The 124062-nt window shown below is 40.1% G+C and overlaps 6 protein-coding genes and 1 long non-coding RNA gene across 24 annotated transcripts; 3 read left to right on the top strand and 4 right to left on the bottom strand.

The window, feature by feature from the left end:
* Positions 1-4933: 4933 nt before the first annotated feature.
* Positions 4934-54271, top strand: mcf2lb (mcf.2 cell line derived transforming sequence-like b). Of its 13 annotated transcripts, none has more exons than XM_076874794.1 (34): positions 4934-5453; positions 28262-28345; positions 29424-29538; positions 34588-34678; positions 37945-38064; positions 38202-38318; positions 39339-39488; positions 39611-39735; positions 40336-40450; positions 40523-40642; positions 41723-41914; positions 42010-42201; positions 42414-42573; positions 43248-43306; positions 43402-43487; positions 43639-43705; positions 43795-43910; positions 44018-44087; positions 44183-44275; positions 44622-44714; positions 44821-44946; positions 45951-46172; positions 46266-46358; positions 46450-46528; positions 46603-46708; positions 46859-46965; positions 47233-47325; positions 47748-47807; positions 48326-48391; positions 48540-48617; positions 49048-49157; positions 51783-51895; positions 51984-52087; positions 52184-54271. In XM_076874794.1, the coding sequence occupies exons 1-34, from the start codon at positions 5375-5377 to the stop codon at positions 52261-52263; spliced, it is 3681 nt and encodes a 1226-aa protein (XP_076730909.1). In that variant the 5' UTR covers positions 4934-5374; the 3' UTR covers positions 52264-54271. The 13 variants fall into 13 exon arrangements, with proteins under 13 accessions (XP_076730909.1, XP_076730908.1, XP_076730910.1 ...); XM_076874793.1 differs by lacking the exon at positions 4934-5453 and adding an exon at positions 14809-15364; XM_076874795.1 differs by lacking the exon at positions 4934-5453 and adding an exon at positions 17310-17328.
* Positions 54272-55055: 784 nt separating this feature from the next.
* On the top strand, positions 55056-64533 carry phf11 (PHD finger protein 11). The gene is made up of 18 exons (XM_014410181.3): positions 55056-55291; positions 57063-57167; positions 57255-57388; positions 57522-57556; positions 57634-57737; positions 58455-58525; positions 58643-58692; positions 58781-58860; positions 58950-58972; positions 60104-60171; positions 60261-60349; positions 60466-60485; positions 60814-60857; positions 60955-61007; positions 61286-61445; positions 62534-62905; positions 62996-63067; positions 63825-64533. Exons 1-18 carry the CDS (start codon positions 55184-55186, stop codon positions 63899-63901), a joined length of 1665 nt encoding a protein of 554 aa, XP_014265667.3. The 5' UTR covers positions 55056-55183; the 3' UTR covers positions 63902-64533.
* Positions 64534-64575: 42 nt separating this feature from the next.
* LOC101479535 (RCC1 and BTB domain-containing protein 1) lies at positions 64576-79361 on the bottom strand. 3 transcript variants are annotated; one of them, XM_012919155.5, is made up of 13 exons: positions 79219-79361; positions 77022-77269; positions 74018-74168; positions 73769-73935; positions 72177-72335; positions 71975-72082; positions 70449-70591; positions 70182-70372; positions 68912-69038; positions 68634-68785; positions 68292-68422; positions 67994-68084; positions 65588-65716 (listed from the first exon to the last, which is right to left on the bottom strand). In XM_012919155.5, the coding sequence occupies exons 2-12, from the start codon at positions 77145-77147 to the stop codon at positions 68037-68039; spliced, it is 1503 nt and encodes a 500-aa protein (XP_012774609.1). In that variant the 5' UTR covers positions 77148-77269; positions 79219-79361; the 3' UTR covers positions 65588-65716; positions 67994-68036. The 3 variants fall into 3 exon arrangements, 2 of the variants coding, with proteins under 2 accessions (XP_004551306.1, XP_012774609.1); XM_004551249.5 differs by lacking the exon at positions 67994-68084 and having other exon boundaries at positions 64576-65716; XR_013093432.1 differs by lacking the exons at positions 65588-65716; positions 67994-68084; positions 68292-68422 and having other exon boundaries at positions 68647-68785; positions 68912-69087.
* A 1560-nt stretch (positions 79362-80921) lies between these two features.
* kpna3 (karyopherin alpha 3 (importin alpha 4)) lies at positions 80922-99573 on the bottom strand. Its single transcript, XM_004551248.5, has 17 exons — positions 99394-99573; positions 96836-96880; positions 92628-92717; positions 91410-91439; positions 91236-91288; positions 91053-91148; positions 89393-89478; positions 86578-86664; positions 86292-86461; positions 85930-85974; positions 85652-85783; positions 85434-85562; positions 85014-85118; positions 84667-84738; positions 84204-84366; positions 83992-84086; positions 80922-83878 (listed from the first exon to the last, which is right to left on the bottom strand). The coding sequence occupies exons 1-17, from the start codon at positions 99460-99462 to the stop codon at positions 83780-83782; spliced, it is 1566 nt and encodes a 521-aa protein (XP_004551305.1). The 5' UTR covers positions 99463-99573; the 3' UTR covers positions 80922-83779.
* Positions 99574-99799: 226 nt separating this feature from the next.
* Positions 99800-107101, bottom strand: spryd7b (SPRY domain containing 7b). The gene is made up of 5 exons (XM_004551247.6): positions 106953-107101; positions 105865-105981; positions 105285-105451; positions 101943-102045; positions 99800-100946 (listed from the first exon to the last, which is right to left on the bottom strand). The coding sequence occupies exons 1-5, from the start codon at positions 107056-107058 to the stop codon at positions 100849-100851; spliced, it is 591 nt and encodes a 196-aa protein (XP_004551304.2). The 5' UTR covers positions 107059-107101; the 3' UTR covers positions 99800-100848.
* Positions 107102-107157: 56 nt separating this feature from the next.
* trim13 (tripartite motif containing 13) lies at positions 107158-110307 on the top strand. 3 transcript variants are annotated; one of them, XM_076874784.1, is made up of 2 exons: positions 107158-107282; positions 108762-110307. In XM_076874784.1, the coding sequence occupies exons 1-2, from the start codon at positions 107253-107255 to the stop codon at positions 109974-109976; spliced, it is 1245 nt and encodes a 414-aa protein (XP_076730899.1). In that variant the 5' UTR covers positions 107158-107252; the 3' UTR covers positions 109977-110307. The 3 variants fall into 3 exon arrangements, with proteins under 3 accessions (XP_076730899.1, XP_004551303.1, XP_004551302.1); XM_004551246.5 differs by lacking the exon at positions 107158-107282 and adding an exon at positions 107847-108068; XM_004551245.4 differs by lacking the exon at positions 107158-107282 and adding an exon at positions 108082-108632.
* A 2808-nt stretch (positions 110308-113115) lies between these two features.
* LOC111500917 (uncharacterized) lies at positions 113116-123853 on the bottom strand. Of its 2 annotated transcripts, none has more exons than XR_002721308.3 (3): positions 123641-123853; positions 117645-117743; positions 113116-113924 (listed from the first exon to the last, which is right to left on the bottom strand). It is a non-coding gene; the product is annotated as an uncharacterized LOC111500917 (long non-coding RNA). The 2 variants fall into 2 exon arrangements; XR_013093430.1 differs by lacking the exon at positions 113116-113924 and adding an exon at positions 116201-117130.
* Positions 123854-124062: the final 209 nt, after the last annotated feature.

Raw genomic sequence — 124062 nt, 5'->3', positions numbered from 1 at the left:
CAGAATTCTGAGATTAAAGTCAGAATGCTCACGTTTTTCTCAGAATTCTGAGATTATAGTAAGAATTCTGACATTTTTCTCAGAATCCTGAGATTAAAGTCAGCATTCTGACTCAGATTTCTGAGATTAAAGTTATAATTCTAACTCAGAATTCCGAGATTAAAGTTAGAATTCTGAGATTATAGCCAGAATTCTGAGAAAAAGTCAAAATTCTGACTCAAAATTCAGAGATTAAAGTTAGAATTCAGACTCAGTATTCTCAGATTAAAGTTAGAATTCTGAAGAAAAAAAAAGTCAGAATTCTGACTCAGAATTCTGAGATTAAAATTAGAATTCACACTTAGAATTCTGAGATTAAAATAAGCATTCTGACTTTTTTCTCAGAAATTAAAGTTAGAATTCTGATTCAGAATTCTGAGATTAAAATAAGCATTCTGACATTTTCTCAGAATTCCGATTCAGAATTCTGAGATTAAAGTTAGAATTCTGATTCAGAATTCTGAGAAAAAAGTCAGCATTCTGAGAAAGAGAATTCTGAAAAAATGTTTAGAAATCTGACTCAGAATTCTGAGAAAATGTCAGAATGCTTATTTTAATCTCAGAATTTTGACTTTTCTCTCAGAATTCTAACTAGTCAGAATTCTAACTAGTTAGAATTCTGACTAGTTAGAATTCTGACATCAATCTCAGAATCCTTCCCCCCCCCCCCCCCCCCCCCAGTGGCCCTAATCCCCTCCCGTAGAGTTAGCACACTGTAGTTTGTTTTACAGGATGTCTCTCAATTTAGAATAACATAAATTCACATCAAATACATATCCAAAATCTGATTTAACAATTGAGAACTTGCATATATTTCCAGTTTATTAAATACCACTGAGCAGTCCTTACCTTTAACTAGGTATTCCTGTCCTGACCTGTCTTTCTTTCTCCATCTCTGAGTGAAGTTAGCTGGACATTAGCTAGCTAGCAGACAAGTTGCACACATAGCCATGGAAGTGATTGAATTCAATGACTTGACTTCAATGGGTGAGTGAATATTTTCAGCAATATAGTATGTCACAGTTCATCAAAACTTCACCAAAATGCTCCACCCACAAGTTGGCGCTAGCTCTACGCAGTCACTGGGCTGCATCTCCATCCTGCCTGTAGAACTTTGTATTTGGCCACACACATAGCAACTCAAGAACAGATGAGAAACAAAGTCATCTACCAGTCTGGAAATGGTTAAAAACCATTTCCCAGGCTTTGGGACTCCAGTGAATCACAGTGAGAGCCATTATTCACTAATAGAGACAATTTGGAACAGTGGTGAACCTTCCCAAGAGTGGCCAGCTTGCCAAAATCACTCCAGAAGTACACTCACAAGTCATCCAGGAGGCCACAAAAGAAACCAGAAAAACATCAAAAGAACTGCAGGCCTCACTTATTTCAGTTAAAGTCGGAGTTCATGATTCAACAATAAGAAAGCAACTGGGCAAAAATGGCATCCATTGGAGACTTGGCGAAAACCACTCCTGACCAAAAAAACCACACAGAGTCTTTTAGGTAAAAATTCTGTGGACTACAAGACTAAAGTTGGACTTTTTGGAAAGTTTAAGTTCTGTTACATTTTACATAAAACTAACACAGCATTTCATAGAAAGAGCATTAAAGCAACAATCAAACATGTTGGTGATAGTGTGATGGTCAGAGGCTGCTTTGCCACTTCAGGACCTGGACAATTTGCCGTAATTGATGAATGTTCTGTTTTCTACCAGAAAATCCTAAAAGAGGATTTCCACCAGTTTGTGTCCTAAAGCTCAAGCTCACTTGGTTTATGCAGTGGGACAATGATCCGAAACATACAGGCAAGTCCATCTCTGAATGGCTCACAAAACAAACGGTAGGTTTTGGAGTGAAAAAAGTCTGAACTGAGTCCAATTGACATGTTTTGGCATGAAGTTAAACAAGCCATTTATGCTTGAAAACTGCAATGCAATTTGCAAATTCTGTAAAGAAGAGTGGGGCAAAATTCTTCCACAACAATTTGAAAGACTCGCCAGTTATCATAAATGTTTGCAGTTCTGGGTTAGGGCAGTTAGGGTTAGTCCTCATGATATAAACGAGAAGAAAGTTCATCATGCAATGTCACAGATTTCTCTCTAGACTAACTGACAATACCACTTCTATCTTGAGGTGTCAACCAGTCAAGCCAGAATGTGCCCATCTTATTGTCAATAAGTAAGGCTGGAGTTATTCGACTGTTTAATGAATTCAGACATACCAGTGACATCGCGTCACCCCCGTCAACGAACACCTCAGTGGCTTCAGCCTCTACAGATGGCAAGAACATCCCTGCCGTACAACTATGGCAGTGTAAGAAAATGAGTGAACATCTGACATAACTGGAGTAGAGCAATGACAGATAAATCAAATCAAATCAAATCACTTTTATTGTCACATCACATGTGCAGGCACACTGGCACAGCACATGCGAGTGAAATTCTTGTGTGCGAGCCCCACAAGCAACAGAGATGTGCAAACACAACAACACAAACGAGCAAAATACAAGAATGGCCAACCTGAAACTAATAAATATATGTACAATATATAATAGTGTATGCATTTCTGGATGTGTATACTAAATATTTTCCTACGTGTGTGTGTGTGTGTGTGTGTGTGTGTGTGTGTGTGTGTGTGTGTGTGTGTATACACATTTTTACAAATTAAATAGTAAAAAATAATAATAATAATAATAATAATAATAATAATAATAATAATAAAATATATAAAATATACAGAGTTGAATATGTGCAAAACAAGTGGCATTTATATACAGTATGGAGTGCATAATGTTGAAGTTCCAGTAGTGAAGCTGAGGTGTCTATGACGTGTTCAGCAGTCTGATGGCCTGATGGAAAAAGCTGTCTCTCAGTCTGCTGGTACGGGACCGGATGCTGCAGAACCTCCTTCCTGATGGAAGCAGTCTGAACAGTTTATGGCTGGGGTGACTGGAGTCCTTGATGATCCTCCCCGCTTTCCTCAGGCAGCGCTTCCTGTAGATGTCTTGGAGGGAGGGAAGCTCACCTCCAATTATCCGTTCAGAGCACCGCACTACTCGCTGGAGAGCTTTGCAGTTGTAGGCGGTGCTGTTGCCATACCAGGTGGTGATGCATCCAGTGAGGATGCTCTCAATGGCACAGTGATAGAAGGTCCTGAGGATGCGGGGGCTCATGCCGAATCTTTTCAGTCTCCTGAGAAAGAAGAGGCGCTGCTGCGCCTTCTTCACTGTTTTGTTTGTGTGTACTGACCACGTAAGATCCTCAGCCAGATGTACACCAAGGAACCGGAAGCTGCTCACTCTCTCCACAGCAGCGCCGTTGATGGTGATGGGGGTGTGTACTTCTCTGCACCTCCGGAAGTCCACTATCAACTCCTTTGTCTTTGCGACGTTGAGGGTGAGATGGTTGTCTTGACACCAGTGGGTCAGGGCGCTGACCTCCTCCCTGTAAGCCGTCTCATCACCGTTGGTGATAAGACCCACCACTGTAGTGTTGTCTGCAAACTTCACAATGATGTTGGAGCTGTTAGTGGCTGTGCAGTCGTAGGTGTAGAGTGAGTACAGGAGAGGGCTCAGTACACACCCCTGTGGAGCACCAGTGTTCAGTGTGATGGGGGATGAGGTGATGCTGCCCAGTCTGACCACCTGGCGTCTGTCAGACAGGAAGCTAAGGATCCAGCTGCAGAGGGAGCTGCTCAGTCCTAGATCCTGCAGTTTCCTGTCCAGCTTCGAGGGAACGATGGTATTGAATGCTGAGCTGTAATCTACAAACAGCATTCTCACATACGTGTCTCTCTTCTCCAGGTGTGACAGGGCAGTGTGTAGTGTCAGGGCTATGGCATCATCAGTGGACCTGTTGTGGCGGTATGCAAACTGTAGAGGGTCCAGTGAGTCGGGTAGTGCAGAGCAGATGAAGTCCCTGACCAGCTTCTCGAAGCATTTGCTTACGATGGGGGTCAGGGCTACAGGTCGCCAGTCGTTCAATGAGGAGATGGTGGAGGATTTGGGTACAGGGACGATGGTGGCCATTTTGAAGCAGGCTGGGACTACAGACAGAGAGAGGGAAAGGTTGAAGATGTGCGTGAACACTCCAGCCAGCTGAGCCGCGCATGACCTGAGGACGCGGCCGGGAATCCCGTCCGGACCAGTAGCTTTGCGTGCGTTCACCTTCCTGAAGCACTTCCGCACATCCTCCTCAGACACAGTGTGCGTGTAAACAACAATAAACCTCTTGTTCTACATTAGTGCTAAAAAATATAAGGTCACTGGGGTCAGAGTCCCCAGAAGAGACCTAGTGTCACCTGAATGGAAAAGTACACAATAATGATGGTCCTCACTTAAGAGGTCTGTCTGCTAACTTATGGATTAAATGCTGTATTGCTATTGTCTGAGTGACATTTTCTTTGAATTTCCCTGGATTATCTTGTATTTTCAGCTTTTGAGTCTACACAAGACATCGCTAAAACATTAGAAACTAGATAAGCAGCAACCAGCACCCACAATGAATACAGATTTATGAAATTCATCCCTCATTTTATTGAGCGTCTTACCTAGCTGTGTCAAGGATGCATGTAATTAAAGCTCTTATATATGCAGTCTGTGAAGTTTGTTTACACATGGAATTTGCAAAGAGGGTTACCGAAGATGATCCTACTGTATTTTGTCATAACCATGTGCCGTCACATGGTGGCAATGCAGCATAATCAATGATGCATGGCCGGCATTGGTACCATTGCCGTCTCTGTTTCTGCAGATAAGAATGTTTCATGACAAAGCTGTTGTCCCTTTCCTTTACGCTGGATGTCACTATTGGATCAGCTGTTTGTGCAAAACTGTTATGCTGACCTTCACATCCCCTCCCCCAATCTGCCTGCCAGGTCTGCACCATCATGTGTGCTGAGGCAGAAGCATGCATGTGTGAATGAGGCTGTCTGCTGCTCCACCTCCTCCCCGTCTCCCTCCTTCACCATCCTTTGCGCTGCATTTTCCTGCAGGAGACTCGTCACTGTGGCTGAGGCTGTCACAGCCATAACAGCTTCAGCATCAGCATCATTTCCTCATCTGTCTCAGCAGCATCCACTCCATCCTGGAGAGCATTCATTTTTCACAAGCGCACACCCCCTTTTACCTCTCTTTCCTCTAGATTTTTAACTCACATCCTAGGTTCGTTTACCCTGTCGCATCTCCCTCTTCCCTTCTGCTCAACTCAACAGTCTCCCTCACCACCATCCACTCTTCCATAGCACCGCTCAGCAAAAAGCAGGCAAGCTGTCTCTTCTTCCTACAAAAGCGTCTCTTAGCTGGACAGCTGGTCTTCCACTGTCCCTCTGGAGGATGATCCTGTGGATGAAGACAGAGGAGATGGCCCTCGGTGAGCTGCTAGTGAGACTGAGGACCGTCACCCAAAGCATAGGTGGGTGGCAACGACACAATCGGAAGCAGCTCTTGTCTCTGGTCATTGTATTTTTTGCTTGCTGAGGATGTTGCATGTTGATCTTAAACATAGACATAGGTGAAAATACTATTACTAAAATGCAGACACAGTAAGAGACATATTATTCCTTTGCCTTGATGGAATCAAGTCCAAATGGACATCAAAACAAAAGCAGTTTACAAAGCCAATGCAGAATCACAATGTCGAAGCGTGTTGTACAGGAAACCACACAAGCTTGAATGTGCTGCTGTTCATGATCATTCTGCCTCAAGACATGCAGGTGCTTAGTCGGAATACGATTTTATCCTCTGAAATAAAATCTGGTTCATGCTGACATTAAAGAGATATTAAAGTATTTACAATGCGGATAAACAGAAATACTATTGCATGAAAAGCTGTCTCATTTTTTTACAGAAACGCAGGCTGTACACAGGGTGGTTTGTGTTGTGATACACTACCTCACTAACCCCAATTGTAGTACTCCACCCTAGAAAACTATAGTGTGTGGAATATGTCTGATTAGCAAAAGTGTTTTTAAAAAATGAGACACAATGACCTTCCTCTGTAACCGTAGAATGATTATTTAACATAACCTTTTCATTTCCGAATATTCGCACGGTTTCTTTTACTGATTTTGCTGTTAGGTCTGCCTTCCTGAGCTCCCCTCATGGTGTTTTTGTGGTTAGACGGCTTTTTTTCTACTCTATATATGACGTTCTCCTGCTTTTGCAGCTTCTTGATTTATCGCCACCAAATCAAGGACAGACGTTTCTCCTGTGCTAAATTAATGCCACTGATGTGATTTGTGATCTTTGCTTCTGGTCCCTTTTGATCCATTTATAGAGATCTCCCCTAATCCACTCACTGCCAGCACACAACCACTCTAATAAGCATGAACGCACACATGCACAGCCTGCACAGACAACCTGCCAAACACTTGGGTGTGTTAATATTTTATTTAATGTTTGTAAAACCTTACTTAGAAAAGACTACCCTAAAGAGTTATAGCTTTCAGACCCTCATTTCATTTTGCACCTGTACATGTCAAGCTAAAGTGAGAGGAAATAATGTTTTACTAAGTGCATTTACTGGTTTCCCCTTTGCATGGTTTCATTTTTAAGATGATGAAAGCATGGCAGTAGTGAGTGGGTGGACTTGACTAAGGAGGGGGGACTTGGCTATGCCCAGGCTAGAGGAATGAAAATGCAAAGACTCTAAAGGCAAATCAAGAATTGCATCACTCTACTTAGCTAAAATCAAAATGAAAATAAGGTCATATTGTTCCTGGGGTTTTTTAAGTTTGCAATACTATCCTAAAACTGTACATTAATCCAGTCCCTGGTAGCTGTTTATAAAGAAGTGTGACAGGAATTCGCTGTGGCAGGAGAATGAGAGCAGCAATCGGCTCAGAGAGGAGAGTAACGCTGATCACAGAAGACAGCAGAGAGGAAGGGAGAGTGAGGAAAAGGGAGATTCGGGGAATTGAGTCAGCTAAGGATGCATAGGATTTAGCATCATCTAACTTGAAGAACTGTTTTTTTCTTCTTGTTTTTCTCTGATCCATTCTCTGATGGATGTTGCATTGTACACTGTAGAAAGCTGAAGTATTAATTGCTTTTTTTTTGTCCCTTGGGGAATACTGCACTCCTGTCTGTTTCAACTTCTGGCTGCTGGCTGTCTTTGCAACGTCATTAGCATGAGTGCAACACAACGTGATATAAACCAAAAACATCTATTTGGATCATGACCTGTAGCTGAGTGCATTTTCCTTTTTTGGTAAAGATGATGGGTGATCCAGTTCATTCGTCAGTGTAGTAAGCTGTGGGTAGACAAGAGTCGTTTTTTACAGCTTATTCAAGGGAGAGAGAAAATAAAATATTGGGTAAATGGTAGCTTTTCCTAAATGCAATTAAATAAAGCTAACGGATTTTGATCAGATTGTTGCGAATTACACTTATACAGGTAATAAACCAAAATATTAGACACATCAAAACTTTGACCTGATGATGGTGCTAGAATACAGGTTAAAGGATCACCACGGTAATCATTCTAAGGGACGTGTGCGTGGGTCTTTGTGTAGGTGTGTGAGCCTTTATGGCAGTTTATTAAATACTTAGATGTTCACTCACAAAATCACAATTAAAGACACCTGTTGTTTTCGTACAGGAAGTCATGGGATCACTAGCGTCATGTGTAAACCATGAAATTTCATGGCAGTCCTTTTAACAATTGTGGTTTTCTAGTACAATAACACTGATGAACCAATCCACAGCACCATGCTCAGTAATTTAATTGGCAGAACCATTAGTCAGTTAACTGAAAGGAAAACAGTAGGTTAACTACGAATATAATACTTAGAGCCATAATCACTGGAAGCCTCTTTCTGACTTTCTAACTGGGCATTTGACCTACTTCCAGCTGATTTAAAAGGACACATCTAGTTCACTGAGTCACAGGTGTCGGCTTTTCCAGCAGGAATGTGTTCTTCTGCAGCTGGTGAAGCTTAGGGGGGCTGTTTCTTTATTTTTTATTTATCGTGCAGCACACGCATGCAAGCCAAGTGGAAGAGGCTTATTATATATTGCGTGGGGGAGTTTATGGCTTGGAAGGAGCTGACTCTCATGAACCTTTGCTTGAAAGCAGTCCATCTATCCCATGAGTATGGTTACATTTTGATAATGGTCATTTGTAACTGAGCAGATTTTTCACTGTTTCATTGATGGAACATTAACTCAACAAGGAGGTGTATAAATCAAATACTATATTGTGTCAGGTTCCTTTTTAAGCTAAAGGTCAATGGTTCATTCTGCCCTAAGTGGGCTATGCTGTTCATCCTTAAAGGCAGAGCAGGTGTATAACCAGATGGATCCAGCAGGCAACTATCAGCTTCCAGCTAGCCAGCCATGCTCAGAGAGATATAGTACCTAGGGATAGCAAGAGTGGTAGTAAAAGCATTCTAAATTTGTCTTTTGCTAGTTACAATTACTGTTTCATGTAAAACAAAATCTAATGTATCACTATATATATCCACCACTTTTATTACATTAGTCTTGATACAGCCTCTGCCACCACATCAGATCAATTGCTCTGGGCTCCTTTGATCAGCTCCATCACCTAGTGGGGGTGGGGGGTCATAGTTTGGTCCCGCCTTCACTGTTGTGATTGGTGTGGGGGTAGGGACAGGCTTAGGGCGTCGGGGGGTTCCCCGGAGGCATCTTCCTTGGGGGGCTCAACCCGGGGTAGCGGTCATGTCCGGTTAGGGGCTCTGTTGGCTCTCAGGTGACTGTTTCCTCGCGGCTGCGTGCAGCGGGGCTAGGGGAGGGTCTGTGCTGACGGACATGGGTTACTGACCTGGTAGCCTGGCTGCCCCTGGGTGGGTCCGGGATGGGCGTGAGGTTCTGGGGGCGCTCCGTCTCTGGGCTGGGACCCGGACCGGGCCTCGGGGGCTTGGGTCCTGGTTGGTGTGTTGCCGGGGTTGTGGGCAGGTGGGTGCATGGGGGCCCAGCCCTGGAGCAGGGTGCCGCCGGTGCATCGAGCCACCTGGGGGGCTCTTCAACTGGTGGGGGAGATTGTCACATCTTGCAGGAGCTTTCCTCTCCTCAGGAGCTCCCTCTGCAGGAGGGGGAGATACAGGAGAGGTGGAGGAAGATCTCAGCCTGGGTGTTTATTGTCTTATGTAGTCTGGAAGATGAGTGGATGGTGGGGTGGGTGCAGTTTTCTCTGTGGTGGGGTTGGGTGGACTGTCCCGGGCTCTGTGGGGCCGGGCGGCGCTGCTGCACTGGGCCCCGGTCTGGATGGGCCTGGGCCCCCTTTCCCTGGCGGATCGCGGAGTGTGGGGGTGCCTACTGGGGTCAGCGGGGGAGCTGGCCCCAGGGAGGGGTCACTTGCCCCTCCCTTCCTTTCCTCCCCATCTCCAGCTGCCTCCCTCTTCCCGCTCCACCACAACCACCCACACATGCAGGGCCTTGGAGTAGGGGTATGTCACCAGGGTGCAGAGGAGGCTACCCCCCCCCCCCCCCCCCCCCTCTGTCCCCTTCTGGCTGCCTCTGCCTCAATTTTATCCCACAACTTAGACATTCACATTACTCACACTCTCATTACACATACATATAGGATCTTGGGGGTGGGCACGATGCACGGAGTCCAAAGTACCATCAGGGTGTACACCCCACCCCTGGCATCGTTGCCCACCTCTCAATTTTAAATACACATAGACATTGAGGGCTAGCAGGAGGGACCATGCGCTTACCTGCTGCTCTCTGGCAGGTAGCTCCAAGCCCTCCTGGGTTTTAAATGCACCTTAAAACACACATGCATCAACACTACAATGAGCGGCTGGAGGGAGGTTTGGAGTCTTCTCTCACCCCCATTCTCTGCGACCTGCTGGAGCAGGGGGGCTAGGAGGAGGAGTTGGCCGTCCGACTGCGGTCTGGAGTGTGGAGCCTTCCTGCTGCTGCGGAGTCGGGGCGGTCTGCCTCCCCCCACCGCAGGGAAAAGGGAAACACCACCTGGGTCTGGGTGCAGTTCCCCCCTCCAGAGGCGGGGGCACCTAGACCCGGTTTGTAGAGTACGCTTGGGGAGTGTGATCGTGTGTACAACGTCTCTTTATGTCTGTCTCCACGTTGGTTGAGTGTGGAGTAAGTGCATATGAGAGCATGAGGGTGGGAATGGATGTTTGTATCTGTGTGTGCCTGTATGTCTGTGTCTATATGTCAGGTTGGGTGTCAGGCGCCACCTCTCTGGGGACATCTCAGGCCCTCCAAGGTTTGGAGGCCTATCTCCCCCTACCACCACTTCCCCTGCCAGTGGCGGACCCCCTCAGACATCGGTGCGTTGGTGGTTCTTTGTGTCCGGGGATGGGCGTCCAGGTACACACCGGCTCACTCCTTGGCGGCCGCTTATCGGGGCCTGGAGCCTGGGGCTCGCTCGGGCCACTTCGGAGGTGGGGTGCCCCCGGCCTCTCAGCCTGGGGCTCGGTCACTCAGGCGCAGCTGGCTGCCGGCGGAGCTCACGGGCGCGTCACTGCAACTCCCCCTGGCTTCTGCTCCGCGGCTGCTGAGTGAGCCCTCATCTGGGACTCTCCTCAGCTCTTTCCGGGACAGTGGCGCAGCTGCCCCTCTGTTGGTCTTCCTTGGTCTCTTGTGTTCTGGGGGCCTCTGGATGTCTGGAGTTTTGATCTCCTCCACACCTGCTTCATGCCCTGGAGGACGGGGCTGTGGCCCCCCCACACCCTCTAGCAGATCATTACATGAAGGAACCTTTTAAAAAAAACAACAACAAGCGCGTCCATGCTCACAGGTGTACACACGGGTGATCACACCCACAAACTACACCCTTTTTGGCTCCTACCTCAAAGCACACTGTGTTCTGTTGATCTTATGTGCTGCACAATAATGTTTAACATTTAGTATTTACTGTCATATTCCCATATATCATTGTGATGTTGTTTATTCTATTACTCTTGTTCTCTTCTGCTTGCTTTCTTTTTTCTTTCTCAGCAGGTGATCCAGGTGATTGATATGTGCATTTTTTTTTCTCTGCCCGTCCCTCTTCTCAGCTGTTTCTCTTTCCCTCTTTCTTTCTCCCCTTCTTTCCCCCAGTCAAGTCTGTCCCGTATTCAGTAAGTGAAAATAAAATAAACAATAAAAGGTGAATCAAATGGACCATTACGGCAAGGCTGGGATGGTCAGTTTGGTAAAGTAAATCCGTTGGGCATCTTTCTTTGCCTTTAGACAACAATTCTGAGGGCAAAAGAGCCAAACGGGACAGGCCAAAAAAATAAATAAATAAAAATAAATTAAAAAAAAAAAAAAAAAAAAATGGGATGGACGTAGAGACCTAAAATTCATTCCAGATACACAATATAACCATCCCTCCCAAACAGTGGTCACAAATCAGTCCAAATGTGTGGTAGTGGGCACATCTGCCATATTGAGATAATCCATCCCACCTCACAGGTGTGCCACATCAGGATGCTGATCTGACATCATGAGTAGTGCACAGGTGTACCTCAGACTGCCCACAACAAAAGGCCACCCTGGAATGTGCAGCTTTTTGCGCTATTGGGGGTCTGGGGACCCAGAACCGGTCAGTATCTGGTGTGACCACCATTTGCCTCATGCAGTGCAACACATCATCGCATGGAGTCTATCAGATTGTCAATTGTGGCCTGTGGAATGTTGGTCCACTCCACTTCAATGGCTGTGCGAGGTTGTTGGATATTCGTGGGAACTGGTACATGCTGTCGTATACGCCGGTCAAGCACATCCCGAACATGCTCAATGGGTGACATGTCCGGTGAGTATGCTGGCCATGCAAGAACTGGGACATTCTCAGCTGCCATCTGCCCTGAACAATGTGAACCATGATTCATCCGTGAAGCGCACACCTCTCCAACGTGCCAGACGCCATCGAATGTGAGCATTTGCCCACACAAGTCTGTTACGGCGACGAGCTGGAGTCAGGTCAAGACCCCGATGAGGACGACGGGCATGCAGTTGAGCGTCCCTGAGACGGTTTCTGACAGTTTGTGCAGAAATTGTTTTGTTGTGCAAACCAATTGTTCCAGCAGCTGTCTGGGTGGCTGGTCTCAGACGATCTTGGAGGTGAACCTGCTGGATGTGGAGGTCCTGGGCTGGTGTGGTTACACGAGGTCTGCGGTTGTGAGGCCGGTTGGATGTGCTGCCATGTTCTCTGAAACGCCTGTGGAGACGGCTTATGGTTGAGAAATGAACATTCAATGCACGGGCGACAGATCTAGTTGACATTCCTGCTGTCAGCATGCCAATTGCACGCTCCCTCATTGCTTGTGGCATCTGTGGCATTTTGCTGTGAGACAAAACTGCACATTCCAGGGTGGCCTTTTGTTGTGGGCAGTCTGAGGTACACCTGTGCACTACTCATGATGTCAGATCAGCATCCTGATGTGGCACACCTGTGAGGTGGGATGGATTATCTCAATATAGCAGATGTGCCCACTACCACACACTTGGACTGATTTGTGACCACTGTTTGGGAGGGATGGTTATATTGTGTATCTGGAATGAATTTTAGGTCTCTACGTCCATCCCATGGGGAATGGGAGCAGTAACAAAGGTGTTGCGTTTATATTTTTGTTGAGTGTATATATATATATATATATATCCACCACTTTGGGATACACTGAAACATTTACTAAATGAGACCATTTTGAACAAAAGTTTCAGTCTGGACGACTGTAGTGTAGAGAAGATTTCAATCTGCAGTGGTTTATATTTAGCAGTGTGGCTGTGTCCTGTGACCTTCCTCTAATGTACATGAAACCCCAGAGGCAGGGACAGAAGCAGTAAGACCTTGACAAAGAATAGAGCATCAGTATAACTTTGATTAAATAGAGAAGAAATCATGAAAGGTGGACCTGAGGTGAAGATGGTGATATGCTGCAACTGCAGTCAGACTTAAAAAGTAGGCCCTATATAGGATTTGTCATTTGTGTAGAAGGGTATCAGCTAAGCCATCAGCTGATCAGCTTGGACTGCAGCTGAGCTTGACTTTGAGAAAATGCAATGCTCGATTTGAGGTCCCCAGACGATGAATCCTAATGGCTTTGGTGATCCCCGGTCAAAGTGTGTGGAGCACAGAAGAAAGCACCATTATTAATAAGTGTGCATTTGTGGTTTTTAGTTAAATGCCCTGACAACTTTTGGAGTTTTTTTCATGACTGTAGACTCTTTACTTATTTGTGCTCTTTGCAGGTTTTACCACATTGGGTTATTGCTTTGGTCTGTATGAAGGAGAGGAAATTTAAGTTGTCAGTTCATCAGTTCATTCCCTGAAGCTCAAGCACACTTGGGTTATCTTTGTCTGATATTAAAATGTATTTAATCTAAAATATGTTAACTGTGAGAAATAAAAAAATAAAAAATAAAAAAACAGGAAGAGAGAGAAAATAAGTTTTCACAGCACTGTATGTAAGTATGTGCCCAAACACCAAAAGGGTAATAGAAAGTTAAGTATAGGAGGTGGAATATGTCATAAATGGGGGATAAGACATGATTAATAAGAAGACAGGGATGGAGGGATGAGGTGGAGATTAGGGCTGAATGTCTGTGATGGCCAAACCCTTGTCCACACTCTGAAGTCAGTAACTCTTGTATTTTCATTTCTTCATTTGAACATAGTAACACACTTTAGTTTCCAATAACTTTATTGATTGGTTTGGATACATCTGTTCTATTTGTGAGCGCGCACATTTAGTTTACTTATGTATTCATATCACTTCATTACTTTGATTTTTGACTAACCTTTTTCTTTTTATTTCTTACCTGCCATCATCCCTGGGAGTTCCTGGACAAAAGATGGTAGCCAGGGTTTGAAACCACTAAATGCAAAAAGGGATAATTGGACCACACCGCCACTTCCTACTGAAGGGGAGAATGTGTGTTTTCTTTCATTTAAAAACAAAGTATTTGTATTAAATTAAATATTTGAGTTTAGGGTTTAATGGTTTTGATTTTCTTCTTTAGTGTTTAGTTTATTAACAAACTAGATTGTACTGCATTGTGTTGTCATTTATGATTGTGTTTGTTTGTTACCCCCTCAGTCATTTGGTTTGTTGTTTGCAGTCGTTGCCTGAGTTCAGTTTTGTTTCTTTGACCTCTTTTATGAGCTCAACATTTATTACTTTTGTAAATATAATTTTGGGGGGTTAAATAAATGAAAACCATATTTTTTTAATAATTCCTGGGACGACTCCTGTTTTTCAACTCGGTCCATCACAATGTCACTGAATAGCAAGCTGAAGTTGTGTGTCCCATCCGCTGTAGGTGCCTCATTGGTATGTGAGAGAGTGCATCTCCCCTCTCATCTCTATTCTAAGCCTATAAAGTGCAAGCTGCCTTTTTGCTTGCCAGCCAAACACTCACACAAAACCCACAAATAAACCCAAGCCTGCCAATAAGCAACCTCCTCTCCACTGGGTTTGCTCCTCCTCGGTTTCAGGCAACATAGTAACAAGAAACTTTTTAACTGTTGCCATAAAGTTTATGGGGTTTTTTCTTGTTTTTTTTGCTGGGTTTTTTGTTTTTTAAGTCTTACAGGTGATTGGCTTTAGCGCAGTAGTTTTTTGCACTGTGAATTTAATGCATGGAGGAATCCTGTGAGATAGAGGGAAAGAAAAGGTAGATTAGTTCAGGAGCAGAGGAGTATAATTAGCCTAAACAGCAGAAGGGGATTTATGCTCTGCCGGCTGCCCTCTGCTTCTGCTGCCTTCCACCCTCCTCCCCTCTTGTCCTTCCTTGGAAAGCATTGCTTCTCTCAGTTGTCAATAGTTCCACTGACGATGTGTGTGTGTACTAGGGGTCTGTGTGCGAATGTGTGTGAAGGGACCTGGGCTTGTTCTCACCTCTAGTGTGAGCAGTGTTTGTTTCAGAGTTTATGCAGACAGTGACTCAGCTGTTTGTGATTCTGCAAGCTTTGCACTGTGCGCTTGCCTTGAGTCCTCAATGTGGCTCTGCAGAGGACAGTAGGCTTATCTTATATGTAGCCACTGCAAACATCTACGCACAGGAACACGTGTGAGAGCATCTCTTTGTAATCCTGAGTAACCTGGCACATTAAAAGAAGGATCCTTCCCATGTCAGCATTTGGGAATTATGCTTTGGAGTCTGTCAAAGCTTTAAAAAGTGCAGCGAGGGGTCTCTCTCTCTGGATGACAAAGTTTGTTTTAGAGGGGTGAGACCAGCAGCCAGCTCTAATGTCTCTCCATGAGTTTCTTCGGGAGGGCGGTGAGGCATCGTTCCGGATCATGAACCGCCTCAGTCATCTTATGCAGAACTTGGAATTCTCTGGACTGGGCTCGGCTTTCCCTTTCAGCCCTGCCAGCCGCAAGAACTCCTGGAGAGCCTGGGATGGTAGGACTGAGAAAAAAGAGTGTATTCTGTGTGAGAGTGAGTGTGCATGTGTGCACGTATACTCGCAACTTTTTGTGCCTGTGTGTGTATTTGCGCATAATATATTTTTCATTGAAGCTCTGGCTAGAGTATGTAGGGCATCGCGCCCAGAGACTCACATACAGTGTTTCCTGTGGGCTTCCCTTGCCCCCACCCCCTCTGCTGGGCTGTTTCTGTGTCTTGATGTGTATAACATTTTGTGTGTGAGTGCATGACTGCGCAGCTTAATCAGCTGCTTCAGTATCCAACATGCACATCTCGGCAGCTGCACTGACATTTTTCCATAGAAGCAGTGAAAAATTCTTCAGCAGATGCAGAAACTGCAGCACAGAGCAGCAGAAGAGCTGGTGCAAAGGAATGCTGATTAAAGCTGCTGAGCTAACAGTTTGGTGTCGTCTCAGCCAGATTGTTGCCACTTTTACTAACACACAGCAAGAAAAGAAATGGTGAAGAGAACCAAGAAGAGTGTTTCTCAGTGGGATAGTGGGATGCCAATGGTCCCGCTTAAGCCATGTGAGTCAGGGGTCTTTTTTCAGCGTTTTTCTTTATCTGGGACATATAGAAAGCAGCTGTTTTCAGCGATTCTCCTGCTGACTGTCTATATAAATATTTTAAAACCTTTTGTAGTCTTCATATTCTTGTTTCTCATGTTTCTCTTTGTGATTTTGTTAGATATTCATGCAGTGCTTGCTGTAGGTTTTACTTCTACATATACAATTTGTGCATATACTTTATGCACAATGTGCATGATCTGAACACACAGTATGTGCATTTTTGTCTGTACCTGAAGCTATGAGATTTCGGAGGAAGGTTTTCATTTCCTGTCCTCCCAGCTCTGTTTAAGTCATTAGCCATGAGGAGAATTTGAGAGAGGGATTTCTGTTTTTTAGATGTTATGTTTTGTAGACTGAGACTATTAACTCTGACACCATGGAAAATTCTCAGGAGAAAAGATTAGCAAATATTTTGGTGTAGTAGTTTTGTGTGATTTCTTGCATTTGCAAGTAACTCATAGTCTTCCAGTTCTACGCTCTTCTTGTTGATCAAAGTGATTTTTGCACAGTTGTCGCAGCCTTTATAATAACATTTGTAGACAGTGAAACTGTATACAGAAGTATGCTAATCGGCCACTTTATAAGAACTGCTCATTGATGCAAATATTTAATCTATGTGCCTACATGTGCAGAGTTGGCAGCATTTAGACATGTAGACTTGGTCAAGATGACCTGCTAAAATTCAAACTGAGCATTAGAATACATACACCAGTTAGTTTACATCAGAATGAAATTTCAATGCATTTACTCGCCATCACATTGCACAATCTCAATAATAAATTAATCTAAAGGTATAAAATATAAAAATATAATCTAGGATATGTGCACATAATAATATAAGAGAAATGAGTCCATATACATTATTATTGGTAAAACTTTACAGAATATTAACAATGGAGCAGAAAACCAGAGTAAATCATTATTCCAGGCTGTCATGATCCAAGCAGCCAGGAACACACAGGCACAAATATAATCTTCAAAAAATGGGTTTATTATACCCCCAAAAAGGACAAGATGATTACAAAAATTCAAAATAACAAAAAATAACGTTTTTAAGAACCAAGTGGGCCCATAAAAGAGGTTAACTTAACAGACTGCTACTCAAAAATCACTTAACAAAAACATAACTCAACAAACTGACCTGCCCAAATGAGAAACAGCTCCAGTTATATAGCAAATGAATAAACCATTATATACACCAAAGGTGAAAACTAAAGAGATAACAGATAACCATCATTCAAGAAGAACCCCATTCCCCCTGCATGATCACAATAGATGGTCCAGTCCACTTTATTGGCTTCTGCATTTAAACCAGCTCCACCCTCAGCCTCCTCTTTCAGCCAAACCAGGAAGGACTGGAGCGGAGGTCAGGTAACTCAGAAAGAGTAGAAATATAATCAATATAACATACCTATATAAAATAACAAACAATGCAAAGCAAAGTCTATGCCAACATTTGGGCTATAGCTTAGTGCTGTCATGCATTACAGGTAAACTCAAAATATCAAATTAGTTAACTTATGATCACAGAAACTTTAGAGCATAACGTAAACATAAGACAAAAGACCAAATGAATATTACCTAAGTATCTCAGTTGTGTGGTTGCATGCATCCATCACACAGGCATTAAATTGCCCTGTTCTAAATATACAGATGTGAAACGTTTAAAGAAATTTGCCTTGTGCAAAAAATAAGGAAGAAAGTAGCCAAAAAGGCTGGTCCAAGTGTTTCAGAAACTACTGATTTACTGGGATTCTTCCATAAAATCATCTCTAGGGAATGATCCAAAAGAAAGGAAATATGCAGAGAGCAGCAGTTCTCTGTGTGAAAATGCTGTGTTGATCTCAGAAGAGCATCTCTGAACATGTCAAACCTTAATGCAGATGGACTACAACAGAAGACCACGCTAGGGGCTATTCCTCTCAGCTAAGAACAGGAAGCCGAGGTTACAGTCTGCATGGGCTCACAAAAAGTTGAGCCTTTTTCGAGCAGAAAGGAGGGGGGAGAGAGCAAGGAAGGACATGCAAAGGGCCACATCTTCTGATGGCTGCTCCCAGAAGGTTAACCTACTATCTCACAAATCATCTCAAACTGCTTCCTTGAACATGACAGTGAGTTCAGTTTACTCAAGGGGTATCCACAGTCACCAGATCTCAGCCCAGTAGAACACCTGTGTGATGTGGTGGAAACAAAGATTTACCCAAAATGGGGTGTGTGTGTGTGTGTGTGTGTGTGTGTGTGTGTGTGTGTGTGTGTGTGTGTGTGTGTGTGTGTGTGTGTGTGTGTGTGTGTGTGTGTGTGTGTGTGTGTGTGTGTGTGTGTGTGTGTGTGTGTGTGTTAACAGTTTTATGCAGCGTGTTTTCATTTATTCAACTGACTCTGTGAGCTGATTTGATGGACTGTGCCTTGTTTGACTATCTTGCTCACTTTAAGCTGCATAGTTTTCCAGTCTAGTGGCTTTAGCTTTGAACTTATAAAGTTTATGGCACTGATAGCCTGCATGCCCTTGGTCATAAAGCAAATGCCCACGTTAAACACACAAACACACCGATGCAGAGGCAAGCTGCACACACTTTACACAGGTATATGTTCCCCAAGCCATTTAGCACCACTGCATCTTCGTTTAATAGATATTGGCTGAATTAGGAGACAAAGAATCAAGTCTATTAGCCTTTTTTTAACTGAAATGTATCTTTTGAACAACTCACTGTAATGGAATCTAAATTGCCACTTTGTATTAAGAGACAGCGTCTTTCTTTGAGAGGTCTCCTTAGAATTAAGTCTTTCAGTAAGTTTGTAAGAATGGGGTCTTTTGAGCGGAGTAAACAAGAATAGAGGCTTTGAATGGATCGAGTCAGTGAATGGTTAAATGGGGATGTCTTTGAATGGGTTGGTCAGAATGGAGGCTTTGTATTTTTAGTCCACATTTCCTGAGATAAGGCAGACGCGGATCGCGAGTTTTGTTGCCATAGGTAAATGAGCAGTGGAAGCTGCAGTACCTTTAATAACCAAAGTGACGCACAGCAGCTTAATGTAGAACCTATTTCCCTATTCTTGATTAGTCATGAAGAGGCATGACTACTTCCTTTTTATTGGTCAGACTGTCAGCTATGTAAAGTTGGAGGCTTTTTAGCTAGTTAGATAACTGTCCTCTTAGGGGAGGTATAAAGGTAGTTGGACCAGGAGAGAGGGTGGGGTCTAGCAGTACACTGTAGCTTTTGTATACAGGGAAGGTAACCTGAGGTTGCAATAGGAAGTCCTCTCAGTTACTGCGTCTGTGGGCTGTAGAGCACCTGCAGCCTGACCAAGAGGTTAAATGTAGTGTCTGGCGAAAGGTAGAGTCAGGATGAGAGGGAAATTGTTGTTGTGATATTGTTTGTGAAGCTACATGGAAGAAATGCTGGAGAAAAGAAGTGAAGGAGACATAGACTGGGACAGGAAGATGGGAAGAGAGGAGATAGCAGATTTGGGCTCCTTGATGGATGCAGACATCGAGGTTGAGCTAGATCCTGGGTTTTGCTTGGAAATGGACTCAGAGGTGACTCTAGCTGGACAGGTGAGTCCAGGCTCACAGGAGTGCTCTGACAGTGAGGAAGTGGACTGGTGTGTAATTAAAGGACACACAGATTCTCTGGTTGTGGTTGAAGACATGAAAGAGGGAAGGGCAGCTGAGATTGAGGCGTATTACACGTCAAAGGAGATTGGAGAGACTGATGAAAATGCAAACATGGATATGGAAGATCAGAGGAGCAAAGAGGAAATGGTAGAGGAAGTATTGGATGCATTTTTGGGGCCAAGGGAGGAAATTGGGGTTCATGTCCGGCTCACTATTGAGGAGGTGGAAAGTTACTACAGATTTTCTTGCCGTTGCAACTGGTTATGTGGTAAGTTATACCTATTCATTCTTCATCCTCTTTCTTTTTTATTGTTGTATTACATTAACAGCAGTTTAAGTAATGGCTCTCATATCTTCAAGGGGGTATCTTGTAATCATTAAGACATGATATTTTCATTCTTGAACTTTCAAATAATTCTTATTTTTCTTATACTGTGTGTTTGTGCAGGCCTCAGTTCATCCATGGTCTGAGAAAGTAGTTCCTCTCCCTTCTTTTTCTTCTGGAGTGTCACCTTTGATAAGAAAAGAAAGGCTAATATTTAGTTCTCTCTAAAAAAATACCAGAGGTTCAGAGAGCATGACAGCACTGAATTTGGACAAGGGCCAGAAATGACTGACATCACAATGTAAACCCAGTAAATCATTTGACCAACGAAATCGCGATTAGGTGCTGAGCCACCACAAGCAGCAACAGTGCAAGCTGACAGAGATATTTGAAGATTCTGTAAATCTTCTGAAGGGATTGAACCATACTACTATTCAATTTTCTATGCATCCAGCTTTCTGCCATTTATGTCCAGACACCACTTCAAACTAACCAGTTTGCATATGCCCACAAAAAAAACGTCACTTTGGAGTAAACGGGAGCCCAAATCACATCACCTGGCTGCTTTTGAAGTGGAGGAACGACAGCTTTTCATCCTTTTTCTAAGACCTTCAGCTGAAGCTCTGTTGCTACTATCATTTTCTTTTGTTCACTACCTACATAGCCAAGGGCGAGGGTAGGAACATAGATCGACCAGTAGATTGACAGCGTAGCTTTCACATTCAGGTCTCTCTTCTCCACATCAGACCGGTGCAGCTTCTGCATCACTGCAGACGCTGCACCAATCCATCTGTCAGTCTCCTGTTCCACTCTTTCCTTGCTTATGAACAAAATCCGATATACTCAAAGAGCAATTTATTTGCTTTTTTATACTAATAAACTTAGTGACCTCTTGTATCTTATTAATGGGAATGCTGTATAGGAACCCAAACCCAGTAGGATGGAAATGCTTCATTCTAACATGAAGTCTCAGTTTGCAGTGAATTGCAGCAAACATTTCTCCAGTGGGGACAAGTGAGCCTATATCAGCAAAACTATAACAGCAAAATGTTCCAAAAAAACCATCAAGTCCCTTCACTGTAAGTCACAATGAGATAAGATAGGGTTTTTTTGTTTTGTTCTTTTTCCAGGGGTAAATATCACCCCTTGCATTCCTCCAACCATTTGCTTTATCTCTGCTACTCCTCCTCCTTCATGACCCCTTAAGCACCTTATTCCCTCTTGTTGCCCACCCAGACCCCCACTGCTCCGCTTCCTGCCCCTTCCTGATCCCAACTGTTAATTATTTAAATGTTATATTTTTTGAGTACATTACTATAAGATCACATTGAGGGAGTGGGTCAAGTAAACAGCTCTGGTGAATGAAGCAATTTCTTAACCATATAAATTAACAAGAAAATAGGCAGTTTGTTTTGTTGCATGTGCGTGTGTGTGTCAGTCACGTGGGCCTGTCAATCCAGGATTTCTTTCCTCTCGTCTACTCCTGCTTAATCTGTGTCAGTAGTGGCAGGCAGTCCAGGTGTGTCACTGTGACCCACTAAAGTTTGACCAGTTGCCCACAAACGTGTACGTGAGTGGTCGCTAATCCCAGTCGTTAAGCTTTCTAAAGAACATTAGCGCCTCACCCAGCAGGTGGTATGTGATTGTGTGTCTGTATGTGAGTATACAGGGAATGTTGAAATTGCTTGAAAATTATTTAGAGGGAATATTTTTTGTAACAGACATAGTTACTGTATCACTAAAGATCAGAATGCTCTAATAATAGCATCTCGGTCATCTTAATGTAAAGAGTGCTCTTTTACACGTACATCTTTGTCTCGCTTTAGGTTGTTTTGACACCACAGATACTCTGAGGAGAGAAAATACAAAGAAAGACAGACTGGAAAAAAAAAAACGTCATAGTTTCAGTGTCTTGTAGTATCTGATACTGTTTCAATTCACAGCCAGAGGGGCTTTTAGCATTGTGCATGTGGCAATAGTTTATGCAAGCATGTGAGAAAATTACGATTTGTAGAGTAAGGGCTATAGGAGATACAATTGGTGTGAAGACTCTAATAAAAATAATGTGTAATAATAATAATGCATAATAGAAAGTAACCATGCATAAGGTTATGTTAACAAATCAAAACAAAAAAGCTGTTAAAAAGGAGCCAGATCGGATATTCAGGGGGAGACTTTTCGGTAACCGAATAGCCCCTTTCTCTAAACAGTGCAGCTATTGCTGGCCTGGGTCGGGGCCGGCGTTTGATTTGATCTGCGTGGGAGATTCTGGGTGCAAGGTGTGGTTGGGCAGGTCAGAAAGTGGAAACTCTTGGAGGTTTCTGTGTGAACTTGAGCACATTAGAAGCTTGCGAGCACCTGTGAGAGCTTTCCAGATGGCTAGCCTCATGCAGCTTTGTGTCCAATGACCTCAGGCACTGCTGGCCATTATCGACGTAACAACACTGCTTTACCAAGTTACGAACATCAGATATGGTCATTTATCTGAGCCTATATCCACTTGCTTGGTTTCTTTTATTAAAAAGCCATTTGTGGGCGACACCCTTGCTTGAGGTTAATTTGAGAGAAAAGAGGAAAAGAGTTTTTGTTCCGATTAACATCTGTAGGGGTCAGTCAGTAGAGAACCTTTATTATCGCTTGGCCTTAAAAGCGTTGAAGGGACAAAACTAAGTCAGTTCAAAGAAAAGAGGATTTTTACTAAAACAAACTGAGGTTCAATCAGTCAGTATGTGATCAGTATGGTCTGCACACCTACATTTAGGAGGGTAATGTACAATAAATTTGTCCAAGCTTAGTGCTACAGAAACATGTAGTGAAGGAGATTATGAGTCCGATTATTTGACTGATGATGGGGACTGGGTCAGGTTTTTGCTTTTGAAATGTACACTTTACTGAACTTCGGACACATGCGTCAGTCTGGATGTGGCAGATTAGTGTAATCTTGGAGTCCACCTCAGAGGTCTCCAGCTGTCATGCAAGATTTAAAACCACCTGCTACAGTAAACAGAGGCTGTACAGGACCACGTGTGATAGGCTTCACAGAGGTCATGCCATTGAGGTGCACTCCCTTTATTGCTAATTTGGTTTCTTACACATAAGGTGGCTATAAAAACAATGCTGAAAGCCTATTTTCTTGGCCGCTTTGTTACTGATTGATTTCTTAAATGACTTTTTTTCGAGTTTGTTTAATGCTGCTTTCTCCTAACTCCTCTTAACAGCTTGGAAGAAGGCCAGTGTGTATCAAAAATCTTAACATCTGAAAATTACTGACGGCATTGATATGTTTACTTTTTGCTAGATCACAGTTATAGTCAAACACAATATGATTAAGCCAATATCACTCTACGCAATCATTCATAGTACAAAACATTTTGAAAATCTGGTGAAGAGCAGTTCTTGGTGTTTGAAATGTCACATTATCTTTCATTGTTGGGCTGTTTTAAACTGACCACGTGTTCTTTTCTTGGCTTGCATGTGCCTTGCATTTTTAGTTTATACACAGAACTTTAAAAAGATGCATGCACTGTGACCCTTTAGTGGGTCACAGTGACACATCAGTTCTATCCCTGTGTTAAAAATTTACATCAACAGCCCATTATAACATAGGTGTTCGTAACTAGAACCCAGGATTTTAATGTACTGTTGTGGCTGTGTCTGTGACCCAGAATTTTGTGTTTATTTTTGCATTTGTGATTTATTATGTTATATTGAAAGGATGTTAAGATCTAGGATTATCATGTGTTTGCCTTGAGTTTCGTTTCGTTTATGTTTCTCCTAAGTCTTCTGTGTTACTCTCATGAATTTCTTGTCTGTGTGCTTCATGTTGTCTAGCCGGTGTTATGTCACATGTTTCACGTTTTGTTTTTTCCTGTTTGTCTTGTGTTTCTTTGTTCAGTGTGTTTAATTTTACTCCTCCCTGTAACGTCACTATGTTCATTTGTGTCAGCTGTTTCCCCATGTGTTTCCACTTCCCCTGATCACCTCCTGGATGTATTTAAGTCCACTGTCTTTCTTTGTTCAGCGTCAAGTCGTCGGTGTTAATTCCTTCTGCGTCACGTCAGGTTAAGAGTTTTTCATGATTCTGCTCAGTTCATGTTTTTTCATCATAGTTATTTGCATGTTCCTGCTCAGAGTCATGTTCCTGTCTGTAGTCATAGTTATTATAGTTTAATCATAATAACCACAGTGTAGTTTCCCGAGTTTAGGTTTTAGTTCAGTTTTTGCCCTTATTTGCCTTTTGTATTCAGGTTTAATCAGCCTGAATAAACGGCTCGCTTTTTGTTTGAAATGCAGTTTCGTCTCTTTTTCACGCTACACGCCGTCGGCTCCCCCTGGCTGTGACAATCTATTGGGGGCAATTGTAACAGTTTATTGTTATTATTGTTTTCTTTAAAAGGACATATTCCACTACACTATGAAAAAGCATATTTTGTGTAAAATAGTGGGGGGGGGGGGTTTAATGTGTTAAAACAATATTAGCTTACATATGGACAGGAGAAAAAGAAAGCAACAGTTTGCAGGTATATTCATGACATATACAGGTGAAGCATGTGAGAAATAAATAAATACATGTCATCCATTTATTTCGGGTGCTTTTAAACTAATATATCAACATGTTTACATGATCTTATTATGTTATTTTATCAAGATCTGTTATGCCATCTGCCATATCTGTTGTCAATACTAACATGAAATACGTTAGAAACTTGTTTCATCAAAGCATTATCATACATTTAAGTCACCTGTACTTGTATTTAGTATGTTGACTTAAAATCGAATTACCACTAGAATAGCTTCCAGGTTTTTCAAGTCTTTGTAGGCTTTGGCACATCCTGCAGTACCCAACATTTAAACAAATTTTAAAGTATTTAAGCTATATCATTAGATACAATTGCAGCAATGTGATTACCTGAAAGATTGCTTCTTTTTGAGATATAGTGGCATGATGACTTTTTATATAATAATAATGGATTGCATTTATATAGCGCTTTACAATTCCACTATTCATTCACACACTGGTGGAGGCAAGCCACAGCTGCCCTGGGGCAGACTGACAGAAGCAAGGTTGCCATATCGCGCCATCGGCCCCTCTGGCCGTCACCAGTAGGTGAAGTGTCTTGCCCAGGGACACAACAACCGAGACTGTCTGAGCCGGGGCTCGAACCGGCAACCTTCCGATCACAAGATAAACTCCCAACTCTTGAGCCACGATTGCACCGATCATGTTTGTACACACCAAGGGAGCCATTTATAACAGTCTGACTTCCTGGATTAAAAATAATATTGCAGTCTTGTCCTTATTAGTAAAAAAGGAAACACCTATTGTACTGCTAGTTAGTGTACATATATATGTTCCTTTTCTCAATAAATGTTACAATAGTCCTCGGGCTTCCCTGCCAACAGCTGGGAGCAAAACGGATTCAAAGGACAGACGAAGACTGCACATTTAAATGAGTCTTATCACTAAACAGTGTATATGTGTGTTGCTTTGTTTGAAAAGGGAAGAGAGTGACATGTTTTTGTTTCCCACTACACTAACTCTCTGATAATGATGGTGGTAATACCCAAAGGCCAAGTAACCTGATATGACCTGTTGTCAAACAAAGAGTGACACTAAGACTTTGGTTTGTTTAAGCTACACTAAGACAAGTGTTTGCATAAAGGGAGGGTGTTAGTCACCTAAAATGCACAGCAAAGAAGGGAACACTATGGTTAACAATGAGGATTACTGTATGATGGACTGAAAGCACCAGGTCATATCTTGTCTATGCTTTGTTCTGGCGAATATCATGGACACAGGTATGGTTCTGGGGACAGACTTTATTCGTCTGACTTTTCTGTATATTTCTCTATACATTGGGTTTCTTCTGAATGTTTCGTGTGTGCATGTAGAGTCTAGAGTCTAATGTTTGTCAGCTTACCAAGTCTTGAGTTTGCTAGGATGAGCTTAACAAACCATTTAATTTACCGTTATGTTGTCTCTCTTAAGTTCTAATAATTTCCATGCGTATATTTTTTAGGCACCCCCTTCCTTATGTATGTTTATGGATGGACTCTTGCTATAGATATCAAAAGAAGCATAACAGCTTGCAGTATAGCCACAACATTAAAACCAATGATCGATTGCAGATATAGCGCATCAGACCAGTGGCAGTCTCCAGTCAGGACACTGCCACATCACAAAATAAAGAAGAGCCTGGGCTTGCAGACTTTACAGATCCCAACGCAGTCAAGCAACCAGGAGGTGTGCCAGAGCAAGCCCGATCCACAGAGGCCCCACTAATGTCCTTTTCAAAGAAAAGATCATAATGATGAGGGAATAAAATAATACTTTTGATACAGTGAAACAATAACATGTGAATCCAGTGTGAATTATGTGCTTTAGGAAAATGAAGCAAACAAAGTCAGACTGATACCAAAAGTCAATATTGCTCTTCAGTCTTATCTTAAGCAGTATGTCTGTGTTCACATCCATATTTACAGGAAACTCCCCTCCTAGAAACTTGATGGCACAAATAAATGTTCTTTCTCTCTTTTGGCTCAATATAATACAGATTTCTGTTCCTGGATAGCTTAGTGAACATGAATGTTTCTGTAGGAACTAAATAGAGTAGTGCTTCAGATTTGCCCATGTTCTGTTTTTAAATTAAATTATTAGGTCTCATTATGGACCTTAAATCCATGGCTCAAAAGAACCTGATGTAAAAGATGCCAGAACGCTGCTGCAAGAGAAAGAAAACCCAGAAACAACCACACATCTGATTCAAGCTTCTTCCCCAAATTAATCGAACCACAACTGAAAAAAGGATTGCCACTAACTTTCTACTCAACTCATAATTAATAAATAATAAACACAACTGCAAAAGTAACACAGGAATAATGCCTGTGCTGATGGAGGTGAGGGAGCAGAAGCTCCAGCTTCTTGGGTTTTATATGAGCGAAGGTGAAGCTTCTGCAGCCAATCAGCACTAGGAATAAATCTGAAGCTTAAATGTAACTGTAGAAAGTTAATGACAGGATGACAGATGTACTGGTACACTGGGGCAAGTGTAACACTTATATTATTGAGCTCGTCACATAAAACACATCTCAGCATAAATAATTAAATACCAAACTGTAATAGCAAATGGCACAGAGTTCATTACAGCAGTGCCACATTTTCTCTGCTTGTTTTCCCTGCTCAAAACCAATAAAAAACTTTTTTAAATAAAACACAACAAAGCTCAGAGCTTGTTTAGATCTTTGATATAGAAACATGTGAATGATATGTATGGATTACAGTAGAGTACTGCTTTTTTATGGATGCTGTGGAGGTGGCTTAGTTTACATGTCTTAACAGTGGGAGTGAGTGATGTTCATTTTTTTTATTGTATGTATATAATGTATGACTATCAGTTTCAAGTTGAGCTCTGGGCAGTTGTTATTGTATAGTTTCCATTGCATATAAAATACCAGGCAGTCATGACCCCTACAGCATTCACCGCAGTAGTCCAAATCAGCTGTGAGTGTTGCTAGAGTTTTGCCCTCTTCATCACAGCAGCCTGTGCCAACATCAGTAAGCGACCCTGCCACTTCAGCCAGAGTCTTAATTCATGATTGCCCAGTCCTAACTGGTGCACCAAAGTAAGTTTCCCTGTTGAGCCCCTTCTGCTTCAAATCATTGAGAAGTGTTGAAAAGAACACCGAAACTCTTATGTGATGCAACCAGAATAGTTCAGCAGAAAGTAACATGTTAATTTAAGAGATGATTACTCAAACTGTAGTGAGAGGCCAACCGAGGACATAAAGTATGTTTTTAGTCCCTTTTAATACATATTCATGAGGGTTAAAAGCTCAGAAACTGGAATCTGTAAAGCTTTTTCAATATGTATTTAATCTGTTTCTCTGTGCTTTGTGGTGAAGATTATTTTGGAAAGTTGTCTGTTGCGTGATTAAAATCTCCTTCCACTTCTGCATATTATGTTACAGCTTGTCTAGCCTACAAGGCTCCCTAACCTCTAGTTTGATCCCCAGTATAATTACAATCTCTATCTCCAACTGGGGGAATGACCTTTAATCTGATTAATTTAATCTGTATGAGGCGAGCACATGGGCAGATCAAGAACTGTTGACAAAGCCTGTTAACATATCAGTACTGTTTGTTTACAGCAAAAGTAACCTGCGTTTTGGTGAAATGAAGTATATATGAAAATGCACCACAATATACTGTTTTATTAATGAATTATGTGTAGAGATGGTAGACATATTTTTAGAACCATGACAGTCTAAACAATCCTCAAATTAATCTGTCAGACTTTGCTAAACTTTGTGTATTCGGTTCAGATGTATTGCTACTTATAATTTTGTAACTTTTTTTTCTCCAGATGAGATCATGCAGCTGGACAGCTGTCCTCTCCGCGCTGCTGACATCACTCCTGACCTGCAAAAGAAGTTTGCCTTCCTTTCAGGTCAAATTGCCATGTCTTTTTTTTTGTCTTCCTTTTTGTTTTGTCTGTCTGCTTCACCGGATCTGGGTTCTTTGTCATTTTGTTTGCTATTTTTCAATGATCAGCACTCCTCTTAAATTTTTCATAATTCAGCTGAACAGGACAGCTTTAATTTGCCATTCAAATTTCCCCTCTATCGGTTTCCTCTTCACGGTTTATCACGTTACGGCCCATGCTTCATTGATACTGTTACCTGGAATTTTTGGACTTACCGCCTCTGCATGTTAGATGTTTTCACCTCCAAAAAAGTGTATTTTTAGCATCATTTTAAAGACATTTCAAGCTACAGCAAGTCCTACAGTGACAAAAATCCTGTCCAAGAGGCGACCTTGTGGCTGTGGCAGAATTGAGAAAACATTTTGCAGACAAAGATCTAAGCAGACGTTGAAACCATGACCATGCACTTGCTGTTGCTATAGTGATGAGGGAAGGAAAAGGCAGAGATTTATATTCTAGTCATGAGTGCTGACAGAGCAGCTGTTTCACACAGGGACAGGCATGCGCGTGCGTGCGTGCGTGCGCGTGGTGAGACTGTTGTTGTCAACGTTATTCACTGTGTGCAAACACTGAAGCATCCCTCTGTCTCATATCATTTTATTATTTTTCTATCCTTCCATCTTTAATTGTTATATAATCTTTTGTCATCATCTTATTGAGAGTGAGAACACTCAAATATTTCTTTTTTGTCATTATTTCATGTAAATGATCTCTGAGTCTCAAAGTCTCAAACCTGAGGCAACATTTAAATCATGTGCTGGAGATCAGTATTGGAGAAAACATGTATTTACATGAAACCAGTGGCTTTTTGCCGATTGTCTGTTGAAGAGAACGAGAGCCTACAAGACTATATTTTTTTTATGTGAATATATAGTATTTTTTTCTGTCCAGTCTCCAGTATCACAATCTAGTCTTCACATCAGTGCCCCCTTGTGACTGCATTTTTCGTTCTATTCTTATGTCCTATTAAACATAAAGCATTCTTACAGAACCCCCTATTTTATCTGGAAAGTTTCAGTGTATCTTGTTTTCCTTTTCTTAGGAGGAAGAGGAGATAATGGCAGCCCCATCATTGTGTTCCCAGAATTCCCTGCATTTGGGGAGATCACAGACAAGGAGTTTCACAACGTGTTGACCTACCTGACAAGCGTCCCAAGGTAAAGTCTGAACTTTTTCACCTCTAAAGTCTCATCTCGCTCACCCTGTGTCACCTTTCCCTTGGTTTCTCTACGGTCATTGCAACAAAGTACTGCTGATGAACATATCCAGGTTTATGGATAAACCATGTGGCCCAGACAGTATCAAATATTATGTAATAAAATAGAAAGGCTTTGAAAGTGGCTCAAACTAGGGAAGTTTTCATGCTGATCACCTGAACTGAAACTAGAGGAAGGATAGTGATGTACTGGAAGGAGTGTATGAAGTCTGCCAGTAGATGGCAGTAGTTAACTTATTACAGCCTCACTCTAGAATTGCTCAAAGAGAAAGACTCAATTACCTCATAGCTTTGTATAAAAGAAGAGGGCCAGTTGGGATTCCTGCGGACACTTTATTTTATAAGTGTTCTTCAGTTCAGTCTTTGTCCACATGGGCAGAGCAGATGTCGAGAGAAGAGGAAAAAATTTGCAGGAGCAACCGTTTCTCCAAATTTCTTTTATAATCAATACCTGGCTCTTTAAATCATGATATTTTTTTATGTTTTTTGATTTAGCTTATCATCTTGTATGTCCTGCTTTCCCTTCATTCTGCCTGAAATTTCTCATTGTGTATAAATAGAAACCAGCAGTGATTCTAGCGGGTTGAACCTGAATAATGCATACAGCTAACCAGAGGGGGTGTGTGTGTGTGTGTGTGTGTGTGTGTGTGTGTGTGTGTGTGTGTGTGTGTGTGTGTGTGTGTGTGTGTGTGTGTGTGTGTGTGTGTGTGTGTGTGTGTGTGTGTGTGTGAGAGAGACATGGCCACTTGCTCACTGAGGCATGTCTCCGTATCCATGTGTCTGCAATGGCCTTTAGTCACAGCACAGCTTTTCTTCCGTTAACAGTGGAGCTTTAATCACTTGAAGTAAATACCGAGTTAGTTGGCCAATGTTTGGCTAACTTTATTTCAGTATGGGCTTAATTTTCCTAACTGGATACAATTTAGGTAATGCACTTACTTGTTGGTCACTCTGTCAAGTGAGTGAGGGTCAGCCACAGGGTGAGATGGTGCTGAGCCAGCCTCAAGCTGTTCTGAATGCACAGACAGATGGCTGGAGATACCTGAGGGACTGACACCACGAATGAGGCACACAGAATCCAGGGACAAATGTCTGTTCTGACCTTGGACAGCTGCTGCTTGTTTGAAATTAATACCACAGGATCGATATTAATTGTAGACATAATTTCTTATGTTGATACTCTCATACATACGTACGTGTGCATGCTTGACTGGCTGGTTGCTGGGATGTGTTGACTACTAAACTAATTTGGGTCTTGTCTTGTGAATGAAGGAATCTAATTAATTGACTCTATTCTTTGCATCCACCAACACTCAGTAAATGAACCCGTAAATGGTTTGTGTATCTTGGGGAATACAGTCAGCAGACAGACTGTGGGGGGAGGGGCATTAAGCTGGTGCACTCTTAAAGTGGACATGAAACACTACGTATGAAGGTTAAGACCATGGAGCTCTACTCTTAAAAGAATTGTGAGAGATTTAACAGTCTGTGACTGTGAAGTGTTTAAAGCTACAGGCTTTAGCAAATGCATTGCAACATCTTGTGCCAGTACAGAATGTGATGTCACAGGGTTGGTAGGTTGGTTGCTGCTAATAGACTTAGATTAGTTTATGTAAAATAACTAGTGAAAGAAGCGATAACTCAGTGGAAAGCAAGGAAGCTAAAACTAAAAAACAGTTTATGGTGGCTACTTTATTTTTACTGTCTTTTTCACTCTCTGCGTCTTTTTCACTAACTGATTCTTTATCGTTGGCTAGCTGCACCGAAACAGGAGAATCCACTTGTTAGCCGTAATGTTAGGATTTGCAGAGTACTTTATAAATAACGACTGCATGGAGGAAATCCAGTTTACAGCATATAACATTTACTACATGCACATCACAACACAAGCATAACTACGTTTTTTTACCAAAGCACAACTGGGAATGCCAATCTCCATCAGAAGGTCCGCAGCAAGGTCCAGATATAAATGAGGTCACTTACATTTGGACCTTGTTTTTCCTCACTACTTGTATGAATTTCTAATATGGCACATCCAGTGTCTGCAGTGGTTCCACTACATAGGGGACCTACCAATGCTTGCCAAAATGAAAAAATGCCTATATAACAGCAAATATGATCTTGGATTTAAGCTCATTTTGGGTTTAAACCCAGTAAATAAACACCATGTCCAGCTTTCACTGAAATCTGCTAATATTTCTAAGTAGAACAGCAGTTCTTGTGCCTTATAGAGGGATGGATGAACAGATACGTTGCCATCACATAACTTCATCAGTCCTTCAGCCAGATCTCGTTACACTATGTTGACACAGACAATTTGAATACAAGTTATTGTTTTGCATCGTGTTAAATAAACCAGTATAAAGCATCAAATAATTATAGTTTGTAATTCTTCAAAAACCATGCAAGGACCTTGAGAACTGGCCTGAGGAAATTGAACTCTCACCTTTAGAATGAGATAATCAGTGAACAGAACATTCTACATTCGTTATATTACTATAGTAAGTACGGAAGTAATTATATATGACTTTTAATGTCTTCCTCATATCACACTTTGCAGACTGATGCCGAAAATAAAATGAAACCTCAGTACTTCCACAGACAGTTTCACTCTAATGTGACCATTCAAATAGTTAAATGTCTAACGTCACATGTGAGAATGTTCAATACTTCAATTTTCTTGAAACAGGAGCTTTACTGACCTCTTGAAATTCCTCATAAAATGTTGTTCACTGTTTTAAATGTCAACTACCACTCATGTGTTCAGCTGCTAGTGAGGGGAGGGGCTCTGTGCCTGCTCTATCCACAACTGGTGGACCCAAAGATCGCACTGTTGGTTTTGGTAATATTTTGATTGAGTATCTAATTTTGTAGTCATTTTTAGTAGCGATTAGCATCCGGATATCAATTTTTGTGACAATACTGATGGAATGCTCCCTCCTCAGACACATTAGCCAGGTACCTATAAGCAGGTCAGCTATGTTTTGGCAGTAGGTCTCAAAATTGGTGTGATTGGTTTTGTCTGAACATACACAGATTGTGTGATATTTCAACAAAGACACAACTACAATTGTTAGTGTGTACAATCAAATTGTAAGCTTTTTGTTGATAACGAAAGACCAAAGAAAGAAAGAGAGGCCCAAATGACTTCTCTGAAATCATACCATCTCTGATCTAAGTCTATATTAATTTGGTCTTTGCTAGAGAAAATCATTTCAACTTCATAATACATTAAATTAACATGGATACAATCACTGCGAGAAAATCCCCCTTAGAAGTCAGGCGAATGGTTTTGTTTTCATAAGCATAATCCAAATTAAAGTTTATTTTAATTTATTTTGTTTCTTATAGATTCACAAATTAACAATTGGTTTGCTTCTTATTTATTATATAACACAGATGCACATTTCTTTGCCCTGTTAAAAGACAAGAGGAGGCCGGAGCTGTACCATGCGTGTTATGTGTTGCATATCCACTAAACCAGGAGACTCATCCCATCACTGCAGTGGCTTTGGGCAAAAGCTTTTTCACAGCTCGACTCACAGCTCGAGGTGCTTCTGTACCCTTTGACATTAGAAATCCAATTATTAGAAGGACACTCATGGATGCGCAGCCCCCAAAGCACCAGAAAATATCTATGAATATTTAAATGAGTAGTGTTTGCAAAAAAATTTATAGCTACACAAAAAACTGTACATCCACTTATTCACATTTACCTTCAAATTTCTGCTAATACTTTAAAGTTGTGCTACTACTTGATAGGCCAAATGATTAAATTTCCCATCCCCTGGCAGTGGATGTTCAGCATAAACCACCCTCTTATTTTACGAGTCATAAATGTCTGAAAGGATGAAAAGCTCTTGTCTCACTTTACCTCTGCACATGAGTTGTAAAGCAATGACTGTGTGAAACTGCAGGGGTGAAAAGTGAGGATGATAGAGGAGGAGAAAAAGGAAAAGATGAAAGGGGAAGGAAGTGTCATGAGTAATTTAATGTAAATGATACAGTAAGTAACAGCATTAACTAGAGAGGCAGACATGAATAGATTTACTAATACTGCAAGCTTTGGGTGCACACTGTAAATGTTCTTCAGAAGCTCACATCTGTTTTGATCCGTTGATTGGCTAATAAAGCTGCCCATTGCTATGCACCCTTGGTTTGGTTGGCTCTTATTCCAGCAGCTCTCAGCTCTCATTGGTTAGCGCACAGATGCAGTGAAGGGGGTGCAGAGTCTGGATCCTGGAATGGTCTTAAACATTTGGCTGCCTCTGCTTCAAACAGCACAACACACTGGGATCTGCATCTACTGTGTTTTCATTTTGCCTTCATTGTTACACGGACCGCTCTTTTTTTAACTGCTGCCACCTTGTCTACGCAGTCAATAGTTGCAGAATGAAAGATGTGAAAACAAATACTTGAAGCTTACTGGAATATTTCTGCTTGAAAGGTAATGACGGTGCTTTACCTCTACCTGAAACAGGATGCACATGTTTCAGGTAGTGTAGATAGGATTCTGCTGGTAAACTGCACGTGCGGCCGTCAGTAGTTGTTGTCAGTGTTTACCCATCCCCTCCCCATTTCTACTGGGACCACAAAGGAGAGCAGGGGAATGGGGGAAGTGAGGGCTGGGGGCTGGTGGCCAAGAAATCTGGAGGCGCTTCACAGTATCTCCTTTTATTGATGGCGCCAGCTGTCTAAGAAGATAAAGAGCAGCACAACAAAACTGAAATCTGTGAACAGGCACTTGGCTTCACTTCTGTGCCATAGAGGATTTTTTCCCACCTCTTAAAGCTCTTGTGTTTAAAGAATTCCCTACTTGTCTGTCGTTTGGTTGTAGTACAGGCTGTTTCCATGTAAAACAAACAAACAAACTGATATGACATCCTCCACATTCACTGTGCTGCTAACTTTCTCACCCTTGAACCATCAAGCTGGTCACAACAGATCTGTTTAGTTTGTGCTGAAAATGTTTCCTCCTTGTGTGTTCCAGCTTGTCGTCAACAGGCGTGGGGTTCATCCTGGTGATTGATCGCCGGCAAGACCGATGGGCAGCTGTAAAGGGGACCCTGCTTCGTATTGCAGTAAGTTTGTCTTTGCCTCTGCAGATCTGAGCATGCACTTGCCTTCTGCATGAGTCTCACTGGGACAGAAACAGATATTTCATCAGCTGTGAGAGTGAGGGGACCGAGGTTTGACAGGAACTGTCCGTACACCATCACCCATGGGAGGATGAAGCTTATTAGGCCTCAGAGAGATGTTGTAACTTCCTCTACTTAACAGCTCCACCACTAATATATGAGAAAGCACAGCCATAAGCTCTCGACCATTACCATCACAGTCAGTGTTTTCACAGCTATGGGGAAAAATAAGCTGAAAATACAGCAGAATGTGTTTGTTTTGTTCACACATTCGTTTAAATCTTTCACTCATCATCTTGGCTTTACATTGATTGATATTTGGGCCTCTATTATAAACAATTGAGTAAATTAGTATAAATGAGTCACTTAAATGCTGCTCACAGTGGCTTAAAGGACTCCTGCACAACCTACTAAGCAAAGTAGCCTTTTGTATGTTTTTCAGCTGCTGCATGATACATCAGGATAGAGGGAACTTCTGATATAATCTCTTCCATTGCTCATTAATCCTGCTTCTTTTTAGATGGAAAACTGACACTAACAGAATAAGGAGAATGTTATTTTGGAGCATGTTTCATTTGTCCCAGGCTTTACTTGTGTACAGTGAGCCAGAGTGTCTATATGATCATCCATGTTTCAGGCTTTCTGTAGGGAGTTGATGAAGCACTGGCAGCGCTCCATAGTGTATATAGATGGGGGTGGGAATCACCCTCTTACACAATCTCTGTATTGTTTAACTGGAGCTAAACCAATGGACTGCTGACAAGCACCATGATTCATATACTAATGAAAGGCGGCCACTTTTCTTTGGCTTAGTAGCTTCTTTATGTAACAAAAATGAGCTACTGTGTTGATCTCCAGTATCATAGAATTGCTCCACTGGAATCAAAAGAATCTCAGGATTTTTCAGACACGGCAGATGACAAAGATGGTGTGTAGGACAGTTTTCCTTAAGGAAATCTACATAGAACAGCATTTTTTGTGTGAAGCAGATCCTCACGTGTCTATTGAAAACACTGAAGGAGGCAGATGTATAAAAAGATGAAATGCCTGAGTGGGAGAGCAAACGATGGCTATTACCACCCACTGTCTCCAGAGATATGGGAGACCCACTCAGTCATTTCAAATTAAATCAAGCTTTATTAATCCCACAAGGCAGACTTTTACAGGTTGACAGGCTGGTAATAAGGGGCCATTCAGTCAGCCCTGTACTAATACTCTGCTTGAAGTGATTCCACCAGGCTGTTAAATACGTGGTGATGAAAAGTGGCGCTATCTGTAGAGTGGAGGTTCTTCCGTCTGTGTGTTGGTCTGTGTCTGTGAGAAAATAAGGCGGCTGAGGAGTGATGCTCTTTGTCTTTTGCTGTGCATGTGCATGTCTATGTAGATGTGTGTACTCGTGCATATGTGGGCTTGTGGGCCTGAATGTGGGTCAGTGTGTTTTTGAGGACAGCTGAGCTGAGTCTTATGAGAGAAAGTGTTTGTAGACTGGTCTTAATTAAGTCTGTCACTACCTAAAGCTTGTCATTTATCAGGCTCCTCCTGAGGCGTGTGTGTGTCAGCCATTGTCAAAGAGCAAGTAGTGCATGACTGCCAGAGACAACAGATCCAAGCAACATGGATGAATGCTTGGAAGCTAAGACTGGATATATAATATAGTGTCAGCTCCCAAAACTGTCTGTAGCCTTTAGCCTATGAGAACTTTAATTTAAAGAAGATAACCTGCTGCACATGAATATATAGTTATATTTCTAAAAATATATATTTTTAATTCCTGCGACTGTTTTAGAAAACACACTGTGTTAGTTGGACTATATTTAGCTAGTGCACTAGGACTCACAGCAGTGCCTTTGTTCAATGTATTCTCTGAAGGTTTAACAATACATTACATTAAAGTTCCTAACAGCTATTCTGGATTCTTACCAGGAATCGGATATATCAGGCTTTGCTACACACAGGCTCAGATATTAATTTGCATATATATTTCTTAGGATTTTGGTTTTTTGATGGTGATAAAATATAGAATCTTACCAGATTTACCATTTACTCGTTTCAGATTTGTTTCTGCACAAGACTGCCAGATCCATTAATCATAAAATAATTAATAACAGGCCTGTTTTGTGATAACACCTACCACTAACAAACAGAGCCATATGTTCTGCAGATTGCATGATTCATCTCTGCAGATGGTGAATGACCATTTTAACCAGTTATCTTCCTTCTTCCAGCGGGTCAGTAAGGACAAACAATGGATTGATTTATTAATCCCATTAATAATGCTGCTCCCAAGAGGATTTCTTTTATGAACAATGTATTCGCTCTCACTTCTGCTTGGACCAGCATTCCCCAACTCACTCGAGGAGGATGGCCAATCAGACAAACCATCCATTTAGGTCATTAGCTAATTAAAGCTGCATTATCTATTGTATTGCCTGAAGAAGGGAGATCAGCTTGTGCCCTCCATGCTGTCAGTGGGTGTCAATCATGACATTTTAATTAGCTTTTATTGGGTCTGTTGGCTGAGAGTGTGTGGTAGATGGACAGAAAGATACATATGAAAAGGATTTATGTGGATGTTCTGAACACATGAAGCAAAACTGTTTTGCTTAGTGAAATCTGTTTTTGTGCTGAGTATGTTGTTTGAAGCAACTGTCTTTGTTTTCTTTTTGCAAAGAAATAATCAAGTTAATTATAGACGTGTCCCCTAGTGTTTATACTGTGCAGCCAAGCTGTGAAAAGGGCTAAAAAAATACTCCTCAGATACAGGGATAAGATGTGAAATAGATGTGTCTAAAAAGGAGATAAATTGATAACTTCCTTGTCACCAAACAACTCAAAACTATGCCAGTTCAGCTTGACAATGTCAACTGAGTAAGGGGAAACCCTGATTGAATGTGCCTCCACACATGTGTGAATACGCCGTCTGCCTCATTATTCATGCAGAAGCATCTCAGAGACATGAAGATTAATGTCCCTGGCATGCGATGGCGCCCTGCACCCTCCACATTTTCTTCATTCTCTGGTAGTCTACTAGCTTCTTCACATCGGTGTTATCACGTGGGAGATGGAAGGAGAGACAAAGGGGGGGAGTAATATATGAGAAGTCCATGCTGTCAGCAGGAAAACAAAAGAAGAAAAAAACAGAACATGTACAACTGAAGTGTGATGACTTGCTTGCCTTACTACATACTCGGTCTCCTTTCCTATGTCAGGGCTCCTTCCCAGGGAACCTCCAGCTGGTTCTGGTTCTGAGGCCCACTACCCTTCTGCAACGCACACTCTCCGACATCCTCTTCAAGTTCAACAAGGATGAGTTCAAGATGAAGGTGCCGGTGCGTGCGCTTTGGGTCTCCTGTGCAAAAACACACTTGTGTCTATTCCATGAGTGACTTGTGTTCTCCTCTCAAATAGGAAAAAAAATGAAGAAGAAATATAGTTGCTCAAAGATGTTGATGTTTGTCTCTCTCAGGTGATTATGTTGAGCTCTATAACTGAGCTGCACTCTTATATTGATCGCACCCAACTGACCCAGGAGCTCGGGGGAACACAGGAGTACTGCCATGAGAAGTGGATCTCTCACCGCACAGTATGTACTGTTCAGTACTATCCATTGATTATAAGACAATTTTAAAAAAAAAAACCTTTTTCTGCATGCCTGTAAGCAAGGGTTAAAGTGGGTTTTGGTAGAAGGGAGAACTCTAGTATTCAATGCAGCTGTAAGGATTAGGGGCGGGATCATTTAAAAATAATACTTTAAGATCTAATTTAAACTGAAATGTGCTACCCTTGACATAACCACTTACAATGAACACCACAACCTGCACTGCTTAGTCTGTGTGCCACAGTGCTGTAAACTAACCACTACAGCCTGCACTAAAATCCCCAGCATTTTCATCCAGCACATATATACAGTATGTACCATGTACAGGTCCAACATCTGATGACCAAAGAATAAGCATGGTTACATAAGCTTTAAATTTCCAGTTTATCAGATGCCTTTGAAAATAATTTCTCATCTTCCTCTCCTGTCCTCTTTGTCTTATACCTTTCTCCATCTCTTTGAGGGAACTTGCTATACCACACACAATTGGCTCGCAGCCACACTGTGGTCCAAACGGTACAGAAATAGTTTGTATTTGCTGATATTTGCTAAACTTTTTGAAGCATTTGAAATTACCTGAAGGTTATAAGTGTTACTCTGTTTATCCATGAACACCTTACTTGTGTTTAACGTGGAAGCTGGCTTGTAAGTTGGCTGCAGCACATGAAAAATAAATTTTTCGGTTCTATTAGATATTAAACTGCTGATAAGATTTGATCACTTATTAGCTAAAAGTGCCAGAACTGGATCCATCCAGTCTACTTTAACCTCCGCCTATACAGTAAGATCAAAATGTAAAGTGATATTTGCAAATTGAGTACTGACGATATTGACATAAAGTATTCTACTTACAGACTGCAATTCGGAACTAGCCAATCCCCTCAAAAGTGCACTTTATGATTTGTTTTACATGTTACAAGAACCCAGTGCATTTTATCAGCATCACCTGAGAATGAAAATTTGGCATTTTCTCGATGAAAATCTCTGTTGTCTCCCGTGACTCAGGCTATTGAAGGCTTTGCACTGATGGTAAAGAAAACTGCACAGACTCTGCAGTCATTTGGGACTGAGCTGGCAGAAACTGAACTCCCAAATGAAATACAGGCCACAACCATCCTTCTGAGCACACACACCAGCAAGAAAGAAAGAATGAAGGTAATACCTTCAAATATAAAAATGCATTCTTTGAAATTACAAGAGTAATATGATATGCATTAATTGCTTCATTGGTCTGTTCAGATAATGCATGCTTGCCCCATCTGTCTCTGTATTTCTAGGAGGATTTACTGGTGGCTCTGGGTCAGGGCAGCAGGCTGTTGGAGAGCATCAATGAGCCTGTAGTGCGAGACCCCGACCACAACATGAACCAGGATGAACTGGAGAATCTGGCTACAGTTCAAAGGTTGGAACCAGTTACGCCAGTGGCACAGCTGCGGGACGGTGACTGAAAACTAAAAAACTTCCAGTCATGGCACATTAGGAGATATTAGAGGAGCACTTTTTTCTTTGCTGATTGAGACAGAACTTTTAACTTTTTGTGGGATGAATATTTGTTTGAAATTCATAAATAATGATTCCCTAGATTTTTTTGGACATGCTTTGAACTAAGTTAAAATTAAGAGCTAAGCATATCAGGCCAGCACTGAATTATAAAGGCATTTCACATCCTGATGTATTTACGTAACAAAAATTAAAGCCTTTTTTAAAATGCAAGATATTTTTTCCTGGCCTGTTTCATCTCTTTTCGCTATTTTAGGAATATTGTTTCAAGTCAGTATGCTTTGAGGTCACACGGTATTTTAAGGCACATTGAGAGAACCGATCTCCACAATAATCATAATAGTTATTGCCACTAAATAGCATAAAAACATGCAAACACAATAAACCAAGAGGATCTGAAAACCTCAGTCAGCATTCTCTGCTTCATTAATTTTCCCCCTACGGCTTTAGCTCGATTTAACGCTGGCTCTTTCCTCTCCGTCTTTCTCGCCTTGCCTGGCAGATTGCTGTCTCAGCTGGACGAGACAGAACGAGCTTTTGATGAGTTCTGGGTGAGACATCAAACCAAACTAGAGCAGTGTCTTCAACTGCGCCACTTTGAGCATAACTACCGAGAGGTGAGCAGGACTTTTTTTATATATTGAAATCCCGCATACTGGATCTCTTCAAAACTTGTGTTTCTGGTGCAGGTGAGGGCTCTGCTGGATCAGGTGTCTGAGAAACTTGCAACCTTCTCTGAGGTTGGGATCAGTCCAGCCCATGCTGACCACATCTTCATTGAGCTCACGACCTACGAGGAGAAAGTCTGTGTAAGTCACACCTGAATCATCACAATTAAAGCTTTGTGTAATCATGACCCAAACAGCTGAATAAGATGCTTTATAATATGGATGGGGGTGGAGGGGAGGTGTTCTGCTTTCTTTTTTGTCATTTCGAAATTACATTACACTCCAAAAACAAATCACCGGCTGTGTTTTAGCAGATGATTGAAATTAAATGATATTTAAATAAACTTTCATGTAAGAAAATTAAAAAAACGGAGATGTGCTTCATTTTGTTCAAAATGACTAATTTGTTTGCGATTTTATATAGTAAGGTTGATAGAACAGATAATAGTGATCATCATCATCATCATGAAATGTGATTAAACATCTTTATATTTCATATTCATGTGTAAAATGTCTAAAGTGCAGCAATTTTCTCAAGTTTTCTTATTTCATAATGTGCGTTTATCTAATAAAGTACTGCACAGAGGACGCAGGGATCACTAAAAAAGTCCAACTTAAGGACATCAAACTAGATGAGTTTCTCCCAAACTGTGAGAATAATTAAAGTCCATAAAGATAATAAGGAAAACCAAAGCTTAAGGAAGGTTAGCAAGGAGCAAGGGAACTCAGATGACATCAAGGGTGGAAAAAGAACAAGGTTGTGTCTAAAAATACAACAATCTACACAAAAAATTAAACAAATTTAAAGTAAAAGCGTAAGTAATTCAAATTGAAACATGCTATGCACTGACCAACAGAACCACATACTAAGCAAGAAAGACCTAAATAAAAAAGTAGTGCAATCAGCTTTAAATCAAGAACCAAAACTACATCAGTAGCTTCATCTGGACAAAATCCCATTACACTCTGCAGGAACTCTTAAATATGAGCTTTTAGGCTTATATTTCCTAAAATTCGTGTCACAGCTGCACAGTGCATTCAAAGCACAATACCTGTGTGCACAACAACCCCATATATTTTTGACTCACTCAGTGTCTATAACCCAACTGGACCTCTCAGGTCATCTCAGTGTGCTTTCAATAACTGTGGTCCTGTTCTTTGGAACAAACTGTCCGCTGAGCTGAGGTCAGAACTGAACTGTTGCACTACACTGGTCCTCAGGAGGTTCTGGTCAGAACTGCAGCCTTGTCCCAGGAGGGTGATGAACTGATCCAGAAGTCCCATTACGCTGAGGACTCCATTCAGCCCAAATGCAGTGAGCTTAGAACAATCAGTGAAACTGTGAACAACAATCTGAGAGCCAAGAAGGACCATCTCCTCAAAGCCAGGGAGCTACACCACCGGCTGGAGCGGGTGAGAAGACAACTGCATACATGCCCCCATTAGTCCCTTTGTCTTGTGTTGTTTCTGGTTTTTCCACTTTCATCCTCCTCTGCTCTCCTCTGCAGGCATCAAAGTGGGTTGATGATGGCATATACCTGCTGGCTTCTCAGCCGGTTGATAAATGTCAGTCACATGAGGGCGCAGAGTTGGCCCTGCAGGAGCTGGAACGTTACCTGGATAATGCAGGCGAGAATCAGCTGACAGACCTCAGCACCATCTGGAAAGACTACGAGGCCGTGCTGAACCAGCAGTTTAGGGTAAGAGGACTGACATGAGAGGAGAACACACGTGTTGCATTCAAACGTCACATCGCTGAGGTTTTCGCCAACAAAAATGACCACATTAGTGCTAATGTCTAACATTGCATAATATCTCATCTCAGATTATTGTGTTACGACTTTACTGATGTTGGCATACATCAATAACACATTTAATGGTGACACTTTTCCGGTGGCTTCCTGTGCATCAGGACCAAGTGGAGAAAGTTTTCCAGAAGCAGGCGTCCATGCAGGAGATGTTTGACAAGAGGAGAGTCAGCCTCAAGAAGCTAGCAGCTAAACAAACCAGGCCTGTGCAGCCAGTAGCCCCGAGACCCGAAGCCTTCATCAAATCCCCTCTCAGCTCACCTGGTCAGTCTTCACACGGCCGTACATTACACTCGTCATGCAGTGCAGAGCCTTTTCAGACTTTCTCAGGTTTTTGTGCTCTTCAGTCTTAGCATTACTTGAAGCCTGTTGATGCTGTCTCTAGCTCTTATGTGTGCAATACCTGAGACCATGCATTAACAGTCCATTTTCCACTGTTCAAACACAATAAGGATGCATAACTTATTGCAGAACAACCTTGTAGAAGGAAATAAAAAAAATCTTATATTTTTAGCTTGAAATCACTATTTTCACGACAAAAAAAATGTATACATTTTCTTTATTTATCCTGCATCCTACACATTTACATACAAGGGCCTTTACACACTCTCCAGTTAATTTATAGTTTTTCACAGCTATTCTATTAGTCAGTATATTGAAGCATTGACAGTAATAGAAACCACATAACCTCTTTGTATTAATTGTACAAAATTGCCACACAATGTATAATATACATGTTGCAAAAAGGATGTTTCAAGCTGCAAGCATTACTGAGCTGAAACCAGCTTCTTACAATAATAAAGTATTTGGAAACCTTGAATGCAGCTTTTCTAATATCATGCCACATTCCTCATGACCAGCTAAAACGATCAAAGTTATTAATAGTTATTACATAGTTTAATAAGTTGAAAATCATCCCTGTATTTTCACATCCCCAGCACGCAGAGCAAAGCTGGAGAAGAAATGCTCAGAGACAGACTCCGGCAACTGTGAAAAAGTGAGACTCAAGATTCTGTTTGTAAACTGTTGTACAAGTGTTTTCTGAAGACTTTGGAGTCTGTTCCATATCCAATGTTCCCCCCTTTTTTTTAGGGAAATGGCCAACTGAAGAACGAATACAGTAGCAGCAGACATACCTCTCTGTCAGAGGAGGAGGAGAACCTGGCAGTGCTCAGGCGGTGAGGGATCAACACTAACTCTTTCATCTGTAATCAAATTACACAGCAGATGGGCTGTGTGAAAAGGGTTATCTGGGGATCTAAAGCTCCGTGCAGCTATCTGAGTACACCAAACCCCTTACTTGATCTCTCTGCCTTTGCCTTTCTGCAGACATGTTATGAACGAGCTGCTGGAAACTGAGAGGGCTTACGTGGAGGAGCTGCTCTGTGTCTTACAGGTGTAGAATCACTCCACAGAAGGTTTTCTGCGCTCTCTGTTTTTCCTGCTCTGGGTATTTCATATTGTGCTTTTGTTGGTTTGTTTCAGGGATACGCCTCTGAGATGGATAATCCAGCAATGTCTCACCTTATCCCTGCGCCTTTGCAGAACAAAAAGGAGGTTTTGTTTGGCAACATGCCGGAAATTTACCACTTTCACAAAAGGTAACGGAGCGCCATCTGGTGGTCACTGATCATATCTGTCCTGTGTTGGACATCAAGGCCAATAAACACATTCAAAATCTTTTTTCTTTTTTTTTTTGTTTTACCAGAACTTTTCTGAGGGAGTTGGAGCAGTACACAGACTGCCCAGAGTTGGTTGGTAGATGCTTCTTAGAGAGGGTGAGTAAAGGGTGAGATAGCCGAGAGGCACACAACAAATTTTACTGAAGGAAGGGACTGTGCTGTACAAATCTTTTTCATTGCTTTCCCCTCAGATGACAGACCTGCAGATCTATGAGAAGTACTGTCACAACAAACCTCGCTCTGAGAGCCTGTGGAGGCAGTGCTCAGACTGCGCCTTCTTCCAGGTGAACAAATCAGCCGTCAGCACATTTGTGTTAGCCTAACCCATTTAACATTTCATTGCTTGGGGAAATAACAACCTCCCAAAAAATATTTTTAAAAACTCATTTGTATAAATACTTAAATTCAGTTGCCTAGTTACCAAAAATTGCAAACTGATTTTTCCAGCGTCCAGTGGGAAATTAAAAGCTATAATATTTGAAAAACACAGCATTATATAACAACTCAAGTTACCAAGTTAAACACATTTTTCAGTGAGATACAGTAGCTCAAAAGAGATTTACGCTCAGGTGGGCAGAGTAAAAAGGTGTTAATGTTTTATTTGACATCATTTTCTTTTTATTACATCAGGAATGCCAGAAAAAGCTGGAGCATAAACTGGGTTTAGATTCATATCTCCTGAAGCCGGTTCAGAGGATTACCAAGTACCAGCTGCTACTGAAGGTGTGAATCTATCTGTTGGCCACAAATCAAACAGACTCTACAACTGTTTTTTTTCTGTTTTCGTGTGGTTGCTATGAGCTGTTTCTTCGGTTTTTTCTAACTTCAGGAAATGCTGAAGTACAGTAAGGGCTGTGAAGGGGCTGATGACCTGCAGGATGCGCTGACCTCCATCGTGGGGATCCTCAAGGCTGTCAATGACTCCATGCACCTTATCGCCATTACAGGATTTGAGGTGAGACATTAAACAGGCGCAGAGTTTATCAGTCACCTAACAGATGCTTGGCATCCACTACATGGACTCTCAGAGCCACCATAACCTACAGTTTATAGTTAAATATCTAGAAGGGAAGAAATTTCACAAACTGGCCTGCTGCAAAGGTGCCCAAATATCTGTGAAGGCAGACTGAGACTGCATGGCTAGGTGCTTGATTTTATAGGCTACACCTGTGGCAATGGGACTGTTAACACCTGAATTCAAGGAATAACAGTTGCCAGCCAATACTTTAGTGTATGTCACTGACATGTCATGGACGTCAGATAGGTTCTGAGGTGAAATTGTTCTTTTAAATGATATAATAGAGCTTTTTACAATCCATGAAGCAAAACTGAAAGCTCTTTTTTTTTTTTAAAATCAAAATGTAAAATCAGTTCAAACAAAGACTCGAGTAAGAAAGTCTACATATTTTGTGATATTTAAAACATTAAAGAACTGCACTGCAACAACATATCTGTGGCCCAGATATGCAAATCTGTAACACTCAAAAATAATGTGCAAACTGTGAAAACTGTTGGGAGAAAAGAGCTGACATGATCCTTCGACTTCCTTGATGTCAAAGGATCAAGTGTTAACAGATCATTTGAGATATAAAGGTCCAGAAAGGTGAAACTCCTTTTGAATTCCACTGTTACTTTCATCTAGCAGATGGAAACATGATGATAAGTGACGTGAGAGCTTTGAAATTAGGATAAATTAGACAAGTGTTCTGCTCTTGCGCCTGTTAAAACTTGGCAGCCACTTACAAGTGTATATATAAATTATTTAGAAAGATATATTTGTCATAATCGTGACACTTCAGATAACTCTGGCATACAGCACAAAAGAGAGCTACATTTGGCATAAAGACTGAGGTGTGTGAAAGTCAAACTTGGGCATCTGTAAACTATTTTAGAGCATATCCAGCGTGTTTTTGTTTTTAAATTAAAGTATCTCTTCCCTTCAACCCATTCATTTCTCAGGGTAATCTGAGTGAGCTGGGTAAACTGCTTATGCAAGGGTCATTCAGTGTGTGGACCGAGCACAAGAAAGGCCATGCCAAGGTTAAGGATCTGGCCCGTTTCAAGCCCATGCAGAGACACCTCTTCCTCCACGAGAAGGCCCTGCTCTTCTGCAAGAGGAGAGAGGAGAACGGGGAAGGTTATGAGAAAGCTCCTTCATACAGCTTCAAGCAGTCCTTGAATGTGAGCCCATCTAAGGTTGCAAATTGCATTTGATTCTTTTTTTACTGATGTGGTAACAAAGATGCATATTTCTCTTCACTGTTTATTGAACAGATGAGAGCCGTGGGCATCACTGAGAATGCAAAAGGAGACAACAAAAAGTTTGAAATTTGGTGCAACTCCAGAGAAGAAGTCTATATTGTTCAGGTAAATAAACAAAGACTAATAAAGAACAACTACTGAGCAAATACTCTGATAATGGTTAGATTTTGAGGGGTGTACATCCTTTTTGTCTCAGGCACCAACGGCTGAAGTCAAAACCACTTGGGTAAATGAGATCAGGAAGGTCCTGACGACCCAGCTGGAGGAATGCAGAGGTACATTCATGTATTATGAAAGCCATTATGAAAGTTTTTCTATAACTTATGCCTTAGCTGAAGTGATGTTCCAGCATCGCTGTTTTTCTCTCATTTGTGTCATTCAGAAGCAAGCCAGCAGAGGGCACCAGATCAGGCCACCCATGCTCCACCTGTTCCCACTGGAACCGTAAGTCTCAGGTAAGTCCGAACTCCCCACCTCATTTACTTTCTCTCACTGGTGTTACGAACATTTTCCATGTGATTGCCCTTTGTAAACTTTTAATAATCTGGGCCAGTTCTTTCAGAAATTGTTGAAGCTTCTCATGTTGCTCTCTTTTCCACTTGCAGCCCATTCAAGACAGGCCAGAAGAGCATTAAAAAGGGAGAAGAGAAGAAAGCTGAGTCCTGCAGTCCTGATGTCAATTCCTCCTCTTCTGTAAAGGCTGCAGGGAAAGGTGAGTGAAGAGCGCACGAGGGATACCCGCCTTGTTTCTTGTTAAATTTTAACTGTAACATTTGCAATGCATGTGTTGCATCAACTCTGTTTTACCCTACCTCTGTGCTTTCCCACTTCTTATGATTGGTTCGTGTCTTAACTTCTCATTTCCCAATGAATCAAGTTCCATTTTCCCTCCGTATTGATTCCCTCTTAACCCAACTTACCTTCTTCCCTAATTCTTTTTGTCCGTCTGTCTTGTCTCCTTGCTTTCCGTCTGAGTCAGATGAGGGTGTGACAAGCCCGACCTCAGACAGAGCTGCTGTGGCTAAAAAGCGCTTTACTTTACAGGGCTTCAGTAACCTCAAAGCTCAGAAAGGTAACTGCAAGCCAGAGATTTTCCATTATCCACCTGATATGTCATCTTCTGCATCTGTGAAACAAAAAAAGGATTTTTCCATTTAGTGTGACGCAATACATTTTTGTTTAATCATCTTAAGACACTAATATTACATCAGTTAGAAGCTGGATCACTCTCATGTCTTTAGGACAAGAAATAATCAGGCTCAAGTGAGTTTGCAGGAAGTTATTGCTATAAATCATCATAGATCATATACAATTATGTTTTTAACCTATTTCCTGACTTTGTCACAACTTCTGGGTAAAGCTAACTTCTGACAGCACTCTTTTCACTTTTACCACAAAGACATGAGTGTGTGACTGTTGCTCAGTCTGGAGAAAGTATCTGGGGGATTTTATTAAAGCCTTTTAGTCAGAAATGCTGCATGCTTCCCTCCACAGAGCCCTCAAGTACTGATGACAAAAGTTTTACATTGCCCATGACAGTCTTCCCATCATCAGGTATCGCACAGCTCTAGACCCCAGTTTTATTTCATCCAATGTAATGGCATTTGCACAGTTGACATTTTGACTTTGTTAAGAAAAGCATGTGAATCTGAGCAGGTGTTGAAAGTTATGTCAGGGTAAACAGAATAAATCAGCATGCAGAATATCAGAACCACAGAAGTGCAAAAACCTTACACCTGCATACTGTAACATGTCAAAATGTCTCCCGTGAGCGGCCTCTGTGTTGCTGAAGCACTTTTTCTATGGCAGCAGCTTCTATTCTGAAATCTTGCAGAGTTCAGCTACTTTTTGCAGGTGCTGTTTTAGTTAGAGTTACTTTTCTACCTCTGTATTAGTTGACTTTTGTTTGTTTTATTAGTCTGAGCTGAGAAAGTGCTGTTTTCTATGCCTCCTTTATACCTTTCCTTCATTCCTTTCATGAAAATAGGCCTGTTGAATATTACTTTTTGATAATTATGTCTTTCTTGATTTAACTTTCAACCTCATCTCTTCTTTTTACTTTTTTTCCCCAGGATCTCCCACCAGCCCAGATCACAAGACGAAACGCCAGAGTGATCCCACACCATTTGGCTTTAAAGGTAATGTTCAGCCACTGCATAGCCTCCTTGCTGGGTTAGTTGTTTTCCATAATGCTTGAATACATCCAAGGTCTTACACAGGTTTGGTTGGCTGCAGCTACAGCAGGAAAAGTGACTAGCTGTGTTTCCATTGCCTCCTGTCCCTCAGATGCAGGTCCTCCAGCCCTCCACCTGACCAGAGCCAGGTGGTTCAGCACCTCTAGTCTCTTACAGACAAAGTGGAGAGGTATATTGGCACTAACCTGCCACAGCTGGCTGTGTCAGGGTGTTTCACTGCTATGAACCTTTTAAAGGCAGCGCGTTTGTCTTTTCCACATCCCCTTCAAGTGCAGAGAAAATCATAGAATACCCTCTGACACAGAGGCATGTTTGCCTGCCCACTTTATACCTCTGTTTGAAGAAAGTTTAAAATATGAAGTTGCATGCCAGTCTCCACCATCTTGGAGTTTTTCTGTAGTGCATAGTTGTGGATCTGATTGTGTAATCTGGGATTCCTGATTTTAGCCACTTTTGTTCTAACAATGGGGACCTTATCGTGGTTCTTCCATACTCATCACTCTCCCTTCAGGTCACGTACATGTTTGACAGTAGCTGAGGCTGAATGTTGCTGCAAACTAAGCACCTGTTTTGTTTTGTTTTTTGCCTCTTCTGTTCAGGCTGGAATAAAGCCTCCCTGTCACTCGATGCCTCAGGGGAACATGACGGCTACTCCAGCGCTGAAGATCCTCTTAACTCTGACCCAGAAGACGAAAATGGCAAGAAGCTGGTGAGTCGCTGTGTATGACTAACAGATGGCAGGCTTGTAATCACAGTGTTGGTGCTATGGTATCCAGTATTTATATCTAAGGTTACATTCAAAGTTTTCAGACATTTGATATCATTGTTGGTACCATAACACTGCCAGCAGAAATAGAATACACTTTTATGTCAGTGTTGCTCATAGCTTCAGACAACAGTGATGGAACGATTCCCAGTATTCGTGCTATATAGGGAGTGCAGAATTATTAGGCAAGTTGTATTTTTGAGGAATAATTTTATTATTGAACAACAACCATGTTCTCAATGAACCCAAAAAACTCATTAATATCAAAGCTGAATGTTTTTGGAAGTAGTTTTTAGTTTGCTTTTAGTTTTAGCTATTTTAGGGGGATATCTGTGTGTTCAGGTGACTATTACTGTGCATAATTATTAGGCAACTTAACAAAAAACAAATATATACCCATTTCAATTATTTATTTTTACCAGTGACACCAATATAACATCTCCACATTTACAAATATACATTTCTGACATTCAAAAACAAAACAAAAACAAATCAGCGACCAATATAGCCACCTTTCTTTGCAAGGACACTCAAAAGCCTGCCATCCATGGATTCTGTCAGTGTTTTGATCTGTTCACCATCAACATTGCGTGCAGCAGCAACCACAGCCTCCCAGACACTGTTCAGAGAGGTGTACTGTTTTCCCTCCTTGTAAATCTCACATTTGATGATGGACCACAGGTTCTCAATGGGGTTCAGATCAGGTGAACAAGGAGGCCATGTCATTAGTTTTTCTTCTTTTATACCCTTTCTTGCCAGCCACGCTGTGGAGTACTTGGACGCGTATGATGGAGCATTGTCCTGCATGAAAATCATGTTTTTCTTGAAGGATGCAGACTTCTTCCTGTACCACTGCTTGAAGAAGGTGTCTTCCAGAAACTGGCAGTAGGACTGGGAGTTGAGCTTGACTCCATCCTCAACCCGAAAAGGCCCCACAAGCTCATCTTTGATGATACCAGCCCAAACCAGTACTCCACCTCCACCTTGCTGGCGTCTGAGTCGGACTGGAGCTCTCTGCCCTTTACCAATCCAGCCACGGGCCCATCCATCTGGCCCATCAAGACTCACCCTCATTTCATCAGTCCATAAAACCTTAGAAAAATCCGTCTTGAGATATTTCTTGGCCCAGTCTTGACGTTTCAGCTTGTGTGTCTTGTTCAGTGGTGGTCGTCTTTCAGCCTTTCTTACCTTGGCCATGTCTCTGAGTATTGCACACCTTGTGCTTTTGGGCACTCCAGTGATGTTGCAGCTCTGAAATATGGCCAAACTGGTGGCAAGTGGCATCTTGGCAGCTGCACGCTTGACTTTTCTCAGTTCATGGGCAGTTATTTTGCGCCTTGGTTTTTCCACACGCTTCTTGCGACCCTGTTGACTATTTGAATGAAACGCTTGATTGTTCGATGATCACGCTTCAGAAGCTTTGCAATTTTGAGACTGCTGCATCCCTCTGCAAGATATCTCATTATTTTTGACTTTTCTGAGCCTGTCAAGTCCTTCTTTTGACCCATTTTGCCAAAGGAAAGGAAGTTGCCTAATGATTATGCACACCTGATATAGGGTGTTGATGTCATTAGACCACACCCCTTCTCATTACAGAGATGCACATCACCTAATATGCTTAATTGGTAGTAGGCTTTCGAGCCTATACAGCTTGGAGTAAGACAACATGCATGAAGAGGATGATGTGGACAAAATACTCATTTGCCTAATAATTCTGCACTCCCTGTATTATATAGGCCTTGTAATCAGAAGGTTGCCGGTTCGAGCCCCGGCTTGGACAGTCTCGGTCGTTGTGTCCTTGGGCAAGACACTTCACCCGTTGCCTACTGGTGGTGGTCAGAGGGCCCGGTGGCGCCAGTGTCCGGTAGCCTCGCCTCTGTCAGTGCGCCCAGGGTGGCTGTGGCTACAATGTAGCTTGCCATCACCAGTGTGTGAATGTGTGTGTGAATGGGTGGATGACTGCATATGTAGAGCGCTTTGGGGTCCTTAGGGACTATTAAAAGCGCTATATAAATACAGGCCATTTACCATATAATGTGTGCAAGTCTTTCTGCCATTGTAGAAAAGTATTGCTGTACACTTTAGTTAATAGTAACAGTTTAAAACTGTAACTTTATAAGTACTTGATAAAGTTGCCACTGTTGTGCTCGTAGGAGGAGGATGCTGCTTTCCAATACTGATAAATTCAGAAGAAAGACTTCCACAAACAGCTGAAAGCTTAAAGCTGATTTCAACTCTTGCTAACCTTTTGTCAAAACTCTGATATCAATTACTGCTGAGTCTTATTAATCTGAGCTGTCACAGAATGACTTCAGAACTGTCATAAAGCCATTACTTTCTAATAGATCTAAAACTGTAGTGTAAAGTGAAGAAGAGACAATTCAACACGCATGAAACATGATTTTGGAGGTTTGGAAGAGCCTATGGTAACTGAAGGCATGCAATTGTTTTTTGTATTGTGTGACATTAATGGAAATCCATTTATGGAATTATCTTAACGTGTTACTCATGATCTGGAAAGATTGCTGAATTTCTCTTGAATCCGTCTCTTATCTTGACTATGAACAGTGTGCTGGAAAATACACCGTCAGGGCTGAGTATGAGATCGGTGGCGCTCAAGAGCTCTCTGTGAAGAGCGGAGATGTAGTGCAGCTGGTCAAGGAGGGGGACGATGGACAGTGGTGAGGTTACAACCTTATATTATCTATGTGAACTAATAAAAAAATCTATAATTTAGAAGCATTGGTTTAACTATACTTTTGTGTCTAGGCTTGTGCGTAACTTAAACACATCTAAGGAGGGTTGGATTCCTGCTGCTAATCTTATCAACCTCATTGGAAAATCAAAGTCTTGTCAGTCTCTCACCAGCTCAGGTATTCTAAGAAACAGTCCCAAATAAATCATGTCAAAATCCAACATGCATTTGTTACACATGCATTAACTCCTCAATGTGGCTGTGTTTCAAACAGAAGGCAGTGGCTCTGGGAACCTCAGCACATCATCTAGCTGCAGTGAGACCTACACAAGCTTCTCTGATATCAAACCCTGAAAATACTCTGCACTTTCTTCATCATCAAACTGCCATCATTCCTACATCATGTGGCTATCTGTACCGTTTTGCCAGCATATGTAATCATGAATTTTGTCAATTTTCCACAGAAAACAGAAGTTACAAAGGTAACTATAGTTTTATGAATTCTAGGATCACTGCCGGTGGCAGTAAACAAAATGTCTCCTCATAGTCTGCACGTGTTGAAATCTTATATAAACAAAATCATATGCATGATGTGTAGGCTACCTGTGCATATGCACTATAAATAACTTGGTAGGCTACATATGAGCTCTATGAAACTTCTCATGCTGAAATTTTCCAAGTGACCAGCATGACTGGCAATCATCTTGGGTTTCACAGAACCACAGTCATCAAACTTCTGTACTGTTTTACTTCTTCCTTACTGCCAGTGGCAGTAAACAAAGTGGATGACTTAAAGCAGCATCAAGAGGAACAGACAACTTCTAGTCAACCAGTGGCTGGTAACGTGAATCCACAGGCTGACAGAACCTCACAAATGTACAGGGTGTTCCCCAAGATGCCGCTGCACAGATTACACAGATGGGACACCCCACATTGCTCTCCAGGAGGTGGCCGCACCCCTGGTTGAGTGACAGACGACACCTGAAGAATGCAGGCACATCTGCTATTCCATATGCCTGTTTCATCATGTTTACAGCTCAGTGGGAATGCCCCAGTATGAACACATCTTTTCTCTTGTTCTTTTCATTATAAGAAATCAAAGACAGGTCCCATGTTGCAGTGCCCCCCATGTCCCAATGTTCAAGGTCCTAGCACACCTGCCATAATAGGAAAAGACCAGCAGAGCTTCAGCTCTTCCAAAAAGCTCTTCTTCTGAGTTGCCAATAGCAAATACAAACCAGCCACACCTTTAAGAGGGCAAAGACTGCACTCTGACAATGACAGTCTGAATGACAACCTCCTACCCCTTACTCCAAGGGATGCTTACCTCCTGAACATAGATTATAGATCATTAATTATCAACCTAAAGAACAATTAACCAAGAAAAAACACCGGGCTGACAGCATGAAAATCAACGGGGCTGGGCTACCAGGGGGTATTTCCATCACATTTTAGCATATAGGATCTCACCCTGTGTGGCATATGAGGAGACATATTTGCTGTGTTTTCCTGCCATTGGCAGTCATGAGTTAATGAAACAAAACTGCATTTTTATTTAATTTTTCTAACCTCTCACATACACTGCACATTCAGAATGTTATACATTTACTGTGAAGGAACAAAACACATGCATATGGTAATTTCACTGTATAGATCTGTCATGGAGACAGAAGATCCACGTGCTGATAATGTAATAGATGTATGAATGGGCCAGCAGGACTGATCTCAGCAAATGCATCTATTTATGCTCACACTAAAAGCGGGGAGAGGTTAGTGGACAACAGCTGTCTTTGTGTTCACATGCACTAATTTCTTCAGGAGTTCATATTTTAACTCTGAATGAGAAAGAGGGCAATGTCCACTTTCTTTAGCTTGAATGAATTTTTCCTGAGAGCCAACTCTCTGTCCACTTTAAAAAAAAAAAAAAAAAGTTTATTTATTTGTATGAAGCACCCACAGATATTCATCCACTCTTTAATTTTATTGTTGTCTGTAAACTCTCCTCCTGTCTGCTGTCAGTCTGTCATTAGAAACCTGTTCTGTCACCAGCTCTCCAGAGTTTGTGTGTGTGAGCTTTTGTCCTTTTGCTTTTGTCTCTGATAGCCTGGTCAAACTCTTTGTGCATTTTCATATATGCTACAGTTTTACAAATGTATCCATGTGAATAATGGGAGATCACTGTATAGGCTAACTTATTCCCAGCAGAGGGAAAATGTTTGGAATGTAGATATTGTTTATTAATATGTGTCTGTCATGTTTGTTAAAGGAGATGCTATATTGTACATTAAGTATGGTGATGTCACTGCTTTGTGACTTGTCCAGTTTTGTTTTGTTTTTTACATAAATGACTTGTGACAATTCACTTACTGTCTCTCTCTCTCTCTCGGTGCTGAGATGTAATCTGAAGCCTTCTGCTTTTGATTTCTGAGTCATCCTGAAACATTTCTGTAACCAGCTGTTTCTCAAAGAGCTGTGGTCGTAGGCTAACAACAAAAAGCGAGAAACGAAACTGAAACAAATTAACGGGTTGCCAGGTCTTTTCATAGCTTTCCCCCCAATAAATAAATAAATCAAACAAACAAACAAACAAACAAAAAATCGTAGTAAGGAACTAACATACCCCTTTCATTGAAATGTGGTATTTGAGAGAGACACACACACACACACACACATACACACTCTCTCTCTCTCTATTTACGGCTTTTGGAACCCCATAAGAAACTTTTCTAAAATAGTATTAAGGATCATTTCCTTAGATAGACAATGGGTTGAACCGTGAACTAATATAGGTTGCAATGTAGGTTGCTTTTGCCTCCACTTTTTTTCCCCAGCCAGAGAACATTTTTATTACTAATTTTTTTTTTTTTAAACTTTAAAAAATACAAAATATTGTATTATTATCGATTAATATCATAGCTCTATATTCACCGGAAATAATAAGCCGACAATGAATCTTATTTGGTGAGCAGCCAAAGGTTAGTTAGTTTTTTTTTTTCTTGTCGGGTATTAAAGTGAAGGTAACCTAAAAAATAGTTATCCAAAGAAGATGGTTATTAGTCGCAATTTCGCATCAGTTTCTCTCTCCGTCGATTGAAATGCGTTTCCATGCGGTGGTGACTGAAAGGAGGATGTTTCTGATAGAACCTGGCAACCCCAAAGAAATGGGCGGCGAAGTAGATAAGAAATCGTTTTTGAACAGCAGCGCTGATTCAACATGGACGCATGCGAGCAAGCCTGATAGAAAAAGTGGAAGCGGTGTGTTTGTCGGTAAAAAATGAGCAATAGCAGAGTGGCCTGCATACTTTGTCAGCGATCCGAAGAGACGAAGATTACCGGAACCTTGTCGACTAAAGATGAAGTCACGGCTCACCAGAACTGCCTGGTAAATACAAGCACGCTTCTTTTGTTCTTCGTCTTTATTTCGTGTGTAACGACGAGGACTTGATTCACCGCTCAGTGCAGCGGTTAAGTCCACAACGTAACTGTGGACAAGAAGTGTGGAAAAGTTATAAAAATAACGCACACGAGTAATTTTTCCTGACGCCTTTAATTTCCTTATAGGCTACCACCTTTGATAAACGTACAAATTGATTCATGCATATAAACTTTCCAGCAGTTTAAAGATGAGTTCTGTTGCAATTGCTGTAACATTAAAATGCGACGATTAACACTAATCGGCACAGTTTGTGCCGTATATGCTTCTAATGGCATCACAGTGGATACAGATGAAGGTGGTACGTTCTTAAAAAGCAGGAAAACACTGCCATAACTGATTTCCAAGGGTTCCATGTAGTTCTGCTGTCCTCCTGGATCCTCTTAAAGCTATTTTTGTCAGTGTCACTGAGACTTTTTATGTGGACAAATAAAAGATATAGAAAAGTCATTTTGCCAAAAACTGATTGCAGCTTCTACCTTGTGGCTCAAGATGACTTTATATTATTCATGAGGGATACTTTTTTTTTTTGGCAAATACTGGAAATCTGTTTTTGGTAGGCAATCGCTTTTTGGCCCAGCAGCATCAAAAGGCCTGAAAGACCACAGAAGACAACTAAAGTGTGTGATCACACAAATTCTTTCTTTGGTTGAGAGAAAAAAAACAACTTGATAACATGTAAACAAGTAAGTTGGCGTAGTATTGTCTAGAGACTCCTTCATGAATGGAGATGCAGACGGTTTACGAGGTGCACACCGCGGTTTACACTCAAGAACATGAAGGTCAGATTAGACTTTGCCAGAAAAAAGTCAGCAAAAGAGCCTTCACATCGTGAGCTGAAGCATACTACATTATCTATGTTTTGTTGTGAGCATGGCCAGCACTAGTGTTTACTGATGATGGGATTGCCGATAGACGCGGCAGGATAAACGGTGAAGAGTACAGAGCTACAGTCTCAGCTCAGATTCAGCCAAATGCTGCCAAAGTGATTGTACAGCCCTTCTCAGAGTGAATGAATAATGACCCAAAGTGTTCTGCCAAAGCAGTATACTTAGTGTCAAGTCAGTCACCTGATCTCAGCCTGAAGACACAGCCACGCACAAGGTGTCTGCACTCAAGGCTTAGCAGAGGATCTTAACCGAGGAAACATGACATTTGGTGGCTAGTTTATGAATTTTAAGTATTGGCTTACTTAGTCTAATAAACCAAATCTATTATTTTAACTGATTATATCTAAGTGTACAGCCATGTTTTTATTACTTTTTTTTAAAAAAAAAAATACACTTCAAGAGGGGACACGTGCACAAGCACTTGCATTTACACATACTTACCTGGATTACCTTAACCTCTTTTGAGTTGCTTTAGGACAAATGCCATATTTATGAACTCACAAGTTTAGGGTAGATGTAGCTCAGGAGGTAGAGCAGGCCATCTACTAATCTGAAGGTTGGTGGTTCAATCCCTGGGTTCAATCGCGGTTCCTCCAGTCCAAGTCCAGGGCCCAATTGCTTCAATGTGTCCCCTGAAGTGTCAATGTTGGATAGAAAGTACTTAAGCATAGAAGAAAAGTGCTTGGGCGAATGAGTCATGCTGCATAAAGTGCTTTGAGTGGTAAGGTGGAGTAGAAAAGCCCTCTATAAGAACCAGTCCATTTACCGTTTTTCTACTTCATGCTCATTTATGTCCTTCACGTGAATTTCGTGTTGTTTGTTATTTCCAGTTATTTTCTGCTGGCATCTTTTGCCGGGATTCACCAAAGTACGATGACCTGTTTGGCTTCTCGGTGGGGGATGTGCTGAATGAGGTGAAACGAGGAAGCAAGCTGGTAAATATATATTAGAAATTGTGTGATTTAAAGTATAGCGCGCACTGGGAGCAATGTTTAAATGTCTTACTCCTTTGTTTGCTTTAGACCTGTAACCACTGTAAGAAAAGGGGAGCCACTGCTGGGTGTGAAGTCAAACGCTGCAAAAAGTCCTACCATTACCCGTGTGCTCTTAAAGAGGGAGCGACGACTATTGAAGATGATGACCATGGGCGCTATGTGTCAGTTTAACAGATCTGCTTAATTGCCTGTCGAAAAAGATATTCAGTTATCCTAAAAATAAAAACTCCTGCTGTGCACTGCTTGGGACAATTGTAGTTGTCTAAAAATGTGTTTTATGTGTTTTTCTAACAGGATATACTGCTCATCTCACTCTGAGCAGCAAACACGTAAGTTTTGAATTTTTATCCTTTATTTATTCAGTGTATGACAGACTTTGATTTTAATTTTTATTTCTCATGACCAGAAAAAAGCGCTTCCACAAATGAGTTTGCCTCTTCCACCAAAAAGCCCAGAACCTCCAAAAAACTCAAAAACTCCCCAAACCCCAACGCACCCGGACCATCTAAGGTTAGATTTATGGATTTACTAAAACAGACTTTTGGGGGGGAGAGGCCCCCCATCTCTCTCTAGCAGCTTGATCCTGCAGTTTTGGGTTTGTTGTTGTTTTTGTGTGTGTGGTTTTTTTTTTTTTAGTAATTTCAACAAAAGGCCAAATTTTGCTATGTGAAGCAATGTAGCATGGATCGCAAGAATGCACAGATGGTAGTTGATTGACTAAGATTTGCTAACAATGCACTAACTGATAAACACAGACTCGAACAGTTAATTTCTGTAGTTAACCAAATGGGTCAAAATTAGTAGATCCCATGAGGAATTAAGCAAAATAACAGTGTAAGCGCAGACTTTACACATGCATGTCTGTGCGATTTCCTACATCAGCAGTTGGGGTGCTGAACATACTCGAGTCAGACTCAGTCAAAGACATGACCACAAGTCTGATGATACCATTACAAAATCAATCATCAATTCAGCCTTATTTGTGTATCACCAAAGGACAACAACGTTCACTTTAGAGTATTTTATATTGTAAGGTAAAAGTGTGTACAGTAACACATAAGCAAGCATTTGGTGACGGTGAGAAGGAAAAACTCCCTTTTAACAGGAAGAAACCTCCACCAGTGGAATGGAGCCAGAGATTATCATCATTAACCTGCGAGCTATGTGGTGCATTTGTGTGTGCGTTCTCCTCTGTTATAAATAACCAATCCGTTTTGTTTTCATGAGGTATGTTGCCTAACCTGTGAGAAGAGAGAAGGTAATATCAGCTTGGAAAGTTTGTCTAATAGCATTGTTATGTGAGTATTTACAAACATCTTTTCCCCCCCTTTTTTGACTTATTTGTCTGTGGTTTAATTTTTCTGTTTTTTTTATTTTTATGTATCACATTGTAATTAGCAGATGTGTGTTTTTAGGTCATATTGTGACAAACATGCTCCTGCGTCACTTAAGAAGAACACCGACGGTAAGTGTTGCTCAGAGAGATTGACATTTACTATGAAGTCGTTATTTTTTCCATTGTGCCAAATACTAAATTGCTTTGTAATTGGCAGGAGAAGGTACTGCAGCTGGATCCTCTGTACACAGCTATGACTCCAGCTCATCTAACAGTACAATGTGTAGTTCTTCCAAGGTGTTGTTCACAGTCACTTAAAGTTTTTTAGTTCTATTTTCAAGTTTGCTTGTTATTTTTACAGTTTTTTGTCTTTGCTTTTTAAACAGAGACAGTTGAGTGACTGTGACAAGTAAGTATGGGATGCTCGCTATGTCTTGAACAATAATTTTACGTTCAGAATTTTGGCTAGAATATCACCCTTATATCTAATATGGTAGCTTAAATGCTCATTTTAAAAGTCTGTACAGTTCGATCCATCGTTCGTTCTTACTTTAAACAACTTCACACTTAAAACCCCAGTTGTTGGTTTTTTTTCACCCACAAAACAAGTCAGGAACTCAAGTGGGTCTATATAGTCTTAAGTCATTGCTCATTTCTTTATATTTTGCTAGGAAATGGGAAATAGGCCCATTTTAGACCCGCAATATTGGATAAGGAAAAGAGAATGAATAGCTGGAAATGTCAATGTATTCTACAGGAATAATTCTCCAGGCTTCTTGCCAATCAGAAACCTTCCAGGTGGTATTGTATGGTGGATGAAAATCTGCCTTTTCTAGATTTATGTTCCATCGTTTTTGGCAAAATCCCCAACGCCACTGGCTGAAATGCAGCCACAAATTATGACCGACCTACACCAGATCAGTGTAGACTGCCCCTCTCTCCTGACCTCCTCCAAACATACTGGACAACATTTTACCAATTTGAATTCATTACTCCATAAGACCTGTTAATTTCCTTCCTGTTTCGCATCATTAATAATGGCTTTTTGATAGCCACACTGAAACCATTTCTGATGACGCTTTAGTGAACAATAGATGGATCATCTGGACCAGATGCATCTCTCAGGTCTTGATGTGACGTGACATGTTTGCAACAGGCAGCTAGTAACAAAGTGCCTGAAAATACAATTTCCAATGGGTTCACTGGTTTATCCCTTAAGGTAAGTGCACTTTTTAAGCTTGAATGATTCATAGATCAGTGTTAAGGGGTTTAACAAACAAAAGAAACATTCAACTGAAAATGCCCAGGTTTAAGGACTGGACTGGAAACGAGCGATAAAGCAACCAAAACTTTGAAAGACTTCAGAAAGCCTGGAGAGCTATTGCTCAAGATCACTTTAAAAAAATAACAACAAACAACAAAATAACATTTCTGCTTGACAATATAAAGAAATGAGAAGAGCAAATTGTGTCCTGTTGGTTACAATAAAAATGGTGCAAACCTTGCAAACAGCTGTGATGATTCCTTACCTTTGTTACAGGCGGGAGGAGACCCTCTTGAAACCTAAGCTTCGCCGGAAGAGGAGACTCTCCGATTCTTCAAATTCAGGTCAACCCCGTTGCAAGGGAAGAAAATGTAACCTCTGTGGGCTTATCACTCTAGCTAACAAACCCCTTTCTTTTATCTTATATATATAGTTGACAATGACAATAACACTCCAATGGATATATACGCCCCATTAGAGTCTGATATAGATGAAAATGCAAACTCCGTCCCAGAGCTCGAAGTACGCCTAATCATTCATCAATTCTTCAATAACATCACTGTATGCTGAATATGTCTAATAATTTGAAGTCTCATCTTTGTCCTGTCACGTGTTGATTTCTCTTCTCGTGATGGCAGACTGTGCCTGAGGTTATCAGGTAGGTTTTGCTAGTTTTGGAGGGGTTTCTGCAGGGGGGGGGGGGGGGGGGGGTCTCACTAATATTTGTAATTCTAAATTATATGTATATAAAATTATGAAAAGTTGTCCAGAGTTAACCAGTAAAGCTAATTACCTGCAAGTTTCAGTAAACTGCAGCCTATCAAAGCACCACCAAAAGGCACAAACATGTGTTATGAATGCAATTATCCCCTATGAAAGCTTAGTTTTTCCCCAAAGGGCTTTTGCATACATACTTTTTCTTTTCTTGGTCTGTAAAAAATGTCAGCAGAGGGTCGTTTTTTGAAATTATATTCTCCACTTTACAGAAGAGACACTTCAGGACTCTTGAGTCCTGCTGTGTCTTTATCAGGTAAGCAGTTGTTGATTCAGTGTGTATAGTTTGCTAAATATTTTTTTAAAGATATAAATATTTATTTTTTCAAACTCCTCTTGTCTGGTTCTTTTAGGAAATCGCATTGAGGATGAATTTAATGATGAAGACGACACAATCATAGAATCAGTGAGTTCTCTGATATTGTGTTAATCGTTGTCTTTAGCAGCTATAAATGGTCTTTTTTTTGTTATACATTTAATGTTTGGTAATTTAGAACTATGAAGATTTGGTCTTCTATATATATCTCTATATCTCTCTCTCTCTTTATTTATCTCTCTCTCTCTATCTATGGATAGATATAGATATAGAGAAATATATATAGATTTTGTCACTAAAGGAAATCCCTCTTTTTTGCATGGGATTCATATGAGGTGTGATGAGATGTGTTTTCTTTGTCTTCTGAGGATGCTGAGTCAGAGAGTCTGCTGCTTCCCGTAAAGATCTGCATACAGACCCAGTCACTTACAATGTCAGCTGGTGAACTCTCACCTCAGACTGAATCTGCTCCACCTGAAGATGTTCTGGTTAATGCAGATGTAGAGCCGGTCGTAGATGAACACGAGGGTAAGGTTTCTCCTCCTGGGACTGATCAAATGTTTTATAAGAACAAAGAGCTTTGATAATGATTACACAGCAGTTAGGCAAAACTTTTATCTGACTATAAAGACACCTGCATAGTACGGAAGAGGATTAGGGCCACTGGGGGGGGGGAAAAATGGGCACGTCTTTTTTTTTCTTTTTTCTTCTTTTCCTGAATTCTGAGAAAAAAGTCAGAATTCTGACTTTTTTCTCAGAATTCTGAAAAAAACATCATTTTGATGAACAAGTCTGACTTTTTTCTCAGATTTTTTTTTTCCAGTGTCCCTAATCCTCTTCCGTAGTATAGTCTGGGTGGGCTACTATAGGGAACAAGAATTGCCTCTGAAAGTTGATGCATTTGAATTTGAAAAATGGGACGTTTAAGGACTTGATGGCTATGAATTGCAGTTACAACAGCCATAGGCTATATATAAAAGAAGGAAGTAGCTTTGTGGTGTAAAAAGGACTATCCTGATTGCAAAAAAAGAGGAATATAAAATTTGTTTTCTAGAACTTTAAGCACTTCTTGGTGAGTTTATGATCTCAGCAAGTAGTTTAACACAATTGCACATCTATGGGATCTGCTGACAAAATGAGACCCATCCATGAGGCCCTGCCTTGCAGCTTAAACGAGCTGCTACTGTCATATTAGTTCTTGATACCTCAGGAAACCTGCTGAGGGCTTGTGGAATCCCTGCCTTGACAGCTCAAAGGTGTTACTGTGGCACAAAGCAGATCTAATATTAAGGCAGGTGATTTTAATCTTGTGGCTGATTAATCTTTATGATTTTTATGAATGAGAAAGAAGTCGCGCTACGAGAGTATTTCACATTTATAAAACGCAAAGTGAAGGTTATGTGCAAGCTTTGTTTGAAAAAGCACACAATGAAATTATTAAGACACATTCACTGAAAAACGTAGAAAGAAGAAATGTGCCATGTCAAACACTTATCTAGAAAGCTTAGGAAGTTGCTGTTGCATGAAATGTGTAGATTTTTTAAGAATCAGACAGGAGTAAGGGTTTTGAAATGATAAAAAGATGGGATTACTTATAGAACTAACTCTCTTCTTAGGGTCCAGTCCCAAGCAGAACGCTGTCCAAACCCCGGGTCAACTCACCGGTGGATCCTCTGTCTCACCCCCTCCCTCTCCTGGCCAGTCCAAATCTCCCCCTCCATACTTCACCTCCCTGAAGTCTCATACTTCACCTCCCTGCACTAGCTCGGCCACAGCCCTGGCTCCGCCTGAATGCGCCAGTGTATCCATTAACTCCTCCTCTTCCTCTCCTGTGGCACTTCCCTCAAGTCCAGAGCCCAAAATTGACTCCAGCAGCTTCTGGAAAAGCTGTAATGCAGCAGGATGTACAGAGGCCATCTTCACTGACTTCCTTGATGGGATGAAAAATATCTCCAGCAAAATCCAGTCAGATCAGGCCAGCCAGGAGGGTAAGGGTGCATGACACTTATGAGACTCTGTCTGACCTTTTTTAATGTTTTAAACTGGGGATTGTGAAAATTTTATTTTTTTCTCCACAGAATATGATCTTGCACTGTCGGTGATGGCAGCTTCTGGAAAATTGTCAGAATTTGTGGCTAAGCAGCAAGAAGGTAAAGTACACAGTACTGCTCTAGGGGTGTGGTATTAGTTGGCCGATTAACAGAAGTTAATATCTGCTTCATTGATAGCATTTCAAGAGGTTTCAACAGATGACCTATAGATACTCATAGCATTTACAATACCATGGAAACTGTGTGTATTGATATATTCTGTAATTCAATGAGAAAAAAATGAAACAGCAGTGGTCAGTGGAAACCAAAATCTACAACCATATAAGGGCATAATTCAAATATCAAGTTAATAAAGTTAAAAATTGCAATGACAGGCTGATCCAACTTCTGTCCTAATGTGGCTGATTAGACACCATCTGACATCTGGGCACGATTATTAGACACTGGGGTTTGTGTCACTGAGCTCCTGGACACTTTGCAGAGATATATGGCAGGACCAGATGCACCTCTCAAGTCCTTTGCCAGGTCTTTGATTGGGGTTTTTTTCTTAATGATGTGACTTTCAGATACTGTTCATCTTCTGCAGGTTGTTTTTTTCCCCTTAAAGCCTGCAACAGTTTTTGTCCTCCACTAGTCACGTTTCTGCAAATCTATTAAGGACACAGTGCACAGCATTACTGAAATGCCAATTTTCCAGCTAAAAGCTCTTTGGGAACTATTTCAGAAGTTTGGGGGAAAAAAAACATACTGTAGAAATAATTGCTATTAAGTCGTTTTACTTTTTGTTGTTTTATTTTTAAAAGATGTTTCTCCTTTTTTATTGTAATCACTAAATGACAGTTCACTGTGGTTACAGAGCTACAGAAAAAACAAATGGAACTGCAGAAGGCAGCGGCAGCGATGAAAGATGTCGTCTCAGCACTGAGAAAATGAGCTGATGAGCAGCTACTGAGTGTTAGCTATTAAAGCTAGGTTCTTTTGTCTGTGATTACATTTTATAAAAAATTTTTATACTTTTATATGGAGTAGGCCTTAATATGAATGATATTTTAGCTGAGTGATTAACTGAAATGATTCAAGTTTTTTTTTGTTTGTTTTGCTGTATTTGAGTTACTAAAAATGTTTGTTTTTTTGGAATTCAAGACTGTTCTTTTTTTTCTATATTATTGTACAATACAAAGATTTATATCAAACTATATCCCACAAGATTCTTAAACTGTAAAAAAAAAAAAAAACACTGAAAAAGGTTTACCATATAATGTTTAAGGAATTTCTATGTTCATAGTGTCTGTTTTTTCTTATGTTATTTATCAAAGAGGAGTTTTAAAAAGTAAAATGTTTTAAGACGGTAATGACAGTATGCCAGAGATGTGTTGGATTAATCACTTGAAGTTAAGTTACTTGAGCAGTTTTATATTTTTTTTTTCCCATACTCTGATCATTTTATATTTTTCATTTTTGCAGAAAGTGTTAACATGTTCTAGTTTACTGGCACCCCAAAGAAAAACCTGATGTGCTGTTTTTCTGACTTTACTATGATTTAAAAAAACAAAAAAAAACAAAAACAGTTTTCTTTCTCCATTTTGTCTCATTGAGAAGTTTACAGATAAGATGATCAAGGTGTTTTTTTATTTATTTGCATAGGTTAGATAATTTAACTGGCACTTTATAACCCTCAGTTTCAAATATCTTTCAAAAATATTCACAGCAGTAGTGCAGAAGTTACAAAAACCACTTTATAAATGCTTATACTGTAAAATTCTCTTTTCAACATACAGACTGAAATCTAAGAAAGGTCACATGCCTTAAACCGGATTCATACGTTTCTGGTTTGTGTGAACTGACAACCAGGCATGTTTAACTGCCTGTAAATATAAATTATGGTGCTTTAGCTGCTTATAATAATTCAATCTAACATATGGAATCTGATAATCAAGAATGAAATGCAAAAAATTGTAAAGATTAAACCCAAGTTCCCATCTTACAATCTAAACAGAAAACTGGAAGCCTTGAAGTTGACCTACACAGATCTAATCAAGCCTTTAAGGCTTAAGGCTCAGTGTCCTGTCTTTAAATACTGTAAGGATTTAAAAAAAAAAAGTTTAGATTCTCATACTTCAAACCATTCAATCTAAATGACATCCAAACTATGATGACCTCTTATAGTAAAGAGAAGTAAACTCATCCTGAAAGTACACATGCAAAATCTACAAGTAACTTGGTCACTTAAACAGAATACTAGAAATAGTAAAGCCGTCACAGGCAACTGGCAAGAATAGTTTTAGTTCAAAACAAATAAGTTCAAGCATTGTCATGTCTCTCCATTAATCTGAGCTCCTACTTTACACAATGTGTAAGTTAAAAGTCAGGCACTGTTGGAAACAGCTACTGTAACAGCATTATGGAACAATGCTGCAACCTTACAGCTCTGATTTAAGTAATCTGGAAGAAGATGAACCACAAATCTAACAGTGATGGTAAATCTAAGGATTTCTACTGAAATTATGTGCAAATCTCCATCTGATGGTAACGATGTATTAGGCAAAATCCTTCCTGGAGTCCAGCCGTGTGTTTTGCATCAGCCCAAATCTGTACCTTGAGACGTGGTCAATTTTTGAAGGCTCCGCAGCGACTGGCTCGACAAATGAAATCTTTGAGCAGATTACCGTCAATTTGCCAGAAAGCAGCAGTCTGAGTCACCTCAGTCAGGTGATTTACGCAGAATTTGAAGCAGAATTCTTCAAGGTCCTGAGTGACAGAGAAGAGAACAAATAAATAAACTGTTCTTCAACTTGGTCAAACGCTCCAACAACAGACAGTCTGAGTGTCTCGTAGTGCTGACCCAGCTTCCTGCATCCTGGTGATCCTCCCAGTTCCACTGTTCTAAGCCCCAGTTGCTCACACATGGTTTGCTTTTTTCTCATGTAGCACACAGCTGCCAACAGTCTGCATCAGATGTGTTTTATTCACTACATGTAACTTAGTGTTGTTAGGTGAGGGAGACGGAGTGGATGCATGAAGGGTGCAGGAGGAAGGAGGCAGCACACATGATGCCCACTCTGTAGTGGTGGATGCATCAGACTATTAGTAGCCCTGCTGACATGTCGGTACAATATGACATCAAATAATCTTTGTATTGCTGAGCTGGTGGGTTAAAAGCAGATTAATGTTGAGTCTGACTGTGTCATGCATTCTCACTTCTGTTGGATAAAAGATCAAAGCAGGGCTGCAGTGCATGTGTGAAAATGGCTAAGGAGGCAGCTGCGGATCAGCAGGTGGAGCTGGTCATCCACCAATCAGGACTGGTGGGTGTTTTCATTAGCTGTTTTTTTTTTTTGAAGGTCAATGTTTTAACAAAGTTACTTTATCTTTTCTCTGCTGCCTCAAACAGATGTGTTCTGAAAAAACAAACAAAAAAACAAAAACAAAAAGTTTTTCACCCCAGCAAGAGCAAAATCTACTTTAAAGGGCTTCAAGAATGAAAGATTTCAATCATTCATGCATGCAGTTATGAAGTCCTTCATAAGAACATGAAGAACTGAGGTATGAAATTAAAAATTCTTCATTTTAATATTGCAGCTTAGTATTTTTGCAAAAACACAAAAGCACAATTGACTCTCTAGGCTCAACAAACGCTTGCTGAAAAAAAAAATGAATCAAAATTTTAGTGGATTTTATTTGAAATTAAAAAATTTTATTTAACCACAAATACTTAAAAGACAGGACAAATGATTAAGGGGATAGCAATTTAGGTTTTTACTGGAAACAAAGGAACAGTAAGTACACTGTACTTTTCAGGGTGAGGGTCATATTACTGAGTGGCCTAACTTTGTCTAACTTCCAGGTATTTTATTTTCCTTTACACTTCTCTTGAAAGTTTGAACAGTGATTTATAAAAATAATAAGTTAGACTCGGCTGCATTGTTATAAGGTTACACAGGCCTGAAAATTTTGATACATATTTTTTCTGTAAGTTGGTAAGGAAGAACAGTCTTTATGACATTTATATTGGTAAAATAAAACGACAGTTGAATAGCAGAATAGTATAAACTATGAAAAGTGTATAGTAAAATTATACCAAACATGCACTACAAGCAGAGGCAGTTTCACTGTGACTGGCAGTACAGAAAGATTAAACTTTTGGGATGAGCACTAAAGCACAATAAAAGGCTCTGGAGACTCGTTTTTCAACTTTTTGAAAAACTTTGGTTGTAATAGTTTAATAGTTTAACTATACTTAAGAATAATTCATCATTAATCATTACTAACACTGCATTTAACTATGCAGCGTTATTAATTTGTTACATCGATGGATTAAACACAACTTTGAGACAATTTTCTTTTCTTTTTTGGATTTGGTTTTTTTTTGTGTTGAAGAATTTTGTTTTTAAAACAACAACAACAACAACAACAACAACAACAACAAAACACATTATTGGGGGAAGAAAAAGTGGGTAGTTCAATTCCCACTGACTTTTCCTTGGACAACATACTGCAAATTGCAACAAAGCAATGTATATAAAGAATTAGCTTGATAACAATGTGTGTGTGAATGGTTAATAATGTGGCTTGTAGTATAAAATTCTTTTGAGAGGTCAGTAAGCCTAAGAAAGTGCTTTAAATACCAGCCCAAATACATTCATTGTCTATATTTATCCACCACTGTTTAAGGTTGCTAGCATCACTACCTAATGTGAATCACTGCCTGATTTGAGTCATTTTCCTGCACATAAGGTTCACCTGCCTGTGGTGTCTGTCAGGTTCACATATGTGTGACTCCAACAGCTACTGTTGGAAAACCAGATGCTTTAGCATTTATGTTCTGTCTAATTTGTAGCCTAACTGATTAAAGAAGTGTGGGAGCATTTTCAGGATTTCATATTAATGCTAATGTAAATGTAATTAACAGCACACAAGTCATAATAAAATGAATTTCAGACTTTATTGGTAGGTCCTATTAAAAGTTCCATACGGCCATGTCTGGCTTTGAAATTGAAACCTATGCTAACAAATACGTTCTATTACCTCTGTGCAGACAGGCTAATAGTTTCCCTCTTGTTTGCATTATTTATGCAAAACAGGCTGCTGGCTGTAGCATCATACTGGCTGTACAGACCTGTGAGTGAAATCAACCTTCTTACTGCATTCTCAGTAGGAGTGAATAAGCTTATTTAGAAAACAAAGATTTTCACAAAACAGAACTAAGGGAGCCAGCATTCTATGATTTAATCTAAAATATCAATTTTACATGTGTTAAAGTAAAAAGAGCTTTCAAGGACATTTGCATATTATCACACATGCAGCTGATAGTTGGTAGACTAACCTCTGCATCATAGCGCACAGCGGCAGACAGCAGAGAAAAAGCATTTTCGACGATGATTCCCCTCTTGATAATGTGCTGACACAGGCGTTTTAGGCGGTTCTCACAGTAGGAGGTGGCCAGATCCAGGAGCCCTGAGCGCACACAGAACCACACAGGACTGGAATTATGATTATATTCAAGAACTTTTAGTTGAAGTCCCTTTCACAGAAATAAATAAAAATACAAAAAAGTAATAAACTCATGACAAATAGATATCGTTGTTACTAATATCACTGATACTAGGTCAATGGGTAGTACTGAAATCACTCAGAGATCATGTGGTGAAGTGTATGTGAGACTGACCAATAGCATCCTCGGGAGGCAACTCCACACTGTCTGTGTAGAGGAACTCCAGAAACGAGCGGTACACAGGGTACGAGAACTGGTCTATTTCAATCACCTCCTTCATGTCTTCGTTCCAGTGAGACTGGAACATTGATCTGAAATGTTCACACCTGCACAGCAAACGATACAGACACAGGTGTTACAAGAACCATTTCTTCCCCCAATAATGTGTTTTCTTTTTAAACGGTTTATAACTCCCATAACCCGATAAACCAGCTTGGCTGTTAAATTCAAACCTGATCTTGAGAACTGCTTTGTGGACATAGATGTATTTTCCATCAACACAGAACTTGAGATCCGCTGTCTCTGGGTTGTCAAACTCCTTTTTCAGAGACTGAGCCACAGTCAAGAAGTCGTCGTGTTCTGGAGGGGGAAAAAACGGCACACATACAGGTCCCACAACACTCAAGCTCTGGCAACAGAAAGATAACAATTATAGCAATGAGACCAATCCCACTTCCAAAAAGGTGGGAAGCTGTGTAGAAAACACTGAAAGATTTTCAGAACCTTTAAACCCTATATTTGGTAGACAAAGACAAGACAAAGACAGCATTACACATGTTGAAACTGAAACTTTTATTACTTTTTGATAAATATATGCTCATTTTTAGTTCGAGGCCAGCATTACACTTTTAAAAAATGGACAAGGACAACAAAAAACGTTGTAAGGTGTTCTCTAGTTAAATAAAATAAAAAAATTTTTTAACAGCGATTTGGATTTGGTCTTATCCAGCTAACCTCAGGGTTAACTCTGGGTTCTCTGTATTATGTAAGGCAGTTTACTTCTTTCCAGGATACATTGCCAGCTTACACTGTAGAGATAACCTGCTACACAGTAAGTTTTCCTGTTTCACTTTAGAAAGCTAAAAATGTTTACTTTAGTTTTTATTAGTTTGAGTGTTAGTTTTAGTCTTTCTTTAAAAATTTAGTTTTCAAAGTTCACAACATCATTTCATTTTTTCCAAAAGTCTATATTTTATTTGTATTTTTTGTTAACTAAAATGTTTTTACATTACATCTTTACCTAGTTGTGAACCACCTTTGTGTGACCGCTTAGCCTGATTCCAAGTGTTGGGATAAGGAAAGCCAGATAATGGAATGAAAGCCTGGGTGAGCTGAACTTGTTTCGTAATACAAGCCAGAGATGCGTTGACTTCAAGATTGGACTTTCCAAATGAAAACTGCTCTTTGGTCTCCACGTTATAGCCAAAGAACCAACTTTCACTTTTCAGTGAAGGTCAGTTTGACACAAGTTGGCATGTAAGACTTCCAAGGAGAGGTGCACAAGAAGATGACATTGAAGAGAACAGTGGACAAATAAGGGAAGGTTTTTATCTTTTATGGACGGAGTCAATACATTTTATAATTGCACATCAAATAAAAAGAGCTTCATAAAACAAACAGTGATCAATAGCCATACATTTGTGGTTAATGGAATGAAATCCAAAAATTAGTAATACTACATAATTAGTGCTATCCTTGGACTCTTTCAGATCATTCTCTTACCCACTGAAAGAAGCCTCCACATTACTGAGGGGGTGGCAAAGCAGGCAAAGACATCATCGGTGCAGGCAAAGTGTGTCAGGTGAGGGAGCACTATGGACTGGCCCCTGCACTGGCCCCACATGTACACCTGACCGCTCTGGGTTTTAGCAGCTGACGTGTGTGTGGAGTGACAGGAAGCAATCTCTACAATTCTGTTAAAGGAGCAGAGAAGTCAGTGGATGGTGGTGCAGGGACAGGATGAGTTAGATGTGTGATGCTTTACCTCACCTCTCTTTCTCAGTCAGAATCTGAACTGGGCTCAGCTGGTTGCTCTTGTTGCCAGTGCCCAGTTGTCCATATGTGTTGGCACCCCAAGCGTAAAGCAACCCTTCATCCGTTAGTGCCATGGAGTGTGCATATCCTGACACGATCTAGAGAGGGGAAAAAAAAATCAAACAATTTTCAATATAACGTAGTATTTGAAACTCTTGTCTACAATAAATAAAATAATTCCAAATTATTAGCAACATTTTTTATACATTCTATACTACAGATGTGCTTATTACAGCCTCTTAATTGTGGTTTCAATTCAATTTTATTTATACAGCACCAAATCAAAACAATAGTTGCCTCGAGGCGCTTTATATTGTAAGGTAGACCCTATAATAATACAAAGATTCCTGTGTAAAATATTGTATTTTGGGAACTTCACTCCTTTTTGGACAACATACAGCATCACACTCAAATTCTGGTGTTTTATAATTACTCTGGCAGTAGTTTTACAGGAGTGCTAAGATTTTAAATCATTACTGTAAAGAATGCTCATTTAAGGAAAAAAAAACAAAACATAAAAACAAGTGAATATAAACCCAACTACAATTTAAATAAATAAAGTCACAGGCCCTGCATAAATGTCCATATCTAACATAGAGCTACTTATGCCATTTATTCTGCACAAAAGAATATATAAAATATAAAAGCACATATAAACTGTAATCCAAAATGTACAGTCTTTCATACATGTGCAACAAACAGTCGTTCGTACAGAACTCATGCATGACGAGTTCTTCACTGTGAGTGAGGAAGACACAACGGTGGAAGACCAATAAAACGAAGCTAAAGCTAAAACTATCCAGAGCTCCAAGCCTGCTATAATCCAGCAGCCTCGGTATGAACAGTCAAAGGACTGAAACAGTTACAAGGACAATTTTGGAGACAAGCGAAATAACAGAAACAGGTCAATATCCTGCTTTCTGTTGAAGTTTAGTTAAGTATATATTTGAAGAAATATATTAGTAAATGATGTAAGTTCCTGACATTTGGTTTGTTATAGAATTTTGTAGTAACTGCTTTTGTACACCACGATAATATGACAGCAATTCATTTTCATTTGTTTCAGCGAAAGAAACAACTCACTGCAGTTTGGGAGGAATAGTAAAATTTACTAATTTATTTATGAAAGTACTTTTCTGCATTTAAAAAAACAATAAGAAAAGGTCTAATCTTTGATATTTTGGATAGAGATGTTATTATATATCATTTTAGATACTGGTATGTGTGGATTTTTGTTTTCTATGATTAGCATACGGATTATTGAGTTTCTGACACAAACAAGTCTAGTGATTATAATCAGTTCATTCCTGAGTCCTTGTTTTTGCCAAATTCCCTCAAGGCATTCCTAAGAGTTGCCCAACCCAAAAACATCAGGATCTAGCTGTAGTTGAGGCATATAAAAACATTAGAATATATGTCTTTTTTTTTTTAAAACTTCATACAAATTGTTTCACAGTAACCTGACGTGTGTAATCTCACACCTGTTGCACACATAAACCCTGCAGACCAACAAGTCGACAGGGGGTCAGCTGGTTCCCATTGTTTCCAAGTCCAAGTTGTCCGTTGCCGTTATAGCCCCAACCGTACACCTAGAGAGACAAAAAGAGAACATGAGTGCTGCTTCAGTGAGAGTAAGCCAATACTGTTTCATAAAGCTCCAGGATAAGTTAAAAAAAAAATCACCTCTCCATTGTCCACTACTGCCAGGGATGAGGTCTGACCACAGACGATACTCACAGCCACCTTGTTCTGCAGGCAGCTGGACACCCTGCGGGGTGTGGGCTGGTTCGCTGTGGAGCCTGAGCCCACTTGACCACAGTTATTGTAACCCCATGCATACACCTGCCGGGCAAAAAGATAAAGTTAAGAATAAGAACAGGATGAAATTCTCTATGAAAGCCAGATACTTTAAAAATAATTTGAAAAGGTTATTACCCCCTCTCACTTCTCCTTCGAGTCAACAGATTTATCTTAAGGTCAAAGTGACAATGTAATATAAAGCTACTTAAAATGATAGTTCTTACTGCTTACATTGTTTGTACTGACAACATAAAGGCACACAAGGAATGATATATGGGAATTATAAATATCACATTATGGTTTGCATCCAAATATCATGTCACATTTGACCTCTGACCTCACTTTTATATTTCACATCTTTTTTTAAGCCGACCCCATAATGTGTTACATCTTTAAAGAAAGTACTGTAGAGAGAAAGAATGAGCTGCATGGTTACTGTCAGAGATGAGGTATACTATTATATATGTGTGGAAATATGTGTGTGTATGTATGTACGGATGCATACATGTATATATACATATATGTATGTATGTGCATGTATGTATAACTTGTACATATCTTTCTTGTGTAAATGTAAATTTGTCTGTTATTGTGTAAATACTTACGCTAATGTGTACTTCACACACATGGAGAAATGCCAAACTGCCTTTCATTGTTCTTGTAACAGTGACAATAAAAAGCTATTCTATTAAGCTCAAGTTATTCGTGTTATTTAAGTCATTTACAAATCAATACCTATAATCTTTTACCTACTCCTCCATAATGTTTGAAATCAAAGCAAACATGTCATGCTACCCTTATCTCATTTTTAGTGTACTACAAACGTATGCATTTATATTTTATTTTTAATAACATCATTTATGAAAGTATGTGTAAAACAAAATGACATGTAAATATATTACACTAAATAATATAAAAATATCCCCTTAAATGTAAATACTGTACAAAGAGTGAGCTGACTTGGCTCATGTTTTATGGTTATTACTGTTTTTTTGTTTGTTTAATTTTTTTGTAAGATTTGCAAGAACATGTCAGCCATGTTCACAGCAGTGAATGATGGATTTATTAAGATCCAAATGTGATTATTGTATCAGCTGTATAACAAGAAAAATACACAGACTCTCTAGCTACCAGGATAGCTGCATCCCTCATATTAAAAACAGGGGAAAAAAAAGTTTGACCAGCCAGGCCAGGATCTAACGGAGCTCACTAACTGTGTGAAGCAACTCGAAGCACAATACATTCCTTGTGGCTGGGCTTATTTTTCTAGGTTCTTAACTCAGGGGGCTCAAATGTAGCTGTGACTGGAATACGGGTAAGTGTTAGGGTCCATTAACTAGGTAACAGCTTTAGTCAGAGCAGAGTCACCTGTGTAACTAGAAAAGTTTCAAACAGGCGTCTGTATTTCCCTCTCTGTAAATCTGCTGTAAAAGTGAATTATTTTTGTCTCTCTTCTTTAACTCCTACAAACTCACTTCTCCTGTATCAGTTAGAGCCATTGAGTGGTGAGAGCCACAGGCCACCTCTGTGACCTTCTTATTGAGCAGGTTGGCAGACACGAGCACTGGAGCTACTCCTTGGTTGGTTGTCCCATTTCCCAGTTGGCTGTAGCCATTATGGCCCCAGGCAAATAGCTCTCCATCTGAAATACAAAGAGTTTAGTCATTCTCCTGCACTTTTTAATCCAACTGTAAAGAGGAGGATTACATCTTTTGTTAAGCTACCCTCTGTGGCCAGCAGGATGTGGGGTCCACTACCGTAAGTCAGGCTAACCACCTTTCTGCCACTCAGGAAGTCCAGTTTTTTGGGTACAATTGTGCTCAGGCTGTCCCCTGTTCCCAGGCAGTTACTGCAGTTCAGCCCAAACACAAACACCTGAGTGTGGAGGTCGGGGGAGAGGAAAAAAGAAAAAAAGAATTCAGTGTTGATTGGTGATAAGGAGTGCTAAACAGACAGCGCCAGTCAGCTGAGTAGGGAACGGGTCAGAGTACAAACACAGAAACATCAACACCAGCAGGCAACACTGAGAGGAAGATGTGTGTTAATTGTGCAATAACACAAATATAAAAGATCATTTTAAAAGAAAGTTGCATTTTCTTTCCTGACTTAAATTCATTACAATGGTATGAAAAATCTTTTTACACTTGACAAAGTTCCCATTCACAAACCTCTAAAAAGTGTTTTTCTTATCACAGTGGTACCACGATTTAGCCACTTAGCATGTGTTAAAGCAGAGGTGCTCACATTTCTAGGAGCCAGGGAAAGGACCCCCCTTTCTCCTAAAATCTTAACATTGATTTAGCTGGCTTGGGTTTCGCATCACCTGATAATGTAGACTGACTCAAATATTTGTTAATGCTTATGAGCTAGATAATGTGCCAAGATACAAACCAAAAGGAGTGATTTTTTGCAGCCTTACAAACAAACTAACATAGAATTTCTTCTGGCCAAACAATAACATTTTTTCTTATTCATTTATTTATTTAGTTGGTTAGTTAGCTAACCTTTATTTAACCAGGAGAATAGGACTCACAACCACATCCTTGCCAAGAAAGACAGCAATACAAACAACAGAGGTGTGTGTGTTAATAATAATAATAATAATAATAATAATAATAATAATGGATACTTTATTGATCCCCATGGGGAAATTACTTGTTTTTCTCTGCATTTGACCCATTCACTCAGTGAAGCAGTGGGCAGCCCACTAAGCAGGCGCCCGGGGAGCAGTGTGTAGGGACGGTACCTTGCTCAGGGGTACCTCAGGGTAGCCGTTAAGTGGATTCGAACCGCCGACCTTCCGATCATGGGGCGACCACTTTACCTACTGAGCCATCCCTGCCCAACTATGTTTTATGCAACACAGACAAATACACACAGAACCCCCCCCCCACACACAGAACCCCCCCCCCCCACACACACACACACACACACACACACACACACACACACACAAACACAAATTAACTACACTAAAATACAGCTTATTAAAAAAACGAAACTAACCAAAATGTAAAACTACAACTTCAGCATCAATAAAGCCTGAAACCTCAACAGTCTTTATAATAAGTCAGTGTCAGTAACGAGGGTAATAATATTCAGGCAAAACATTTTCAGGCTGAAGGAACTGCAGTCTCTTTAAGTTCATTTAGTGAGACCAGTTCCTTAAATGTAGTTCATTTTGCATCTGATTCTAGGAGTAAGGAGCTGCAAAGTTTAATGCTCTTTCTCTAAGTTCAGTGGAAATCTTTAGAGCACACAGAAGATACGAGTCTTGGGACCTAAGGCAACAAGTTAACAAACTTTCTGATCAATGTAAGTCAGTAAGATGGGAACAGACCAAGATATTATCAATAAGACTATATCGGTGGTTGAGTCTTCAAAATGACAAAGCAGATCACCCGACCTAAGCAGGCAATGTACAGCATGTGACTCTTAAAAGCTTTAAGGTTTGTAATAAATCTCAGTGCTCCATGATAGACAGAATCCAGCATATGTAAGCACAGTGAAGATCCCCTTGCATCACCATAATCGAACACTTTCACAAGAGTGGAATCAACATCTTAAGAGGTAACGACACACAACACGGTATAAACTGTGTATATAAATTTTATTTTAAAAAATTTAAAACCCCTTAGCTGGGTTGCAGAATCCTGGAGAACCACTGAGCTAAAACACCAACAACATCAAAGTAATTCAAATCATCTAGGTAGCTACTGCAAGTTTTAGTACTAATTAAAAAAGGATGAAAGGACCAGAGATCCATCCTTTTAAACAACTGTCTTGAACCCTTTAAGCTTATTTTGTAATTTTGGCTGTAAAATTACAAGATAATTCTCATCTTTCAGGAGCATCTTTTCAGTGTTCAGACAGCAGAACTTGGGAATGCTTTGTGAACCGTGATACACTGAATATCCCTGTAAAGCCTGCCTTCTTTTCTTTCCGAAACTTTTTTTTTTTTTTTTTTTTTAACAAAGCCTTTGCTAAAAGGGGTCATCTGATTGTTGGGGGTTTCTTTGTTTTCTCTGAGTTATTGTAGGGTCTTTATTACCTTACAATATAAGGTGAAGCGCCTTGAGGCACCTGTTGCTGTTCTGTGTTACATCATGTGAATAAATACTTTTCAGCAAGTCTTAACAGTTTTGAGCTTTTTTAAAATGGCAAATAACTGATTTTCAACACTAGCATTCAACTGCAATCTTTACACATCAGGCTGTTACAATACAACATTTAAAATTGTTATTATTGTTATTTATTCTTTAACTTTTGGTTCTCTTTATGGTCTCCAGAAGAAAAATCTGGTTCTTTCCCTGGAGCTATTGTCAGAAATATTGAGTACTACAGCTTAAAACACACAGCTACTGAGAGGCAGTCTCTGTTTATCATGCTACAATAACACTGACATAAAAAAATGCAATGCAGTGTAAGCATGCTCTGTGGTGGATTACCTACTGTAAGCATGTTTTCTTCTACCACTGATTAAAGTTGAATGCGCTATAAACTGAACCCAACAGCTGTTTTCAAGGTAGGACACTCAAACAATCCACACTAGGCTGAATGAAATTATAATAATGTAAACATGAAATGTAGCTTAAAGGCTAAAAACGTGGAAAAACAACAGGTCATCTGACTATCAATTATGCAACATGAAGCAAGCTTCAAAGCTTTCAGTCATCTTGCTCTTGATTAACACACAACCACAACCCCGTTTTCCCTCTGACCCCTCACCTCATCATCATTGGTAATGTAGATGGCCTCATTAGCAGATGATCCAAACACGCATGCTTTCCGTATGGAAGCGAGCTCCTGAGGCCCCATCAGGCTGAAAATGGGCCACTTGGTTACATCCACCATGGTGTCCTCACAGTATGTGGCAAGGGCGGCAGGCTAGAAGGATGAACTTCAATCCACAGGTGGGACACGGGACAGGGAGAGGGGGAAGGTCTGAAGAGGCAAGGCTGCCAGCGCTGCAGTCACTGGACACAAACACAAGCAAAATTGTAATGTCTTCCAGATAATCATCTTTTCACAATATATTGTTAGTTCAGTGTAGCTTTAATTCAAAGGGCTTCAGGTTTAAGTCAAGGGTTTTTGGCTTGTTTAAAAAAAAAAAAAGAGTCAATGGCTGTTTTGGAAGTACAGCCATTTTCATACATATTCAGAAGTTTTATGGCCAGATAAAGGCTATTCACTTGTTATTTCATGACAAAGTGTTTAATTTACATTTTATTGCTTTTTATTGTAATTTTAAATATGAGGTCCAAAGAGACATCAGTGCAAGTGGAGGAGGTCATCATTAGGTGGAAAAAACAAAATAAAACATATCAGAGATTTAAAAGAAAAAAAAACTTTAGGTGGAGTCTAATCAACAATCTGCTACATTCTTTAAAAGAATCAGTGCACCAGGAACCTCAGCAAGACCAAAAGGCCTGCATCTGATTCTAGGAGTAAGGAGCTGCAAAGTTTAATGCTCTTTCTCTAAGTTCAGTGGAAATCTTTAGAGCATACGAGTCTTGGGACCTAAGGCAACAAGTTAACAAACTTTCTGATCAATGTAAGTGGCGTGGCTACGTCTACAGCCTGTCCGCAGCTCGGACACAAGCATTTCACTACATGTTGTGCTCTGTATAATTGCTTTGTTTGTTTAAGTTTATATGGATGCCAGTGGAGCTAGGCCACTACCGTTCATTGGTGATGTGACTGCTCACAGAAGCAGCAAGGTGAATTATGACGTGTACAGCCTTTACTTCTTGCTCAGATTCAAGCAAGTGCTACAAAAATGATCATTTTGCTCTTCACAACCGATATCAGATGACACTGCGAGCTGGGCAAATGTAACGTTGCATCCTTACTTTTATTTTCCCCGTAGCTTACTCTAACTCAGTTTTAAAAAGTATAATTCTGCTTTGGAGAATCTTCTACTTTATATTCATCACAGACATCACACACACACATGCTGTTTTGACTCTCACTTATATGGTTATGGGTAAACACAGCTTATGATCCTCAAGGTCTTAAGGTTTTCTGATAAAATGGGTGTTAAAAGCGTAGTAAGCCGGGTCACAGAGGTTCTTTGTTTGGTAACAACACGGCTAAATCAGTGTTGTGCTAAACACTAACTAAAACTTTAAGTGTAATATCTTTGCTTATTTTGGTAGACTGTAATCAACAGGATTTATAAAGGGGTCATATATAAAATAAAGAAATGACCTTTGTTGCAATAATCTTTATGACTCTGTGTTATGCACCCACATTACAATTGCTCCGCACCTTTAAGGTGACTTTAAATATCCCAAAAGAACTGTGATGTTCTATTTTTTTTTGCTGCCCTCTTGGCTAGCTTTTTCTTGAAAAAGCTATTTTAAATGTCAGTTAGACTTTCTCCCTGGATAAGTAAAGGATATATAAGAGCCTTTTTCCCCTGTTAAAAGCGTCTACCTTATGACATGAATGTTCTTTCTGACTAAAACTAACTTGGTATCATTCAGAAGAGATACGCTTGACAAGTAATTTACAACACTTTAAAGACGGACTATTTATTTGTTTATTTTTGACAAATGCCGGAAATCCCTTTTTGACACAACACAGGCGTCATCCCGTAAATACCCACCCCCTCCCACCTGCATCATGTGTAATGATTAAAACCACTCGTAGTTACTGTTACATGACCACAGCTTGCTGTTTAATGTTTGCTATTGTTAACAAAGGGATTACTCAGCACAGTGAGTCCAGCTGACGCATCATAACACACCGTGAATGCAGCTGGTACTTGACGCACCCGCCGGGAAAATCGGTACTAACTTATCTTTTAATTGGCTACAGCTAGCGTTTAAGATTTTTTTAAAAAAACAAACAAACCACATTTCAGTTCGATTGTTTGTTTGTTTTTTAAAGCTACAACATTAATACGTTCTCGTTGACTCACCCGTTAGGCAGGTCCGCTTCTACGGCCGTTGGCGCTTGCTCCTGGCCGCCTCACCATGGCACATAACGGCTGACAGTCCGTGGCCGCCGTGCTCAAGTGCGTTTATTTGCGGAAGTGAGGAGAAAAATAATGTCACGTGATTCTAAGACCAGCACAGTCGATTGCAGATTTCACCAATATTTCCCTTTCGCCTCTATCCCCACCTCGCATTTTCCTACCAAATCTAGCTGTGGTTTTCAGCTAGATTAGTATGCAGTTAACCGCCAAGTAGTACACTAGATTTCACATTCATTCGCCGAAGAGGAATATAGAGGAATATTTGGTCAGGTTTAAGAAAAATAAGACTTTTGTTAGATAGTTATTCTTTTATGCCGTATCCAAAATGCAACATGGATATAACCAGAACTTAATAAACACCTAGGATTTGAAGTTGGAGACATCTGATCTTTTGAAGCCCAAATTTCAGAATTAATATTTTTATACTCAGGGAGTTTTTTTTTTTGATGCGGTGGGGAGACTAGTAGTGCGTTTGTGTCTGTTATTTGGAAGTGTAAAGAACAATCCTGACGCACAGTTTAAAGTACTGTATTCTTTAATGTCTTAAACATCAGTTATGTACATTGCTTATGTCAGACTACATAAATAAAAATCAGATTTTACCCAGAGGTACCAGAATCAGCAGGAAAAACATCTTCTGAAAATAAAGTTTGCCTTACCTCTCTATAATAAAAGGTCGTTGTTTCTCTGATTGCATTTTCTCATCATTGAAATATACTTTTGAGTGTCTCTCCCTCTTTTTTGTCAGGTTTTTTTTAAAGTTTCAAGACAACTGAGTGCCCGGATCTGCAAAGGAAGCTTTTGTAATGCAACCAAAACCTTCAGATCTAAGTGGACATTTTAGTCGCCTGCTCTTCCAAAGGTCAAGAAAGAAGTTAGCATCCTCACTCAAGAGATGATCCATTCTCAGATTTGCTGTGTGCCTCTTTAGAGTTATTGATTACATATTCTTCCAAAATGCACCATGTTATGTAAAATACTTGTACTTTACTAAAAAAAACAAAACAATTCCCCACGCGGTTAACTTGGTGCATTTGGATCTGGGTCAAGCAGGATTAACGTTCCATTTGGAGGCCTCTTATCTTATTTTGCTTCTTTTTGTACTCCACAGGAAATCCAGATTCAGTGTTTGCTGTCCAAGTTAATCATTGAGTGAGCCAGTGTGTTCATCAACACTCACGTAAGGATTCGGCTAACGGAAACATTCACAGCACAAATGAGGCATTTATTCCTCTAATCTAGTTTTCAGTTGTGAATATGTACAGCAGAGCCAAAAGTCTGGTATAGTCTACATTAGGGTGGCAGAGTAAAGTCTAAAAATTACTTGAAAGACAGCCATGAACCACAAATAAATATCATCCAATTAGCTGCTGAAATGTCTGACCTATAAAAAGGACAAGCCAAAGAAAGGAGAAAGAGTACTTTACATTTGCTTTTTCATAACAAGGTGGTCAGCCTGCTAAAGTCACATAAAGGAAGCGATGCTCATCTTTAAAATATATTCAGAGCACGTAAAAACTGAGCTCAAAGGGAGTTCAAGCTTCCTCACAAACACTTAGATCAAATGAATCCCTGCAGAAAGCAACTCGCACCCATACAACTTAAAACAGCTACCATATGTGTGAGTCACAAAAGCACGAAAGATCCAACGGCTAAACAGCAAGTTTATTTTGGTTAGGATCAGAAACACAGATCATGTCCTGAGGGTCAAAGATGAAGAGGAGATATCAGAATCCCCCCCAACTGAAAAATGGCAATGATGGCTTGTGGTTTTTCCAAGAGAAGGGGGGGGGGGTGTAAATGGTCGGGATGCATGGTGTCATACAATGTTCAGTGAATGACATTAGAAGGGAAGCAAGTTACTCTCCAACAGCAGGGAGCAGCATTGACCATTTCTACTGGCAAACTCCAACAACAAGGAGACTACGCGTTACTAAAGCCACGTCCCCTATTTAGAGATTCTCCAGTCACTCAGTCTCGTTTCTATTCGATAAAACCTAGCTGTAGTTGAAATGAAAAACAAAAGGCACAATGATTTTCAACTCATTCTCGTCTTTAATATGCACAAGAGTTGAAAGCATCAGTGAGCCACCTTAAAGAGAAGAATTCAATCTAAAATTTATAAAAAGATACAAACAATCAGAGGCCAAAACGCTGTCTGTTGCTTTTCTCCTATTATTTTATTTAAAACAACTTTTCATTAGCAAGTAAAAATCTTGCAACAAACATAAGCTTGTATCCAATGCGGATACAAGGCAACGAAATTGTAAATCTTTAAAGTGGCTCGGTCTAGTCTGCTAGTTCATGACTGTACACCCTCTCTATAGTTTTGTTCAGTAATAAACAGCTAGTCCCAAAAAAACCAAAAACAAACAAAAAAGCCTGGGCTGCTCATAACAAGCCCACTCAGTATTTAAAGCCCCAGTGTGACCCCCAGCCCCACCCCCCCAATCCCCACCCCAAACCCCAGCTCTGAACCCCTCTAAGTAGTTAGCAGCCAACCGGGGGGGTGGGATCATTAAGTCTTCCAGACCAGGGCTATGATTGGGATTAAAGTTTGACACATTTACCCCAAGCCTGCACATTAACCAGGACACGGGATGGTACATTTTAAACAGCCCGTCACCACTACAGAGAGGAGGAAAAAACAAAACAAAACCAGCCTGTTCCAATTTATCAGCATGTCATCACAATACATATGCAAGTCGAAAGTAAAAACAATAAAAGAAATATTGCTTCAAAAAGGAGAAAAAAAAAAATAGAGACCCTCCCCAGCCATCTTTGACAGTTATCGTCCATCCAATGACTGTCAGCTGCAGCAGCTTTGTACAGGCTTTATGTAAATATATATTCATTAGACGGCAAGGAGAGATACACATCATGTTTTTGTACAGTTATTCAAATTGAGTGATGACATGTGACCTCTTTATCGAAAGTAGTTAAGTAATGTAAAGATCAGGACCTGCACTCGTTGTACAAGTCTAGTCTTCAGTGAGTGTAGGTCCTTTTTGTCGTTTCTGCAGTCAGACATCGTTATGCCTCTCAGACGTGTGCATAAGACTGAAGAAAACCTAAAAAATAAAATAGTAATACAAAGGAAGCTCCACAGACCCAACCAGTAGAAGCGGAAACATGAAACCAATTTGTCTGTAGCAAAATTTAAAAAAAAAAGAAAAAAAAAAAAGGTCATATTGCAATTAGGATGATTTTAGCTTTAGGTTGTTTTCTTTCTTTTCGTTAAACCCCCTCCCTCCATTCAGAGTTTCACATTACAGGGGAATCCCGAGCAAATAGTTTACTGAATCCCAGGACGTGGCTGAGCTCAGAAGGAGGATGTCCTGTGGGTGGCGGGGGGAGATAAACGCTACAGCTGACATGTTCCTCTTAAGTCTCTGTGCCTTCGCCCAAAGGTGATTCCTCCCGTGACAGGTATTCACATCCGTTAAAATAAAAATTTTGCCGCTTTGCTTAATCAGTAGCAGGCAATTAGCAGGTCTTAACAGTTGTATTGGGGGGAAAAAAAAAAAAAGAAAAAAAAAAAAAAGAATTATGGCATTTTCTTCACATTTTTGATGATTTTTTTTAAAACGAACAGTAAGTTTGATAATTCAACAGAGGTCACATTAAAAAAGTGACGCCATTGAGTCAGAAGTCCCGTCAGTCAGTTTGCCACGGAGTCCTCTTGTTGCCTTAGAGCCCTTTCGCCCCTCCACCTGCCCAAGGACTCTCCTGGGAGGGCAGTGGGGGTCCGTGGTTAATCATGGCTTAGCTCTGGGATTAACTCTTTAAACTGGGCGAGAGAGAGGATATTGGTGTGCCCTGGCTATCAGGAATCAGTGTCACGAAATGTATTAATGTATGTACTTGTAGTATGTCAGTGTGCATGGGTGAAGTAACACTAGAGGACAATCCAGGGAAGGGGAAAGCACAAAATAAAGCACAAACAAACAGCAGTATTTCTTCCCCATGAGTGATATGATGGCTTCTAACTGAAGTATGCACACAAATTCTTCTAAGTGTCAAAAAAAAAAAAGTGCGTGTATATGCATGCGTGTTCATGTGTCTGAAAATGTGCTTATATTTTTCCGTCTTTGTGAGAACTTGACATTTGGCAATTGAATCTTTCCGTGAAGGCTTTTCCTTCCTTCTGGTTTCCTTTCTGTGTGACATTTTAGAAGCACTGGCAGAAAATACTGACAATCTTCCTGATGCAGGTTGCCAGATGGTGAATATGCCTGTTGGATAACAAGGACTCCTATGAAGGGTTGCAGTGTTCTGTGAACGATGACCATTTAAAAGAAGAAGAAAAAAAAAAAAAAAAAAAAAAAAACACCCCATAGTGCAGAGATGGGGGTGGGTAAACCCTTCAGTGGTGAGTTTCCATGTTGACGTGATGCTAAGTATATCCTTCTGTACCAGGTTGCCAGATTGGAGGAGAGATGGATGAATGTCTGGGGTGATTACAGAGTACCCGTGCAACTGGTTGAACCAAACATCCTGGTTTTTAGAAATTAAACTCCTTTGTTTGCATGTTGGAAGCTGGATCAAAATTGAAGGTTCCTCCTTGAGTAGTTTCAGGAATCAAGCTAGGATCTTCATCAATCTGAAAAAAAAGAACAAACATTGTAAGATCGAATGCTAGAGTAAGACATTGCCCAAAAAGGAAAACAAATCCAAAATAACAGAAAGTGAGACGCATGGTGGCGGTTAACTCACATCGTCTCCTGAAAAGTACTGATCAATAATCTCAAAGGCTAGTTTGTAGATATCCTCATTCTCATGCTGCTGCAAATTTTCTATCTTCTCCAAACCTGAAAAAGACAAAACAACAGTTTTAGAAACAAACATTATAAAAAAACTTCAGTAAGATAAACAATCCAATTACACCAAGTTTCTAAGAGGGTACAAGGAAACCATCAAACACAGACCTCCACACTCCTCTATGATCTCAGCAATAGTACTGGCTTCATCTCCTGCCATGATGAGAATATTTTTCAGGCCATCCAGGACGACTTGCACCACCTGGGAGTCCTTCACGGACAGCAGGTTACAGAACGGAGGGATGACATTCTGCTCCACTAAGAACTCCACCTACACAAACCCACACATACACCACATCCATACTTGATTACAACATAGGTACATGGTTACAAGTGTGGAAAGTGCACTCACAGTGACCTTCATAACTTAAGTCAATGTTGTGTAGCTTCAGCCTACAATTATTATTTTTCTGCTTCTTGAAAGAAACAATGAGGCAAACATTTCCTACTGCAGTGAAGAAATGCAGTTTGTTTTTTTCATTAAAACAACATATACCCATTTCACTGTAGCAAATCTTTTTAAACCAAGTACAAAAAAAAAAATCTTGTCTGGTCCACAAGCCAAGCTCACCTGGTCTTTCCTCCCACTGATGGTGAGGTTGCTGATGGCCCATGCTGCCTCCTTTTGAGTGCCAAAATCACCCTGTAGAGAGCCAGGCTGTCACCAAAATGTACTACACAGCAAATTGCCAAAATACACACAATATGTAGGCCAAATATGCATTCAGTCTCCATGTCTTCTATCAGAAACTGTTCTGCTTTCTGGCTAGAAAATATAAAAAGGTGTCAGTGCAACTAAATGCCAAGATGAATTTACACATCGTGTGTCTGGTACCATGCGGGGACAGAACTGAACAGAAACTAGAGAAAATCTTGAGCTCCCCCCCCCCTTCCTCCAATTTCTAACCACACACAAACCTTAGCCAGTTGGTGAATGATCATAGGAATCAGACCAGCATCAATCACAGCTTGGACTTGCTGCTGGTTCCCAGCTGTAATGTTGGACAGGAACCAGACTGCTTCCTGCAAACAGACCAATCACAAATGGTCAAAAAAAAGACTGCATTCAGTGTATTATATAGAATGAATCTGCTTCAATAAAAAATATTTTAACATTTCACCTAAATAATGGATTTTAAGTACAGATTAGTACCAGTTTAACTTACAACTCTCAAGCTTTGAGTGTAATTAAATAAAATAACTACATACAACAAAAAACTTGCTCCCATTACATTATCTGTACAATAAATACTACTTTACTCTCCATTTACTTTAATGTAAAGCTATAAGAAACTAGAAGAAAAAGCATAATGAGCTTAAAGGCTGAGGATCTCATACCTTATTAATTTTTTCTTTAGGATGTGTGAGCAGGTTGGGGAAGTGTGACAGAACATCACAGTTGAGAACCACCTGTGTCTGCTCATCTGTCCCCGTCACAATGTTTCCCACTGCCCTCAGAGCTGCCGTCTGTAGTTTGTGAACAAAAGAGGAATACAACTTCAAATAAAAATTGGCTTCAGAGTGTGGACCGGGTGGGAGGACTGAATTAGTCTTACCTGAACTTTCACCTCCTGATGGCTGAGGAGAGGCACAAGAAATGGAACAACTCCAGAATCAATGACCATCTGAATCTGCTCGTTGCCTCCGTCCGTCAGATAGGACAAAGCCCACACTGTGTCTACTAGGATCTATACACAGAGTCAGAAGACGTAAGAATTGAGACAGTTACTATACTGCTAGAACTGAAAAAACTAAGCACTAAATTTTGTCTTTATAATTTATGTACATTAGTAAACCGATAACTTGAGTAATCACAGCACAGCCTGATACTTACATTTATGTCGGTGTGATATATTAGCACACAGAGGGCAGGCAATATCTGTGGGGAAAGAAGTAGGTTGTGAGTGGGTTGGAAGTAGGCAAAGGAATAGATGAAGGTAAAAACAGGAGAAAAAAAACATCACAAGAGGAACAGCTGTCAAAACCAGACTTCAATTGTCAGCAAAAGCTTTCTAGTCAGAAGTTCCCCGGGGTGAAGAGGCTGATTTGGCTACTGAAAATGTGCTGTAAAAGCTCAGCGTGACTCAGCCTGCTGTGACAGAGTCAAATGCAAAGAAACTCAACCATCTGTATGGCACATGAGAGCTGGTACACACACGCACGCACGCGCACACATACACATGCAGTCACACCCACCTCTTGCACAGTCTCCATGGGTGGTGGTGGATCCTTGTTGCGGCAGAGGTTAACAATGACCCAGGTAACATTACGGAGGAAGGTGATGGGGATTGATGGATTGATGAAAGAAAGCAGGGGCTTGACCACACCCAGAGAGATGACATAATCCCTGCACTGTGGCCCATCACCTGATTGTGCAAGGGGGCAGAGGTCAACAGAACTCTGGATGGTTGCTTCCAAGCAGTATTAAAATAAATAAAAACAAAATAAAAAACAAGCACATCTATCATAGAGGGACACTCACCTATAATGTTTCCTAAAGCCCACACAGCCTGTTCACATACGTTCTGGTGAGGAGATTGTAGCAGTCGCAAGAACAAGGGCACTGCATCTGCAAGCACAAAGATTAAACTATCAGATGTGCCCAGGGTGATGGACTATTTATTTTGCCACCTTAAATGATCAGAATCTAGCAAGGGGGATAAAACCAAACAAACAAAACATGAGTCCAAATGTCCACCACTTGTCTTGCAGAATGAGCCAACAGACTTTTGCCTTACGCACAGTAATGTGTTGAACTATCATTACATCTGCTCCAACCATGCTGGACCACAATGGGTTAAGACACTTGTATTTCTATAGAGACTAACAGAGATGAAACTGACACAGACACCTGATTTGTTTAGGACTAACAGTTATTATGGAGGGGTGAGATGAATGGTCATTTTTCACATACACCCCTCATACAAGCAGGTCCTCTCCACTTTAGAGATGGTTCTGTATTATGAAGAAAGCTTTCAGCTATACTCCAAGTACTACATCTTCTAGACAATAGGCTTCTATGCTAATCGATACAGCTTTCTACAGGGGCACCGTAATGGCTCAGGTGTTAAATGACTATAAAAATAAAAAAATAAAAATAGCTGTAACACATGGTGTAATATGTTATGGCTATTAATGAAATGGTTTGGTAACTGGCTCTACGCACTCACTCTCAAAATGCTGAGGACCTACACTCACTTCTGTTTCTTTATGGTCACAATCACAACTTGGTGATGTGAAATCCAGACATTTGATTCAACTTACTACGGGAACATAAACATGCATGTGTTACAATCATTACAGTATGATGCTATGACACACTACATTGTGTCAAACGTATTTGCTCATCTGCCTTCACATGCATATGAACACGAGTGACATATCATTCCTGATACATAGGGTTTAAAATGATGTTGGCCCAGCCTTTGCAGCAATAACAGCTTCAACTCTTCTGGGAAGGCTTTTCACAAGGTTTAGGAGTGTGTTTATGGAATTTTTTTTTATCATTCTTCCAGAAACACATTTGTGAGGTCAGACACCGATGCTAGATGAGAAGGCCTGGCTCAGTCTCCACTGCGATTCAACCGAAAGGTGTTGTGTCAGGCTGAGATCAAGACACTGTGCAGCTCTTCCATGACAAACTTGCTCATCCATGTCTTTATGGACCGTTCTTTGTGCACTCATGCGCAGTCGTTTCGGAACAGGAAGAGGCTGCCCCCAAACTGTTCCCACAGAGTTGGAAGCATGAAATTGTCCAAATTGTCTTGGAATGCTGACGCATTAAAAGTGCCTTTCGCTATAACAAATCCTAAAACACAGCCCCACACAATAATCCACTAACCCACTACACTTTACCATTGACACAGTGCAGTCACACAAGTACGGTTCTCCTGGCAACTGGCAAACCCAGACTCATCTATCGGATACCAAATGGAGAACAGTGATTTATTGCTCCAGAGAACACGTCTCCACTGTTCTAGAGTCAAGGGTGGTGTGCTTTACACCACTGCATCCAAATCTTTGCTTTGCAATTGGTGATGTAAGGCTTGGATGCAACTGGTAGGCCAGGGAAACACATTCCATGAAGCTCTTTCTACACACTGTTCTTGAGCTAAAGGTGATGTAAAGTTTAGAGGTCTGTAGTAACTGACTGCAGAAAGTTGGCGACCTCTGTGCAGACCATCATGTGTCTACCACTTTTTGGCCGAGTTGCTGTTGTTTCTGTCATTCCCAGTAGCTTCCACTTTGTTATAATGCCACTAACAGTCAACTGTGGAATATTTAATAGCAAGAAAATTTCACAAGTGGACTTGCTGCACTGGGTACATCCTATTATGGTACCAAACTGGAATTTACTGAGCTCTTGAGAGCAACCCATTCTTTCACAAATGTTTGTAGAAGCAGCCTGCATGCCTAGGTGCTTGATTTTATACACATTAACATTGATGCAATTGGCACACCTGAATTGAATGACTGAGTGAATACTTCTGGCAATAGTGTACATTATATTGTGTGACACACTATTCCAATCCAACACTCCATTTGGTGCTTAACTGAACTCTCAAATGTACAAAAAAAAAAAAAAAAAAGATGATTGTGGGATCTGTATAAAATGTGTGTCATATAGATGTTGGCACTCAAAATGCCTTGGCAGTGTTTATGCAAATTTTGTCAAGATTGGCCCACTCATATAGAGAAAATGGAAGTGCAATGCAAATATATACATACGCTACAACCATTATAGTTTGATTCATTCGATGCACTGGCTGGACCATAAAGAAACCTTTTGTCTAAACCAATTTGTTCATGGTCTTCAAAATTTACAAATTTATCATTAAAATATGTTAGACCGATAGCAAGTGAGCACAAAGCTTTCCCAGCAACAGAAAGGGATGCTGTCTTTTTTTTTTTTTTTTTTTTTTTTTTTTAAATGCCAACATGATTAAATGTGCCATGTAGACGTCTAAGCATAAATTACCCCTCATTATAACTCTCAGCAAACATGCATGTGTTTAATATGGGGCTTTCCATAATTTCAAACTAAGTTGTTCCACATCTCTAACAGCCATCTTATCTTTTGAATATTAAACATGGTTTTAGCTATAGAGTCATGTTAGTTTTATTAGATAACCATGTTTTACTTTGAGGCAGAAAAAAAAAAGCATTATCCCAAGAACTAACTAAGCCTTACTGGGTGAAAAAATAAATAAATATGCTTGCTTGGCAAATTGCAGACAGAATATGAACACAGACTGAAGGGGTAACACAGGGGAACATGAACCGTGGGGTCAGCTTACTGGATTTAACCACAGCCTGGGTCTGTGCTGACGTCCCAGAGGCAATGTTGGTCAGAGCCCAAGCTGCCTCAAACTGAAGCGACGGGCTGTAAGACAGAGGGAAAACAAAACCAGTTAGAAAACAAAGTAAGCTAATTTATTCTGCAGTAGACGAGACAGAATGGAAGGAGCAGGGATTAATAATATCCATGTGCAACCCCCCCCCCACTTGCCATTTCAAATTCTTAACATATTTGTTTTGGGCCTTCTTGAACTAATTAGAGCAAAACATGCTTTAACCAAACTGTGGTGCTCATTTAGAGAACAGAGTTTTCAACGGCTGGCTTTTCAAGAAAAAGATAACTACAACAGCAGAATTAATACAGGTAGTCCAAGATCTTGTGACAGATAACAAATCTGACACCAGAAAGGTCTAGAAACTGTGTCATTCAGTTTAACTGCACTCAAAATGGAGAACCATCATTAAAATGAGTTTAGGAAAACTGATGCAACACAAAATAAAAATCACACACATAAAAGTGATTCTCACGCCACCCACCAGCCAAATGCTAGCTAATTGTAACAAAGGATGGTAATTCCGTCTTCCCAAAGAAATGTTTCATCAGACAACCTGCCATGATCTGAAGTTTCTAAGTTTCCCCTTCTGGGATTTAAAAGAATAAAACAGCTTCTTTTTGGGAGGTATCCAGTTGTGAAGAGACCCGCTTTATTTCCTGCCCTGCCAGGCATTCACAGATAATTTATAGACCTCCAAAGGACAGGTTGTCCATTTTTAATTGGCAGAGGTTTTCATGCTGTAAATTCTATTGTGAGGCTTTACATCAAGCTGAGCTGGCTTGGGTTTCTGCCACAGCGCTATGGCAACATATTAAGGGCTGCCCTGAATACGATTTTTGGGTTCAGGAGCTTCAATAGTAATCAGCAGTGAATATTTTAAGGGTACTGCTGCTAGTGCCACTCACTGAAAACAACATACACAAAGCAGTGCTGTGTCTGCCATCCGAGAGCAAAAGCTTGTCATTGTAGTGCAGCACTATTGAGCGTTTATTCCCTAATTACTTGTTTGGCACTTTTGGGGAAGAGGGGGAAAAAAAAGGAAAAAGAAAAAAAGGGGTGTTTAAAGCTGCTAAATATAGCCACAGCATTGGCAACAATTAGGTGAAGTGAAGTGTGATGATCGCTGGCGTGGGGAGGAGTGGAGAGGGGTAAAAAACCCAAAGCCCCCCTATCAACTAGTTTAATAGTCCAGTCCTGATGTACAAATATCTAATAATGTCAACATGATGCTATCAGCTGTTAGTTGTCATGGTAAAATCTTTACAATTACTTCCTTACAAGCTCTTTCACTCGAGTTTTTCATTCCTGCCCCCCCCCTCAGTGAACACAAGGTCCTGGGAATTGGGGAACTCCGAGAGACAGGAATGTTGATATATTTGGCTTGGTTTGTACTGAGAGGATGAGCCAGCTGCCCTGCATGCCTCCACACACTCTAACGTGTGGACACAGTGGGAAACACTCTCATGCACACAATGATTCTACTGCAGCAGAGAAATGATGCAGCAGGATCAGTAATAAAAGTTATTACATTAACAAAAAGCTAAACAAAAAAATAATTTTAAAAAACTTTAATAAAAAAGTACTACTTAGGAAGCACACTTACTTGTCATCCCTTTCCAGGCATTTGACTAAAATAGGCAGGATCCCAGATTTTATCAAATCATCAATGGGAGGATTTCGGTCACTTGAGAGCAGTTTTCTAAAAAAATCGAATGCAAAAAAGTTAACACCAGAAAACACAAGGAAGAACTGGTATTTATACAAAAGTGTTTCATCAGCTACTCACCTGGCTGCCTGTACAGCACTGAGCTGTACAACCGCATTATCGCTGGTAGCGTTCTGCAGTGAACAAGAGCCATAACTGACATCAGCATAACTAGCCAAAAGTTAAGGTAGCACTGCTGGTACATTTGGGAAAGGATTCAATATTTGTTAAAAGGCGTGAACGAGATAAACGTACCTGTAGAATGGCATCGAGCGTAACATTTTGCTAAGCAAAGAGAAAATGAAGAATATTAGCAATGTCGTAATTTGCTAAGAACATGCAATCAATAGCAAGTGAAGAGCTAACGCTACACATTGTCACTATGGTGCATTTTATTCGTTATTCGGGGTTAATATAACAAACTAACTTCATTAAATTTACTAGACTGGACAGGAAATCCAAAGTGTGGGATCATTTTGAGAGGAAAGACTCCAAAAAGATGAAGAACATTGCAGACCAACTGCAAAGATGGCTCATCATGTGAAGACAAAAATTAGCCATTTGCATTAACGCTGCATAGCCTACTTGCTGTTTTGTTGTGACACATTCAGAATCACTACAGATTTTGCTCGTATTGTTAAACAGTTGGCTTGGTTGTAAGATTTACATTTTACAAAGTAGTGCATTACAATTTTGTATTTCTTGTTACTGCAACACATTCTTTCTCTGCCTCACAAGTCAAATAATAAACTGGTATTGTAAATATGCACCTGCTAGTTCATTAGGGAGCACCTCTAGTGCACATATGTGAAATTCCTGGTTGCTTTCAGATAATACTGATGAAAACAAAACAAAACAAAAAAAAAAAAAAAGCAGAAAGCTGCACATTCGACCTTTATATCAGACTACCTTTGTTTCTGACAATCCAAAGGGGTAAACGGTTCTTCTGGGCTTTGGTATGGGGTGAATGAAATGTTTTATACCCAACTACAAGACTCTAAACAATGTTGCAAAATTCTTGCAATTACAGTGAGTCAAAGTCTGTACTGAGATTTTATAAGACTGGGATCTTCTATGGCATTAGTCACTGTTAAGTCTTAACAGTGTGATGAACCCTCCCTGCTTTTGACACCTAGTGTTCAGGCTTCTGGCAAGATATTACACAATGTCATGCTTTTTATTTTTCATCCTCCCCTGGTTGTATGAGAACTATGCAGGCTGAATAATAATAATTAAAAAAAAAAAATTAAGTGGGGGTTCCTCTCAGTATCACCTGGCATACTAATTAACAACCTCGTCATCTAAAAAGATGAGAGATTAAAGTGATTTTTTTTTTTTAACTGGAATCCTATTGACACATCCCATACGCGGTACATTGCCCACCTTTTTAACCCTTCTGACCTGATATCCATATAGTCCGGTTTCGCTACATCTCGCTCACTCAAATCAAACCCACCACACACCCACACTTACCCCTTTGAAGTCTGAGTCGACATCAGAGTCCTCCAGACTCTCCTCCTGCGGGACATTTCTCTTCTTCAGTAAATGTTCGTCTCGTTTGTTCTGACAAGAGGAAAAAGACAAGAAGACCAATGAGAGGAGGAGATGAAAGCATTCATTAATGCATTCATGAATTCTTAAACCAACAGTGAGTCTAGGCAGAGCGTTTTTCTCTTTGCCAAACTTTTTCATTTTCTGCAGGATATCCAGCATGCCAGATGAAAAGAATCTCGTATCATAGGGGTTAATCCAGAAAAGAATGCCTGCAGGAGAACCCACAAAGCAAACAGACGTTGAACCTTTACCCTTTAACCCTCAACACACTCGGCGTCCCCATCAAACGTTTTCATTTGGTATCAATCTACAGGACATGCGAGTCAGTGGTAGGAGGAGATTCCCTTGCCCTACATTCCAGCTCAGAGTGCCGATGTGCGTCACTGATGACTAATCAGCTAGTGCAGTGCTTCTTGTTCCTCTGATCCAAATGGAATGTACCAGACTTGAGACCACCTCAGCAGTAATATTTTATGTTTCAACATCCCCAGCTACTGAAGGCTGTGCTGCTTTATGCACTGGTTTACCAACATTCTCCGACTCTCCCTGAAAGCACAATGCCACAGTTTACCACGTGTTAATTTGAATTTCAAGTTTAGGTCTTATACATCTTATACGCTTCTTTTTCTAAGTGTGGTGATTATATATGGCAACTGTCTTAATAGTGTTCAGTTGTTCAATGCTGTGTTGCTAAGAACAGATTTTTATAGAAATGTTACTTGGAAACAGTCAATATAAATTTCTCTCACTTTACACTAAATTAGAGTAGAGTCACTTTCACCTTCCACTAACCAGATACCCCTCCAATATGGGGAGACTGGGAACTACAAAAACACAGGGACAGTGTGTCAATTTCACACACGTGGTTAAAATGAACATGACATGAACATGAACATGCTTCTGGATTTCTTGCAGGTTCTACAGAACCCCATTTGCCCTAACCAACTGGCCTAGGGTCAGTTTAAAAATAAATAAGCAGTCAATATTTTCACATTAAAATACCAATAAAGGTCCTCTATCAAACCACATATGCAAAGTTTAAATGTGAAGAAAATGTTTCTAGCTCCACCCACCCACTTCTGGTTTGTTTTACACAACGACAAACACAGCTAAACTAAATAAAGAAAAAAATAAAATAAAGTTATCTCTATTTGCAGACATTAATTTGGAGCTTTAAATATGGCAGACTTCCTGTACACTTTGCTCAAGCTGAGAGCAGCCAGCCTCCCTCTTGCAACATGCAGGTGATTCTAAAGAGCGGCACAGCATTTACTCCACTACATTTATCTTAAAGCTTTAGTTTTTTGTTTTGCTTTTTTAACATGAAATATACAGTCCTGCACAAGAGTCTTGAGCTTTACAAAAGGAAAGAAAGCAGCCAGGCCATCTTCTATAGCATCTGAAAGTCATGTCCTTAAGAAGTATCGTCAGGGGGGGGGATCCTCCCACAGAACTGAGAGATGCATCTGACCCTTCAATTGATCATCAACTAGACTGAAAGTTAGTGCTCAGTTAGAGAAATTAATCCAAATTTGAAATTTATAGTTCAAATGACTGTCAATTTAAGGCATTTGAAAACCACGGTGCAGCCACCATCATGGTTTGGGGCTCCATCTTAGCCAGTGGTGTTGGAGGTGTTTGCAAAATTGGTGGAATTATGAACAGAGAAAAGTACCATAAAATTTTAATCCACCATGTAAAACCATCTGGAGAGAGTCTGCATGACAAACCCAAACACGCTGCAAAAAGCACACCTGGGTGGAGGGTGGGGAAACAAACATACACATAAAAACAACAACAAAAATACAAAAATGACTCTTTCAAAGCAACAGTATTGAAACTGTGTGGGATCATTTAAATAAATAAATAAAAGCAGGCAACATCCAACGAGCTTTAAATGGTGGTCATACAAAATATTGACTTCCAAGGTCATTAGAATTTCACTCATATTCTGTATGTTTCCATGCATATTTGCACAAGTTTCAATAAATTACTCCACCTACTTCCCATTTTCCTAGCAAGTCGCCCATTAAAACCTGCTATATTCCTCACCAAGCTAGCAGTGGCAATAAATTGAAATCAGCTTCCAACTACATAAAAGTGAGAACAGGCTCTGACACATCAGTAAGCTTAAAAGAAAGTTTCTAAGAAGTGGTTTCACTTGGGATTTGGTTTCCCTGCTGTAAAGACTGAACTGTTGGTAAACAGCTCAAATTTTTAAGAGCCACAATTCCAATTAAAGACAAATTTCAAAGTCTCAATGCAGATCATACAGATCTTGTTTCTGATCTAAAGCTTCTTGAGGACCGGCTTCCAGTCATTTAAAATCATAAAATATCTACAAATGACTTTGTCCTCATGGTGTTAATTGCAGGATCTGTAAGGAATATCTATCTGGCACTTTAAAGTGTCCACAAAGGCTACATTTGTAGAAATCTACATATGACTAACAACTTGTGCAACAAAAACAATGATTCTTCTCAAACATGTTAAAAAGTTTAAAAAATAAAAAAAAATCAGATGCAAACTTGGGATTACTTAATAACTCAAATTAACAGATTAGGAGCCCACTGTCGGAATGGCTTCAACAACATAACCTAAATGGATTCTAGTTCTTGTATATAGAACAGCCAGGGAGTTGTCTAAAGATCCCCCCCCCCCAAAACAAAACAACAACACACAAAACAAAACAATAGAAAACACCCATACTAGAGCAATGCCAATAGAATCACATACAGAAAAACACGATACAAGCTGCAGCACATCACTTGTGATCGGGTAGAAAAGGTATTGTTGAGACACGCAGACTTTTCAGTGAACTCATTTATGTGTGTTCACTGATGAAGCCACAACAGAGAGCAGAATGAATGCAATACTTCTTTTCAGTTAAGATCAGTTAACTGAATCACATCTCTTAATGACTCCACACCCTAAAGAAGCAGCACAATTAGTTGAAAATATTACCCAGCAAATGAAAAGTGATGCTATACCTAGAGGTTAACGATTGGGCCAATCCTTGAAATACCCCCAAAAATATGGATTCAAAGCTAAACATACTAGCAATGAATAAACTGATTCGGTAAAGTGGATTTAAAAAAAAAAAAAATAAAAAAAATAAAAAGATCAGTTTGCATTTTAATAACATCATACTGATTTCCTTTTGTGGTGCAGGACAAAATAAATACCCAAATGACACCTTATGAACGGAGGTAGAGGGGGATCTACCTCCCCTTCATATGTTAAGCTAACACTCAATGCAGACAGGAAAGGAAGAAAAAACAAGGTTATTTTTGCCCTTTCAATGTAATCTCCGTATTTAAGTTGATCAAATAAACTTTAATCCAGAACCATTTGTTGTTGCCGTTTTACATAATTTAGCAACACAAAGTAGAAATTGAATATATTCTGAAGCCTCTGGTACTTTTGGTGCACTAGCGCACACTGCATTCAATTAAGATCCAATTTTACTGCAAAAATACATTTGCAGATGGCATAACAATTATCAGAAGTAATCCCAGTCCTTTTTGAGTATGCAAATCTCTTGGCAGAACCACCTGAAGCAGACCTACAGTGCAGATCATCTTCTATTAACAGCATCAGGATGTTCACTGTGCTCTACAAAATATAAATATAGAAGTTTCATAAGCTACATTTATTAATACAGCTATTCAGCTCTGTTTTTCAGTTGCCCGTCTCACATCTCTGACAGAACACACAGAATCCTATTTTAATCAATCCAGCTGCGTTAATTAACGGCATAATGGCTTGTAATTTACTCAGTCTACACACCCGGATGTGCATCTAACCACAGTGATTGTGTACTGGACAAGGGCAAGCATGCTATAGCTCAATCGTGTGCCTGAATGCTTCTTAGGCAGACAGATGGCGCAGAGAATCTGCTGCTACTTTTTGGTTAAAGCACTGCTAAAGCTAAACCCTCAGTCTATGCAATTTCAGGTTGCAAAGGCAGATTTCTTCCCAAATGTCCCAAGCGTTTGTAGAAACTCTTAATGTGAAAGATCCATATGAAGCATGTTAAAGCCCAATACGCCCAAATCCATTGGTTGAAAAACAGAAATAGGTTTGCAATACTTGTGTGTGTAGATGAATGGGGCATTGTTTCTCACCTTTCTCAACTCAACTGTCACTTCATTTCGATGTCTTCTCATAGTCTGCAATGAAAACAAACACAACAGGAAATGAGAAATTTCCCCCCCACTTTTTTTGAGAAATCATGTCATTTATTGTGGTTAGAAAATAGAAACTGTAGCCTTTTACGCCAAGTGATTTAATGGATATATATTTAATAAAAAAAAAACAAAAAAACAACACTAGTCAAAAACAGGTGACACAAAATTGATGAAAAACCAAGATTCTGTATCTCACAAAAGGCAACCATCACCAATCCAACTGAAAGTCATAATAAAACAACTCAGAAAGAGAGTAACTAATTGCTGTATTTGTGCGTCTGCTGGGTTTCCAATTCATCCAGAACAGTTTGAGATGGTCTCAGATCTTGTGACTATTTGAAGAGGTTCATATTGCTTTCCTAAATAGCCTCTTACGTAATTTGGGAAAGTCATAACTTGGGAGGCTGCAGAGCAGAGGTGTCTCCCAACCGTGGCAAAACAACAATAACGACGCGTACGCTGAAAAATGTTTTCCTTTGCCGAGATGAAAAGTAGCCGCCCAGCCTGACTATCAAGAGAAATTAAACTAGACCAAAACATTTAAACTGATTCATTGCTGAAATTCTGATTGTTTGATGGACCTAAAAGATTTAAAAGTTCCTACAATACTGGTACAACAATTATGTTTAAATAAAATTAAAATTGATGAGGGCACACAGGTGCTACCAGACACACCAAAAGAGGAGGAAAAAAAACAACTCTTTTCAGATTTGTTACTGGGAGTCAAAAAAACAAAAAAAACAACCTGTCCAATAGCCACACTGTGTATGATGTGCAGTAAAACAAAAGGAGGGTTTTATGGCCTGTAGCAGCGAGACTTTACTGCTTTGCAATTCATTGCTGTTCCAAATGGTGTCAGACATGAAGAGCAATCTGTTATGCCTGACCTAAATAAATAAAACCCCAAACTGGCTTTTCCCCCCTCTGCTGTAGTCTGAGTCATCCGTTTACAAAAACTCAAATTCACGCCGAGACTCTTAAGAGGACCCAGGTCAAACAATTTGTCAAAAATAGCATCCGGAATTCACTTGGCACAAATCTGCCTGTCATAGTAGCCATGTGCTTGTCAAAGTGACTCTGAGTTTCAAAACAACCACCCAAAGGTCTTCAATCTGTGTTTTTAGAAACTGGAGTTTTTCTGGAAACTGGTGGCTTTTGAAAGGCCATTTCCAGACATACCTTTGTTTGAGGATTATCACAGGATTACCAATAGATCAGAACAACCCAGCACAAGTGTGTCTTTGTTGGTGAATGCCATGGCTGAGCGTTGTTTTCTGATGAAACCCCAAAAAATAACATATGTAATCTTTAAAAAAAAAAAAAAAAAAAAAGCTAGATATCTGGTACTTCATTACAGCCTTTGGTCCCAGCTTCCTTTATCTTGACTTCTCTGAACCCAGCCTTTACCCAAATGGTTTGGTAATCATGTCAATGAGCATTGCAGTCAAATGCTGTCAGAGAAATTTATAATTAGACTCGTTAGATGAATGATGCTGCAAAATGCCCAGCGTAGATTTGCCAGCTGTGCACACAGACTACTGATGGCGCTTTCTAGAATGAGTCTTAGCAGCGAATCTGATATGAATGTCCTCACCATTTATTCTGTAACAGCACTGTTTATTAGGAAATATATCTAAGATTAACTTAAGAAATTTCATAAAAAACCGCAGTGTCAGAAAAAGTTATTAACAGCAATGCAAGCTTAATGTTGTGCCTAAAGTGACTCTCCTCACTTCATCGTGGTGTTGTAGCAATTTCAGTGTAGTTTGCTTTTCTGATTGAAAATGTACCGTAAAGCTAAGGTCACCGCATCACTACCTTTCAGCTAACCATTTAGTGGCTTAGTTAGCAGCCCTCTTCAGCCGCCTCACCTGGCATCGCATGCTAGTCATTTGCTTGACATTAGCAAGCTAACAAGGAGGGGCAATATTTGGTTAGGGTGGATATGGAACAGACATTTAATTACACACGCACTTTCTTTTTGCTTAATATGGCAATTGTGTGAGACAGCCGCGAGTTAAAACGGGTGTCATTTGAGTTCAGCTGGCTGTAAAACAGAGCGAACATCAGGATTACGGAGCCGGGAGGGCCCAGCCTTGCTTGTGACCGGTGTCTCTGCAAGTAGCTAGTCAACGCTAGCTGGCACTGACAGCTACATCGTCTGCCTTTAATTCCCCCAGTTCCAACGATTCAAATAGAACACAGTTTGTCGTTCACAAACATTACAATATTTGCAAGCCACTGGTATGCACTTGATAGCTATCACCACCTTTGGTTCATTACGAGGAATTTTACCGGTAGCAAGATAGCACCTTTGATGGCGAACTCCTCACGATAGCTCGCATTAGCCAGCTAGCTTGCTAACTAGCAGGCTGGCTGGCTGGCAGGGAGCTTTGCCGGGGCCAGGCTCCCCACGGAGGCCCAAAGACTGTCGTTTTCTACATAAAGCTAATTCGAGTCGTGTTACGAAGACTAGCGTTTATATGTCAGCTCACCTCGACATCACGCCCCTTGTTTTTAAAGCTCTTGATGCGGTGGTTTTCTAAGCCGGCGTTTTCTGCCATGGCTGTATGGGGTTTAGCTGTTACTCCGGCTTTCGGGATCTCCTCCGTGAAAGACGAGGCACGGCAGCTCCTGCGCCGCTGCTGGCTCCGAAGAGAGGGAGGAGTACGTAACAGATCGCAGAGCGAGGGGAGGAGTTATTGCATACCTCCTGTCTGGGCTGCCCTGGTTTCCACGGCTTTCCTCGATGCAGTGACAATAAATTCACCTGCGATTTACTGCGCACGACGACGACTTTCGGACGTAAAAAAGCTGCGAAACCGCTACGTTAACAGCGAGGCAAATGAAAAACACTCAGCTTCATGATCTACAATCTCAAGACATGACAGTGGTCCAGAATGATGCCGCCAGACACAAAACTTTAATGAATCAACAATATTTGGTTTCATACAATAACATCATTAGTGCAAACAAGGACAAGCATTTGAAATATTTATTCGTCACACTTCAGCAGCGGATATGCGATATCTGTACATAACGACAACTCCACGTTTCTGATGTATCTCTAATCAGAGACGACCAACACCAGCTCTGGAAATATTCAGATACTTAGAATACACACAATCTATATTTTTTAGGGTGAAAAAAAGGCTGCTCAAAGAAGTGATTTATATATATTAGTGTTTACAATTTCCAGCACCATCACCTCCTGGAATGTGCACCGATTTATTGTTTGTATTAATCTCCCTATCAACTCTAAATAATGCAGTGACATTAATCATAAAAGTGTTGCGGTACTTCCATGTTTTCATTGCGTGATAATTCAAAAAGGCAGCGCAATAGTTAATGTATTAGAATTATAGCTGACCCTTCATTGGGTCTCTAACTTCTGCTGGCCAAAACAAAATACATATTATATCAAAAAAATAAGATGCCAAACTTTGACCTGGAAACCAAATAAATACAAATAAATACAGGGTGTATGCTGAGATGTTAGTATGATATTTTGGATGATATATATATATATATAAAGCAATGTCAATAACACATGGCTTCTCATCCTCAAAAACAGTGAACATACCATTACATCCATTGTCTGTTATCTACACACATGTATTGTGGATTAAAGCAGCAACTGAAAGGTTTTCAATTAATACAGATCGATTATTATTTACATAAGTTTGTGATTTTACAGCTTTCCATCATCATGGACTGTGACAGCCGATTGTAGTCGAACAAGGAAGAGAAATCCCCACTTCTTCATGGGTACTCTAAAGTCAATCCAGAGCAGCAGTAGAGAGAGAGTAAACAGGGGGAACGAAACAAGATGCCTCCAAGCCACGCATAATGATACTACCAGTTAAGGTCAAACTGTAGTGATACAGAGGTTGCTAAGAGATATAGAGGAGGGCGACAACATATAGAGGGGCTGAGGCCGAAGTGCTCCTTTAGAAGATTTGTTGTTCAAAGAGGATCTTCTCAAATCCTTGTGGAGGAGTGTGATAGAAGTCATTAAACTGGCAGTCTAAGATGGCACTGTCATCCACTAGAACAGAAGATAAAGACACGATCAATCATAAGTTCAGACACTGTATTCTTGTTCACGTCTTAACTTTTCTATAGTTGAATTTCACCTTTAAAGACCCTGAAAGTATATACTCTGTGAAAACAGCTTTAGGTTTTCTTCTGTTTATAAGATAAACTCTCAAAACCTCAACCTGAGCCTGTGTACGTGTGTTGTCTGAGAATGTTACCAAACACAGGGATGAAAACAGCACATTATACATGTGTTTGCGTATGCAGAATTACAGTGGTTGGGATTGGGGGCATAAATGAAACGGATTTCATCAACTTTTACCTACAACTCTCAGACACTCGGGAAATGCTAGCGAATTAATTCTGATTTGGCTGTTTATGCCACAATATTACACCAAGATCTGATTTACAAGTACACATGGAATCAGTCCAAATTAAAGGTGATGTGATCAGGTTCCAGGTGATGACACCCCCCCGGATGTTAAATGCAATTTGGGACACTTGCGATTGCATTCTGATCACGGCTTTAGTTAGAGAGTTCAGGTCAAGAGCAAACATCTTACATGTGTGCTGTCCAACATAAAACCGCCAGCTGATTATCTGGACAAGCTCCACACATCAGATGGAGAACTGAATCAAGTCACTGAAATCATTGCAGTAACTTTTTACTGGACGAAATTATGCATGTCTTGATTCTCCGTGGCAAGGCCACTGCCTTCCGATGAAAGCTGTGTTTGATCAGTTCAAATAGAACACTCTTTCCTGTGTGTGGCGAAATATTCACATTAAAAACTCTATTAAACTCAATTCAACTAAAACTGTCAGCCTGTCTGTAGAACAGCTGTGCAAAGATGTGCAATACAGCCCTCTAGTGGAATCAAGTTGTAACTGCTGTAACGAATACAAAAAGATCCATACATTTTTTTTTTGTTATATTCAAGTAAGGCAACAATGATCATATAGTTAGCAATCATTGGTAACTAGTGAACATATGAAATCAACTTACCATAAACAACAGGGTATACAGTGCCTCGGATCCCTGAGGCAGGACAATGCATGTTCTTTCCGTTCAGATATAAATTCAGCTCCACGTGGTCATATGTGATTCCCTGAGGAACACAAATACACAAGCTGAGAAAAGCATGAAACTCTTGTTGAAGTATCTTATCTCGGGAGGTCACAGCTTACATCTGTGCCATGTTTAAAATCTTTCCTATATTTTAAAAGAAGCAGGAAAAGTTGTTTTTTTCTCTTTTAAACAGAACTTTTATCAAATAAACAAAGACAAGAAGACAATACAAGACACTAAGGTTCCCATCTCACAGACTTCTTTGCTTTCTCCTCTTATGGCAAATGAAAATGGGACTGACAAAGTTGGATTTAAAAAACATGCCAAAGCATTTTTTGATGAAGACATGCTAAATCTCTGCCACCAACACAGTGTTAGTGTCTAAAACAAAACCGGTTCTACGCATTTAAAGCAAAAACAAACAAACCCACCAACACTGTAGCACAAAACTGCTGCTCCCAAAGCTGAAACCACTGACATCAATGGGAGGGGCTACCCCCAAAAAAGATGATTTATAGCCCGCATACTGAATGTGTTCATGACATTCTTCCCACAGAAATCACCCCAACTTCTTCCACACACAGCTGGTTTTCAAACCTGTCAAAATGTGGGCTTGTACTCAAAAGGCGCCGAGCGAGAACTGACTCAAAACTGCACTGCATCAGCGGAAAAGAGGCAATAATCATCAGCACTTAGCCGATTGAACCCGTAAATTAAATTTTAGCCTTTGTAATCAAAGGCTTAAGAGTTTAGAAGTATGCCTAAGTAGCCTGAATCACTCAAGAAACACTAGTGAGGGCCAATGTCAGTTTGTTTAGCTGCCTAGTGTTCCAGTAAGAAGTGATAAAGAGAACAGATGATAACGTACATGTGTGCTCCACCACAACCTTACAAGCTAGTTAGTTACAAGCTGTGTAAAGTTCAACTTACTTACATAGAAACAACTGTCGAAAAGCATCGACTGCTAATGAGCTGTCCGGTTACTGTCCCTGAGAGAGGCCGTGCACTTATATTCTTTTTAACTTTGTGACTGCATCTGTCTTTATGATTATTTGATATAAATAAAGGATATTAAATGTGCAGACTCATTGCACATGGGCTGCAGAATACCATCATATAGGATAGAACAAACACCAGATCAAATGCTGGATCTGATAAATCCTATTGCTTTTTGAAAAATATAAGCTCATCTTGAATTGTGTGTATGGTGAGCATGTTCACAGTCACACACGTCAAACAATCTCAGTATAGCAACTCAGTGATCAATCACAACTTTCATACAAGTTGGTTTCTCTAGCAAAAATATTTGCAGAGATGGATCGCTCCGTGTGTGTCAGACAAGATTCAAACAGCTAAATCTGAAACACAGTGCAGAGTGAGTGACTGATCTGAATTTGATGAAAATTAAAATACTTTGTGTCATAATAAAATTAATGATAATCACTTATAGATTTACTCTTTACCCCTTTAAAGCCTACTAAGAGTCTACTGGGATCTGAGTGGTTTCTGTCAAAGTTTAGGCCTGCTTATAAAACCAAATAACTGGGTTCACATCAGAAATTACGAGGGTGGTCTCAGCCTATGCAGCTATCCTTGGAAAAATACGGAAACTACTCTAATGGTCATCAAACCGTGTCTTTATGGGGAAAAGAATCAAAAGGAGTGTCTGAGGTGTCAAAAATCGCCATTAAAAGGTACAGGGGAGGTCATCAAATGTCTTTATGGGGGAAAGAGTTCATAATTCTCTTTGCACAAGTTTCTTCCTTTGCATTTACGTAGTTCCAGTATGTCAAGTTAATCTGTAGAAATAGCTTCTTGCTTTCTTTTAAGGCAGGTGACTTTGGTGCACTCGTACTACTATTAAGAAGGGGTCAGCACAGAGACTACAAGCCCATTATCATCAATGGAGTGGAGAGGGTGCAGTCCTTCAAGTATCTTGGTGTCCACATCTCCTCAGACCTGACATGGGCTGCCCACATTCAGGTCCAGACCAAAAACGCTGTATCACCTACAACAACTGAGGAAGTTCAGGGTCTCTCCAAAGATCCTCAGGATTTTCTATACAGGCGCTGTGGAGAGCATCCTCACACAGAACATGACATCGTGGTTCGGGAACAGCTGTGTGAAGGACCAAAAAGCTCTCCAGAGAGTGGTCCGTACAGCAGAACGCTGCTGCAGGATTGCTCTCCCCCCGCTCCAGGACACCTACACCAGGAGATGCCGGACTAGAGCAGCGCAGATACTGAAGGACCCGTCCCATCCTGGCAACAAACTGTTCCAACTTCTGCAATCTGGTAGAAGGTTCTGCATCATCCAGGCAAGGACAGAGAGACTCAAGAGGAGCTTCTATCCCCAAGCCATCCGGGCCCTAAACACACACATCTCACATCATCTAAACTCACATAATCTATAATTGACTGAGACAGGACTCTCTTCCAGACACCCTAAACCCAGACACATTTCAAATTCCTTTAATTTTAAATATGTTTATATTGTCTATTCTGTAAAATAAATCTGACTGATTTATTTTACATTCTTATTAATGTACAGAATTCACCTGCCTCCTGCTACTACTGCACATTCACCCAATGTGTGTATATATATATATATATATATATATATATATATTGTTCTTCCTCTATCTCCCCCCCCCTTTTTTGCACATGTCGAGAGCGTGTCAGGTTACATTTCACTGTGTGTTATACTTGTATAACTATGCATGTGACATATAAAGAACCTTGAACCTTTAATTACTAACAGACTTGAAGGGTTTCCACGGTGACCAAAGTTTAAATTATGGTAAAACTGTCTAGTAGTGGCAGAACCAAACATTGCCCTATAAAGAGCATGGTTGGAATTTCTACACCATCAATCTGCTTTTAAAAAATCAATTTGTTCCAACCTCAAGTCTGAACTCATTAAACTTGTATCTTTTTAAAACTTATTTCCGAGTCCTGACAGTTTTGTGAACAATTCCAATAATATGTAATAAAAAAGGGATGATCAGCAGCTGTGTAGAGTATGTTCTCTGCAATGAATCGTTTCGGTACTTACAACAGAAGATATTTTTATCTCTGGAACAGCCTTTAGGATAAAAGTTAATGTTTTTAGTTCCCACCCCAGTTCTAATTGATTCCACGAGATTCCGAGAAAACCCTCTCCCCAAAAAACAGTTCTCCATTTTTAGCTTCACAGCCCAACTAATAACACTTAAACATTTCAAAGATCAGGGCATCAAAATTAAATACGTAATTAAGCCCAATTATTTTTGTGACTTACCACAATATCCCCCTCCTGAGGAACGCTGTTAGCGGGTAGACGATTCTTCTCTTCATTATTGTGGTAAATGGAGCCATCGTGCCTCAGGACTAGGCTGTTTGTGTCTCTGCCCATAGGCACTTGGTTGAGATTCACTTTCTGGGTTGCCACACCTACCCCCCACACACCTACACACAAAGCACACCACTCAAGTACGAAGATGTGAAGGGCACACACACCAATAACATGTTCATTTTAAAACGTGTATTCCAAACTATCCTGATATTTGATGACCTCCAATCTATGTTACAAACTTTACTACAATGTTTTTCTGGACTGAGATCCGATTGTTTGTTTTAAAACTGTTGAGAATGTCATCTCAATCACTCTTTTACCACAAACTACATGTACAAAAATATAATGTGTGCTTTCAAATATGGTCATTGCAAGAAGAAGTAAGCATGAACCAGTGAGCATGCAGTCACAAGACCAGTGTGCATCTAAAAATAGTGTGTCAATAACTCCCAGCAGGAACGCAGAAAATTGCAATCATGAAGGAAAAGAAGACGATAACTAAAAGGCTTAAAAACCAAGTGCTCACCAGTGGACTGGATCTTAAACTCAAAATAACTTTTGTTCTGGTGCAAAGGAGCGTTGGCCAGGCAGCCTCCGGTTCCACATATCCTTCGGCCGCTCTTTACAATGACAACATCTGTGCCTGCAAGACAAAGCAAGGCTCGATTTTACTTTCAACTTATAATATGCACTTTCTAGATCACATGATACCCGTGAAACAGCTGAAAAGACTTTTACATTATTAATATTGTAATCATTCTGATCCAGACCATCACCACTTTAATAAAAATAGCCTTTAAGTTGTAATCCTATGATGAATACAGGCGAGGCCATGCATGTAATTTTACGGTAACAACTACCATTTAAAAAATATCATAACTTTTAAATTATGATTGTATCTTCTAAAAATTACTAGTTCTCTTCCATCTTAATGTGCAGAGGCTGAGACAGGTGAACATGGTTTTTTTTCCCCTCAAATACAAAAGCACACGTATCGTGATTTCTACTGTCACAGCCGGTTGTGAAGTCTACTTAAGTAGATCTTCAGGAAGCAGTAAGTCATACTTTACAATGTTGTGGGAAACATGTTGTGGCCAAGATAAAAATGGACAAATGTGTATATTTCTCCATTTATCAGTGAACATTGAAACGAGCTGATTAATCCGTTCTGTCCAAAGATACAAAGTAAATACAGCTTTCTGCTTAAAATCACAGTAATTTAGTGTGTCTTAAATTCTCTTTGGGGCGCAAAGAGGGGGATTCTGACAGCTTCCATCCATGAACAGTTGTAAAAGAGCTCAGGTTCAATTTTCTGTCCGGTCAGTTGTTGCTGTCTTTGTCTTGTGTCATGTCAAGCTGCGGTTAGCAACAACTGAAAGCCCTGTTGAAAGTTTACCAAATGAACGTTTTAGGGCAGCTCACTGCAACACACAGAAACACTTAGCCTAGCAGCGCAGAAAAATTTACTAGCAGCTATCGGCTAGCGAGCTAGAAGTAGCAGCGGAAGTAGCAAACCACCTTGCCACACACATACACGGAGAGAGGCAGCTGGGCGTGTGTAGACATAAACTGCTCCTATATGAGCAGCAAGAATTACACGCAAACTTCACTTACCCATGTGATGAGTATCTAACTGAACTGTGGGCATTTCTTTGAGGGGAATATGCCCCGATCCGCCATCTCCGCAGCAGCCTAGACAACACGTAAACATCGCAGCCATTATTATTTTTTCCACGACACCAGCCGAACATCCGGAAACAAACTTAGACCAGAAACCAAAGAGCGCTGGACGTCAAAGCGTCAAGAGGTCCCGCTGCGCAACGGCGACACCCAGCGGCAGAGGGCGGTGCAGCATAAGCCCCTGCTACCCCTGCTGTATCCAATCACAGCGCCTAAGATAGGCAGTTGCTCCTGATGGCATGGAAACAAGGGAAGAAAATCAAGGTCAACATTTCTACACGTGACTAAGTAACTATTGGATATCGATGTTACATAACCCGAAACGAAGAGAGAGTGAATTTTGGAGGGAAAACATCAAAGGTTTAATGGTGGATACATAGCCTACTAATGTGCTGTTTTCGCCCAGCACAGTGCACCTGATGTACTTTAAGTTAATATTTTTTCAGTTTAGGTTCAAACTTGAGGCTCCATAATAACAAAGCATTTAAATGTAGTTTGTAATATATATATACACACACACACACACACACACACACACACACACACACACACACATATATATAAGCTAATACAGATGGGGTCCACACGTGCGCCTCTTAGCGTGTAAATCGTTTGCAGGTATATATTGACAAGTGCCAACACGAGGGACAGAAGTAGTCCACTGCAGGAAAAAAAACGTGCAACGGCAAAGCTGCTACTAAAACCTAGTTGACAGTTTTTCACGCTGGAATGTTTTGCATAGCAACAGCCCCTCCCCCAACAGACAAGCAGGGATCCTCTGCAAATTACCCGCAGGGCTAAAAACGTAAACATCCCGATCTTCAAGGAGAAACCTGTCAAATCGCTTTAAAACGCCAATAGTTTTCATTTCGGTATGGATTTATGTGCAGTTTGAATTATAAGTGCGCTGTTATAGAGGAGTTTTTATGCTGCAGAAAATATTTGGCACGCCACTGAAATGGTTAACTCCAAACCCGGAAAAGGGCGAAGTCTGCACAGCAACAAGCGCCATGATTGCGTTGCACTGTGCGTCTCAGCAGTCAGCAGCTGGTGAGTGAATCTTTTGGTCCAGTAGTTGCATGTTACTATGCGCTTGCAAAATCTGTCACAGCCCTCCTTCAGTACCTTGCCAACAGGATCGACTCTAACGCGAGCGCTGTTTGTCGATAATTTGTCGCATTGGATTGGTTAGACGACGGGGATTTTAGGGGCTCAGCTCAGCTCAGCTAACCACCGTCCTATTTTGCAATACACAGCTAGGAGATAATGATTTACTGTTAACTATAAAGTTACTGATTATTCTGATTCGCATCCAACCTGCAGAGATCTCTCTCTCTCTTTTTAAAAGTTTCTTACAACGCCAACTGGCAACTGAGATACATCAAAAATCAGGATGTTGCATGACCCAAATTGCTCAAACGGAGCTTTTGGCAGAGCTCAATCCAAGCTTTTACGCGCGTACAGGGATCCGAGTCGGTTTCACTTTCGGGATGGGGATATTCCACACACATTTGGAACGTGACAGCCAAATCTGTATCCTTTGCGATGCTGCATCATTGTTTTTCGTGTTCAAATATTGCATCTTCTGCCTTATGGGGAGGCATCCCTTAGTGGGTGCGTATTGTGTAGTGCGTTTTATCGTGTCCTTTTTTTGCTGTTGGGTTTTTGTTTTGTTGTTGGTTTGTTTTTTCATTTGTTTTCTAAATTGAGTATCGATTTGACGCCTGGATGATGTGTTTGCAGGGTGCAATGGAGCAGCTAGAAGAGGAACTTACATGCCCAATCTGCTGCGGTCTGTTCGAGGACCCGCGGGTCTTGCTGTGCTCACACAGCTTTTGCAAGAAATGCTTGGAGGGACTCTTGGAGGGGAATCGAGGTCCAGCTTTTAGGACACCTTTCAAATGCCCCACCTGCCGCAAAGAGACCCCCCACAACGGCGCAAACAGCCTGCAGATCAACTACTCTCTGCGCGGGATAGTTGAGAAGTTCAGCAAAATAAAGGTTATACCCAAAATGTCTGCATGTAAACAACACTCCGGTCAGCCTCTTAACATATTTTGCGCCACCGACTTGAAATTAATATGTGGATTTTGCGCAGCGACGAATGACCACGAAGGGCACAAGTTCTGCTCCTTGGAGGATGCGTATGAACGGGAAAAGAAGGCGTTTGATGAGCTGCTTTGCGGGGTGAAGAACTGGCGTAGCGCAGATTACCTGTCCTGCCTGGATACACTACAAGCCAGTAAGAAAAGGGCGCTTCTGTCGGTCAGTAAGGACGCAGAGAAGGTAAAAAACTATTTCGAGAAACTCATCAGTGCCCTTGAATGCAAAAAGAATGAGATCATGTCCGACTTCGAAACACTAAAGCTGGTGGTGATGCAAGCATACGACCCGGAGATCAGCAAGCTGAGCGCAGCGCTGGAGGAGCAGAAACGCGCGCTCAGCATCGCTGGGTCTTTCGGGAGCGTTTCCGACACCCTGTGCTTTCTGCAGCAGATGCAAGAGTTCCGGGACAAGTTAAAGCTGCTTAACAATACTCCACTGCCGTCTCGGAAAGACATGGACGTCGGTCCCCTTGTGCGTAATTTCGACGTTAAAAACTGGGATTCATTGAGGCTCAGGGAAGTGGACAGGATGTCGGTCCCCCACGAGAGTGGCTCCTACCGAATAGGGAACAAACGCATGGCAGTGCCCAGATGGATCAGCATTCTTATCCTCACACTTATCAGCTCGGTGGTGCTGTCTCTGCTGCTGCCGCACACCTTCACAGCGTGTGTGACCAGGGAGGCTGAATCACTTCTCGCTGCACTTTTCTCTCTCTTTGCACATACCGGTGCGTGCCTCCAGGAAATCAAGGACATTTACATAGATGTGGTTGATGCAGGTCAGAAATATATCATGCAGTTAATCGACTCTACTGCCCGCTTTATTGACAGTTATAAATTACCCACTAACTAGATAGCGTTAACTCACAGCTGTCAGATAATTTACACATGACAAGTGAGATGTAAAACTCTAGCGAGTACTTTAAAACATCTAATTGTTTACATTAGTTGTTTTTGTTTGTTTGTTTTTTGCCTTATTGAACAAGCTGCAACCTCGATGAAGCCATAGAATCAAACGAATCAACCCTTAATCCTCTGAGGTTATAGTCTTTTCATCAAGTAAACACCAATTCACTTTTTTCCCATGTGCAATCGATTCCTTTTTTTTTCCTAAAAAAGAAAAAAAATCATTTCATATTTGTTCAACGTGATTTTCACAAATAAATCTGAGAATTTTGAGTCAACTCTTTGTTTTTATTTAATGCGACAGCTCAGAACGGGCTGCTTTTTCCAAATGTATACATGTAAATGCAATTCGATGAAGTAAGCAAGTGCGTAATGAAAGAATGCAGTGTGATCCACGGCCTCTCTCCCACAGAGGCTTCTGCGCCATAGTGATGCTGCAGCCTCTTCAAGGTTATAAGCGTTACATAACAGGGCCCGTGTGAAAAATTCAGCAGGCTGCAGACACCGCAGCTCCCGGTGATCACACCGCTCGTTGACGTGTGTGGATGAAACCTTACATCCTTATAGGTCTCTGTCAGAGCATAGATCTGCAGGCAGTCGTGCATACTATTTTTTGTTGTTGTTATGCGACTCATTCATTGCATGACTGTGTCCAGACAGTGAAGTCAATCCTGCAGAGTGGGTAATTAATAGAAGTGTGTATATTCTCTGGTTTTCTGCTGTGCGTCTGAATAGAAATGAAAGTAACTTTGAGGCCTAAAACTCAAAACACGTGGTTAAATTGAATTAATCTGGGTTAACTCAAATCAGATACTTGGCTTTTTTTCTTTTTTTTAATGGATCAGAGTAAAAGGACAGTGGATTGTGACTAAAGATCAGTTATCCTGTTGTTTATGTATTCCCTATATGCATTTTGGAGAGGGAGACTCCATAAGATCACGGCACAAAGCGAATCAGTGATGTCAGCACTGACCATAATTCAGGATCTACGTCATGGCACGCATGTACATATATATAGCTTTCTGTTGCCAGGCAAATAAAGCATGGGTATAAAAGTAGGAGTCTCTATTAATATTTAATTTTAATCTCACGCAAATATAAACACAGCCTGTTAAATGTTAACTAGATAAAAATGAAACAAAACTACTGGGCGGCTGTATAACTGACTTTTTAACACGGCCATAAAGACAGCGCACGGTCAGCCGCTTTATACCAAAAGTGAGAATAAAAAACTCCAAGCTCTCATCTGGACAATCGGCGGTCACTAAATACTCAAATAATTTGTGAATAATCTTTTCAGTGTAGCAAATATCACATTTCTGGAGCATTTCCAGCACTCTGGGACGTTTTTAAACCCCATTGTAATTTTTTTTAAATTGCTGTTTATTGAATAATGAGTTTTCCCATTATTTTTCTCATTAGCGGGTACAAATTTTACCCAGGAACCAATTTCTCTTGGTGTGGGGGTGGATATGGGAACTAATGTACAGCCGTATATTAATGTAGGCAAAGGTAATAAAATGCGTCGAAAGGTATAAGCAGGTAAATATGCATTTTTTTAAAATACCAGCAGTGATAAAAATGCATATATAAACAATTCTAAGTCACTATAGGGAATTTCAGACTGCACATCGATTATCGCTGCTTCCACATTTTGATGTGTGCGGAGTCTGTTGCTTTTCCAATGCGCAAAATAATGGAATTTAAATGCAACACTGAGCATTTAAATCATAGCATTTAGAAAGACAAGATATAAATATTTCCAAAATTATAAGTAACATTTTTCCCCTTTCCCACCTACCCTGTCAATACACACACACACACACACACACACACAGCTGTTTTATGTCCACCGTATAGTCTTGGCAATATTAAAGATTAAGATATTATAGATAATTTAGTAAATCCGTATGAATGGTATAAAATATGCTTAATGTGTATATACAAGTAGGAGGGTTATATTGTTTGTATAATTTCGTAAAACTCAAAAGTTCTTGCAAAGAAATAAATCAGGGATAATAAAACCCCTGAAACTTTTATTAAAAATTCATAAATATCACCCTTGTTAAATGCACCAATTCAATTTTTCTCTTAGTTTCATAAATACGTGATTTTCTGAACTTTTAATAATAATAATAACAACAAAAGGCGCATAAGGCCAAATGGAAGGAAACTGCTGCAGCTGCGTTTCGTCAGTAAAAGGGGAAATGTTGGACTAGACAGAATTCACTGTTCCCAAGGAAAAAAGAAAGAAAATGCAAGCACTTAGTTTGTGTTTCATACAAACTTTAAAAAAAACGGAAAGGTCCGGTATGTATAACTTTACAGAGGAGTGTAACAACGCACTCAACTTCTCTATTAATCTTTTCTAATTTATACATTCACATAAAGCCTACGTGATGTTTTGAAAGAATACAGATATTAACCAGCTTAAACGATCCTATACCAAAGGCCTGTAAATCGAAGTTAAACGCTTTTTATTTATGAGTCTGAATCTGGATCATCGTCAGCATCATCCTGGCAGGACTTAAAATGGAGGGCTTAGCCCGCCGCCCGAGCACAACTGCAGATTTAGTGCACAAAATATATCGCTATAGATTAAAAATATAAAGGCAGTTATAATGCAAAAGAATATAAGGTAAATTCTGACCGCTATAAGCAAGTTATTAAAAAAAAACAACAACTATCGAATAAACTGAGCCCAAATTGTATTAAAAACCGTATTTTCTTTTTCTTTATTTAATTTTTTAAACACACTACAGACAGTGAATTCATCTTGATTTTTCAGAAGCACTCCTGGTGTTTGGGCGACAATCCAAGCATGATTGTAACGATTTGAATCCGAAGCAAATCTGTCACTGCGCTTTGCTGAATAGGCCCAAATATCCCAGCAGCGCTGCAGAAAGGCCACGCAGGCCATTGTGAGCATTTCTTCTCCAAGGACGGCGGCGCTTCTTAAAGCCTCGTTAATAGTTTCCGCTATCAGGAACACAAACGCTTTTCCTGTCCCTTAAACTAAAGACTACTAAACACACCACACCGACAAAGGTTTAGCATAACAACTTGAAAACACACTGCAGACAAAACAGAATTAAAACGTTTTTATTCTCAAAAGGTTTACACATAATAGTGAAGTGTAATAAAATGTAGTATACATATTTTACATGTCAATACAATATGGAATAGACATTAAGTAAGAATCAGTGAGTCAACCTGTACCTGTAAACATTTCTAAAGGCCAGCCTCTGTTTGCCACCACCTGAGTGGTCTGAGTACACTCAGTGGTGGTTAGTTGCTGTGATTGTGAGTGGCCCGCTTTGCTTCAGCAGTACGATCAATACTGGAGACTTCAGCTAGAGTGTTAACTCCAATATTTACGTGCTGCTACAGTAAGGCGACCAGAAAATGAGAATGGGGAAGCCCAAACAACTTTCTCATCACAGCTGGGGGGAGGGAGAAGAAAGGCTATGAGAAATTAATTCAAGTCAGTAAAGACTACTGTTTTATGCAAAAGTGACAGTACGTTACCTGTTACCTCAAGCTTTCACTGCAACAGTATGTTTGGTGGAGAGACTGTGAGATAATAGCTATGTAGTATATTCAGGCTTTAGTGCGGCAGCACAGTATGGCCTGCATCTCAGTATAACCCACAAACCATTCCGTGCTGCTACAACATCACCAGAACTGCTGCTGCGGTCCTTCCATTCAAAACAGTCTCTGCTTCTGTGTTATTTGCGCTGTCTTCATCTTCTGGCCTTCTAATCCTTAGCACATGTTTACGGATGGATACAGAGCCATTACCTATTATTTAAACCACCTAAAGACATTCAGGTGATCACCAGAATCAGATTGAAGTTTCCAGTCTTCTCCTAAAGTGGCCATGGAGACTCGGCATCTGAAACACACAAAACAAAAAGAAAAAGAGAGAGAAAAGGTTTAATATAATACAGAAGTCATTCTCAAAATATTAACATTAAGTATTAAAGTGTTCTTTGTGCTGAAAAGTATGTGGACAGGAGAGCTTCACACTCTTGCGTTTGTTGAAAGCCTCATCTCAAAAATGTATGGGCATTACTAAGCTGCTGCACTCTTCCAGGAAATCACTTATCACAATTTCAAAGCCTTGCTGCCAAGATTTGCACCAGTTAACCACAATGTAAGGTCGGACAATGATGCTGGATGATAAGGCCTGGACCCTTGGCTAGCTGTTGGCCTCCAGTTCATCCACAAGCTGTTCAAAGGGATTGAGGTCAGAGCTGTGTGTAGGCCAGTGGAGTTCTTCCACACAAAACTTGGAAATATATTTCTTTATAGATATTGCTCAATGCATGAAGCACTGTTGAAACTAGAAGACGTATTCCCCAAACTGTTGCCACATTTAAAATACAGAAATATTATTGTATGCTCTACAATTAGGATTCCCCTCAACTTTGAGCCAAGCAGCTTATAGGAGCACCAATGTCCACAGACTTCGTAATGTACTTATAGTGTTACATCTGAAGTTTAAAGATTTTGCAATCTACTTTTATTAAAAAACACAAGTAGGAGTCAAAATTAAATGACTATTTATTTACACCCTTGCAAATAAGGCATGGACTGATTTATGTCAGCAGTGTAAAACTATTTGACAAGGCACTTTTCTAAAAGTCAGAAATCATTTCTCCCTAATGTAAACTTGCAAACTATTGTTGCATTTTCATTCCACTCCCATTAGTGCTACTGGCAGATGTTCAAACATCCAAGTGTAAAGCTAGCATATAGTGCAGTTCACTGTTCATGCTCCATAGAAACTACTGAAAATAACTTAGGTTTAAAATTCATCTTAAAAATTGGGAAAAAATCAAAAGAATAAGAATAATAGCTTACTTTAAAAAATTAAAATTCAAACAAAGAAAAGGGGTCATATGGAGAGACCACAAATATAAAATTCACATGAATACTAACAGATATTTTGCCTTTTCAGGAGCCAGCACACAATAGGTCATCTGAAATGTAGATGAAAGCAAATACAAATGAAAAAGCAGCAATTTGCCCACAACAGCTCAGCAAATAAAATATCTTCCAGTTATTTCAACTGAAGAATGTGCCACCCTTGATGTAAAAAGTTTTAGGCTGCTGTAGTAAATGTCAACAAAACATTTAAATCTTAAAACATGTAGAAGGTGTTAAAACAAACATTATCCCGATAATAATCCCATGGGAGATTTAGGCCAACAATTGTTACCACTAGAGGTCTCAATGGACCTGTAATTATGACCTTAGTCTGAAATGGACATGATAGCCTGAATCTGATAGTCTCTTGCATACTTCCTCTCCAAAAAGACACTGATAAGTTCGGCAGTTGTTTTCTTTCTCACACAAACTCCAGTCTAGTTCACATGAAAGACTAAAAAGAAAAGAAAAGCCACAAACATTTTTCTTCATGTGATAATGAAGGTGTGAGTAGGGATAACAACAATAGTGGCACAAAGGCACTGCTTTCATCTGTTATACTGTAACAGACAAAAGTCTTTAATTTGAATTTGACTTTAAAAATCCCCAAACATGTTGTATTTCTCAATAAAGTGTTAAACAGATGCAACTTGAACTATGATGACTGGCAAACTAAAACTTGTTATACCAGCCTGCAAAGAAATGTTGATTTTACCTCCTGTGCCATTACCGCAAAGTTTCTGATATCTAAAGGATATCGCGTGATTCTGACTTCAGGCAAATTAAACACCTTTATTAATGAGAGGCATTCATGATTACAGCCCAATTGCATAACCCAATGTAGTCAACACAGGTGCAACAGCACAACTCAGCCAGACCTACCTGAGAGTGGCAGGTGGGTGGAAAAACAGTGAAGACCACTTAGTGTGGTGTATTTTTTTTTGCCCCCTTTCCACTTTCCTCTTCTACTTACCCAGTTTATAAGTAGAAGTCTAGCCTGTAATTCACAGATAATGTCCCTTATTGCCTAACATTAAAAAAAACACATGGGGGGAAAAAAAAAAAAAAAAAAAAAAAAAAAAAAAAAAACATAGTACAAGCCAAGTCAGTATGAAATTAAACACTTCCTCAATTCTAATTTTACAGTTGATATCATGCATACCTAAAAAAAATTTTGCACCTAAATGACAAAAAAAAAAAAAAAAAAAAAAAAGAATAAAAATAAGATTGTTACCAAGAAAACAGAGTTTTAAGACATTTGAAGCTGCTGTTAATTTAAAACTACAAACCAGGACTGTGCAATTGCCAGATTTGTGGGGCAAATTCTTGTTTTAGTCCTAGGCTAATAAAGTCCACACTGCCTGTTAGGAGTGCAACAAAAATTAGACACTAGTCTTCAAACAGAAATGCTACACACACTTACTTCCCGATCACAGGGATTTGCCGTTTTTAAACTTTGTAAACGGAATAACTTGCAATAGCCATTCAAATAAAATAAAATAAAATAAATTGACAGAAGACATGAGTGTGCTCTGCAAAGCTGCAGGTGAGAAATGACATCAGACATTGTTTTTAAAATCATAAAAAATAAATAAATTTGTGAGAAAAATAAATTCACTGATTTACAAAAAGGTTTTGCTAGTTATAAAAACAATGACAGCCCACTATTGTTACAGTGGATCTACTTTCCTGCAGAATAATCATGTATAATTTTCTCATCTCATATTTAGTTTGTACACACCATTTTTTTTTGCAGAACAGCCTGATCTACACTGAAGTTGCAATCAAACAAACCTAAAATACTTAACAAAAAGCACACAAAGAAACAAACCAGGTAAGTTGTGCAATTTCCTTATAAGCTGATCATTTCTTTCCAAGTCCAGGTGGAACTGTTCACATCACTGACTCCAACCTCTCCCTATTTTTCTCTCTCTCCTTTAAAGGAAGCATGCCCGGACATGTCATCTTCTCTGCTCAGCCTTTTTAACCCATTCCTACAGACACTTGCTACCCATACAATGACCTTAAAGAGTCACCTGACCCCAAGGTTGAAAGGTCAAGTAACCTCCTACACCCAGTAGGGCAAAAGGGACATGGACATGACAACCCATCACCTCCCCAGATCAAGTGGTCTGGGTTAGCCTCTTCTGGTCTGTTTTACAGAGTATTCTGCAAGTATAAGCACAAAGTAAAGGGAGATCCGCATTGAAATCATCAACTGCGAAAAAACAGGGAACAGCAATCACATCCATCCATCTTTGCAAAAATATCACTGATTAAAACTATTTGGCCATCCCAGAGTTACAGTGCATGGAACCACACTAAGACATTTCTTCTCCATTTTACAAGCAAGCTATATCCTTACCCAATTACAAATCCGTTTCATGTAGCATGTAAGCCAGATAAACATCAGGGATTAGCCTAGCCAAATCATTGTTGTTCTGCATATGGCAAGACAACTGCACAGGGTAAAAATATACTGTGTTCACTGTGCCACAGCTTTACAATTAATGATGAAATGTTTCACCAACTACTGGGCAATATTTACACAGCATGAGATCTTTTCATCATCTCCACACAAAATAGATCAGTCCACAAAATAACAAAGGTATCAACTGTCATGGGGGGAAGAAAAAAAAAAAAAAGAGAAAAAAAAAGAAAAAAAAAAAAAGAGGCAGATTACCTTTAAGAGCTGTTTAAGAGCAACTCAGAAGGTGATGAATAGTTTTACTGTTCACAGTAGTCCAAGGATGCGACCAATAAAGAACTGCTTTGTTCCTTTCTAGAAAAACAAACAAACAAAAACAAAAAAAAAGCACTGTAATGACAGTATGTGTTAATTCAAGAAAAGCCAGTTACATTTGCATGGCCACTCACACATGTAAAGCAGTGACTGGGATTCCCTAGAAGCTCCAGCAATATTTTTTCAAACAAACTAATTTGGTGCAAACAACAATCAACTAATATGCAAAGCTTAATTTGACTCATCGTTCCATTCATTTATTTTTTTAAGTGTTTTTTTTATAGTTAAAGCCATTTTTAACCACTTCCAGAGAAAGTACGGACCACACTGTAAGACTCCCCCATGCCAAACAGCAGTGTCTGTCATCTAAATATACAAGCACGTCCACAATGTGTGGTGAAATATTTAATCCAAACAACTGCTGTACCTGAACTACAATATAAACAGTAATTCAACTGAGTACCACTAAGTACTACCCAAATACATTTCTGGTCTCTCCAGTTTTTTACTCCTATACTTGAACTCTCTCAAGTTTGCTCCTCCTGTCGCAAAAGACAGAGCAGCCATAAACAGGATGCAGACAATGCTGTAAACTGTGATGCAATATCAAAAGTTCGACCTGAGAACCCGATTTATAGTTGACCAACAGCATGAGGTTAGTTAAGAAAACCTTGGGCTCCAACTACCCTGAAAAAAAATAATACTAAAAAAATGAAAGAAAAATCCCAACTACCACAACCTTTAAAATGGCTGCTTGAAGTTTTTTCATTACACTCAAGCAGTACTTACAGATCGATGAGTAAGACTGAAATTAGGATCTAAGTAAGCATGTATGTTGAATGTGCATGCTTACATATGCAAGAGGGGCAAAAAGAGGAAGGAAAGGCAAAGTGAGAGAGAGTTGAATCACACACCCATACACTCATGCAGCAATTACACAAACAGACTATACTTGTTTTTGTTGTTTTACTTATTAAAGCACAAATGTCTAGGTGAAATTTAGTAACTTGTCCTAGTTCAGTGTTTTAAAAAAATAAAAAGTTAAGCACACAACACAAGCAAAAGTCTTATCTGCCAAAAATAAGGCTTTTAAAAAATGTAAAGTTTTGCTACAGTTGGCTGACTTTAAACAACACAAATAAAAAAAATAAATACACAAACAGTGTATTATGATTATTGTGTGTTTTAAGTCTGTTAAAAAAACAAAAACAAAAAACCCCAAAACATTACAAGAATGATTGTCGTTTTCACCAGGTTCCTTATTAGGCTCGACTTATCTGCTTACAGCTAGAGTGACAGTTACACACCAGTGAATCGACACAAGATAAAGCAGTAAACCCAAAATTACATGGGTTTATATTACTGTTGGAAATAAACCAAAATAGTTTTAAAACTTAACATTAACTAAATAAGACACTGTTTGTCACACTGTATGAAAATATCTGGTCTATGTGAACACAAACACATCCCCTTACTGGGGGTAGTGGGTGAGGTGTAATTTGTGTTAGAGCAATAAAATAAAAATAATAACATAAAAATGCCTTGAATATTTTTGGATAATTAAATCTTTTCAATCTGACGGCATACTAGTTAATACCGTGAGATACTCTATAACCCTTGTGTGGGGAAAAAAAAAAAACAGAAAAAAAAAAAAAAAAAAAACAGAAAAAAAAAAGTTTGTGCCACAGAAAAACACCAATGAAAACACCATGTGTCTAACCAGGAGGCAGACTCTTGCCATGTTTAATCTTACTGGTGGTGCTGCAGCAGGTTATCATATTACTTACCTAAAATCTAAAATGTAATCATCAAGTAGATTATTCCCTAGCATTGTAACAGCTGATACCTTTCTAAACGTGCTGTCTGAGGCACAACTTCACTTAAAATAAATAAATGTATATATATATATTTTTTTAAAGATACATGTTTTAGAGAGCTGTACCGGACCATTTAAAATGACTAATATTCTGAACACAGACCAGCCTAATCACTTCAGTGTTCGAGACACATGACCGTACTTTAGGATGACCTCAAAAGTGCACTTCCCCACTGAACAGATTTACAAAAAAAATGTGATGAAACGATAACAATTATACATAAAACTGACAATTTTTAAAAAAAAGTCAGATTAATTAATCCTTACACTGCTTAACCTTACAACTTTTTAGTTAAAGAAATGTAAGGCTATATGCACTATAGCACTTAGTGTACGCAAAAATACATTTTTAGAAAATAATAATAAAGCCAATAGAAGGGCAGTATTTAAAGATGTGGCAAGGCAATTAGCAGCTGTAACTAGTACCATCAGCCTTAAACTATATGCTTTTGAGGATGGAAGAGAGAGAGAGAGAGAGAGCGAGAGAGAGAGAAAGAGAAAAATCATCATGCAAATCAGCACACATTCTCAAAAGATCACATCTAAGCTTGAGGCTTAACTAGAATGACCAGTGCTTAAAACTGTTCCAGAAAAGTGACTGACCATTTGACAGCTTCTATTTAATGGTGCAGAGCTGAAGCCAAGGCCAACTCCTCGAGTAAGTGTTTAAAAAAAAAAAAAAAAAAAAAAAAAAAAAAAAAAAGAGAGAAAGAAAGAAAAAAAGAAAGATCGAAAGCTGTCCCTATCACAGCAAATTTGAATACTATCAACTTTGCACTGCAAGAAAGAAAAAAAAAAAAAAAAAAAAAGAGAGAGAGAAGGGTGGGGGTTCTCTGCAGTCTGGCTACAGCACATGTGAGCAAGTACAAGTAGAGAGTCACAGTTTATCAGGAAATGGGGGGTGGGAGCCTATTTTGCCAGAGGGGTCTGAAGAATGATGAGTCACAGAATGTCTGAAACAGCACATCGGTGCTCTGCAAAGAGTGTGAAAAGGCAAATACCACAGAACGGAGGAAACATAAACCTGTAGCTTTTAATAGAGATCAACTGAAGGCACTGCATTAATATTTTTTAAGGGATTGTGAGGGGTGGTAGAATAATGCTGCATTGTAACTCTAAAATGAAAAAGAATGAGGTAAATATTTACACCCACTTTACCTATATGAGCACATTAGAAACATTTTAAAACCTAGTTACCAGCAAGCAAGAGTCCAAATATTACTTTGATACTATATTTTGATCATAAAATTTCACTTTGACAAGGTGCTGCCTGCTCTCTTCTAGACATTAGAGGTGCAATTTCTCACTTTCCCCCTTCAATACTAATATCACAAATAACTACTCATGCTGCAGCTAATATAGTAACATTAAAGCCCACTTCAACTAAACTAGACAAAATTAGATATTGTAAACACTTCATAATAATCTACACTGAAACAAAGTGTCATTTAAAATCACTATCACTTTTCGATTTTTGAAACAAAACATTTTCAGTGTGACTTTGTTTTATAATTACACTTTAACAACCAAGTACTCAGCAATACCCTCATCCACCTAAAGTATTACAAACATTTGACTAAATAGCTTAAAAACTTACTGCCTCTCTGGCTAAACTGACACCATGACAGGCTGACAGTTTCAACTTTTAGTACGAAATAAGCAGATAGACAAATGTTAAGAATCCCATTAAATATTTACAATTAGGTGTCTAAATGCCTACATTGTCCAAGCTCTACTTTACACCCATTCTTTAATTCTGCTCAAGTGTAGTGACCCAATTAGCCTTTTTGACACTGTAGGAGTAACATATGGTTTAATTATCAATGAAACATTTTTAAAACCTGTAATTTCAAACTGGCAGTTACAGTAGAATGAAATGGGAACTTGGTTTAAATGTAGAGTTCCAGTTTTTCGTACACTACGTGGTACTGCATTATTCCCAACACGGGTGATCACATGCCTGTCACATTTTAAGTCGTACTATTCAAAGAGTTTCATAATCCCACAAATTCTACTATTCTTGTAAGCCTGACACACCAGATGATGCTGTACAGTAATTTTCTCCTCCTTCACTTCTTTGCTCTGATGTCTCTTTGAAAGGGCTTTCCCTCATTTCCACAACCCAATTACCCTTAAAAATATACAAAATCTTGGTTTAGAAGTTTCACTATAAAAATAAATAAATTAATAATCATTTAAAAATGCTGCCCCACTTCTACAATAATTATCATACTATGGGTGTAATATGCAATTCCACAGAAGACAACTTTGTTGTTTCCAACCATTTAGTTACATTTTCATTCAAAGTCATGCAAACCTAAAACAATTCTTTACTTACTGCTGCAGAATATGTGTGACAAAATAAAAATCCAGGGAAAATGCTATTAGTAAGACATGGCCCTAGAAAAAAATATGCATTTCAAGAAAAATGGAAAGGGGTGCCTACACTCTGTAGATCCCTCATCTGAAAGAGTTTTTTTTTCCAAATAAACTTAAGCAAGATCACCTGTTTACTAATGTGAATACGTAGTTGTATGAATAAAGGCTACACTGCAAAAGATACGAAGGCCTCACATTATGTAACATATTAAACCGATCTCGACTTGGAAGGAAGTAGAAGGGCGGGTTCAGACGCGCAATTATATGGAGCCTCTCTTTTCCTTCAATATGCTTTATTTCTCGAGTAGTCCTGTTCGTTTTTAAAAACTAAATAAATATAATACTGAAAAAAGGTCACAAAATAGCCCCTACCCGTCATGATTGGGCCCATTTTTTCGGTCACTCGTTAGAGGTTAGACCACGCAGTTTCCCCTCCCCGGTTCACTCTATTTGAATCAAATCAGGGTCCATGGCACACAGAAACTGCTGCGACGCTAGTAAGAGCAGAAAGGAAGGGGCAAAGGGAGGCAGCGAGCAGTGGCTCCAAGTCTTTTACATCAAACTACAATGAACCGAATACCCTAACATTACAGCATGCCACGGGAATCACCACAACTACCAATTCCTCGTTTTTATTTTGTAAATCTAACCTTACCTCAACTTTATTGCTTCGTTAGTGGCTGTGACAGCCATTCGTCAAACCTTTAACACAGCTATTAAAGTAGAAACATCATGTCGCGAGTTATGATTGTTGTCCCTTGGCTAAGAGCCACACGGATCATCTTACATTAATCTAAGGCATTAGAATATATTGACAGGCACAAATTTAAAGCAAGTACTCAACTCTAGATAAGATAAAGTCATATTTTTAGTCATCGGAGTTGCATTATAACACAACCTGTCACTAGTAACGGCCAGAAACAAACAAACAGAAAAAAAACTCTAGTAGCCACTTCATGACAGAGATAGGGAAATAAAACAAAACTCCGTCATTATTATTGCGGGCATTACAGGGATATAGGTCATACAGGGATATAATAATAAACTTACCAGGTGTTTTTTGTCTAACGATCCACAAAACACTTCCAACATCACACATGCAGTTTAGCAGCTCGGAAAAAACGCCTGTCTTAACTTAAAAAGCTTGGTCAAATTAAGTTCCTACAAAAAGCACTGTGTCTGTTCCGGTCTCCTTTCGGGTTTTTTTTTCCCTCCTAAGCCAGCGTAGGTGCCGTGTGCATTTGTTGACACTGCCGAATGCAGTTCGCCTCTGTTCCAGCTTGGCAGCTTTTACACCTCCCGCTCAAAACTGAGCTCCAGTGCAAAATAAATAGTCCATTATAGTTTCACTTTGATTAATAACAATCGATTGAAGCGCGTCTTCAGTGTGGTATAATTTCCCATCAAGTCTTTTTTTACCCAAATAATTCCTCCTCATCTCCTGACTAAAACGACCCGCTCTCGTTTTTTTTTCACCGTTACAGTGCAGCAAAGTCAGATATCCCTCTCTACGTGCTAGCACGCTAAGCTAGTAGGCTAGCTGCTAAAGAAGTACAAGCTGACAAAGCTGGCCAAATGGCTAACGTCTCCCCTCCGCGGTCTTTTTTCCACGTACTCCTCGCCTTAAGTCCGTTCGTGCACTCCAGTTAAATCAATTTAAATATTTTGAGGCTACAATTACCTGTGTTTCCGTTGAAATAACACGACTCCTTCTCTAAAAGCGCAGTTTTTGAGCGCTTGGTTTCTCTCCCCCCCCCCGTCTCGGAACAGCTTTCTACATTCGCAGCATCCTCTACCCGCAGCTGTCGAGGCAATCGCTGTTCACTCGAAAATGGCGCCGAAAGACTTGTCTCATTCAAATTCGATAGAGCCTTCCATTCGCCCTATTGGCTAAATACGGTGTCGAGTCTGCCTGCTGATTGGCTGCTGAAAATGCACTCTCGAATGATCTCGCAGCCCACCGCAGCGATCAACAAATTAACTCTTCAAGGCCTCGCAGTGTCTTTTACGGCAGCAACTAACGGGAAACCCTTTTCGTTCAAACTAGTTCATACGAGGATTTCTGATATGACACGAATACTCTTAGTAGAGACTGCGCACTAT

This window comes from Maylandia zebra, linkage group LG16 (genome assembly GCF_041146795.1).
Source record: "Maylandia zebra isolate NMK-2024a linkage group LG16, Mzebra_GT3a, whole genome shotgun sequence".
Lineage (NCBI taxonomy): Eukaryota > Metazoa > Chordata > Actinopteri > Cichliformes > Cichlidae > Maylandia > Maylandia zebra.
The sequence above is the reverse complement of the archived record's forward strand: the minus strand, read 5'-3'. Positions and strand labels throughout refer to the sequence as shown.

What these genes read in the sequence shown, in the direction of transcription:
- phf11 (XM_014410181.3), top strand. Translation starts at nt 55,184, where the DNA reads ATGAGCAATAGCAGAGTGGCCTGCATACTTTGTCAGCGATCCGAAGAG. An exon ending in CAGTTGAGTGACTGTGACAA is followed by an intron (nt 58,973 to 60,103) that starts GTAAGTATGGGA and finishes CCTTTGTTACAG; the next exon opens with GCGGGAGGAGACCCTCTTGA. An exon ending in TGTGGCTAAGCAGCAAGAAG is followed by an intron (nt 63,068 to 63,824) that starts GTAAAGTACACA and finishes CTGTGGTTACAG; the next exon opens with AGCTACAGAAAAAACAAATG.
- mcf2lb (XM_076874785.1), top strand. Translation starts at nt 19,346, where the DNA reads ATGGAAGAAATGCTGGAGAAAAGAAGTGAAGGAGACATAGACTGGGAC. An exon ending in AGCTGCTCTGTGTCTTACAG is followed by an intron (nt 43,706 to 43,794) that starts GTGTAGAATCAC and finishes GGTTTGTTTCAG; the next exon opens with GGATACGCCTCTGAGATGGA. An exon ending in GTAGATGCTTCTTAGAGAGG is followed by an intron (nt 44,088 to 44,182) that starts GTGAGTAAAGGG and finishes CTTTCCCCTCAG; the next exon opens with ATGACAGACCTGCAGATCTA.
- LOC101479535 (XM_004551249.5), bottom strand. Translation starts at nt 77,147, where the DNA reads ATGGTGGATGTAACCAAGTGGCCCATTTTCAGCCTGATGGGGCCTCAG. An exon ending in AGGGTTTATGTGTGCAACAG is followed by an intron (nt 70,592 to 71,974) that starts GTGTGAGATTAC and finishes TCCCCTCTCTAG; the next exon opens with ATCGTGTCAGGATATGCACA. An exon ending in GTGGAGGCTTCTTTCAGTGG is followed by an intron (nt 69,039 to 70,181) that starts GTAAGAGAATGA and finishes TTCCCCCTCCAG; the next exon opens with AACACGACGACTTCTTGACT.
- kpna3 (XM_004551248.5), bottom strand. Translation starts at nt 99,462, where the DNA reads ATGGCAGAAAACGCCGGCTTAGAAAACCACCGCATCAAGAGCTTTAAA. An exon ending in GGCTTTAGGAAACATTATAG is followed by an intron (nt 86,462 to 86,577) that starts GTGAGTGTCCCT and finishes TTGCACAATCAG; the next exon opens with GTGATGGGCCACAGTGCAGG. An exon ending in AGTACTTTTCAGGAGACGAT is followed by an intron (nt 83,879 to 83,991) that starts GTGAGTTAACCG and finishes CTTTTTTTTCAG; the next exon opens with ATTGATGAAGATCCTAGCTT.
- trim13 (XM_076874784.1), top strand. Translation starts at nt 107,253, where the DNA reads ATGGCATGGAAACAAGGGAAGAAAATCAAG. An exon ending in AACAAGGGAAGAAAATCAAG is followed by an intron (nt 107,283 to 108,761) that starts GTCAACATTTCT and finishes ATGTGTTTGCAG; the next exon opens with GGTGCAATGGAGCAGCTAGA.
- spryd7b (XM_004551247.6), bottom strand. Translation starts at nt 107,058, where the DNA reads ATGGCTGCGATGTTTACGTGTTGTCTAGGCTGCTGCGGAGATGGCGGA. An exon ending in GTTAGATACTCATCACATGG is followed by an intron (nt 105,982 to 106,952) that starts GTAAGTGAAGTT and finishes TTTGTCTTGCAG; the next exon opens with GCACAGATGTTGTCATTGTA. An exon ending in GTTTAAGATCCAGTCCACTG is followed by an intron (nt 105,452 to 105,864) that starts GTGAGCACTTGG and finishes CTTTGTGTGTAG; the next exon opens with GTGTGTGGGGGGTAGGTGTG.